General features: G+C 44.6%; 1 protein-coding gene across 2 annotated transcripts; it reads right to left on the bottom strand.

The window, feature by feature from the left end:
- Positions 1-13,187: 13,187 nt before the first annotated feature.
- On the bottom strand, positions 13,188-113,622 carry LOC309550988 (uncharacterized protein). 2 transcript variants are annotated; one of them, XM_082251409.1, is made up of 12 exons: positions 113,384-113,622; positions 91,953-92,061; positions 81,771-81,898; positions 67,643-67,767; positions 67,339-67,402; positions 53,122-53,171; positions 52,776-52,848; positions 50,384-50,502; positions 41,393-41,527; positions 27,802-27,871; positions 15,671-15,743; positions 13,188-13,816 (listed from the first exon to the last, which is right to left on the bottom strand). In XM_082251409.1, exons 1-12 carry the CDS (start codon positions 113,474-113,476, stop codon positions 13,485-13,487), a joined length of 1,371 nt encoding a protein of 456 aa, XP_082107535.1. In that variant the 5' UTR covers positions 113,477-113,622; the 3' UTR covers positions 13,188-13,484. The 2 variants fall into 2 exon arrangements, with proteins under 2 accessions (XP_082107535.1, XP_082107534.1); XM_082251408.1 differs by having other exon boundaries at positions 81,723-81,898; positions 113,384-113,621.
- Between the last annotated feature and the right edge of the window lie 14,856 nt (positions 113,623-128,478).

Raw genomic sequence — 128,478 nt, 5'->3', positions numbered from 1 at the left:
CATGACGTCGGTGTGACGTAAGTGCACCGGAAGTGACGAGGGTAGGGAATTTTCACGGGTAGGGTTTTTTCACGGAACACCGGCTTGCGATGACTCCTGGGAGCTGAACGTCATCGCTCCCAGGAGTCAATGCGCCTGCACCGGCCCGGCTTGTCACTTCCGGTGCAGGCGTGGCATTCCCTGCTGATAAGCTTCTGGGCATGCCGGTGCAGGGCATTCTGGGACTCCAACGTCATTGAAGAGGAGGCAGAAGAGGACGCGCTGGCTTCAGCTGCCCACACCTGAGATGGCAGCGCTGGAGAAGAAATTTTAAAGGTAAGTATTTCTTCTAAAAGGTAAGTGCGACCCGGGACAGTACAGAGGCTATCCAATGTGAAATGTACTAGCCCTGACTGTCCCGGGGGTATTTTTATCTAAAATTCACCCCCGAGGCCGGAGCTCCACTTTAATTTACCTGAAAAAGAATTGGATAATTAAATTTTTTTTTTTTTCGTTTCTCTTACCTTGTTTTTAATGAAAATATACTTACTTTCCTTCCTCTTCCTTTCTCTGCGGACACAGCGCACAACGTCAATTCCTCCTTGTATTGACTCCTGGGAGATGAGCGTAATCGATCCCAGGAGTCAATGCGCCTGCACCGGCCCCGCTCGTCACTTCCGGGCAGGCGCGTCATTCCCTGCTGAACAGCTTCTGGGCATGCCCAGAAACTGCAGGGATGAAGCGCCTGCTCCGGAAGTGACGAGTAGGGCATTCTGGGACGCCGATGTCACCGAAGAGGGACACTCCGGCTTCAGCTGCCCACACCTGAGATGGCAGCGCTGGACAAGACATTTTCAAGGTAAGTATTTCTTCTTACAGGTAAGTGAAATGGGACAGTTCAGAGGCTATCGTTGCTGAAATGCACTAGTCCTGACTGGGGGTATTTTTAGGTAAAAAAAAATTTCTAGGGTGGAACTCCGCTTTAAAGCTTTACTCCACTTTTGTTGAGAAAAAGTGATCTATGTACATTACAAAGATTTTAACAAAGTTTGTTGCAGATTCCTACCTTTTGTTATTCTGAAGAAATCATTGTTTGTTCCTCTGTGCTGAGTGAGTCTTATGGGAGTGGTTTTATAATTATCTATCAGCTGTGGCAGCTGCAGGGCTCTGAGGAAATCTGCTGGACCTGAATACCTTTAGACGTGTTCCTATTGGGAGAATCTCACCAAAAATGACATTTTTGTTGCAGGGGATGCCAGAAATCTGACTTGTATCTTAGGCAGACTTCTGGGAAAATTGGTGAGCCAATCACACAAGCAGGAAATTATGCTTCTCTGGTGTGGTCAGTACACATTCTGTGTACAGAACAGCTCCAGGTAGCCATATTGCATTGCATTTTCAGAAAATTACAACAGCTGCAAATTGAAAAAGAAAGGTCATTTTTAGTAACATTCAATTACAATATGACTTGTGTCGCAATTGTATACGCTATTTTCTTTTACCCCACAAAAGTGGAGATACCCTTTAAGTACCAGCTTTGATATAATATAACTAATGGTGCCCATACACAGACAAAAAAATTGTTTGAAAATCTGTCATTTGAACAGTTCATTCATTTTTCGGCCAGGTAATGGACACAAATTGGTAATCAGTTGTGATGTTTTTTGAGCCAACAAAAAAATGAAGGACAAGTTTGGAAAATTTCTGCAGAGCGATAAATTGAAAGGTTCGTTTGTTTCTCCTCCGAACTGTTTGCACTAGGCATATGTGACAAAACTAACAAAAAACTGTTTTTTTTTTTCTTTTTTACGTCCTTTGACCAATTTATCGATCAAAATTTGGTCATTACATGATGGCAAAATCGTTTGCTCTCACAGCCGCGTGTTCCTTATTCAAAAATAAGTTTGAATGATTTTTCATTTAGTGTATGGCCAGCATTAGGCTGGGTTCACACTAGCCCAACACTGTGCGTTGAGGATATCGTATCGATACCAGCAGACAAATCGCACTGCTCTTGCGAGACACAAGGTGCTCCCACGCATCTCAGCCCGCAGTGCAAACACGGGTGCGGGAACCACATGGTCAAAAAGACTATGTGGTTTCCCTGTGACCGCATTTTTAAAAAAGTGCATGCACCTTTTACCTGCGGTTCTCGCGGCACAGCAGCCCATTCAAATGATTGGGCTGCCATAGTTGCCAACATTTGAAAAGAATTTCCAGGAACACTTTACAACACAGCTATCAATTACTTATCACACCCACTTCCCTAAAGCTCCAACCACTCCGCAGAATTAATCTCTGCCTACTTATCAGATTATTGGGTCTACTCAATATAGAGAGAATTACAGGAAATTAAAAAGGGAATTTCAAACTTAAGGCCAAAGTAGCAGAGTTGGAATAATTCTCCCATTCAGCTGCACTACTTCTGCGTAGCATTTATGGGCAGCCAGATTAACGGGCGCTTCCAGGGATGTAAACTACCCGGGACAGGCTCCTATATGCCGGGACTGTCCCGGCAAAAACGGGACAGTTGGCAACTATGGGCTGTCATTTCTGGAGCAAACATTTAATGTAGATAGATTTCGTTTTTGGCTTATTTTGTAAGCAGAGGAGCAGTGAACATTCACCCTGGTCTGATCATGGTTTCATAGGCTAGGAGTGTGGTTGATTCCCTTTGCCTCTGGGATAAGGTTCAAAATCAAATGACTGGCCCAGAATGTTTACTTTGCCCTTGCCAATCTCTGGGAGGTATGTTAGAGATTTAGAGTTTAATATTATTTTAAATAAGTCTCTGAAATACATATGAATGTTATAATGTAATATATTAGTTTTGAAGGCTACTTCAATATGTCTTTGTGAAGGACAAAGAAGCAATTTTGCTACGTATGCATTTCTATTCTAAAGCTGGATGCACACTATACAACTTTTGTGGTTAGATTTCCTTTAGATTTACCTTCAACTATGTAGTACAAGGGCCTGCCTGATTGCACACAAATTAAAAGTGTTTAGATTTGACCTCATATTATATGGTTTTGGTAAATCTAAAGGAAAATATCAAAAGACAATTGTATAGTGTGTATGGCCCATTAGTTCCTATGTCAGTTAGGTTTCTTACTATAGATTCAAACCATATATGCAACAGAGGGTGTTCATTTTATATTTAGTAATACAACCTTATTTAGGACATACTTTTTGCTGACATCATCTTTTCATACAGTATAAATGTACCACTGTACCAAGTTCAGAGAGAGAGAGAGATGAGAAAATGAGATTTTTGTACTTACTGTAAAAATCAATTTTTCTGAGTTCATCGATGGACACCGCGCTCCATTAATCAAAACTACTTGGTTATATTGCCTCCTCCAGGAGTAGGAATAGGCAGAAGAAAAAAAAAACACCTGGCTACACCCATGGGCCGTCTTCAGCTGGTATATAACCCCCCTCTCTGCTCTAAGTAATCAGTTTAGTAGCAAGCAGTATTAGAAGTTTCAGACAGCGGACTGCGCTCCATAAATCGTAATAACTGGGATGTCCAAAAGCAGTGAAAAAGGAAAATGAAGGGTGGGGAAAATAACGCAAGGCTAAACATAAGTGCCGCTAACCAGGACACAGGAGCCTTACCGCGTCACAGGAACCCCTTCTAAAATATGCTCTAGGGGGGAACCTCTGGGGGAGTCAAGGATGGAGAAAGATCTGGGGGTTCTATTGGAAGATAGACTAAGCAATAGCATGCAATGTCAAGCTGCAGCTGCCAAAGCCGGGAGAATATTAGCATGCATAAGGAAGGGGATATATTCCAGGGATAAAGCTATAATCCTACCACTTTATAAAACCCTAGTCCAGCCACATCTGGAGTATTCTGTCCAGTTCTGGTCACCAATCCTCAGAAGGGATGTGCTGGAACTGGAGAGAGTCCAAAGAAGGGCAACTAAACTAATTAGGGGATTGGAGGGCCTTAATTATGAGGAGCGAATGCAAGCACTTAATTTATTTATTTGACTTATTTATTATTTAATTTATAGCGATTTACAAAAACCTCAATGGTGATCCCAGCATAAGAAAAAAAAGATTTGGTCTCAAGGAGTGTAAGAGGACACGTGGCCACACGATAAGATTAGAGGAAAGACGGTTTAACCACTTAAGCCCCAGCCCTATTTCGGACACTTTTTGTTTACAAGTTAAAATCAGTATATTTTCCTAGAAAACTACTTAGAACCCTCAAACATTATATATATATATTTTTTTTAGCAAAGACTCTGGAGAATAAAATGTCGGTCGTTGCAATATTTTTTGTCACGCAGTATTTGCGTAGCAGTCTTTAAAACGCCATTTTTTTGGGAAAATTTTTGAAAAATCACATTTCACTGCATTTAAAAAATACTACACAGTAAAGTTAGCCCATTTTTTTTTATATATTGTGAAAGATGATGTCACGCCGAGTAAATAGATACCCAACATGTTACGGTTTAAAATTGCGCACACACGTGGGATGGCGACAAACTACGGTCAATAGAGAACTCAATAGGCGACGCTTTACATTTTTTTAACGGTTACCAGTTTAGAGTTAGAGTGTAGCTCTTTTTTTTAATTATTGCTCACGCTTTGGCGATCGCGGCGATACCTCACATGTGTGGTTTGAACAGTAATTTAATTTGCGGCTCGACTTCCGAATATGTTTTTTTTTGTGCGCGAGCTAACGGTGACCGGGGCGGCTAAAATTTTTTTTTTCCTATTTATTTTATTTTTTTCTAACTTTATTACAGGTTTTTAAAAAAAAAAAAAAAATCTGATCACTTTTATTTCTGTCACAAGCAATGTAAACATCCCTTGTGACACCAATATGCAGTGACAGGTACACTTTATGGAGGGATCGAGGGTCTAAAAAGACCCTAGACCCCTCCACTACACTTCCATGTATGCAAAACGCCAAAAACTGCGTTTTTGCATACAGCCGTTTTTTAAATCTGCCGCCTTTTGCAGCAGAGTAACCCGGAAGTGACGTCATGGACGCCGCCTCCGGGTCACGTCATCGGAGACCCGATCGAAGCCGTTTCCAGCTTTGATCGGGACTCCATCCAGCCGGCGGACGCGCCGGCTGGGTGCTCGGTGGGACGGGAGCCCCGAGCAAAGTCGTGGAAGGCGGCGGGAGGGGGGGGGACGTCCCATCCCGCTCACCCGGGTAACGATCGAGCGGCTCCCGAGCCGCATCGGTCATTACTGACGGAAAGCCGACCGTCGGCTGTTAACCACGGTACCGGGATGGTGCCTCTAGCTAGAGGCATCATCCCGGTATACCCCCGCAAAGTCTGCCGACGCAGATCTACGTCAGTTTGCGGTAAGTGGTTAACCTTAAGTTGCGTAAGGGGTTTTTCACTGTAAGGGCGGTAACAATGTGGGACTCTCTTCCACAATTGGTGGTAACTGCAGGGAGTATGGCTACTTTTAACCACTTGCCTACCGGGCACTTTCACCCCCTTCCTGCCCAGGCCAATTTTCAGCTTTCAGCGCTCTCATGCTTTGAATGACAATTGCGCGGTCATGCTACACTGTACCCATATGAAATTTTTATAATTTTTTTCACACAAATAGAGCTTTCTTTTGAAAAAGAAAAAAGACAGAAAATTTTGAAAAAAAAAGTTTTTCTTATTTTCTGCGAGTAAATTTTGAAAATAAATACATTTTTCTCCTTCACTGATGTGCGCTGATGAGGCGGCACTTATGGGCACTGATGAGGTGGCATTTATGGGCACTGATGAGGAGGTACTAATATGCCGCACTGATGAGCACTGATAGGTGGCACTGATGAGCACTGATAGGTGGCACTGCTGGGCACTAAGAGGCGGCACTGCTGGACACTGACAGGCGGCACTGATGAGCACTGATGGGCAGCACCATCAGTGCCCACACTCAGTGCCCATAGTGCTGCTAGTCAGTGCCCATCAGTGCCTAGATGAGTAAGGCACTGATGAGCACTGACTGTCAGCACTATGGGCACTGATTGTGGGCACTGATTGTATTTTATTTACCTTTTGTGTAATCAGGGCACTGGTGAATAGTGCCCTGATTACATTCCTCTGTGTCCCATAACCTCTGATCGGCTCTGCTCTTCCTCACACTGCAGTCTCTGTGTGAGGAAGGAGAGCTGGCGATGAGAGATGATCTCATATGTTTACATATGAGATCATCTCTCATTGCACGGTCCGATCACCTGGTAAATGGCCGCTGTGATTGGCCATTCACCATGATCTGTGATTGGCTGTGTCCAAGGGATCGCGAGGGGAGCCTGTCACTGGGAGGCCGTATGAAGACGGCCTCCCGGAAATTAGAGCCCACGCTGTAGCCGTCTTTCAGCTATAACGCGGGCCGGAAGAAGTTAAAAGACTCTTGGATGTGCATCTCAAAGATCAAAACATTCAGGGTTATGGGAAATTAATACATCACTGACACACACACACCTGCACAGGTTAAACTGGATGTACTGTTGTCTTTATTCAACCTTTAACTATGTAACCCCTCAATAGGGAACAGCCCCTCTTAAACAGCAGCCTGCAAAACTTTGCGGCCAAAAGAAGCAACCACAGATGCCAAAGTATCTACTTTATATAATTTTGTGAAGGTATGCAACGACGACCAAGTGGCTTCCTTGCAAACTTGCGATATTGATGCCTGATGACGGAAGGCCCAAGAAGCACTCAGCGCCCGAGTAAAATGCACTGTGACAGGGAAAGGTGGAACCTGACCTTTAATGGTATAGGCCTGAGAAACAGTCTGTCTGATCCATCTGTAGATGGTAGCCAAAGAAGCGGCCAGACCTTTTCTTTGTCCGTCCGTCACCACAAAAAGCGAGTCTGACCACTGAAAGAACTCAGTAGCTGCCAGATACACCCGAATCACACGGACCACATCCAAGGTATGCAAAGCAAATTCCTTGGGATAAGCTGACTAAGCTGACTTGGGACACAAGGAAGGCAACACAATGTCCTCATTCAAATGGAAGTCAGAGACAACTTTGGACAGAAATGATGGACATGGACAAAGAACCAATTTATTCCTATGGACCACCAAATATGGACTGCGACAGGATAATGCCACCAATTACGATACTCTGTGAGCCGATCTATTAGCCACCAAGAATGTCACCTTCTGGGATAATGTAGACAAGGGAATCTCCCGAATATTCTCAAATGGAGGTTTCTGGAGAAGCGAAAACACTAAATTTAAATCCCATGACGGCAAAAGAGACCGTACAGTTGGAGCCATATGTGGAACCCTCTGAATGAAGGTACAAACTAAGGAGTGCGTGGCAAGGGGGTCGCTGAAAGAAGATTACCAAGGCAGACACCTGGCTCTTGATTGTACTCAAGGCCAACTTCTGATCAGAAAGGTTACGATCCGAGCCCCACAAAAGGATAGAGGATGAGCGCTAATCGACTCCCACCAAGAAATGTACGCTTTCCACGTACGATGGTATATCTTGCTGGAAGAAGACTTCCTTGCCTTCACCATAGTAGGGATCACCGATGCAGATAAACCTCTTTACCTCAGTACCTGGCTTTTAACAGCTAAGCCAATAAAACCAGCAACTATAAAGCAGGATGGTAGATTGGCCCTTGGGGCAACTGGAGAGGAATCCCCCAAGGGACGTTTATGGCCATCAGGATGATTGCAAAATCCTTGCTCTTGATTCCTCACAGGTACTGCGCAAGAAGCCTGAGTCGAGGATGATACTGGCCTTACCGTGGCCATTGGTCGCCTGCTGTGTCTGCCAGAGGAACCCATAATCTTGCAACAAACTTCAGTATCCTCCTGTAAAGCCAAACCTGCTAAATGAGCTGCATGTAGGATTGTGCAAAAAGAACTGTCTTGAAGGTGGATACCACCAGACTCAGAACCTGTATGCAAATCGGGAGAGAGAACTATCTGTGTGACAGCAGCCGGTGAATCACAGCCTGTGGTTCTTTAAATTTGTCCAGAGGAAGGACTACCCTGGTCAGAATTAAAATCAGACCTAGCTATTTCAATTTCCTGGACAGGGATAGGGGGGACCTTAGGTAGTTTGGACATTACCTGAACTTTGGCAGGAATTAAATCCGCACAAGGAGACTCAGGACCTAAAAAACCTGAAAATAACAAACTTTGCCCCCCTTTCTGGGTACCCCAAAAAGAAACCATTGAAGATGTCTCCCCAGCCCAATAATGGATCTCGTCTGCTGGTCCAGAGAAGCTAGCTCTAGACTTACCAGACCAAGGTTGCTTGGAACCTCTCAGGGAAGATTTAGAAGATCTATTTCTCTTATTCTTAGTCCCAGAAGCACGAAAAAAACTTTGGGCTGAGAAGGAGGGCCCCCGTCTGCAACAAGGCTCCTTCCCTTTCCTGGATTGTGGCAGGAAGTACATGGAACATAGGGCGCTTCTATTAGGTAGATCAATCCTCAATGATGGAATGTGGGGGGGGGGGGGGGTTTGGTTGACGTCCGTGCAAGGGGCTGCCACGCTGCACTGGGGCAGCTCTTTTGAAAAGTAGAAGTGACTCTAACTGAGAGGACAAAAAAGGGAGAGTATTGACCCCCCTTGGCATTTTTCGTGTTTTGTTGCCTCACAACCTGGAATTAACATGGATTGTATGAGGATTTGCATCATTTAATTTACAGAACATGACCACAACTTTGAAGATGTTTTTTTCTTTTATTGTGAAGCAAACAACAAACAGGACAAAATAACAGAAAAAGTTAATGTGCATAACTATTCACCCCCCTAAAGTCAATACTTTGCAGAGCCACCTTTTGCGGCAATCACAGCTCCAAGTCACTTTGGATAAGTCTCTATGAGCTTGCCACATCTTACCACTGGGAATTTTACCCATTCCTCCTTGCAAAACTGCTCCAGCTCCTTCAAGTTGGATGGTTTGCGCTTGTGAACAGTAATCTTCAAGTCTGACCACAGATTTTCTATTGGTTTGAGGTCTGGGCTTTAACTAGGCCATTCCAACACATTTACATGTTTCCCCTTAAACCACTTAAGTGTTGCTTTGGCAGTGTGTTTGGGGTCATTGTCCTGCTGAAAGATGAATCTCCGTCCTAGCCTCAAATCATGCACAGAGTGGTACAGGTTTTGCTCAAGAAAATCCCTGTATTTAGCACCATCCATCTTTCCCTCAACTCTGACCAGTTTCCCAGTCCCGGCTGCTGGAAAACATTCCCACAGCATGATGCTGCTACCACCATGTTTCACTGTGGGGATGGTGTTCTTTGGGTGATGTGAGGTGTTGGGTTTGCGACAGACATAGCGTTTTCTTTGATGGCCGAAAAGTTCCATTTTAGTCTCAGCAGACCAGAGCACCTTCCACCATACATTTTAGGAGTCCCCCACATGCCTTTTCGCAAACTCAAAAAGGTGCAATGTTGGTTTTTGATGAAAGTAATGGCTTTCTTCTGGCCACTCTACCATAAAGCCCAACTCTATGGAGCATACGGCTTAATGTCGTCCTATGTACAGATACTCCAGTCTCTGCTGTGGAACTCTGCAGCTCCTCCAGGGTTACCTTAGGTCTCTGTGCTGCCTCTCTGATTAATGCCCTCCTTGCCCGCTCCGTGAATTTTGGTGGGCTGCCGTCTCTTGGCAGGTTTGCTATTGTGCCATGTTCTTTCCCTTTGGTTATGATAGATTTGATGGTGCTCCTGGGGATCATCAAAGATTTGGATATTTTTTTTTATAACCTAACCCTGACTTGTACTTTTCAACAACATTATCCCTTACTTGTTTGGAAAGTTCCTTGGTCTTCATTGCAGTGTTTGGTTAATGGTGCCTCCTGCTTAGGTGTTGCAGCCTCTGGGCCTTTCAAAAAAGGTGTGTATATGTAATGACAGATTATGTAACACTTAGATTGCACACAGGTGGACATCATTTCAATAATTATGTGACTTCTGAAGGTAATTGGTTGCACCAGAGCCTTTTATGGGCTTCATAAGAAAAGGGGTGAATACATACGCACATGCCAATTTTCTGTTTTGTATTTCTAAAAAATAGTTTTATGTATATATATTTTTCTCATTTCACTTCACCAACTTAGACTATTGTGTCCTGATCCATCACCTAAGATTCAGATTAACAAAACATTGAACTTAAAGCTGGATACACACTATACAATTTTCTATAGATTTTTTCCTTTAGCTTTACCAAAACCATATAATATGAGGACAAACCTAAACACTTTCAATTTGTATGCAATCAGGCAGGCCCTTGCACTACATAGTTGAAGGTAAATCTAAAGGAAATCAAACAACAAAAGTTGAATAGTGTGTACCCAGCTTAAGCCTGTAATGTAACAAAATAGGTAAAATGTCAAGGGGGCTGAATGCTTTTGCAAGGCACTGTAGACGTCATTTATTGGCACACAAAGAATTAAAACTTACAAGATAGACAAGTAAAACAGGCATGTGACAAAATCACTCGGGGTCCATTCTTGACCCTGTGGCCATCTTCTTCAGCCATCCAGCAGCAAGGGGGGGGGGGTGTTAGAGTTGAGGAGCCCAGCCAGGTAAAGTACTTCTGTTCGAGGCAGCGGTGGAACGCATGCTTTGCCCGTGGACCGCACGGGGCGTAACAACATCAGGGGGCGGTAATGCATTTTGGAGCATGCACAATAGTGCTCCTTCATCAGACCAGATTGTGGCAGGAAGGTACTCTCCCCCCCCCCCCCCCCCGCCCGTGATACCCTTAATGAGGTCATCCAGGGTAACCCCAAACAGGCGATTGCCTTGAAAGGGTAGATTAATAAGAGCTTTCTTGGAGGCTTGGTCTGTGGATCAAATCTTAAGCCACAGCACACACCTAATCACCACCGCTGAAACAGAAAGTTTGGACAGCACAGGACCTGTATCCAAAGCTGCATAACAAAAAAACTACAGCCCATGGACCAACTGGTACGCTAAATCAACATAGGCAGAGGGGAGTTGCTCACCCCCCAGGCCCTGGCACAAAAGCTTGGAGCATTCAGTTAGGGTCTGAGACACCAGGGCTGAGGCAAAGACTGGCTGCAATGCCGAACCAGCCATAGTAAACAACCAGCCATAGTAAACATGCTGCGTGCCACAGCCTCTGCTTTCCGGTCAGCCGGGTCCTTCAAGGACAGGGATTCCTCTACTGGGACCATGGTTGCTTTATTCAACCTGAAAACAGGAGGGACTGGTGACCTAGTCCACTTTTTTTTTTTTTTTTTTTAAAAGGGACTCCTCAAGAGGGTAACATACAGCAAAACATTTGGGGACCACAAAGGGTATTACTGTACTGGGTACTATACCCACACTGCAAACAGTAGGGCACGCACCTAGGGGTCTCTTACACTGGGACCCCTCCAGACTTCTAGGGCAGGACACACACTATCCCAGGGCCCTTACAGAGTAGGGAAAGCGGGGGAGACCCCCAGGGGTCTCTGCTGCATTCTCTGCCCTGGGACCCCCTCCAGACCCTAGGTCCACCCCAAAAAAAAAAAAAAAAAAAGCCAAAAGGGGAGAGGGAGGACTGTACTTACCCTTCCATGGCGCGGGTAACGCTCCAGACAGAACCCTCCCCAACTGAAGTAGAGGAGCTGTCGGCCAAGGGACTGCTGTGACTCAGACCCAAGCCCGGTCGTATGTGACCATGCGGAACACTTAGCCTCATGGACATAGGTTGGCCTGCAAGTTATGTCACGGCCAACCTTGCGCATTGCTGCGTTCTGCAAGCACTCGCTGGCTGGGCTGGGGGGACCACTGGATTATCCAGCCCGGCAGTTGATTGTAGATCTTCCAAGAGAAAAAACAAAAAAGATGTAAGGAAGGAGAAAAAAAAATTGCTAGGACCAGAGATCCCAGCCGGGAGCCTAGGTCCTTACTCCTGACTAGACAGATTAAAACAGATTACCTAGAGCAGAGAGGGAGGTTATTTACCAAGCTGAGGATGGCCCATTGGGCGTAGCAAGGTGTTTTTTGTTCTGCCTAGTCCTTACTCCTGGAGGAGGCAATATAACCTAGTAGTTATGATTTATGGAGCACTGTGTCGATGAACAAAAGAGTAAAGGACATCCTTCACTCTGAAGGCATGTAACATCTGTCATACATCTCTCTCTCCTTTTGAAGCCTGACCATTTCTTTTGCCTAATGTTTTACTTTAAGACAAACTTTTGTATCATACGAGCTGAGAAGTCTCCAATTTCTACTATGAAAGGGATTTTGAACAAGGTATCCCCAGAGGGTGGTCAGGGAGGTGGTAAATAGCCCGAAGGCCTGGGCAGACTGTCTTTCCCTGCACCAGGAATAGATTTGTGAGCTTCAGGGGGCTGCTTGCCCTCGAAGTACCTCTGGACTGAATGCTGGACCTCTCCATCAAGGGATCGAGTCTTAGGATGTAGCTGCTCTAGGACTTGTAAACAAAGCCACTGACTGACTCCCTATAACAGCAAAATCAGAGAAACCTGCCTCATGGTCCTCAGCTATGAGAAAATAGATGGTTCTGTAAACTACATCATGGTTCCCAGCTCTGGGAGCTAGACTGTGCTACCTTTGCCAAGAGAAGAGTGTCCTCTGCTAATCGTCCTTAAAGTGTCACTAAACCCACATCATAAAATAACTACAGTGCCTTGAAAAAGTATTCACACCCATCAAAAACTTTCCACATTTTGTCATTTTACAATCAAAAACGTAAAATGTATTTTATTGGGATTTTATGTGATAGACCAACACAAAGTGGCACGTAATTGTGCAGTGGAAGGAAAATGATAATGAAAATATAGCTAATAGTCTATAAGGGCCAGAAGAACATTGGGCCAATATCCTGTAAGTCCCTAAATAGAAAGAACTAAATGCTCAAAAAAGATCAAATCCTAAAATTGTTCAGCACAGGGCATTGCCCACACCTTTACCTAGGTCTGTTTTGCCTTTGGTAAGAAGAACACCTTTGGCTCATTTGGGACTGAAATTTCATCCTGCAAACTATCTTGGATTCAATATACTTATTTTTACCAATGAGTGCCCATTGATTTTCTCCATCTCCAGGCCCATGAATCCCAACCCCACCTGTACTGCTGAAATCCCAAAACTCTCTCTAATGAATCTTATGCACATGCAAATTTATATCACACATTTTTCCATCATAGTCACAGTTCATTTATTTATGTGAAAAACGCTTCACATTTTTTCTACACTGAAATCACACACCAACTGATACACCAATGTATTTTGTATCCATTTATTATATAACAGCATGTAATTTCTAAATAATTGTTTAAAATCCATACAGTTTGATCTTTGGCACTCTCACGCACTCCATTCTTTCCTTCTATATATTCTACCTTTCAGCCAACTGACACACATTTACTAGTATTTATTTAAAGTATGTTATGGTTTGTAACATGAGTGGAAGTAGTCTGCTGGACATTCACATAACTACTAGCAGATACAATTACAAATTGAACAGAAGAACTATAATAGATGCAACTGATCTTATGCAGGCACTCAAGTGAAGAGTTGCTAAGACTCATACTCTCTTTTAGTAGAATGATTTGCAGAGGTGTCTGACCACAGTCCATGGCGATGACTTTTGGAACCCTGCCTTTCATTTTGCTTAATCTTTGCATCTAGAAAAGGAGGACATGAAGGTCTTTGGGGATTCGGGGTGTTCATGATGTAGCTGCTTAATGTGCTCAGTGCTGTTGATATTTCAGAAAGTTTCTGTAAAGACTGTTGCTCCACCGTTAGGACCTTCTTTGTCAGACGAGTGTGATCCCGATGCATTTGTTTTAGCATCTGGTCCATCTTGTAACAAGATGATCGGCAGGATCTGATGGACTTGTCTACTGACCCTTTCAAAAGAAAAAAAAAAAAGAGATGAATAGTAGTAGTAGAAAGAGTCTTACCTTTACTGCTACAGTAGTCTAACCTCATTTTTCTACTGTAATCAAAATGTAATACTTTTATTAGTGTCTAATTTTTTTAGTGCAACAAAACCTAAATAAAGTTCTGCATTCCCTACATAAATCAAAACCACAACATAAATTGATAAAAATCAAAAAGGCAGCACACTAATTATAAAGTACACCAAGAATCACTACATCTCTCTGCAAATAACTCCACTATACATGTGTATTCACACCAATTCTAAGTGTGCAGAGCCACCACTGCTTGGATTGAAGCTCCCCACAATTAAATGATTGACCAATACAGGCATATCTTACTCATATTCTCTCATTCACAGCTTTAATAAAAGTAGGTATAACCAGTTCTGCCACACACAAACACTAGATTACTAAGTAATAACTATTAAGTATTGGGCCGCCTGCCTTTACACACATATGAACTTTAATGGCATCCCAGTCTTAGTCCGTAGGGTTCAATATGGAATTGGCCCACCCTTTACAGCTATAACAGCTTAAACTCTTATGGGAAGGCTGTCCACAAGCTTTGTCTATGGGAATGTCTGAAAATTCTTCCAAAAGCGCATTTGTGAGGACAGGCACTGATGTGGGCAAGAAGGCCTGGCTCACAGTTTCCACTCTTATTCATACCAAAGATGTTCTATTGGGTTGAGGTCTGGATCTTTGCAGGCCAATCAAGTTCTTCCACCCCAAACTCGATAATCCATGTCTTTTTGGACCTTGCCTTGTACACTGGTGTGCAGTCATGTTGGAACAGGAAGGGGCCGTCCCCAAACTGCTCCCACAAAGATGGGAGAATGAAATTGTCTTGGTATGCTGACACCTTAAGAGTTCCCTTCACTGGAACTAAGAGGCCAAGCCCAACACCTGAAAAACAACCCCACACTTTAACCCCCCTCCACCAAATGAGTCGGACCAGTGCACAAAGCAAGGTCCATAAAGACATGGATGAGCAAGATTGAAATGGAGGAACATGACTGGCCTGCACAGAGTCCTGATCTAAACCCGACAGAACACCTTTGGGATAAATGGGAGCGGAGACTGCGAGCCAGGCCTTCTCATCCACATAAGTGCCTGACCTCACAAATGTACTTCTGAAAGAATGGTCAAATATTCCCATAGACACACACAGACCTAAACCATGTGGACAGCCTTCTCAGAAGAGTTGAAGCAAAGGGTGGGCCAACTCAATATATTGAACCCTACAGACTAAGACTGAGATGCCATTAAATTCATGTGTGTGTAAAGGCAGCCGTTCCAATACTTTTGGTAATATAGTGTACATTGTGGATATTGTTGGAAAGAATGATACCCCGGGAAAAAAGAAAAAAAGCTCCTTATAGCACAGAAACATTATTAAAAGGTTTAGGATTCAAAATAACAACTTCGTCAGAGGTCTTGAGACAAAATGAGTCAGATAGAGCTGAATATACAGGGACATATGCCAGAGACCCTGTGATTGCAGCTGTTAGGAGACTGGATGGAACATGAGATAACTAGATCAGAATGTGATAGTTTTATGCACCGAGTAACATTGCTGTGGTGCACTTTCACTGCAGAACAAATAGTACTGTCACCCTGTTGGGAGGACACTACTAGGGACCAAGGAAAACAAAAACTGCCGTGTTAATGCCAGTGACAGACAGCATCATATACATGTATATGTATGTATGTATGTAGCTTATTGCCCATAGTTCAAATTTAAGGGCTGACTGCAGAATTAGCAAACATAATATACATGCTAAAATGATAGAGAACACCAAGAATAGAACAGAAAGATACCCGAGTCCATATGACAGCTCTTTTGTTCATCTTCATTCTCTGAGCCACTGTATACAATTCTGCGCTTTATTGTCTAGAATTTTTTTAATGACAAAAGACATATATAGGTTGTATTAAATATTTGCATAAGTATCTGTTATGTTTTTAATTTTTTTTTTATTTTTACAAACCATTCTACTCAACAATGTTAATTGTAGCTCATCTTATCCTTTACCCCAGCATTTTGTAGCTCATTCTATAGGTGAGGTGCACTACAAATTAGCACTGGCAAGCAGAATAGTTTGTGTATTAAAAAATAATATATCTGACAAATATTGTCAATCCCCAACATACTGTACATTAGAGATTGTTAACATTCTGACGTCATTAAATGTGACACTTCATATCAGAAATGGTGCACTAGAGACCAAAGGAATAAAACCAAAACTTTCACTTTAGCAGCAGCTGAAAAAAAAAAAAAAAAAATTGCAATCCAACAGAGAAAAACCTTAAAAGTAGTTAAAAATTAAACTTTACGTCTGCTGCTCCTATCCTATTTATATACACTATTTTGTCAAAAGTATTGAGACGCCTGACTTTACACACACATGAACTTTAACCACTTAAGCCCCAGAAGATTTTACCCCCTTCCTGACCAGGGCCTACTTTGCGATTCGGCACTGCATGACTTTAACGGACAATTGCGCGGTCGTGCGACGCTGTACCTAAACAAATTTGATGTCCTTTTTACCCACAAACAGAGCTTTCTTTTGGTGGTATTTGATCACCTGTGCGATTTTTTGATCATGCGCTATAAACAAAAAAATAGAGTAAATTTTGCAAAAATAACAATATTTTTCACATTTTTTTATATGAAATTCCCAAAAAAATGTAAAAAACCAAAATTTTTTAACATTTTAGGCCAATTTTTTTTTTACCATGCGTTTGGAGAAAAAAAAAAAAAAAAAAAAAAAAAAAAAAAAAAAAAAAAAAAAAAATCGCAAAAAGCGTATTTTGATTGGTTTGCCCAAAAGTTATTGCGTTTACTAACAAAGGGAAAGATTTTTGTCATTTTTTTTTTTAACGCGTAATGGCGGCGATCTGCGATTTTTTTTGCGGGACTGCGACATTGCGGCGGACAGATCGAACCCTTGACTGACATTTTTGACACTTTTGGGGTTACCAGTGACATTACTACAGTAATCAGTGCTATACATATGCACTGTTACTGTAAAAAAGACACTGGCAGTGAAGGGGTTAACTTTTTTTTCAGAGGGAGGGGTTAAGTGTGTCCCTAGGGGCGTGTTTCTAACTTTGATTGGCTGTGGCTTGATGTGTAAGAACAGTGATCAACGGTTCTACATAGTACAACCGTATGATCACCATTCTTACACAGGGGAGAATGACAGGCGGCTTTGTTTACATTAGCCGCCTGCCTTTCTACCGGTGTAACGGACGATCGCGAGTGACCGGCGGACATCGGGTCCGCCGGGCACACGCGCGCGAGAGTCCGTGACCGCGCGGGAGCGCGCCTCCGGCGGCGCGTGCTCGCTCCCTAGAGCCTCATAGGCTAGCGACGTAGCCCTACGTCGCTTTGCCTGTGAGGGGCTGACCGCCGCCGTAAATAGTCGGCAAGCGATTAATTGCATCCCAATCTTAGTCCATAGGCTTCAATATTGACTTGGCCCACCCATTGCAGCTACAACAGCTTCAACTCTTCTAGAAAAGCTGTCCACAAGGTTTAGCAGTGTGTCTATGGGAACGTTTGACCATTCTTCCAGAAGCGCATTTGTGAGGTCAGGCACAGATGTTGGAGAAGGCCTGGCTCGCAGTCTCCGCTCTAATTCATCCCAAAGGTGTTCTATCGGGTTCTATTGAGGCCAGTCAAGTTCCTCCACCAACCACCCAACCGCTCATCCATGTCTTTATGGACCTTGCTTTCTGCACTGGTCCAAATCATTTGGTGTAGGGGGAAATATGGCATGGGATTGTGTTTCTGGGGTTGGGCTTGGCCCCCTAGTTTCAGTAAAGGGAACTCTTAAGGTGAAAGCATACCAAGACCATTTGGGACAAGTTCATACTCCAAACTATGTGGGGATGGCCCCTTCCTGTTTCAACATGACTGCGAACCAGTGCACAAAGCAAGGTCCATAAAAGACAATGAATGAGCGAGTTTGGGGTGGAGGAACTTGACTGGCCTGCACAAAATCCTGACCTCAACCCAATAGAACACCTTTAGGATGAATTAGAGCGAAGACTGCGAGCCAAGCCTTCTCATCCAATATCAGTGTCTGACCTCACAAATGCGCTTCTGGAAGAATGGTCAAAAACATTCCCATAGGCACACTCCTAAACCTTGTGGACAGCCTTCCCAGAAGTGTTGAAGCGGTTAAAACTGCAAAGGGTGGGCCACGGACTAAGACTGAGATGCCAAAGTTCACGTGCGTGTAAAGGAAGGCACCCTAATACTTTTGACAATATAGTGTATGTTATAATCCTCTAAAAAAGGAGCTCACTTTAGAAAATTGGTATTTCAGAACAGTTTCCTTTATATTTTGGATTAGAAAATGAGAGCGAAGTGATGGACCTTAAAAAAAGTTAAGAGTAAAAATAGCTGTCATATTTAATGATATCAGTTATAAGATCAACGTTAACTATTAATGTCTCCCACTCCCTAGTTCATAAAATATCCTTCTAAAAGATCTTAAACACCTTAAAAGAATAGAATCCTGGATCTGAAATAGTGTTCTACTCAACAAGACGATTAATCTCGAGACATCTCTATGAATTCTCTTATATACACCCTTACTCTCCAAATTATAAAAATCAGCCTTCCATGTGACTCCAATGAACCTCTTCCCGGGGGAACTTGTATTCTTTCTGGAAAATTTCCCCCACTCTAACGATGGGTAAAAGAAGTTCCCAAAAATGAAATTTATATAGTGCAATACTGTAGAGAACCTTTAATCCACTAAATACGCACATGCTCAGTGCCAACCGTCAGTTTTTTTATTGGTAGGCAGTAAAAAATGGGCACTTTTCTCCTGCCAGTAAATGCCAGTGACATGAAAGTTACCTGTAAAATATATGGCTGTCACACTGGGCTTGGAACTAAGCAGACCCATTTCGGAGCTGGCTGAGACCATCTGACTGCCTGCTACAGTGTGTTCAGGTGCCTGCCGGAAGAGGGGGCTGAACATGTTGTACAATGTCATAGTGCAAGGGAGCTGGAACTGTCACGGAAGTGGGACTGTCGGTGCTGGAGTGGACTGAAGGGAACACCTTGTGTGGAGAGAGACTGTTACTGAGTCAGGAGGGGACATGTCAAGTTGATGGGGTGTCATCTATGCTGCTGCACACTGCTGTCAGTGTCACTAAGTCAATTTTCATGTGCGTGCCTGCCCATTCTAATTTCTTGCCCTCCCAAGTCTCGTCCATGAGTTTCTTACTTACTATATCGAAAACAAAAGAAATGTTTTTTGCCTTAATATCTACCTAAAATCACATTGCTAATTGCATATTGTATTTGTTTGTAGCCTAAATCCTGAAATTTGCACTTAAAACTGTAATTTTGTAACTTTTGTAAATGTCAGTAAAAACTTGGTTGTGCCAGTAAATTTTGGGTGTCGTGTCAGTAAATTTCAATCTGGTAGGTTGGCAACACTGCAGCGGTGGATTTATTACTGGGTCTAAAGGAACACACATTTATAAACACATTTTTGTGAGTAGTTTTAATTATATTTTGTGGATAAAAGATTGTCTATGGTATTACTACATATATGTGTGTGTATATATTTTTTTTCCCCATTTTTGGGAGCTTCTATTACCTGTTGTCTTTTTCGATTTATTAATGCAAGCACATTATAAGAAAGTCTTGTCAAGTGGAGCACTACTAAAAGATCCAGGATTAGTGAAGACGGTGTGGATTCTATGCTTTTAAGGTGTTAAAGATCTTTGGAAAGATATTTTATGGACTGGGTTGTGAAAGACAAAAGTTAGCGCTGATCCTATAACTGCTCACAGTTAGGGTGCCAGCGCCAGGAAGCCAAAGGCTAGTAAAAAACTAGCCCGGGTGAGGGTGGCACTGGATCCCTGGAAAGGTGAATGTTCTTTTATTAAAAGTTAACAGCTATATAATTTATTTTTAACAGAGTGGACCGCCTCATTAAAGTACACTATATTACCAAAAGTCGTCTGCTCTTACACACGCATGAACATTAATGGTATCCCAGTCTTAGTCCGTAGGGCAGTGTTTTTCAACTCCGGTCCTCAGGGCAGACTAACAGGCCAGGTTTGCAAGAAAATTTAAATACCTCACAGGTGATATAATTAGAATACTGCAATCACTGAGCAGCAAATTATACCACCTGTGATGTATTTCAGTTTTCTTGCAAACCTGGCCTGTTAGTGTGCTCTGAGGACCGGAGCTGAGAAACACTGCCGTAGGGTTCAATATTGAGTTGGCTACCCTTTGCAGCGATAACAACTTCAACTCTTATGGGAAGGCTGTCCACAAGGTTTATGAGTGTGTCTTTGGGAATGTTTGACCATTTCTTCCAAAAGCGCAAGTGCACAAAGCAAGGTCCATGTAGCAATATTTCCAGGCATTGGGCCTGATATGGGTCTGCCAAGGTCACCGGTAACACCAACAGCACATTTAAGCTGAATGCCCAAGTGTGAGATTTGAGTCAGAGAACAGGCCGGCATCTTTGGTTTGTTTTGTTTATTTTATATGGGGATGGGAGAAGAAAATGAGTGGGATACTCCTCTGGCTCAACTAGGTACAAATTGGGACAACTTGAGAAAAAAATGCCTTTCAGCGCTGACTTGACGCCGGCTGGATGCCGACCAACGCTTACTGGCGCCTGAAATCACTGACTTGCTGCACTGTATTGAAACTCGACTTTTGACGCTCTGGTTAGCTCAAAAGTCTCTGACACTGCTCCCTCCAGTCCTTCCTGACTGAGGTAGCCTTTTTACACTGCTGCTGCTGCAACTTTCTACACTGCACGCTGTACACTGAATACTTCAGGGCCCACTCACTGGCACCCCCTTTACTCTTCAGGGTCAACACTGGCACCCCCTTTACTTTGCTCCTGCACCGGATAGCTAGCTAGCTCCCGGATCCCTCTGACCTTCTCCGGAGTGGTCCCCTTTCTCTAGGCAGACCCCCAGGGGCAGTTTGCAGTACTCATGACTAAGAATGCTTTCCTGAAACTAGACCCCTCTCAGCTCAGCTGGTCCTCTGCACTGGATCCTCTCTGCAGCTCAGCTCAGCCCTCTGTCCCCTCAGGCAAGCCGCCTGGGACACCCGATTCCTCTTGACAGGAGGAGAGACAGCCGTACTCTCCCTCCTGGGACTCGTCTTCCCGCCAAAGACGCTGCATCATGTGCACCCCTCAAACTTATACCCACTCCCAGGATGCTGTGCGGCAGAATCTGCCTTTCTGGGGTAGATACAAGCCTGGGTGAGCCATTGGCTGGGTTTCCTCCACTGCCCAATGAGAGTCCTCATTGAGCACCATGGGGAGACTCCCCAGTCTAAACAGTCACACCTGGGAACCATGACAGACCAGCTGAAAATTATGGCCCTGCTGATAAGCAGACAAGGCCCACTAAACTTTTACCTAGCACCTACCTTGAAGGGTGCTACATCCACCCCACACCAAACTGAGTCATGTCCCCATTGACTCAGAGGCAGCCGCCTCCTATCAAAAACTTCAGCCAAAAATTCAGGAGTATCCCACAAACCTGGAAAGGGGAAAAAGGGAAAGAACGAATGTACAAATAAAATATTGTGGAAAAATATAGATATAAACTCTCTGCTGTAAAAAGTTTACAAATGGTTTTAGGTGCATGATGATGATGCATCCCCCACCAAACGAACTCGCTTGGTGGGGATTTTCAAGCAAATGCAATTTACACTCCCTTACTGACTCTCTATGATGAGCCCACCTATAGAGAAATGGAAAGAAAAGTTAGTCAACTGCATACATTAAGAAAATACAAGACTAACTGACTATACAGTTGAGCGAGAAGACCCTCCTACTCAGGGCGACCTTCTCACTCACTTCCCTGACTACCTCTGCTGATCAGTGTCTTGACTCGCCAGCTCCACTTCTTCCGGGTACGAAGTCTGTGCCCTAACAATGGCTAATTATGCAGAGTCCTTTCTTTGAAGACACAGCGCCTCCTGGCTGTTTCTCAGAGTACTTCTTGTCAGGAAAACGGCAAACCACTGAAGCTTGGATGGCCTGCAGTCCTGATGAGTCAGGGAAGTAGCAACAGGGGTCTCAGGGCACCACTCACCAAAGTTTCTGGATACACACCTGAACTTGTATTAGTCATCTGTAGCTTCTCCTTGCTTGAACTGTGGAAAGTCTCTCACACTGTATTTGTAATCCACATAGATCCTGGCCCGATGGCCCAAGGGATCTGGCATAGCAAACATTCTCCTTAAAACCCTGGCTCGATGGCCCAAGGGGTTTTCAAATGAACTTAAAATATTCTCAACAGAAAACTTGTAGAATTCAGCATTACATTTTTCTCTTGCACAGTCCTTTTGGTCAGTTGTGATGGCTAGCCGGCCATGAATGCACAGTTTAAAAGTTTTTGAAAAGAACACTTTTTTCCTTTAAAATCTAGTAGTCGGGATGAGGAAACTGGACATAAGCACCTTGCTCATCTTTTACTCTCACAGACCAAGCCTGGCCTGATCCATCTGGGCGGTGGACTTCCACTCTGTCGATATAGATAGAACGCCCAAAGTTCCATTGAGCCTTCACAGCATTGAATCTTTCCTTTAATTCCGCTTCTGGTGAGTCTCTATACTGCTTAGGAATGAATAAAGAGTCCCATATGACCTCATCACACCAGAAGTCTCTGTACTTTTCAATTAGTAGCATTACCTTGCTTGGAGCATAGGGGTAATCGTACCCATATTCTAGCGCCACCTTTCGCTGCATCCACCTTTGCATACGGGACAGCCGGTAAGAGTCTTCCTGTTGCCTCTCCCAGGTGGAGAAAATGGGGTTTTCACCCGCTGAATCATTCTCATATGCGGCATTCTGATCCCGAGCACGGGCAATATTTCCAGGAGGGGTTAAATCTGGAATCCTTTTAAAACATAAGTTTCACAGCTTTTGAGCTAAATTCCCTCTCTCCATAGCTTCCTTGGCCTCTTTGTCAATTGTCACTGCAACTTCAGGACCTGTGGAGCTGCTCCCAGCTTCTGACCCCAGTCCCATTCTGTCTCATCAACCGACCCCCAATCGTCAATCCTCTCTACTATAGAGCCATATCTGTACTGCAAGGATGGGGATCCTATGGGTACAATTCCTGCTTCCTCCTCACCACTGGTACTAGTGAATGAGACTTGAACAACTGCATGCTTTGTAGGCTGCTGAATAGCGATGGGAGCAGATCCTGCCACTACTGCTGAGGTAGATGCATCTTCCAGCCACCCTCTAGCCGCTTGTGCTGGCATGCATCCCTCTCCCTAGAGAGCTCTGCGACCGAGCCCCCCTTGCAAATACTGAGGGCCCACTGCCTGCTGGCATGGCCTCCAGCTTCATCATTAGGCGCAACATGCCCCTCCCGCCTCCACGGAGGAACTTGGATTCTGTCCCTGTCACCTCCTGAGTGAGTCCTGACTCCCAAGTGACATACAACTTCTTGGGCCGGCCCTCGCTTCTCTCTGCCCGCAGCAGCAGATAACCACATTGCCCACATTGAACCCACGCTTGCACTTTTAACGTTATATTAGCACATTGAGGACATACCGCTCCTAGGTATTCCAGGCCGCCTCCAGTGCACATCGCAAGTCCACCTTCAGGCACCATCCGGATGCATGTGTCCCACACAAGGGATGGATTGGGCTGGTGGATCTGCTCCGGTGTCTGCCTAGCAGAGTCTCTGCCGATGGCGGCAGCAATAGCGGTCACACTCTTCTGCTCTCTCAAAAACGCCATGTTCCTCTCTCCTACACGTGTCTCCCTCGCAGCCACACCCGAAGGAGGGGGTATTAATAGGACTCCCTCGGTCCCTCCTGATTGGCTGGATGTTCCCGCTATCTCCACCCTTTCGTCATGGCGGTAGCTACTCCTGCTAGGCAGGTCTGTGTGAAGCGCGCTTTCCCGTGCGGTACAGTAACTCTTCCCCTGCCATGCTCTCTCACTCTAGCCCACAGGGAAGTTGCTGCAAAGAGGATCATGTCACTTGCCAGACATGCATCCACTCTCCTTATTTGCACCAGGGCCACAACTGCGCCTTCCTCTTCTGAAGCCAGCTGTCCCTCCTTGCTAGGCAAGTGTAATATCCCGCTGTCAGACGCATGGTCGATAGTTCTCTCCCCAGCCATACATGTGCAAAAAAGATCCTCCATACTGTCTCCGAGGTTAGTCCCACTGCCCCTCCCGGCATGGCCGACTGCAATCCTCACAGTATCCATGCACTCACTATACAGAATAAATGTCCCGCTGTCGGATGCATTGTAAACATTAGTCCATATAGCTTGTACACACACCTGGCCCCTGGCACCTTGCTCTCCGTGCCCCCGGCCACCATCTTCTCCACTCCCACTGGGACATCTGATGCCATCTTCTCCGTCCCCACCGGGACCCCTGACGCCATCTGCTCCGTCCCCACTGGGACCTCTCCCTGTTAAGCAGTTGCAGCATTTGTACACTTTCACTCCTTTTCCCTCTGCTTTCCAATATCTGACAGCAGAGTACATGTCATAGTCCATGTGGAAGGTTCCCATCATTTTGCAGACTTTACTTGGACACTTGCGTTGCCATGGGCAACCTTCCATGTGCACTTCTATCTTCATCCCACTCTCCCTGCCTCCCGCAGATCCGGCCTCACACTTGGCTTGACTTTTGAATAACAGTTCTGGGCACAAAAATGGACTTTTCCAACTTTTTCTTCTGCCGTTGCCAGGGGCAACTGGCCCAGTAACCAATTGCAAAATCCCGGACGAGCTCCCAAATGTAGCAATATTTCCAGGCATCGGGCCTGATATGGGTCTGCCATGGTCACCGGTAACACCAAAAGCACATTTAAGCTGAATGCCCAAGTGTGAGATTTGAGTTAGGGCTCTTTGACACGGCCGCTCCGTGTGTCCGCAAATCATCCTATTTTTTTGCGGATGATTTGCGGATATAATGTAAGTCTATGGCATTGCGGATGTCAGCGGAATACCATCCGCTGACATCTGATTTTCCTCCTTTCAGTTCTGTTCCGTTTTTTTGGAACGGAACAGAACCCTATTTTTCCTTCGTTCAAAAAAACGGAAAGGAAGGAAAATCGGATGTCAGCGGTGTCATCCGCTGACATCCGCAATCCCCATAGACTTACATTATGTCCGCATATCATCCGCAAATGGATGGGATGATATGCGGACTTACGGAGCAGATGACACAAATGTCATCCGCTCTGTGAAAAAAAAAAAGTCCCGCAGCGGAGCTTTCACGGAGCGGCCGTGTGAAAGAGCCCTTAGAGAACAGGACGGCATCTTTGGTTTCTTTTGTTTATTTTATATCGGGATGGGATAAGGGAATGAGTGGGATACTCCTCTAGCTCAACTAGGTACAAATTGGGACAACTTGAGAAATAATTCCTTTCAGTGCTGACTTGACGCCGGCTGGATTCCGACCAATGCTTGCTGGCGTTTGAAATCAATGACTTGCTGCACTGTATTGAAACTCGACTTCTGACACTCTGGTTAGCTCAAAAGTACTTGACTGTACTCAAGACTGACTTCTGAAGCTCTGGTTAGCTCAAAAGTCTCTGACACTGCTCCCTCCAGTCCTTCCTGACTGAGGTAGCCTTTTTAACACTGCTGCTGCAACTCTCAACACTATACGCTGTATACTTCCACGGTACACTGAATACTTCAGGGCCCACTCACTGGCACCCCCTTTACTCTTCAGGGTCAACACTGGCACCCCCTTTACTTTGCTCCTGCACCGACTAGCTAGCGTTTAGATCCCTCTGACCTTCTCCGGAGTGGTCCCCTCTCTCTAGGCAGACCCCCAGGGGCAGTTTGCAGTACTGCTTTCCTGAAAATTCGACCCCTCTAAGCTCAGCTGGTCCACCGCACCGGATCCTCTCTGCAGCTCAGCTCAGCCCTCTGTCCCCTCAGGCAAGCCGCCTGGGACACCCGATTTCTCTTGACAGGAGGAGAGACAGCCGTACTCTCCCTGCTGGGACTCTGCTTCCCGCCAAAGACGCTGCGTCATGTGCTCTCCTCAAACCTATACCCACTCCCATAATGCTGTGCGGCAGAATCTGCCTTTTGGGGGGTAGATACAAGCCTGGGTGAGATATTGCCTGGGTTTCCTCCACTGCCCAATGAGGGCCCTCATTGAGCACAGTGGGGAGACTCCCCAGTCTCAATAGTCACACCTGGAAACCATGACAGACCAGCTGAAAATCATGGCCCTGCTGATAAGCAGACAAGGCCTACTAAACTTTTACCTAGCACCTACCTTGTAGGGTGCTACATCCATAAAGACATGGATGAGAGAGCTTGGGGTGGAGGAACTTGACTGGCCTGCACAGAGTCCTGACCTCAATCTGATAGAACACCTTTGGGATGAATTATAGAGTGCAGACCGCAAGCCAGGCCTTCTCGTCCAACATCAGTGCCTGACCTCACAAATGCGCTTCTGGAAGAATGGTCAAACATTCCCATAGATACACTCCTAAAGCTTGTGGCCAGCCTTACCAGAAGAGTTGAAGCTGGTATAGCTGCAAGGGTAAGCCGACTGGGATGCCTTTAAAGTTCATGTGCGTGTAAAGGCAGGTGTCCCAATACTGTTTGGTAATATAGTGTAGGTCAAATGCAGGCCAGGAGGAAACTGAGCATTTTTTTTCTTCCCCTAGAAACAAAACAGTGGTATTCTATGTGTCCATGCACACTATTTTAAGCTAGAAGCCCCTTTTCAAGTTTCGGGCTCTGAGTTATTGGGAGCGATTTGCCAGCAAAAAAAAAAGCTAACAGCTCCTTGAAGCTCCTAAATGCTGTGACCTGTTACTAAGCACTGGTTTCCAGCATTTTTTTTCCTTCGCCCAGCGGCCTTAACCAGTGTAAATCTGGTTGTTAAGGAGCGGGCCGGCAAGCCAACTGCTGTGTCTCCAACAAGGAGTAAATCACTAGCAGTCAGCAGGGTTCCCCACGAACAGCTGACTGTAAACAAAACTTTAGAAAAAAAGTGTGGCCCCCCCACCAATCCATACTAGGCCCTTTCGGATCTGGTACTGATTTTAAGGGAAACTCTATGCCAAACATAAAAAAAGCGAGCATCCCTCCTTAATCATACCAGGCCACATGCCCTTAACATAGGGGGGGGGGCTCACGCTGTTTTGTTCTCAATTTTTTTTAATGTCAGTAATTGTTTAGTTTACATTCAGCTGACTAGTCATCTGTTGTTAAGAAGGTGGCAGTTATTAAGGATTTGGGTGGACACCTGCTCCATAAAAACACTACCATTCTTAAGCACTTTAAAAAATGCTTATAAACACTGCAAAAACGCTAAAAAAATTGTTTTTGACTGGTTTTTGAGTGTCCAATGTGCATGTAGCCTCAGGCTCAGTTCACATTGGTGCGATGCGGGAACCCTACAAATCCACTGCGGGTTTTGCATCGCACCCAACTCGCAAGCAGTTCACACTGCCATATGCGTACTGCTGAGAGTGTCAATAAAAAGTTAATGACACCCCCAGATTAGTTCGCATATCGCAGTGCGAACTGTCAATTTGGACAGAAATCAGGTCGCATAGGTGTGAACACCCATGCGATCCGATTCTGGTGAGGACCAAAAAAAGGGTCCTGCACGACTTTGGTTCGAATGCGATGCGAATTCAGCCATACAATCTGAATTCACATCACACAGACATTGCATGAGATTTGCATAGCAGTGCGAATCACATGCAAGGTCGGACATTGCTATAGTGTGAATCGCCACTAAAAGGTTTAAAATGTTTAAAGCATAAGCACTAGAAAAGACAAAATGTTCATTTAAAATCTTTGAAACCTTTTATATATAATGTGAATGTGTATATAGTTCCATTAATCATACATTTACCAAATATATCTTTATTACCATCATATACAATTTGTATGTATTTCAACAATTCTTAGTACTTACAGAATCTTGTCTTTCTGCATAGCTTTTCAGCCTCTTGTGTGGTCCTGATTTTCTGTGATTAGTCACTGAGCTGTAAAAAGAAAAAAAAAAATAACCAAATCATTCCTAATGATGTTTTAAATTTAGTAAAATATGTTAAACACAAAATAATTGTAGTTGTTTTAATGTAAAGCATTTTAAGTAATTTCATACTGTAATATATCAAGTATGTTTGAAAATTAAACAATGAATCTAGGAAGCGGTTTAAGCATAGCGTTTACAAAGAAACATCGGAAACCCTGTGAGCATAAAGCTCCGCTTCATACAGGCAACTCAATTGCCAAACGGATGTTTTTCAGGTACGCATCAGGGGACTGGCTTCGTTTACTCTGCGGGGCTCCGCTGTTTGGGCTCGTTCATGCAAGCAACTTGTGGTTGCAGCACAGTGGTAAAGGCTTTTCATAGTAAAAAGAGGTGGTGTGGACTGTGGAGTTAACAAAACACATACCCAGCCACCCTCTGAAAAGTGATCCACCATGAATTGCTTTTCAGATGGGGGCAGCAAGGGCTGCCACTACAGTAAATGACACCTATAAGAGCTGGTGCTGCTCTGTGTATCAGGAGCACTGACAGAAACCTGTATATTAAAGTGGGAGGAAGGACCTTCTGGTATAACATGCTGGGGTTCCATTTTCACTTTCACAGATGACCAAAGCTGGTCTTTTTTTAAGTTGCTTCTGTTTCACCAGTCTTTAAATCTTGTTTTTTCAAAATGTGCACATAAACAAATTTTCATCCACTTTGATTTTGTAGTACTATGCTATATTGAAAATCATTGTGCTTCACTACAAAGACAGGGTGAATATTAAAAGGAGAAGAAAATCTGGATATGGAAGATGCAAGGCAACAACGTGAACAAAAAAGAAAAAAAAGGAAGTTAAAGTTAAAAGTTAAAGAGGAGACAGCTAAATTGGTTAGGAAAGGAGACACATTGGGTTTTAGTACTCAAAACATTTTTGAAGTCTGTTGAGGGACACAAGAAGTCATTCACCTTGGGGTAATGCTGCCACCTACATGAGGCTTATACATTGGCAAACAAAAACATTTTGTGTGCCAGGCCAGAATAACCCCTCCCACTACCAACATGCCTCATTTTTGTAGCAAGGCAGTAGAGAAAGCATGATTAAAAACACAGAGGGAAAAAACGAATGTCCCTCAACAGACTCCAAAAAAGGGATTTTAAGGTGAATCGTGAAATCCTAATCCTTCTTATTCATTGAGGGACACAAAAGTCATGCACCTTTGGAATGTCCAAAAGGAGTCCAACTAAGGAGTGGGCAAACAATTGCTAACAGGTCCAATTTGAATAAATAAAAATCTGAGGATTGCCAGCAGCTCAAGACCCAACTGAAAGGCCATACACTTAAAAGATGGCATCAGATAAGGCTGCAACCCACACCTGGTAGCAAAAATGCAACAAAAAAATATCAGGTTGTAACCTTGCATTGGAAAACCAATGTTTAAGACCAAGAAACACTCACTTAGTCAGTGAAGTAAGTCTTGAAAGGAAAGGAGAAAAACAATCCTAAAGACCAAATCCAATGCGTCCCAAAGAGTCAGGAAGCTTACAAGGTCGGCGAGATACATTCACTTGGGTCAAAATGAAGCAAGGAAGCCCACCAGAAAGCAGCATTAGAGGAAGGGAAGTTTAGCTCTGGGCATACAGATCCCATGATGTCACAAGAACATCCACTGTTGCCGGTAGAGGATTTCTGCACCTGGAGATGAATCGGTTGAGCATGCAGTTGAAGCAGGATCTCAGGGGGTCCACAAATGGCACCATGAAGAAGCCTTTCCACCAAATATCTTCACCTGATATGGGTATATTGAACAGCACTAGAATTAACTTCTGCCCAGCTCAGAGTGGAAACTACCTCTTACCAAAGCAACATCTTTTGTTTCTCTTTGATGGTTGAAGCATGGCACCATCATGGCGTTGTCCAACTAGAACCAGATCAAATGACCAGCCAAGGGAATAATCCATCAATGCAGAAAAGACATCTCCTGAAACTACAGGATATTGACTAAGAGACAATAATTCTCCAATGATCAGGGTGCTCACGCCTCCTCCCCAGCCCAATGTCTGATGATAGGATCTTGCAGAAGGTGGGAAGAGAGGACTTTCCATCTCCAGAACCGAAAGACTGATCCAACAGACCAAGGACTGCATGATCCTCAGGGGCAGTCAAACCAGTCTACTCAAACTCTACCAACTTTTCTCAGGACAACAGAATGTAGTTATTAGTGCAGTCTGAGGAAAGACTGGAAAAAAGTGGCTGCCTCAAAAAAAGGGTTACCCACAGACCCATAGCTCTCATGCAAAAACTGAGAGGCAGGCAACTTGAAGAATGAAGGACAAGGATATGAAATCAGAGCTGCCTGAGAGCGATGAGGGGATTGCAGCAATGATTCAACTGAATCGTTGAGACATCTGCACAATCAGAGACATTCTGCAACAAAGCTGCGCAAACGGTTTCCTCCACAGAAGGTCACCCAAATATCCCATGATGGGGTTGAAATTAGAATGCACTAGGACTAACACTGGGGTCTGCACCCTGGTGAACTCAAGGGGTGAGGATCCAAAGTCAGAGTACTGGAAGGGTGAAGACCTGTAGGTACTCATCCTAATTGACCACGAGAAACCAGAAAATCACTATGGGGAAGGAGGTCACTGTGGCAAAGTAAAGTTGAAGGTGAGGAGCCGAAAAGGTTGCTGGGAGTGAAGGCTTAGTTTGTTTGTTTCCCCGGAATATCCCTCTCTACAAGTAAGCACCTGAAAGGCAAATTATCCAGGAGTCCTCAAAGCTTACCAAAGCCCCTCCACTGGAAAGTAAAAAGGCACATCTTTATGTTGATGAAGGGCTTTTTGTAAAGTTTAGCAGGTTTTAAACTCAGACTTTGCGGTTGGCCAGAGAACCAAATTTGGAATACCTATATGTGCATACCCCAGGTGTAAACAAAAAGGTACTTAACAGATCTTTCCCTGAGCATCTTACGCTGAACCAGGCAAATCCCTGTGCCTTCAGTGACAATTTTTTTTTTTCAATTTCTTTTTTATTAATTTTATAGAAAACAATACAAAAAAAATCCAACAGAAACAGCAGAACATTGCATAAAACAGTAACATGGATTTAGTCAATGCAAACATAGTACACATGTAAATGACTGGGCAATGCCAGAGTTATGGAACATACACAGACAAAGATATAGAACCCAGGGGGGAAAACAAAAAGAAAAAGAAAAATGGGGGGGGGGGGGGGGGGATTGGAAGATGGAGCCAATGAAGGGCTCCAGGTTGACTGTAAGTTGGGAATGAGCAAGTCTTGGTCCTGTAATGATTTAACCACTATATATATATATATATATATATATATATATATATATAGGTTCATTTAATTGGGAATCTGTCCATAGTTGCCAATGGGAGTCAAAACTTTTTCTACTTCCTTGCTTAGTTGCTATCGTACATTCATTTTTAGAGTGTATACGGACAAGCTCAACGACTTCCCCAAGATTTGGGGCATTGTGCTCCTTCCACTTCCATGCCAGAATGAGTCTGGCTGCCAAGAGGATATGAGTGACAATGGTTCGTCCACTGCCCTGGACGATGATTAAGCACTATCGTGTGAAATGCCTTTGCTGAATGGTGTGTTGTCCTATGGTCTATTTCGGGTGATTTTATGTGCAATAAACTCCACGATTTTCCTGCATTTGGAAGTGCCGCATCCTCTCTTTTCGCATATTTGTCCATTGCCCTGCCCATGCAAAATATAGTTGTACCCCTGTATCAACATTTCATGCAGCACAAGGACACACACTACATAAATGCAGCAATATAAACTAGCATATCATCTACACATAAAGCCATCGAAGAGGTATGACATTTTGATACAGGATAGACACAACCCCAAAATGCTTAAGTATGACCTGCAAAATGAACTTAGGGTTGCAAATGTAAATTTGTTGCAACATTCCACACTAAGTGAAGCAAAGCAAGACAAAACCCTTCAAAAAATTCCTTAAAACATTGGAGAAACCGAGTTTCTACCCATGTGCAAGGAAGAGGGAACCACTGTGGTACAAGATAGATAACCCCAGCGCTCATAAGTAAAGCACATGGTAAAAGATGTAGTGTTAATGGTTCTAGGATTACACTCATGCTGCAGTGCAAGCCCATGACATTCTCTATTTGTTCTAAATAGATGACACATTCACTACAAGGAAGTCATGTAGATGACACATTCACTACAAGGAAGTCATGAAGAGGTCTGAAACAGTGGTGTAGGATGGATAACGCCGCCAAAAGAGCACAGGAACCACACTAGGTCTCTCGGTCCAAGTGTTAAAATGCTGATTGGCTGCAGAACTCTGCAAAACAAGTGTTACCAAGCTGTAAAAGACATTACCTAATTCGATATTTAACACTGAAGAATGGGATAAACATCAGAATTACATGAGTACAACACCTACCCTGACAAGGGCTTAAAGTGTAACTGGCTGCAACCCCAGACCAAACCAAGTGCTGACATGCAGTATGAGACGTTACATAAATGTATTATACCTTTGCAATAGATCAGTATACATAGAGGATAAATATTGTGGTGAATAGAGTTAAAATATCTACTGCTGACTTTACTGGAGACCCCTGTTGCTGCCCCATTGAAGACAGAAGCTTCTTCTGCTGCCTTAGCTGCAACAGATTTTCCAGAGAAATATCCAACCTTGGAGTACCTCTAGAAGTTACAGGTGGCAGTAAGCAGGGGTGAAATACAGCAGCAGAATGTATAAATAAACCCTGGACCTGAACCTAAGGTCCTGGCCACAGTCTAGGCATAAGGGAGTCCCATGTAAACATAATGTGACTCTACAAACAAAACTGTTAGTACAAAAATGGTTACTGCAAATCAGGCAATCTTAGGCCCAAAAGATAGACTTGTGCTAAGGCTGTATATTCATTCTGAGACAGACCTCTATCACAGAATGTGTATGGCAAAGATAAACCCCACATAACCACTGAGGCATGTATGGTCAAATCCCAAGTGAGTGAAGGCATAGTACACCAGCTGACAAGTCCTTCATCAAAAGCTCTGGAGTTTACACTTCCTCCTTCCCAGCTCTGCACTAGTGGAAATGGATGGCTCTGTAAAACAGGTGGAGATTAAACTTCTGCCAGCTGAGTTAACAGACTGCAGATTACACGGTGTGTAGAAGACAAGCCAACACATCTGTGAGGCAGCCACACCCAGGTAACAAGAAGTCAGCTCCACATGCAAACCCAGTAGAACAAAAATGGTTACTACACATCACATCTAAGATGCAACGTATAACATTAAACATTAAACGGTTTGCCAGCGGAATGGTACCAGACATATGCTGGGGACCTGGCCAAGAGACTACAAGGGTTATTTGACAAGCCTTTGGCGGACGGTGAGCTTCCTGCCTCTATGCGCGAGGCCATAATAGTTGTGTTGCCCAAGCCCAAGGATAAATTGCAGTGCGAATCTTACCGCCCTATCTCCTTGCTTAGTAGCGACATGAAGATTTTAGCGAAACTTTTAGCTGTACGCCTTGTTGAGGTTATAGCTCATCTCATTTAACCAGAACGGGTTCATGCCTGGAGAGTACGTATGATAATATCCGCCGGCTCTATCTGCACTTACATAGGGCGGACACTGAGGCCAGAAGTGGATTGGTGCTCTCACTGGATGTCAGAAAGGCCTTCGACACTGTTCAGTGGGTCTTTCTTTGGCAAGTTATATATAGAATGGGCTTCAGCCTTTCCTTTATTAATTGGGTCCACCTGCTAAACACCAAACCGTTGGCCAGGGTATGCACAAATAGGGATGTCTCTGAGTCATTCAACCTCCAAAGGGGCACTAGGCAAGGCTGCCCTCTCTCGCCACTCCTGTTTTCTTTTGCCATTAAGCCTTTGGCTTTGGCGGTGCGGCAGACGGCGACGGTGGGTGGTAGAACATGTGGGGATAAGGTTGAAAAAATATCGCTGTACACGGATGACGCGTCGATTTACCTGGATGGCTTGGAGCCGTCCTTTGCGGCTTTGATGGGGGTGGGGGAGGAGATTGGGGAGGTATCGGGCCTGCGGGTTGGTTGGGACAAGTCGGTCGCTTTTCCGATTGGCCCTGCCTCAGATTATGGTTAACTGCATAGATCCAGACTACAGGTTTTGTCCAATTTATATATCTAGGTATACACATACATTCTGACCTCTCAACCTATCACTTTCTTAATGTGCAGCCAATAATATCCCACATGGAAGCTAGACTGCGCACCTGGTCCACTCTGCCCTTAAATCTGATCGGTAGGATCAACATCTTTAATATTATATACTTACCCAAATTTCTCTATGTATTTCGAGCTTTACCTGTATTTTTGCCCAAAAGCTTGTTGCAAAATAGACTATTTTAACCTCCTTTCTTTGGCAGGGCAGCCGCCACCGCATTGCTAAATCTTCTCTCCAAGCCTCTAAGTTTAGTGGCGGGCTGGCCTGTCCAAATCTATTTAACTATTTTATGGCATCACAACTTGCATACATATATGACGGTTATTGACGCCATGCACAGGTCGTCCTATAGACGTTGTTCCCGTCTCTCGCCCATCAAGGTGGGATGGTTGGCCTGGCATGCCGGCAATATGTTGTTGATGGAGAGGGTTACGGTTTCTCTGAATGCTCCACTGTGGGATAACCCAAACTTTCCCGAGCTCCTGGGTCACCCCAATTCCCGTTGGTGGTTCAGGTTCGGGGTCACTCATATCTCTCATGTATTTACATCTACCTTTCTTGTATCTTTTGAGGACCTTAAGGCCCGACATGCTGTGACTAATAGGTTCTTTTTCAAATATTTGTTGATACGTCATGCTGTTCGGGCACAATTTGGGGGGTTGACCTTGGAGCTCTCGGAATCCCCTATGGAAAAGGTATTGTCTATCCCTGATATCACGAAATTGGTTACTACCATTTACTCACGATTGCCGGCAGCGGGTGCTGACCCCTTCCAGCTGGCATTGCGGAGGTGGGTTGCACTGCTTCAGAGCTTGTCTGGGGAGGGGTGGGAGGAGACCTAAGAAGTCTGTTTTTCAGGATCTTATTAGTTCTAATAATTGTTTCATTCAATTTAAGTTTATTCATCACCTACACTATACCCCCCTAGCGGCCGCATGCCCTAGATGTGCTAGTTCAGCAGCAGACCTCTTACATATATTCTGGTCATGTCCCCTCATAAAGGACTACTGGAAGGACATTTTTGAATTTTCTGATGACACTCTGCACCTGCCGATGCCTCACACCCTGGAAGTTGGACTACTGGGCATACTCAATGACTTTGTACACCGCACGCATGCTTAGGACCTTAATCCATGTGTTATTATTCTATGCTAGGAAATTAATATTATTGAAATGGAAAAATGCTGAGCCGCCCAGGGTACAATTCTATGGTATGGCAAATAGTGATGTGCCACTGTATAAGTTGATATACAAGAGTAGGGCATGCCCCAACAAGTTCTCCAAAATGTAGCAACCCTGGATGGATATTGAGGATTCCTTCTGGATGGACACTCCATTGACTCAGTGTAAGTCATGCAATTGAGGCGGAATACTTCCTCTGATGCTACTGACATATGTAGGGTACCTTTGTTTGTACCCCCCCCCCCTGGTGGGGGGCATGGATGGTGGAGGGTGGTGTGTATTTGTGTGAGTGTGTGTTTTTGGTGTATGTGTGTATTTGGCTGGTTGTCTTTCGTTAAATTATACCTTCAGTGCCTCTGCAGGGGTACTGGTAGATTTTAGGTTATGACTAGCCCTGTTCAGGTTCTGCGGTGGGCCCCCTTTGAGAGTGGGGTCCTTCCTCCCCTTTCCTGTCAACCACTGTTTGGCCTTGCACCATGTTTTGGTGAGGTAATGATACTACCAAACCAATGGCCTTTACCACTGTATGCTATTTTGTTTCTCTGTTCAGTTGTTTATGTGTTTTCATGCAAATTGTGTTGTGCGTCTGACCGGGCTGTGCGACTGAGTGTTGTGCGTCTGACCGGCTGTGCGACTCAGCGTTGTGCGTCTGACCGGGCTGTGCGACTCAGTGTTGTGCGTCTGACCGGGCTGTGCGACTCAGTGTTGTGCGTCTGACCGGGCTGTGCGACTCAGCGTTGTGCGTCTGACCGGGCTGTGCGACTCAGCGTTGTGCGTCTGACCGGGCTGTGCGACTCAGCGTTGTGCGTCTGACCGGGCTGTGCGACTCAGCGTTGTGCGTCTGACCGGGCTGTGCGACTCAGCGTTGTGCGTCTGACCGGGCTGTGCGACTCAGCGTTGTGCGTCTGACTGGGCTGTGCGACTCAGCGTTGTGCGTCTGACCGGGCTGTGCGACTCAGTGTTGTGCGTCTGACCGGGCTGTGCGACTTAGTGTTGTGCGTCTGACCGGGCTGTGCGACTTAGTGTTGTGCGTCTGAGTGTTGTGCGTCTGACCGGGCTGTGCGACTTAGTGTTGTGCGTCTGACCGGGCTGTGCGACTCAGCGTTGTGCATCTGACCGGGCTGTGCGACTCAGCGTTGTGCGTCTGACCGGGCTGTGCGACTGAGTGTTGTGCGTCTGACCGGGCTGTGAGATTGTGAGTGTTGTGCAACTGAGTGTCAAGTGAGTGGAGCGGAGTACCAGAGGGTGAGAAGGTAGCGTTAGGAGGCCAGGAAATAGCCACATAGGATAGACTTAAATCGCTGAATCCCCATTAGATTAGATAGTAGGTACAATGCCCGGCGGGTGTGGAGGTGCGACTCGGTGTACATCTTGTGATATGTATGCGTTCCTCAGACATGTGATCGAGGGCGAATACAAATGCGCAAAATGTAAGCACGTTGCTTCCCTGGAAGCTCAGGTCCTGAATCTAGGGAAGCAGCTGGCAACACTGAGACGAATGTCCATACCGGAGGAGAGCCAGGATCGTACCAGTCAGGTGCAGGCAGGGGTCTGCACAGAGGTGGGCGGAGTATTGGAGGTGCAGGCATCAGAGCAGAGTAGAGGGGTGACAGTTAGGAGGGGTAGAAGGGGACAAGGCAAGGAGGCTGGTCCTGGGCTGGAGCACCCCAATAGATACGCCCCGATGTGTGATGATGGGGAAACCAGTCAGGGACCAGTATTGCTGGAGCAGAGCGATGCCCCTAGCTGCCAGGGGAAGAACTCCTCCAGTGAGGCCGGGAGAAAGGGAAAGGAAAGACAGGTGCTGGTGGTAGGGGACTTAATTATTAGAAGGACAGACAGTGTAATCTGTGACAAAGACCGTGTGTGCCGAACAGTCTGTTGTTTGCCGGGCGCTCGGGTTCGGCACATCGCGGATCGGGTGAACAGATTATTGGGTGGGGCTGGGGAAGACCCAGCTGTCATGGTACACGTGGGTACCAATGACATAGGCAGAGGAAGATGGAGAGTCCTAAACGATTTCAGGGACTTAGGCGCTAAGTTGAGGACTAGGACCTCCAAGGTAGTATTTTCCGAAATACTACCTGTACCTCGAGCCACACCAGAGAGGCAGCGGGAGATTAGTTAACGAGTGGCTGAGGAGCTGGTGTAGTAAGGAGGGTTTCGGGTTCCTGGAGAACTGGGCCGACTTCTCAGTCGGTCACCGGCTCTTTGGTAGGGACGGATTGCACCTAAATGGGGTGGGTGCAGCCGTACTGGGTGAGAGGATGGCCAAAAAGTTAGAGGGGCTTTTAAACTAGGTGATGGGGGGGAGGGTACAGATGTAGAATTAGCCAGTGGAAAGCAAGTTTCAGAGGGCAGAAATGGGGGCATTAGCGGTAGGGTGTTCGGAGCTCCTAAACCCAGGGTGGGTACGGGGAAAAATCAAGAGAGCAGCCTAAAAACATCAAATGAGGATAAATGTAACCGATCAAAATTATGAGGCTTGTATACCAATGCCAGAAGCCTGGCCAACAAGATGGGAGAGCTGGAGCTGCTGATGTTTGAGGAGGACTTAGATTTTGTGGGGATAACTGAGACTTGGTTTGACAGCTCTCATGACTGGATGGCGACCATTCAGGGGTATTTTCTTTATCGCAGAGATAGAGAAGGTAAAAAAGGGGGAGGGGTATGTTTGTATATTAAGAACAGTATACAGGTAAATATGAGGGATGATATTAATAATGGAGCTATGGACGAGGCAGAATCCCTATGGGTAGAGCTTCAAAGGAAAGGCACGGTGGGGAAGGTAATATTGGGCGTATGCTATAGGCCCCCCAACCAGAGGGAGGAGGGTGAGGTGGACCTCATGTTACAGATAGGATTGGCAGCAAAGATGGGAAATGTCATTATAATGGGGGACTTTAATTATCCTGATATAGACTGGGCAGAAGGAACCGCGCATTCAGCCAAGGCTCGGCAGTTCCTAAATGTTTTGCAGGACAATTTCATGGGTCAGATGGTGAATGCACCGACAAGAAACAATGCGGTACTTGACCTACTGATTACCAACAATACAGACCTGCTCACGGATATAGAAATACGGGACAACTTAGGGAACAGTGACCATAGGTCAATTGGTTTCAGTATTAATTACAGTAATAGGAAACACAAGGGTAATATAAGGACACTGAATTTCAAAAGAGCCAATTTCCCTAAACTGCGCTCGCTGCTAGAAAATATCAAATGGGATAGAACCCTGGGAACAAAGAACACGGAGGAAAAATGGGAGTGCTTCAAGAGCATACTTAGCAAGGGGGTGGGCCAGTGCATTCCACAGGGAAATAAATTTAAAAGAGCAAAACTAAACCCTGGGTGGCTAAACTCCAACATAAAAATGTATATTAGAGCTAAAGAAAAGGCCTTCAAAAAATACAAGACTGAGGGGTCATTGGCAGCATTTAAGCACTACAAAGAGTGTAATAAGAAATGTAAAGACGAAATCAGAACACGAGAGACATATAGCGGAGGAGAGTAAAAAGAACCCCAAGAAGTTCTTTAAGTATATAAACAGTAGGAAAGCGAGGCCAGAGCACAGTGGCCCCATAAAAGATGATAAAGGAAAAATGGCCACAGAGGACAGAGAAAAGGCGGAAGTGTTAAATAATTTATTTTCTTCAGTCTTCACAAAGGAATCGGGGGGCTACACGAACCCAGCTTGTAAGGCCGAACTAAATAATACACCTCAGGAAGGGCCGCCATGGCTAACAGAGGATAGACTTAGAGCTAAACTAGAGAAACTTAACATAAATAAATCCCCGGGACCGGATGGCTTGCACCCAAGGGTTCTTAATGAGCTCAGCCAGGTGATTGCCAGACCATTATTCTTGATCTTTAAGGATAGTTTACAGACGGGTATGGTGCCAGCTGATTGGAAAAAAGCCAACGTGGTACCAATATTTAAAAAGGGGCCGAGATATATCCCGGGTAACTATAGGCCGGTCAGCCTAACATCAGTAGTCTGCAAAATTTTGGAGGGGATGATAAGGGACCACATACAAGACTTTAGTAATGAAAACGGTATTATAAGTAGTAATCAGCATGGATTCATGAAAAATCGTTCGTGCCAAACCAATCTATTAACCTTCTACGATGAAGTGAGCTGCCACTTAGATAAAGGTAAGCCGGTGGATGTGGTGTATCTGGACTTTGCAAAGGCCTTTGACACCGTTCCCCACAAACGCTTACTGTACAAACTAAGGAAGGTAGGTATGGACCATAAGGTGAGTACCTGGATAGAGAACTGGCTCCAGGGGAGAGTACAGAGGGTGGTGATTAATGGGGAGTACTCGGATTGGGCGGGTGTGGAAAGTGGGGTCCCCCAGGGTTCTGTCCTGGGACCAATCCTGTTTAATTTATTCATAAATGATCTAGAGGAGGGGATATCGAGTACAATCTCAGGATTTGCAGATGATACTAAATTAGGCTTGCCAATATCTTCTATGCAGGATGTGGAAATCTTGCAAGCAGACCTGAACAAAATAACGGGGTGGGCAACTACATGGCAGATGAGATTTAATGTTGGAAAATGTAAAGTAATGCACTTGGGGGCCAGAAACCAGAAAGCAAGCTACTCACTAGGTGGGGAACCTCTTGGTGAGTCTAGGATGGAAAGAGACCTGGGGGTACTGGTAGACAACAGGCTTGGCAGTGGCATGCAATGCCAAGCCGCCGCAAGCAAAGCCAACAGAATACTGGGTTGTATAAAAAAGGGGATTCACTCCAGAAATAAAGAGATTATTCTTCCACTCTACAAGACTCTGGTCCGGCCACATCTGGAGTATGCTGTCCAGTTCTGGGCACCGGTCCTCAGGAAGGATGTGCTGGAACTGGAGAAAGTCCAGAGAAGGGCAACAAAAATAATTAGGGGAATGGAGGACATCAGCTATGAGGAAAGACTACAAGCACTGAACCTATTCTCTCTGGAGAAGAGACGATTGAGGGGGGATATGATATCAATGTACAAATACTGTACTGGCGACCCTAGCATAAGGAACAAACTATTCAGAGAAAGGAGATACAATAAGACACGTGGCCACTCACTAAAACTTGAGGAAAGGCGGTTTAACCTTAAAGTGCGTAAGGGGTTCTTCACTGTAAGAGCGGTAAGGATGTGGAATTCTCTTCCACAAGCAGTCGTATCAGCAGGCAGCATTGATAGTTTCAAAAAACTATTAGATGGACACCTTAAAGACCACAACATACAGGGGTATACAATGTACGGTTAAAAGCAAACACACACACACATCATAGGTTGAACTGGATGGACTGATGTCTTTTTTCAACCTCACTAACTATGTAACTATGTAAATTTCCAAAATAAACACCTTTCAAAAAAACAAAACAAAAGGGAAGTGGTCAGATACCGGCCCTCGGGAGGTATCCAACAGTGGAGACCATATTAAGCATCTCCGAAGATAGCAAACACAAGCCAATATGTGATAAATGTCAGAATAGCACGAGTATTCTCGCTCAACCGCATGCTTCCATCTCCAGGCATCCACCAAATCAAACTTGTCTAAATATGATCTTAAGGGAGTAGGAGGGGATGTAGACCCACCAAACCCCTCAAGGGAATTGTTAAGGACTGTGTTAGAACCCTAATTTTAAAAATGGCCCATTGTAAAAAAAAAAAATATATTATATATATATATATATATATATATATATATATATATATATATATATATATACACACACACACACACACACACACACACACACACACATTTTAACTACATTAAATTAAATTTTTTAAGAATACTGACCAAAGTATAAAAAAGTGCTTTTTCTATTTTTTGTTACATTTGTGGCCTACGGATTGCATAAAAAAATAAAATAATTTTTGCAAGATAATGATATCACCAAAAGAAAGGGCAATAAAGACATTATCCAAACATAAATGTGTAAAAAAAAAAAAAAAAAAAAACAAAAAAAAAAAAACAAAACACAAAACTATAACAAAGGGCTTTCAGTTTTTGCTGGAAGTGTCCTCCGAAGTACAATGCAATAGTGTGTATATGATGCTCTGTCACTTAAGTATGGTCACTGAATCAAAGCGGGTTTCAAATTTTTAGGGTTATTACTTACTTTTCTTCTGGATTTGTAAATGATTGTTCGAGGTTCGAGGCAGTATCTTCATTAATGACCAGCTCGCTTTCATAAGAGGATAAATCTGAGGGATCATCAGATTCATCTGTGTGGTAATTTTCATATCCTCGATTTCTGGAATCAGACACCTCAATTTACCAAAATGCTCAAATAACCTGTGTTCAAGCACTATGTACTGCTCTCTTGTAGTAAAAAAGCAGATCATTAGGTTCACTGAAGTATAAAGTTATTTCACAAGCTCTTCATTTTAAAATGATCTAGTTTTTTTAATTATAGAGTTCTTCCTCATGTGTTCAGAATAAATAAATGCAGTGCTGTAAACCAGTACTTACATTTTCTTTTCTGCGTATTAAAAAAAAAAAAAAAAACAAGTACAATCACATGGAAACAAGTATTTATCATCTCTCATCTGAATGAAGGTTGATTAATGTGCAGTGTGCTAACACTGCATTTCATGGACACCGAATTCAAACATCAAACAATCTTATCAGCCTTATAAGCTATCTAATGTAAACTTTAGGACCCCTCTTCCCAATGTATTACAGATGTGGAGATGGGGGAGATGTTTGTAGTCTGTTCAGGAAAGTTAAGATCACAACCAGTGCTCCTGAATGAATTTTAATCCTAGAAACAGCCCATTAAATGTTCTCTCAATATATCACTTGGTACCCCCTGGATCTAATAAAGTACATTTGTCCCAATTACAGTACAAGGGCGTCTTGTTCTCTTGATCTTTATCCAACAGGGGGAAGATCAGCCTGTATACTGAAACTCCACCTGTTGGATAAAGATATAGAGAGCCAGGCGCACTTTTAATTTGGACAAATGTACTTTATTTGATCCAGGGGTTACCAAGTGATATAGTGGGAGAACACTTAATGGACTGTTTCTGGGACTATTATTGGTTAACGAGCGCTGGTTAGGACCCTCTTATTTTCTCTACATAGGGAAGTATTCAGATGGTGGGGAAAACTGGATTTTTGTAAGATCTTACTGTAAAATCCTTTTCTCGAGTCCATTGACAGACACAGCTCTCGTACTTCTTAGCCATTGGGTTATGCTGCCCCCCTGCAGGAGTAGTACTAGGCAGGAAAAAAAAGCAATTCACCACGCCCATGGGGCTGTCCCTACATGCATAACTCCATACGCCCTGCTCCAGCAAAACAGTTTAGTTGCAAGCAGTGAAAGACACAAAACCATCCCCATATCAGAGGGGCGGGTGCTGCGTCGGTTAATAGACTCAAGAGAAAAGTATTTTACGGTAAGATCTTACAAAAATTCAGTTTTCTCTATCGTCCATTGACAGACGCAGCTCTCATACTTCTTAGCCATTGGGATGTCCCAAAGCAGTGTAGGCATGAGGGGTGGGGAGAACGCAACCAGATAGTAAACGTAAACTCCAAAGGCTAATCTTAGCCAACAAGGTAACAAGAAGCTCAACCAGGAACAACAGGAGCTCACCCATGAAAGAAAAAACCCTTAAAAAGAAATAAACGATTATCTTATGAAACAGCAGCCTGCAAAACCTTGCGGCCAAAGGAAGCATCCGAAGATGCAAACAAATCTACCTTGTAGAATTTTGTAAAAGCGTGCACAGACGACCAAGTCGCTGCTTTACAAACTTGCACTACAGAGGCCTGATGGCAAAAAGCCCAAGAGGCACTCGGCGCTCTAGTAGAATGCGCCTTCACAGGGAAAAGAGGAACCTGACCCTTCAATGAATAACCCTGAACAACCGTCTGCGTGATCCATCTGGAAATGGTCGCGGCAGACGCAGCCAAACCTTTCCGAGGTCCTTCGGTAAGAACAACGAGAGAGTCCGATCTTCTAAAAGACTGAGTTACCATCAAATATACCCTCATCACCTAAACCACATCCAGAGAATGCAAGGCAATTTCCTTGGGATGCTGAGGCTTAGGACATAAAGAAGGCAACACTGTCTTCATTGAGATGAAAATCTGACACCACTTTAGGAAGAAAAGACGGATTAGGTCGGAGTACCACTTGATCTCTGTGGACCACCAAATAAGGCGAACAACAGGACAGCCGCCAACTCAGACACTCTGCGGGCAGAAGTAATTGCCACCAGAAAGGCAACCTACTTGGATAAAGAAAGCAGAGAAATCTCCCTAATGTTCTCAAAAAGAGGCTTTTGAAGAACGGACAAAACCAGAGATCCCAAGGAGGCAGCAGGGATCTGTGCGGGGGAGCCAGATGACGCACCTCCTGAATAAAAGGTGCGAATCAGGGCATTAGCAGCCAACAGACGGAAGTAAATGGCCAAGGCCGACACTTGGCCCTTGATAAAGCCCAAAGCCAACCGCTGCTCAATCCCTTTTTGTAAAAAGGCCAAAACCCTAGCTATAGAGAACAAGCGAGGTTGCAGCTGCAGCGATTCACACCAGGAAATGTACGATTTCCACGTACGATGATAGATCTTCCTAGACATTGACTTCCTGGCCTTCAAAAGGTGTAGGAATCACTGAGTCCGAAAGACCTCTACCCCTCAACACCTCCCTTTCAACAGCCATGCCGTTAAAGCCAGTGACCGTAAAGCAGGATGGAAGATCGGTCCCTGGGACAGCATCTCCTCCTGCAGAAGAAGTCTCCACGGAGGATCGACTACCATTTTTACTAGGCCTGCGTACCAAGATCGACGAGGCCAGTCTGGGGCCACCAGAACGACCAGAATTCCTTCCACCGCAACCCTGCGAAGAAACCACAACAGGAGTTCAGCCGATACTGGCTCCAAGGAGCCACCAAAGCCTCTGTGGCGTCAGCTAGAGGATCCCGAGACCTGGCCACAAACCTCTGGACTTGTCTGTTGAGGCGAGACGCAAAACAGATCCACCTCTGGAGCCCCCCACCGGGTACACAGAACATGAAACACCTCCAGATAAGGGGACCATTCCCCTTGATCCAGCACCTGATGACTCAGGTAATCCACTTGCCAATTCTCCGCACCTGGAATGTGGACTGCAGAAAGAGCCAGAACATTGTCTTCTGCCCATACAAGAATCTCGGCCACCTCCTTGGCTGGCAGGACACTCTTGGTGCCCCCTTGATGATTGATGCAAGCCACAGCCATGGCATTGTCCGATGGTATCCGAACCGGAGAACCGTGTAGCCGACTCGTCCAGTGGAACAGGCAAAGCTTGATCGCTCTGAGCTTTAGAATATTGATCGGCAAGGAAGACTCCTCTGTTGACCAAGTCCCCTGGGCACAGAGCTTCCCCAGCACTCCACCCCAGCCTGAAAGGCTGGTGTCCGTGGTGACCACCGTCAAGAACAGCGGCATGAAGGACTTGTCCTGACACAAAACTGGCAAATGGATCCACAAGGATAGAGCCGACCTCGTGAGATGGTTCAAATGTATCTTCTGGTCCAACGACCGAGGATCCCGGTTCCACTTTGCAAGAATCTCTTTTTGCAGAGGCCTTGAGTGAGACTGAGCAAAACGGAACCGCCTCGAAGGTCGATACCATCAGACCCAGGGCTCTCATGCAAGTCCGTAGGGAAGACCGATCGGTTTTCAACAGCAACCTGATTGCCCCTTGCAACTTCTGAAGTTTTTCCAATGGAAGAAAGACTTCGCCAACGCAGAGTCTAGAGTCAGCCCCAGATAAGTCACCTGTACGGAGGGCGTCAGAGCAAATTTTTTTAAATTGATCATCCACTCAAATTCCTGAAGGGTCTGAACTGTAAATGAGAAGTCATCCAACAGGTCTGAATTAGAGTCTGCTCGTAACAGGAGATCGTCCAGATATCCCAAGATCACAATCCCTCACTGACGTAACAAGGCCAACACCGGGGACAGGACCTTGGTAAAAACTCTGGGAGCGGAGGCGAGACCAAAGGGTGATGCCACAAATTGAAAATGCTCCTCTGCCACCGCGAAGCGGAGGAATCGCTGGTGTCCCTCGAATATGGGGACGTGGAGATACGCATCTTGGATATCGATGGAGGCCAGAAAATCCCCCTGATTTGAAGATGCCACCACCGACCGAATGGACTCCATTTGAAACTTCTGCACCCACACAAAGCGGTTCAGAGCCTTGAGATCCAGGATTGGACGCACCTTGCCCTCTTTTCTGGGCACTGTGAACAGGTCTGAATAGAAAGCGTTGAAATAAAAGCTTTCCTGCGGAGGAACCAGCCAATCACTGCTTGAGCAAGGAGATCCTGCACAGCCTCCCGGAGATCCTCCAAAACGATCTGGAGACAGGCGAAGATTTGCCTGAAAGAACCTGTCCCCTGGCTGGGACCGAAATTCGATCTTGTACCCAGAACAGATCAGTTTGTGAACCCATTTGTCTTGAACTAAAGAAATCCAGGGTTCATGAAAGAAGCGCAGACGTCCCCCCGCCCCAGAAACAGGCTAAGGGTGCCCCTTCATGCTGAAAAAGACTTGTCCGCAGAACCGGACTGACTGGTCTTGGGCTTGCCCCAGGGCTTCCAAGTCCCTCCAGAAGCTCTAAATGGCTTACCTTTTTCTTGCGCCCCAGAGGCATGAAAAAACCATCTATGAGCGGTGAAGGAAGGTCCCAGCTTATTATGGGATGCTTTACCTTTGGAGGACTGAGGAAGAAGAATACTCTTTCCACCAGTCAGACCCTTGATCAACTCATCCAGCAAGTCGCCAAATAATCGATCTCCCAGAAAAGGAAGATCTGTTAAGGCCTTCTTGGAAGCCTGGTCAGCCGACCAGCTCTTCAGCCAAACCATGCGTCTTAAGGCAATCCCCACAGCCGACACTCTGGCCACCAGGGGAGCCGCATCCAAGGACGCATCACACAAAAACACCAGGGCCTGGGCCATCTGGTCCATAAGTTCCATTAGCCCCTGGGGGAACTATGTCAGGATCCAAGTTCCCTTTCTGAACCTTCACCCATTCTATAACTGTCTGTGACACCAAAACAGACACAAAAACCGGTTTCAGGATAGAACCCGCCAACACATGAAGATGGCGGGAAAGGGATTCCACCCGCCTGTCCACCGGATCCGTAAAAACGAGGGAATCTTCCACAGGCACTATAGTAGATTTGTTCAACCTGGAAACAGGATGATCAACCTTAGGCGGTATCGTCCAATGGTTGGAAACCGTCTCAGCAAAACATTTTCAAAGTTTCCCTTACTGAAACAATCAGGGCTTCCACCAAAGCGCGTTCCCGCGCTGCAGCTGAAGAGGACAGGTCCTCTTCACCATCCGACTGCGAGAACAGCGACCCCTCAGGTGGGGGGCAACCATATCAGTCTCTGAATCAGAGAACCCCATCAATGATGGTGAAGGCAGCAGCCGTTTGTGGCTAGTAACCTTTTTCATAACAAAATCGACCTTGGTCGCCAGGCTTTTCAGAGCTGCTGAAATTGCGGCCAGCGACTGCGATCCGGTAGTCGCACTAAGGGGGTCTGAAAGTGAAATTACTACCTGGGACTCCATAGTAACTTAACAGAAACAGTCACATTAAAAGTGCCGATCGCGGTTCCCACCACCGAACATAGCGGACTGTGGAGTCCCCTTTAAATATATACAGATAGCAGAGTGCGCAGGGATATGCCTACAAAGACCCCAGTACTTTACCACCTTCAGAGGAAACCTCCTGAATCGGTCTATGTAGCAGGAAAGTGAGAGACACAGGATATGTATCAGCCTGGTATGTGAAAGGTCATGCTGCCCGTGTAGCTCAATAGGGCTACACAAAAATGGCTGCCAATGCAAGTCTATGGGAAGCACAGGGAAAATGGCTGCCCCATACAAGTCAATGGAGAAAAAAGTCCTATTGCCAACACTAAAGATGGCGGCACCCACGGCGCGCCATGCGGTCAGGGACCCCCAATAGGAGAGCCACAAGGGATCTACAACCAGACCCAGCACGAAAAGGTACCATTTCCACCCCCCCACCAGGGCGCCGGGCACTGCAACAATAGCACCCCCAGGGGGAGGGAGAGGGGGCGGGCACAGGGCCTGGTAGCCTGACAGGCCAGGGACAAGGGGGGGCTGCATTTACTCACCATACCATGGACCGGGTGGGCTCCGCTCCGGACAGACCACCTCCCATCCGTAGTGGGTGCTGCCAGCCGAGGGGTACGCTGCGATTCAGGGCTTTCCAGGTGGTCGCGTCCCAGCGAGACATCCACTCGCAGGCTCGTCCCCATCCAAAAAGGGGCTCCATCATGGCGAGGCCTAGTGCGGGACTATAACCTGCTCACGCTCGTAGGCCAGGCTAGGAGACCTTAAAGATCTAGATTATCCAGTGCGAAACCTCAGCCGGCATTGCTTATAGATCACCAGGAGGATCCCCCTGAACACTAACTAGCAAGTGAGTAAACATAATTAAAATAAAATATTCTTACAGTGGGTACGGAAAGTATTCAGACCCCCTTAAATTTTTCACTCTTTGTTATATTGCAGCCATTTGCTAAAATCATTTAAGTTCATTCTTCTTCCTCATGAATGTACACACAGCTCCCCATATTGACGAAAAACACAGAATTGTTGACATTGTTGCAGATTTATTAAAAAAGAAAAACTGAAATATCACATTGTCCTAAGTATTCAGACCCTTTGCTGTGCCACTCATATATTATACTCAGGTGCTTTCCATTTCTTCTGATCATCCTTGAGATGGTTCTTCACCTTAATTTGAGTCCAGCTGTGTTTGATTATACTGATTGGACTTGATTAGGAAAGCCACACACCTGTCTATATAAGACCTTCCAGATCACAATGCATGTCAGAGCAAATGAGAATCATGAGGTCAAAAGGAACTGCCTGAAGAGCTCAGAGACAGAATTGTGGCAAGGCACAGATCTGGCCAAGGTTACAGAAAGATTTCTGCTGCACTTAAGGTTCCTAAGAGCACAGTGGCCTCCATAATCCTCAAATGGAAGACGTTTGGGACGACCAGAACCCTTCCTAGAGCTGGCCGTCCGGCCAAACTGAGCTATCGGGGGAGAAGAGCCTTGGTGAGAGAGGTAAAGAAGAACCCAAAGATCACTGTGGCTGAGCTCCAGAGATGCAGTCAGGAGATGGGAGAAAGTTGTAGAAAGTCAACCATCACTGCAGCCCTCCACCAGTCGGGGATTTATGGCAGAGTGGCACGACGGAAGCCTCTCCTCAGTGTAAGACACATGAAAGCCCGCATGGAGTTTGCTAAAAAAACACCTGAAGGACAATATGGTGAGAAATAAGATTCTCTGGTCTGATGAGACCAAAACAGAACTTTTTGGCCTTAATTCTAAGCGGTATGTGTGGAGAAAACCCGGCACTGCTCATCACCTGTCCAATACAGTCCCAACAGTGAAGCATGGTGGTGGCAGCATCATGCTGTGGGGGTGTTTTTCAGCTGCAGGGACAGGACGACTGGTTGCAATCGAGGGAAAGATGAATGCGGCCAAGTACAGGGATATCCTGGACAAAAACCTTCTCCAGAGTGCTCTGGACCTCAGACTGGGCCGAAGGTTTACCTTCCAACAAGACAATGACCCTAAGCACACAGCTAAAATAACGAAGGAGTGGCTTCACAACAACTCCGTGACTGTTCTTGAATGGCCCAGCCAGAGCCATGACTTAAACCCAATTGAGCATCTCTGGAGAGACCTAAAAATGGCTGTCCACCAACGTTTACCATCCAACCTGACAGAACTGGAGAGGATCTGCAAGGAGGAATGGCAGAGGATCCCCAAATCCAGGTGTGAAAGACTTGTTGCATCTTTCCCAAAAAGACTCCTGGCTGTATTAGATCAAAAGGGGGCTTCTACTAAATACTGAGCAAAGGGTCTGAATAGTTAGGACCATGTGATATTTCAGTTTTTCTTTTTTAATAAATCTGCAACAATGTCAACAATTCTGTGTTTTTCTGTCAGTATGGGGTGCTATGTGTACATTCATGAGGAAGAAGAATGAACTTAAATGATTTTAGCAAATGGTTGCAATATAACAAAGAGTGAAAAATTTAAGGGGGTCTGAATACTTTCCGTACCCGCTGTAAAAGAATAAAAAAAGGAAACTCAGACCGAAAGTCCCAGCAGGAAACCTAGGTCCTAATCCTTCACTAGGCAGAAACAAACTGTTTTTCTGGAGCAGGGTGTATGGGGTTATGCCTATAGGGACAGCTCCATTGGCATGGTGAATTGCTTTTTTTCCTGCCTAGTACTACTCCTGCAAGGGGCAGCATAACCCAATGGCTAAGAAGTATGAGAGGTGAGTCTGTCAATGGACGATAGAGGAATAAAAGTTTTTTGCTTTTAGTTCTAGTGCGCTGATATTTTAGATTAATATTACTATTCAGGAGAGTACCTTAGGATGACATCACTGCTCCTCCAGTTAGGGATCGCTCACACGGTGCGCTTTACAGTGGGCCCAATTCAGGTCCATGTTTTCCCAGCATAGGGATGCACAGGTGCTGCATGCATCCCCGTGGCAACATCCCATTCATTTCTGTTGGGACATGAAGCTGCACGGACATAGCTAGTGTTTCCTAATATGACATGTGGGTGAGTATGCTTGCAGGTCCCTGAATGCATACAGAGTGCGTTCAGAGACCTACACTCACCCGCGTGTCATGTTAGGACAACAACGGCTGTGTCTGTGAAGCTGAATGTCCTAACAGAAACTAATGGGACGTGGCACAGAGATGCATGCAACACTTCTGCATCCCCACGCCGGGAAAACACAGACCTTCATGAGGCCTGCAAAAAAGCACCCAGTGTGAATGAGCCCTTAAACGAAGCTTTGTCACCATAGGACAGAAGTGTGATTATGACAGGATCACCGCATGAAAATAAACGAAAAAATCTGATATAAAAAAAAAGGAATGCAGCCACACACAACTCTAGTCATGGTCGGTTATACATTTCCCTGAGAATTGCAGCTGCTGAGAAGCAGGTTATACCTGCCACTAGAAACAGGCCATTTTATGTAAAATCATGAGTTCTAAGTTTTTTTTAACACAAAGCAGATCTACTTACAAAGAAGTTTTCAAATGGTTGTTGGGCTCTTCTGAAGAGCTATCATGATCTTCCCCGATGACTCTTTTGATGCCTTTAGGCTTCTGTTCAGTGTACCATGGTGATCTGTTCTCAAAGGCCTGCATTGCATAAGATAATAAACTTAAGCATATAAATCTCAGCAAAACACAATCAGGACTGAACAGGGAGAAAGCACTTTCAGTTGGCCAGGTTAAATATACACTGAAAAAAAAATTTTTGCCCCCATTTTTCACGAGCTGAGCTCAAAGATCTAAGACTTTTTCTATGTACACAAAGACCTATTTCTCTCAAATCTGTCTAAATCTGTGTTAGTGAGCACTTCACCTTTGCCAAGATAATCCATCCACCTCACAGGTGTGGCATATCAAGATGCTGATTAGACAGCATGATTATTGCACAGGTGTGCCTTAGGCTGGCCACAACAAAAGGCCACTCTAAAATGTGCAGTTTTACTGTATCAGGGAGGTCCAATAACCAGTCAGTATCTGGTGTGACCACCATTTGCCTCACGCAGTGCAACACATCTCTTTCGCATAGAGTTGATCAGGTTGATGATTGCGGCCTGTGGAATGTTGGTCCACTCCTCTTCAATAGCTGTACGAAGTTGCTGTATATTGGCAGGACCTGGAACACGCTATCATATAGAAATAGGCATTTTGTGTACATAGAAAAAATCTTAGATCTTTGAGTTCATCTCATAAAAAATGGGGGCAAAAACAAAAGTGTTGCGTTTATAATTTTGTTCAGTGTGAACACTCTGCAATATTGCATCGTTTGACCTGCTGGTGAAACAGGGGTCAAACCTTGAGGTGAGCGCATTGGTGTGCTTCTTGGCGCTACACCATTTTCTAGTACACACTACAGTTTTTTTTATTTTTTTATTTTTTTTCACTTAAACCATAAAACCAGTGGGCTGAATAAAAAAAAAAAAAAAAAACAACTGTAGAGCTCGGGAGGAGGTGCTGTACTAACTATGCAAGGTTAGTACAGCGTTCTCCCCCGCTGAGCTATTGTGTTCTTACAGGGAGATGCTCCCCCTGGCCAGAACACACTGGTCAGTGCTCTTAGCCATTGGCCTTTTTTAGTCATACCCATTCTGTTAGGCCGGCTTCTGTTGGACCAGCTGCCGTACACACGGCGTAATGTTGGCCTGTTTCTATTGAACTGGCAATGTCGCCCGTCATTCAGCCCGTGTGCGGCCCTTAAGCCCAACAAACCAACATTTTTGTATAGCAGTTTTTGATAAACATGAAAAGAGCAAATACTTTTGTGTCACATTTTTATTGTAGTTAATGGCAGCGTTGGGGAGCTTTCACTTCATTTCATGTCCTGCTGTCTTAGGGATAGGGCTAAAGCTGGTCATAGATAAATCAAATCTTGGTCGGTTCAGTAAGACCGACTAAGATTTGTCCCATCTATGGGCAGGCTGGTTGTACATAACATTTTCTAATCAAAGATATATAAAAAAAGAAAGCATATACTTCCCTTGCTTTTTTTTGCCTACATGCCAGGCGCTGTTCTAATGCAGTTGTTGTTTCCTAAAATCTGTTCAAAAACAGACACTTCAGCAGTGTGGTATGTTGGTCCCCCAGAGCACTTTGCACTTCCTCCTCCAACTTTTACATCACCACTGTGCTCTGTACGCAGTGGGGATCAAACGTACAACACTCCCAAAGTCAAAGTGTCACTTTCTGAGAAGACTTTGGGAAGCAATGCCTGGGCATCACAAGACCATTCAGTGGCATAGGCAGCTAGAGAGGCAAGGATACACTTCCTTCTTTGTAAGTATGAACAAGGTTTTAAAACAATTTGACCATTATCATTATTTAACCACTTCCGCACTGCGGCAAAGTGGCTCGATAACATCTGGCGACATAGTACTACGTCACCAGACATTCCCCTCTCCCGGAGGCTCACTCCCACTGTATTCAGTCACAGCGGGAGTCGGGCCAGGGGAGGAGCGGCGGCGATCGCCGCCGCTCTTCCCCGATCGTCGGGGAATCGAGTGTGGAGATCCGCCTGCTTGTGTAAACACAAGCGGGCGGATCTCCTAAGTGACAGGCAGGGTCAGATTGCAGGGTTCAGCATAGCTGAACCCTCGATCTGTCCTTGTGTCACATAGTCCCCTCCCCCCCACACACGTCAGTAAGCACCAGGCATACATTAACCCCTTGATCACCAATTAAAATTAACCCCCTCCCTGCCAGTGCCATTTTTACAGTAACAGTGCATATTTATAGCAATTGTCCGTTAAAGTCGCACAGTGCCGAATCACAAAAAGTGGCACAGACGTAAGACAGCAAAATCCTCCGGTGGTAAAGTGGTTAATAAAAGTAAAATCAAGAAAAAAAAAATAAAAAAGAAGACTTACCTGAATGGTGGTTTGTGATGTTTTGGAAGCAGATAACTGATTGTAGTTGCCAGTACTGTCAATCATGAGAGGCCTACATAATGAAAATACATATGTTTTGAGTGCTGAAATTAAAAACACACAGTTCTAACATCTCCCAAAGAAACTCTGCTTCTTATGACCAAAAAGGCCAAAACCTAATTTTTATAGAGCAGAATTACCCTATTTTTAGAAAAAAATTTCAGCTTGCTATTTTTATTCCCTAGTAATTTACATCAGTAAAGGGCATTTATCATGACAGTAAGTCATTTGATCTGATCTATTTTTTTATTGCCATTTTAGTTAAGTAAATGTAAACAGTACTTACTGGTTTGATTGAAATGATGCTATTTGTTCAAACGAGTGAGATGTTCCAACCTATAAAATAAAGTATGTACATATCAGATATGATCTAAATGATTCAATACAGTTTGAACTATAATTCATCATGATCTTTCAACATATGTACATTAGCAAGCAATATTACAAAGCACAGACTTTAGACATTTTAAAATCTAAAACACAACTGAAAAAGTTACTGATCTAGGGACTTCTTTGTGGCACTAGGACAACAAAGTCCTATGTGGTTGTTATTATAAAGCAACAATAAATACAATTTTTTCACAAAGCCAAGTTCACTGATTACAAGAAAAATAATAAACGCCACATCTTTTTGCAGGAAAAAATAAATAAATAAAAAGGGATTTTTGACTTACCATAAAATCAATTTCTCTCAGTTCATTTGCGGACACAGCTTCTCTATCATTCAGAATCATAGGGTTATATCGCCCCCTACAGGAGAAGGACACTAGACAAAAAAAAAAAAAGACTTGGCTATGCCTATGGGCAGTCCTAGGTAGTATACTCCCCCACTCTGCTATAGGTCTTCAGTTTAGTAACAAGCAGTGTCCGTCAATGAACTCAGAGAAATGGATTTTACGGTAAGTCAAAAATCCCATTTTCTCTTTTATTCATTGACGGACACAGCTTCTCTATTATTCAGAACCATAGAGATGTCCCCAGGCAGTGCCAAAAATGAGGGGTGGGACAACAAAAAAAATATTTTTGTAAGATCTTACCGTAAAATCTTTTTCTCTGAAGTCCATTGACAGACGCATCCTCATCTTCATGAGCTGTATGGGTTATGCTGCCACCTGCCAGAATAGTCTAGGGCAGTACAACAGTACAAAGTTTTTACATATACACACGCCCAGGGGGCTGTCCCTCCAGACATAACCCTCACACACACAGCCCAGCACATCAGTTTAGTTGCAAGCAGTGAAGGCAAAAAACCAACCCCATATCAGAAGGGCGGGTGCTGCGTCTGTCAATGGACTTCAGAAAAAAAGATTTTACGGTAAGATCTTACAAATATCTTATTTTCTCTATCGTCCATTGACAGACGCAGCCTCTTCTTCATGAGCTGTATGGGACGTTCCAAAGCAGAATCGGCATAAGGGGTGGGAAGAATGCAACCAGATAGTACGTAAACTTCAAAAGGCTAAACTTAGCCAACTGGGTAACATGAAGCTCAACCAAAACAACTTGAGCTCACCCAGGTAAAAGACTCCTAAGAGAAAGAAGAAAACATTCTCTTATGAAACAGCAGCCTGCAAAACTTGCGGCCAAAAGAGGCATCAGAAGAAGCCAACAAATCCACGTTGTAGAATTTTGTAAAGGTGTGCAAAGACGACCAAGTCGCTGCCTTACAAACCTGTAAAACCGAGGCCTGATGGCGAAAAGCCCAAGAGGCACTCATCGCTCTAGTAGAATGCACTTTAACAGGGAAAGGAGGAACCTGACCCTTGAGAGAATAAGCCTGAACAACCGTCTGCCTGATCCATCTCGAAATGGTCGCAGCAGACATAGCCAAACCTTTCTGAGGACCATCTGTAAGGACAAAGAGAGAGTCCGATTTCCTAAAGGACTCAGTGACCGTCAGATAAACCCTCATCGCCCAAACCACATCCAGAGTGCAAGGCAATTTTCTTGGGATGCTTAGGACATAAGGAAGGCAACACAATGTCTTCATTAAGATGAAAATCCGACACCACCTTAGGGAAAAAAGACGGATTTGGGCAGAGGACCACTTTATCCCTGTGGACCACCAAATAAGGCGAACGACAGGACAGCGCCGCCAACTAAGAGACTCTGCAAGCAGAAGTAATAGCCACTAAGAAGGCAACCTTCTGTGACAAGGAAAGCAGAGAAATCTCCCTAATATTCTCAAAAGGAGGCTTTTGAAGAACAGACAAAACCAGATTGAGATCCCACGGAGGCAACGGGGATATCCTCGGAGGAGCCAGATGACACGCCCCCTGAACAAAAGTCTGAATCAAGCTATTAGTAGCCAGCAGACGTTGGAAGTAAATAGCAAAGGCCGACACCTGGCCCTTGATAATACCCAAGGCCAATCGCTGCTCAACCCCCTTTTGCAAAAAGGCCAAAACCCTAGCTACAGAAAACAAGCGAGGGTGCAGCTGCAGCAATTCACACCATGAAATGTTTCCACGTACAATGATAGATCTTCCTGGATGTACAGGGATACATCTATCCCTCAACACCTTGCTTTCAACAGCCAAGCCATTAAAGCAAGCGACTGTAAAGCAGGATGGAAGATCGGTCTTTGAGATAGCAGATCTTCTCGTAGAGGAAGGCGCCATGGAGGTTCCAGGACCATTTTTACCAGGTCTGTGTACCAAGACCGCTGAGGCCAGTCTGGTGCCACCAGAACGTCCGGAACGCCTTCCACCGCCACCCAGCGAAGAAACCTCAGCAGGAGGAGTATGAGCGGAGGGAAGGCATAAATCAGGCGATACTGGCACCAAGGAGCCACCAGAGCATCTGTGGCATCGGCCAGAAGATCCCGAGACCTGGCCACAAACTGCTGAACCTTCCTGTTGAGGCAAGGCGCTAACAGATCCACCTCTGGAGTCCACCACTGGGCACACAGAAGATGAAACACCTCCAGATGAAGGGACCATTCCCCTTGATCCAACACCTGCTGACTCAGGTAATCCGCCTGCCAATTCTCCACACCTGGGATGTGGACTGCGGAGAGAGACATTACATTGTGTTCCGCCCAAACTAGAATCTCGGCCACCTTTGTGGCTGCCAGAGCACTCCTTGTGCTCCCTTGATGATTGATGTAAGCCACGGCCGTGGCATTGTGCGACTGAATCCAAACCGGAGAGCCACGTAGCCGACTCGTCCAGTGAAGCAGACAGAGCTTGATCGCTCTGAGCTCCAGAATATTGATCAGCAAGGAAGACTCCTCCGTCGACCAAGCCCCCTGGGCAAAGACCTTCCCCAGCACTCCACCCAGGCCTGATAGGCTAGTGTCCGTGGTGACTACCGTCCAAAACACTGGCAGGAAGGATTTGCCCTGGCACAGGACAGGAGACTGGAGTCACCAAAATAACCGACTTTGTGAGATGGCTCAACCGAATCTTCAGGTCCAATGACCAAGGATCCCTGTTCCATTTTACCAGAATCTCTTTCTGCAACGGTTTCAAGTGAGACTGAGCAAACGGGACTGCTTCAAAGGTCAAGACTATCAGACCCAGGGCCCTCATGCAGGCCCGCAAGGAGGACTGATTGGTCTCCATCAGCAAGCGGACAGCCCTTTGCAACTTCTGAAGCTTGTCCAAGGGAAGGAAGACCTTCGCCAGAGTAGAGTCAAGGATCAGCCCCAGATAAGTGACCCGCGCGGATGGCGTCAGAGCAGATTTTTTTAAATTGATCGTCCCCCCTGAATTCTTGAAGGGTCTGAATCGTGGTAGAGACGTTGCCAAGCAGATCCAAATGGGAGACTGCTCGCAACAAAAGATCGTCCACATATCCCACAATGGAGATACCTCTCTGACGTAAAAAGGCCAGCACAGGGGCCAGGACCTTGGTAAAAACTTTGGGAGCCGAGGTGAGACCAAAGGGTAACGCGACAAATTGAAAGTGCTCCTCTGCCACCGCAAAGCGGAGGAATCGCTGATGCTCCTCGAATATGGGGACGCGGAGATACGCATCTTTTTATATCGATGGAGGCCAGAAAATCCCCCTGATTCAAAGATGCCACCACCGACCAAATGGACTCCTTTCCAAACTTCTGCACCCACACAAAGCGGTTCAAGCGGTAAATAGTCCACCCATCCGTTTTCCACTCCTGGAATGTGGACGGCGGAGAGGGCCGGAATGAAGCATTCTGCCAACCGGAGAATGCCTGCTATTTCCAGGGCTGCCAACACACACTTTGTTCTGCCCTGGTGATTGCCACAAGCCACTGGCATTGTCCGACTGAAACCGGACCGGAATCTCCCAGAGGCGATCCATCCAGCGATCCAGGCACAGCCTGATCGCCTGAAGTTCCAAGACATTGATCAGTAGTCAAACCCTGAGCGGAGCTCAATCCCAGGACACCTCCTTACCCAGAGAGACTGGCATCCGTGGTGACCAGTTTCCAATAAAAGGGGAGAAAGGATTTGCCCTGACGAAGAGCCAGAGAGTGGAGCCACCAGCCCCTGGTTTCCTGGCTCAGCCAGATCCGATTGTCCAGGGACCTCGGACACTTGTTACATTTTATCAGGCTCTCCTTTTGAAGGGACCTTGTATGGACCGCCTCGAAGGTAGAAACCATCAGGCCCAGCACCTGCAAGCAGGTCCGAAGCAGGAGGACCATCTGCTGGACAACAGGAGATGATTCACAGCATGTAACTTCTGGAGTTTATCCAGAGGAAGGAACACTCTGGCTAAAGCTGAATCCATAGTCAGACCCAGATAATCCAATTTCCTGGATGGAATAAGAGCAGACTGGTAATTTAAAAGCCAGCCAAACTCCTTCAGGATCTGTATAGTGATTTCCCCATTGTCTATCAAAGGCAGTAGAAGACTCCGCTCGCAAAAAAGAGGTCGTCCAGAAAGCCCAACACCGCAATCCTCCGATGACATAGCAATGCCAGAACCGGGGCCAAACACTTTTGTGAAGACCCGAGGAGCGGAGGCGAGACCAAAGGGTAATGCCACGATCTGATAATTTCTTTTCTCCTACAGCAAAAAGGAGAAAGCGCTGGTGTCATGAACATATTGGAATGTGCAGGTAAGCATTCTTGATGTTGACAGAGGCAAGAAAATTCCCCTGATTTAGGGATGCCACCACAATAAGAATGGACTCCATTCCGAACTTCTGTACCCGCACAAGCAGTTCAGGGCCTTGAGGTCCAGAATTGGACGTACCTTGCCCTCCTTTTTTGGGACTGTGAACAGATTTGAACAAAAACCCTGAAACTGTTCGGGTACTGGAATCGGGACAATCACAGCAGGTCAGGTCTTGCAGTGCCCCAAAGAGAGCTTGCAATTGGTCTAGGGACAGACGAACGTTGGAAGGGAAGAACCCTTCTTGAAGGGCAAGAACGAAACGCTATCTTGTAACCAGATAGTATCACTTCATGGACCCACTTGTTTACCAAGGAGGTTCATGGGTCCGGAAACCAGAAAAGACGTCCCCCCCACCCCAGGCATGACTGAGGGCGCACCTTCACGCTGAAGGAGTCTTGTCTGCAGGTCTACAGAATCCTGCTCTCGGCTTGCCAGAACAGGGCCGCTTGGAACCTCCCAAGGAGGACTTGAAATGTTTTGAACCCGTGTCAGTGGACCCTAAAACTTTTTGCAACCCGAAAAAGATGGGCCACATCTGGGTCGGGGCTCTTTTCCCTTCCCAGACTATGTAAGAAAGGGCCCCCCCCCCCCCCAGTGAGACTCTTAATGATGTCATCTAGGATAGCCCCAAACAGGCGATCGATCGCCTTGGATGGGTAAATCAGTCAGAGCTTTTTTTTTTTTTTTTTTTTCTTCTTTTTTAGAAGTCTGGTCAGCAGACCTACACTCAAGCTACAATACACTCCTAAGCACCACTGCCAAAACAGATTGCTTAGAAATCAGGGGAGAGGCATCACAGACAAACTGCAGCCCCTGGACCAACTGGTCCGCTAACTCAGAAAAAGCAGTGAATCTTCTCACCCTCTAGGTTACGGAGCAAAAGTGTAGCCAACTAAGTTAGTGTTTGGAACACCAGGGCAATGGCCAGGACTCGCCGAACCAGCAATAGTGAACATATTGTGGGCCACACACTCAACCTTCCTGTCAGCTGAATTGTTAAAAGCCAGAGATTCATCTATTGGAATCATGCCTTGTTCAATCTGGAGACAGGGGGTGGAACAGTCCACTCCTTTAGGAGAGACTCCTCAAAGGGGTATAGCACCACAAAAGCGACGTTTAGGACGCTAACACTCTTTAGAGACAATTTTGTCAAAACAGGAGGGATAAGGAAACAAATTTTGCCATGCAAGACAGCATGTGGGTGCCAAAGGGGACTAGCTCCTCCGTCGCAGTCACAGCTGCATCCTCCATTGATAAAGTTTCTCACACAAATGCGGATAGTACCACAACTAGTGCCTTCTCGTGCGCAGCTGCACGTGTGGAGGAATCATCCTCACTATCTGATAATCAGGAAGTATGGCCGCAGACCCCGCAGGGTGGGCAACGTCTATGGTGGCTGAGTCAGATACAGGATCTGATGAGACAGATGATGCAGGGGAAGTCGGGGGACACTTTTTGCTAGCCCACCACCCAAAGGTCACCTCCACCTGGATAAGAAAGGACTCCAGGACCCATGCACCCATGGAGGGCTGGGACCCCAGTCTCTGAAAGGGGGTAAGATGCGGAAAGGTGCTCCTAAGACTCCATAAGAAATGAGGGGGACCCCCAGAAAAAGGGTCTATGGGCCACCCCCACCGCGCCGGTAGCACCATCTGGGTCACCAGCAAGCAGATCACCCCACAACCTGCACTAAATCAAAAATTGCAGGGAACTAGGTCCTTACTCCTTACTAGGCGTTTGTTTTGATCCTGTAGCAGAGTAGTAGTTTTTTGCCTCCGTCCCTGTATATCTAGAAGGGGGATTTTTGTTTGATGCCTCAAGTCAAAAAAGAGGGGGTGGGACTTTTACGGGCAAGTGAGTTTATACACAATTTGTAAAAAAGTAGTCAAGATTTATTTGTACAATATTGTTTACAATAATACATATATCCAGTGCATATGTGTTTTGGGTTATAGACCCAAATGGTGTTTAAAAGAAAGGAAAGTTTTGGAGAATATCCGTGACATAGGTGAAAAAGTGACTTTTATTTTGGACGTTGCTCTCTGTTTTTTCAGGCGTGTTGCTTGAAAAAGTTTCACAGAGATCCAATTGTGAGTCCAAAGCGCATTTCCGACGCGTTTCGGCTATAGGGTAGCCTTTTTCAAGGGCTTTGGGTTATCACTATTCTGTAAAGATAGTGATAGATGTTGTTTAAGTCTTTTTGTATTTTAATAAAGTATTTTTTTTGCTTAGTATTTGTTAATTCATATATACATACTTTTTCTGTTTATTTCTGTGAGCCTCCTTTTGCCTGGATGGATTCGCAGCAGGAACCACTATGGTGCAGTCTGAGGGATATATATATATATATATATATATATATATATATATATATATGCGTTATATATTGTTTGGTGTATATTGTATTAGGTTTGGAGGTAAGTATATGACTTACTGTATTGTTGTCTTCCAATTTTTGAAGTTGGAATGTGGGAGGTAGTATCCTATTCTTATGATGAGTGGATCTGAGAATACATACATGTAAATGTTAATATTTGATGATTGTGCAGGGTAGTGGAATAGGTTTTTTGTTAGTTTCTTGGGTGGGGTACTTACAATAGAAGTAACTTTTTCCCCTTTTAGTTGATCATTTTTTGAAGGTTTTTTCTTATAGTTTTAGGTTTTTCTGAAAGATATTCCAGGTTATTTTGTTAGAATGTTTGTACAGTATCTACACACGTACACTCGTATGTGCACACATGTGCATACATGCACACGTATGCACGAATATACCGGTGTGAGCGTATACACTTACTCTTATATCGTAGGTATGTAGTAAAGGAGACCTTTTTCCTCCCGCACAATCATTAGTATGTGGTAGTCACAGTTATTGTGTAGACTTACTGTTGGTGAGAAGTTATATATAAAGTAAATAATATATATACACATGGAGTCCAGTGAGCTAAAAAGTGCTGGTTTTATTATTCAAGTGACTTGTAGTGTTTCCAGTGGATGATGGGTCATCCTTAAAAGGACTTACTGTTTAGTGGTTGCTTCCTCGTGCTGCCATTCAGTCTCTCCAGTCCCTTCAGTGTGAGGGGATCGTGGAGAGACGTTGGTTCCCCGGCCTTATAAAGCCTGTCGCGCAGGCGCCGTGGGTCCCGCACGTACTCGGCTAGGTTACGCAATTGGCGCGGTCCGGGTTACTGCGCATGCGCCCGAAGGTGCGCGCGCATCCCGAGGTCCGTCATTGCGTATTGGCCGCCGACACGGAGAGGAGGAACCAAGATCCCTGGGAGGGGGATCTTGATGGGGAAGATGGTATGTCCCGGTGTTCCATCTTAACCCCTGGTTGTCCAGGGGCTTACCGTGCCGGGTGCGATTTTATCCAGGCTAATATGAGGCTCAAGCAAATATCACAGAATAATCATATAGTTAAAGGAAATCAAACATTGATATCACATAATAGGTCATATATACGCAAGTAATGGAGCAAAAAGAATAAATGGAAAAAACTTAGTTTTAACAGCAGTTTCAAGAGTATAATTCTCTGGTTTATATGGGGGCGATCAGGCTTGGGGTACATTCTGGGAAGAGGGAGGGGAAAAGGGGGGGGGAGGGAAAATAATAATGGTAAAAAATAATAAATAATAAGAAATAAAAAATAAATAAATAAAAAATAATAATAAAATAAAATAAATGAAATAAGGGGAGAAGGTAAAAGGGAGGGAGAGGGTAGTGAGGGAGTTTTATTTAGTTTTGATGAACCTGGATAAGGGGTTTCATCATGGTAAAGTATCTCTATGGAGTAGTATCCTGTGGGGTGGATGTCACATTGTTTTTTAGTTAGCAGAACTATGTACAAGAATTTTGGTGAATGGATGAGAATACTTCCTTTTTAGGAAAACTGGATATCTATTGTCACATTCAGTTGTTTATTCTCTTTCCCATCTCTTGTTTGGTTTTGCCAATGTAATATGATCCACATTCGCAGCGCATGAGGTATATTACTCCTCTAGTCCTACAATTAACGAAGTGTTTGGGTCTGAATTCTTCACCGTTGGGAAGTATTGTATCAGTACATTTTTGGATGACCTTACATTGGGCACAACTTCCACAAGGGAATGTGCCTTTGGCTTTACAGGGGTCTTTCCTGCTTCCCTCTTTATATTCGCTATGCGTGAGGTTCTGTTGTAGAGAGCCAGCTTTTCGGTATGTGATCCTTGGGGTGTCTGGTATAAGATGTTTTAATGTAGGGTCTTCTTTAAGTATAGGCCAGTGTTTTTGTAGTATCCTTTTGATCTTTGGATATTCATTAGTATATCTCATTATAATCCTGGTATTGTCACTTTCCTTCGTGGTTTTTTTCTCTTTCTTTTTGAATAGGATTTCTTGTCTTGATTGTATATTGACCTTATTGTAAGCTTTTCTGAGGGTACTTTTTGTGTATCCCCTTTGGATGAGTCTTTCAGTTAGAAGTCTTGCTTCCTGTTGGAAGTCTTGATCAGCTTTACAGTTTCTTTTAAGTCTCAGGTATTGGCTATATGGAATAGCTCTTTTAAGGGGTGTGGGGTGAAACCTGGAGGCATGTAGAATAGTATTTCCTGCAGTCTCTTTCCTGTAAAGTGTTGTCTGTATTTGGCCAATTTCATCTTTTATTATCCAGGTATCCAGGAATGCTACTTTTGTATTGCTATAATTTGACGTAAAAAACATGTTATGATTGTTGGTATTCATTTTATTTAGGCATCCTTTTATTTGTTCTTCTGGTCCATCCCATACGATCAGGATATCGTCCAGATATCTTTGCCATAATAGTATATGGTCGGTATACATACGGTTTTCTTCATTGTTTAGGAATTCTCTTTCCCAATCTCCCAGGTATATGTTGGCGTAGGATGGGGCACAACTTGTGCCCATCGCTACGCCACATGTCTGCAAATAGTAATTACCATCAAAGGTAAAGTAATTATGATTAAGAATGTATTCCAACATCCGGGTGAGATGGAATACATTCTTAATCATAATTACTTTACCTTTGATGGTAATTACTATTTGCAGACATGTGGCGTAGCGATGGGCACAAGTTGTGCCCCATCCTACGCCAACATATACCTGGGAGATTGGGAAAGAGAATTCCTAAACAATGAAGAAAACCATATGTATACCGACCATATACTATTATGGCAAAGATATCTGGACGATATCCTGATCGTATGGGATGGACCAGAAGAACAAATAAAAGGATGCCTAAATAAAATGAATACCAACAATCATAACATGTTTTTTACGTCAAATTATAGCAATACAAAAGTAGCATTCCTGGATACCTGGATAATAAAAGATGAAATTGGCCAAATACAGACAACACTTTACAGGAAAGAGACTGCAGGAAATACTATTCTACATGCCTCCAGCTTTCACCCCACACCCCTTAAAAGAGCTATTCCATATAGCCAATACCTGAGACTTAAAAGAAACTGTAAAGCTGATCAAGACTTCCAACAGGAAGCAAGACTTCTAACTGAAAGACTCATCCAAAGGGGATACACAAAAAGTACCCTCAGAAAAGCTTACAATAAGGTCAATATACAATCAAGACAAGAAATCCTATTCAAAAAGAAAGAGAAAAAAACCACGAAGGAAAGTGACAATACCAGGATTATAATGAGATATACTAATGAATATCCAAAGATCAAAAGGATACTACAAAAACACTGGCCTATACTTAAAGAAGACCCTACATTAAAACATCTTATACCAGACACCCCAAGGATCACATACCGAAAAGCTGGCTCTCTACAACAGAACCTCACGCATAGCGAATATAAAGAGGGAAGCAGGAAAGACCCCTGTAAAGCCAAAGGCACATTCCCTTGTGGAAGTTGTGCCCAATGTAAGGTCATCCAAAAATGTACTGATACAATACTTCCCAACGGTGAAGAATTCAGACCCAAACACTTTGTTAATTGTAGGACTAGAGGAGTAATATACCTCATGCGCTGCGAATGTGGATCATATTACATTGGCAAAACCAAACAAGAGATGGGAAAGAGAATAAACAAACATATAAACAGTATGGAGCTATGCAACCCCCATCTCCCTTTGGGGAGACACGTAATATACCAACACGGCTACAAAATGCCCAAAGTGACATTTATTGCTCTTGAGAGAATACATATTCCACACAGGGGAGGAGACTGGAACAAAAGACTCCTCCAAATAGAAACAAGATGGATACAACATTTAAAGGCAACCAAACCACCAGGCCTAAACAAGATTGTAAGTTTCCGTCCCTTCCTTGAGGGTTTCGCCTCGGGAAAAACTGACTGAATGTGACAATAGATATCCAGTTTTCCTAAAAAGGAAGTATTCTCATCCATTCACCAAAATTCTTGTACATAGTTCTGCTAACTAAAAAACAATGTGACATCCACCCCACAGGATACTACTCCATAGAGATACTTTACCATGATGAAACCCCTTATCCAGGTTCATCAAAACTAAATAAAACTCCCTCACTACCCTCTCCCTCCCTTTTACCTTCTCCCCTTATTTCATTTATTTTATTTTATTATTATTTTTTATTTATTTATTTTTTATTTCTTATTATTTATTATTTTTTACCATTATTATTTTTCCCTCCCCCCCCTTTTCCCCTCCCTCTTCCCAGAATGTACCCCAAGCCTGATCGCCCCCATATAAACCAGAGAATTATACTCTTGAAACTGCTGTTAAAACTAAGTTTTTTCCATTTATTCTTTTTGCTCCATTACTTGCGTATATATGACCTATTATGTGATATCAATGTTTGATTTCCTTTAACTATATGATTATTCTGTGTTATTTGCTTGAGCCTCATATTAGCCTGGATAAAATCGCACCCGGCACGGTAAGCCCCTGGACAACCAGGGGTTAAGATGGAACACCGGGACATACCATCTTCCCCATCAAGATCCCCCTCCCAGGGATCTTGGTTCCTCCTCTCCGTGTCGGCGGCCAATACGCAATGACGGACCTCGGGATGCGCGCGCACCTTCGGGCGCATGCGCAGTAACCCGGACCGCGCCAATTGCGTAACCTAGCCGAGTACGTGCGGGACCCACGGCGCCTGCGCGACAGGCTTTATAAGGCCGGGGAACCAACGTCTCTCCACGATCCCCTCACACTGAAGGGACTGGAGAGACTGAATGGCAGCACGAGGAAGCAACCACTAAACAGTAAGTCCTTTAAGGATGACCCATCATCCACTGGAAACACTACAAGTCACTTGAATAATAAAACCAGCACTTTTTAGCTCACTGGACTCCATGTGTATATATATTATTTACTTTATATATAACTTCTCACCAACAGTAAGTCTACACAATAACTGTGACTACCACATACTAATGATTGTGCGGGAGGAAAAAGGTCTCCTTTACTACATACCTACGATATAAGAGTAAGTGTATACGCTCACACCGGTATATTCGTGCATACGTGTGCATGCATGCATGTATGCACATGTGTGCACATACGAGTGTACGTGTGTAGATACTGTACAAACATTCTAACAAAATAACCTGGAATATCTTTCAGAAAAACCTAATACTATAAGAAAAAACCTTCAAAAAATTATCAACTAAAAGGGGAAAAAGTTACTTCTATTGTAAGTACCCCACCCAAGAAACTAACAAAAAACCTATTCCACTACCCTGCACAATCATCAAATATTAACATTACATGTATGTATTCTCAGATCCACTCATCATAAGAATAGGATACTACCTCCCACATTCCAACTTCAAAAATTGGAAGACAACAATACAGTAAGTCATATACTTACCTCCAAACCTAATACAATATACACCAAACAATATATAACGCATATATATATATATATATTATATATATATATATATATATCCCTCAGACTGCACCATAGTGGTTCCTGCTGCGAATCCATCCAGGCAAAAGGAGGCTCACAGAAATAAACAGAAAAAGTATGTATATATGAATTAACAAATACTAAGCAAAAAAAAATACTTTATTAAAATACAAAAAGACTTAAACAACATCTATCACTATCTTTACAGAATAGTGATAACCCAAAGCCCTTGAAAAAGGCTACCCTATAGCCGAAACGCGTCGGAAATGCGCTTTGGACTCACAATTGGATCTCTGTGAAACTTTTTCAAGCAACACGCCTGAAAAAACAGAGAGCAACGTCCAAAATAAAAGTCACTTTTTCACCTATGTCACGGATATTCTCCAAAACTTTCCTTTCTTTTAAACACCATTTGGGTCTATAACCCAAAACACATATGCACTGGATATATGTATTATTGTAAACAATATTGTACAAATAAATATTGACTACTTTTTTACAAATTGTGTATAAACTCACTTGCCCGTAAAAGTCCCACCCCCTCTTTTTTGACTTGAGGCATCAAACAAAAATCCCCCTACTCCTTACTAGGCAGAAAAAAACTGAAGACCTATAGAAGAGAGAGGGGAGTTTACCACCTGGGACTGCCCATAGGCATAATCTTTTTTCTGTCTAGTGCCCTACCCCTGTAAGGGCGATACACGAATAATGGAGAAGCTGTGTCCGTCAATGAACGAAAGAGAAATATGCTTTAATTATGCAGACAATCCTGCAGACACTTAGCACAGCTGTCTGCTCGTACCTCGTACTGGCAGACAGTCAATGAATTGGAGGAAGAATCATTGGACTTTGAGGACATTCACCAGTTCATTAGGAAACACAAGCCATCGGCACTGGAGGCTGGTGGTAGATATAGTTCATTTATTCACAGAGCTCTGTGAATGAAAGAATGAATGAATGACACTGCCATGCACGCTGCGCTGTTTTCATTTGCAGACAATGGGTGCCGGGAGAAGATCCACAGCCCGTTGTCACAAAGAGGGGGATCGGGGGGTTGAGGGGACTGGAGAAGAGGCAGGAGCATGTACAGGTAAATACAGGTGGATCATGTAACATGTTCCAAAGGTGAACTTATCCATTAGGAATAAGTTGACGGTGCTGCACAAAGTCAACAACTGCTGAGAACGGGTGTACAGCTATACCTGAATGTATTACACTATTGATCCTGCTATAATTATAGTATTTAAAATTGTACAAAGATAAAGAGTTCATGTCACAAATATAATTAAAAAAAAAAACATAAAAAAAACAAAGATCACATAAAAAATGCTTGGGGCAGCAATTGCTTACTAGTTAGTACTTCTGCCTTGCAGCACTATGGTCCCTGGTCATTGCACACAATGGGGACAGCACTTAATACCAGCAAGAGATCCGACAAATGGTAAAGCAGCAGATTTCAGGTTCTAGAGCCATCCTGGAGTAAAAAAATAAGTATATATATATACACATGCATACAGTACATGGATACACACGGTACACAGTACTCACGGATTCAAACTGCGGCTGAGCTGGCCGTAACTGTATGACCTCTTTCCACAAGGCCTCATTTTCCCTGAGTTAAAAGGAAAAACAATATGTTTTTAATGAGTTTCATAAAATCCCAGAATGCTTTGACTTTAAAGGAATATTCAAAAGCCTTTCAGAGCTAAGAACATACTCATTCTTTCCAAAGTCAATCAAGCCAGTTTCAAGGGATGTCTACTTGATTTTTTTTTTTTTAGCTGTGAGGGTATGCACTGTAAACTTCAGTACCCTACAATTCCTATGCAGCTCTACAAGCAGTCTACTGTACCTCTTTAGGGATTCCACAGTCGAATCAAGTACGTCTTGTCTTGCTTGAAGCTGATGCAGAAATGTGAGTATTTTCTGCATGTCATCTGGTCCAGATTTACCTTCTTCAATGCGAGGAACAGATACCTGGATAAAAGAATTTCCAAGTTGCAGAGTGTTTAGAATTAACCACAAAAACATTTAACTTTCACCAGCATCAGTCACTTGCATAACTGACATTCAGATATGTAGACATATATTGGAAAAATAAATCAATGATTAGCATACGGGGACAGAGTAAAACTGCAAATCCAGTTTCCAAAGATAATCTGACTAAATAACTTTTAGATAAGTAGCAGATGATGGCTTCCCAAAACCAGAGGAAGAAAAGACAGGTAACATTTATGTTCTATGACTGTGTCAGGCCTACTCAATAAGCAAGTTTTCCATCTGTTTGCATACTTTTGTGCAATTTTTCTTTAAGGGAAGTATAAATTCACAAAAACATAGCATAAAAGCAAAGATCAGGAAGAAAGAAATGAGATTTAAAAAAAGGGAGTTAAATATTTCAGCTTTAGGGTACACAATCATGCAGCAACAGATTTAAGTAAACTATTTACTAAATTAACACATTTTGGCTGCTCATGTTTAAAGCTGAAGTTTAGCCATAAGAAAACATCGTCTATAGCTTTATTTAGCAAACTTACCTGTAATGAAGATGTCCCAGACAGCTAGATACTAAGGAAATCTTCTGCGCAGGGATGCCCTGTCCCCTCTCTATCTCTACATGTCTAGCGCCGTGGGGGTTAATAGCCTCAGCTCTTTAGAGAAGCTGCAGTGAAAAAGTCCAGACGGGGACTCACCCTCTCCTCCTCTAATGAGAAATGTTCTTACATTGCTTTCACTGCGGTTTTCAATAATCTGTGAATGGAGGAAAAGTCTGATCAGCCACAGGATTCTCTCCTCCAATCACAGATCATATTATAGGTAGTTTATACAATGAAAGATCATTTTTAAATGGAGGAGAGGGGAGAAGTGTTAGGTCCTTGGCAGAAACTTTTTCCCTGAAGACCTGAAGCTTTAAACCCCTGCAATTCCCAAAAGTTAAAGTGTTTGTTACCCAAAAAAATGGATCCTGTTCACTTAGAGCATATTATACAGCACAGTGCTTCTACTGCAAAATTTAGCCCTTTATACAACCTAAAATAACTGGCTGATCCTGCCTTGTGCTGCCCTCCCCCATGTAAACTGACCACGGATTATAATGGCTGCTGAGCCCTGATACCGTGGTCAGTAGGGCTGCGGAATATAATCGAAAGATCGATGCATCGCGATTCGACCCTTCGTGATTCTGCATTGATGCGGGAACCCTGAATAATCGATTCCTGGCTCCTCCCCCCTCCCTCCCTCCACAGAAGTGTCATTGCTGGATTAATATGCAGCGGTGGCCTGGCTGCATCCGGCGCTGTTGCCCTCTCATTGGATGGTGTGTAGCCTCAGGAGGCGGGCGCTGCAGCACACCAACGGGCCGCCCCAACCACGCTCTCCCCCTTCCTCGGGATTTGTAGCTCTCACCTCCCCCATGGGCGGGTGTAGTCCTGCTCAAAGCCGACACAGACATGGCTGCAGCTATCATCACATCCCTCGGAAGAAACAGTCTGCTTCAGGAAATGAGCTGCGAGGGGAGGAGGAGGAGGGGTGCACTGCTAGGAGTGCTCGGAAGATGAGAGACCAGCCTGTCATGCTAAAAGTAAGTGAGGAGTGAGTGAGTGCATAGAAGTGGCCCATCCCCCACCTCTGCTGTACCTCCAGTCTGTGTACTACTGTGCCTATCACATTGGGGCTTTTTTCTGTCTAGTTCCTCCTGTAGTGTGTCTGCAGTCTCTGACCCTCTCCTGTAGTGTGTCTGCAGTCTCTGACCCTCTCCTGTAGTGTGTCTGCAGTCTCTGACCCTCTCCTGTAGTGTGTCTGCAGTCTCTGACCCTCTCCTGTAGTGTGTCTGCAGTCTCTGACCCTCTCCTGTAGTGTGTCTGCAGTCTCTGACCCTCTACTGTAGTGTGTCTGCAGTCTCTGACCCTCTACTGTAGTGTGTCTGCAGTCTCTGACCCTCTACTGTAGTGTGTCTGCAGTCTCTGACCCTCTCCTGTAGTGTGTCTGCAGTCTCTGACCCTCTCCTGTAGTGTGTCTGCAGTCTGTGACCCTCTCCTGTAGTGTGTCTGCAGTCTCTGACCCTCTCCTGTAGTGTGTCTGCAGTCTCTGACCCTCTCCTGTAGTGTGTCTGCAGTCTCTGACCCTTTCCTGTAGTGTGTCTGCAGTCTCTGACCCTCTCCTGTAGTGTGTCTGCAGTCTCTGACCCTCTCCTGTAGTGTGTCATCTCTGACCCTCTCCTGTAGTGTGACAAGAGCGTCCTTTAAAAGCAAATGAAAATAAAAATGATTCTTTAATGCTTGATTGTTTTTTTTTTTATAAAGTTTTGAAAACCGTTGGGCAGTGGGCTGGGCATGGGCAGTGGGCTGGGCATGGACAGTAATAGTGATGCATCGTGATGCATCGCGGAATCGAATCGCGACCCTAATAATCGTAATCGCATCGAATCGTGAGGTAAGTAAAGATGCGCAGCCCTAGTGGTCAGTTCACATGCCTCCGTCATCCACAGCTCTCCTCTGTCCTCCTCTCTCCCCCCTCACTCATGACAGTGCCCGCCCCCTCCCCTCCTGCTGCTAATAACACTATATTGTGATGATACAATCCCCTCTGGTAAATAAGGACATGTGCCCCACTGCATGTGTTTTAAAAAAAATTGATTTTTAATACAACTTACCTGTAAAATCCATTTCTTGAAGTACATCATGGGACACAGAGCCATAATCATAACATATGGGTTATATAGGCCACCTATAGGTGAAGGACACTGGCAACCAATCAGAATTGATGACCCCCTATATAACCCCTCCCACCCAGGAAGTACCTCAGTTTTGTAGCAAGCAATAAAAGACCCCATAGAAGAGGGGAGGGACCCCTGTGTCCCGTGATGTAATTCAAGAAATGGATTTTACAGGTAAGTTGTATTAAAAATCAATTTTTCTTTTCGTACATCACGGGACACAGAGCCATAATATTAACATATGGGACATCCCAAAACAATGCATCTGAGGGGAGGGGGGACGCCAAAACAATACCCCCATCTGACCCTTAACAGAAGGATTACACCGCTGCCTGCAGTACACTGCGGCCAAAAGCAGACTGCTCCTGGGTCCCAACATCCACTCTATAGAAACGAGTGAACGTATACACCGATGACCAGGTCTCAGCCTTGCAAATCTGAGCCATAGAGGCTTGATTGTGATGTGCCCAAGAGGCACCTACTCCTCTGGTAGAATGTGCCTTTACAGGAAAAGGTGGAACCTTTCCTACTAAACCATACGCCTGGGTAATAACCTGGCGAATCCAACAGGAAATCATAGATTTAGATGCTGCCAACCCCTTCCTGGGGTCTTCTGGCAGCACAAACAAGCTCTCCGTTTTACGAATATGAGCTGTTTCCTGTAAATAAAATTTAAGTGCACACATTACATCAAGGGAATGCAATATTTTTTCCTCCTCTGAGTGAGGATCTAGAAAAAAAACAAAGGTAGTATAATGACCTGATTTAAATGAAAGGCGGACACTACCCTGGGCAAAAAATCTGGATGAGGACGTAAAATCACCATATCTTGATAAAATATCAAGAATGGCTCTTCAAGCTGCTAGTTCCGATACCCTTCTAGCCGTAGTTATTGCAATCTAAAAGACCAGTTTCTCTGTCAAAAGAACTAGGGGAACCTTCCCCAGAGGTTCAAAAGGCTGTTTTTGCAAAACTGCCAACACAAAATGTAAGTCCCAAGGACACAATGGTGGCTTCACTGGAGGAAGCAAACGTAATATTCCCCGGACGAAGGTTTCCACCAACGAATGGGAAGCGATCGGTTCCTGGAAAAAAAATAAAAAACGATAAAGCTAAAATCTGCCCTTTAATCGTGCTCAGGGCTAATTTCATATCTACCCCTGCTTGCAGGAAGGATAGAATTCTCCCGATGATATATTTGCGGGGATGCTATTTCCTGGCTTCACATCAGGCAATGTAGGATTTCCAGACCCTGTAATAAATGTTTCTAGAGACTGGTTTCCTAGCGTTTATCAGTGTATGAACTGCTGGGCCAGACACCCTGCTCTTCCAAGATTAAGGCTTTAAAAGCCAAGCCATTAAATTTAGAGACTGTATAGCAGGGTGGAATATCGGGCCTTGAGAGAGCAAGTCCGGATGCAGTGGAAGGACCCAGGGCCTTGTCACTGCCAACTTCTGGATTTGTGCATACCAAATCCTCCTTGGCCAAGCCGGGGCTATCAGAATTACTGGTTTCCCCTCCAGCTGGATCCTGACAAAAGACATGATATCAGCTGTACCGGAGGAAATGCATAGATCAGGGAATACTCCTCCCAATGAGTCACCAAAGCATCCACTCTGACTGTGAGTGGATCCCTGGTCCTGGACACAAATCTCTCCAATTTGTTGTTGAACCTGGATGCCAACAGATCTACATCTGGGACCCCCCAGCGTAGGCAAATCAATTGAAAAATCTCGGGATGTAAGGACCATTCCCCCCGGAGACATCTGTTGACGGCTCAAGTAATCTGCCTGCCAGTTCTCCATTGCCGGAATGAATACTGCTATCAGACATGGCACAAACTTCTCTGCCCAGGACAGGATAATATCCACCTCTTTCTGGGCTGAAAGACTCCTTGTGCCTCCTTGATGGTTGTCATAAGCCATGGCCGTGGCATTGTCGGATTTTACCCTGACAGGGTGACCCCGAAGTCTGGGCGTCCAGAACTTCAGCGCCCGACTGACTGCAGGAGTTTAAAAATGTTGATGGGGAGACGACTCTCTACCCAAGACCACTTCCCCTGGACAGAGGCTTCTTCTAGGACTGCTCCCCAGCCAGAGAGACTGGCGCCCGTAGTCATGACCTTCCAGGTCACTGGAAGAAAGGATTTCCCCTTCTCCAGATTTCTGGTCAACAACCACCAATTCAGACTCTGTATTACTCTTGGTAGCAGAGATATGAACCAGTCCAAAGACTGAATTTTTCCATTCCACGCAGACAGAATGTTGTTCTGCAAGGGTCTGGCATGGAATTGAGCATAGGGAATTGACTCGAATGTGGACACCATTTTCCCCAGTAACGTCAAGCAATGACGTATAGATGGATATCTCAGTCTCACTATAGACCGAACCTGATTCTTCAGATCTGAGACCCTTCTTACTGGCAAGAATATCTTTGCGTGCACCGTGTTGACAAGACGCCCCAGGTATTCCAGATGCTGGACTGGCTGTAATGCTGACTTTGCTAAGTTCAGTATCCAACCCAGACATTTCAAAAAATATACAGTCTGAAGGAGGTTTTGGCTTAGAGCTGACACTGATCGATCTATTAGCAATAGATTGTCCAGATATCCTATAATTGATATCCCTCGGGACCTTAGAACAGCCAATACTGGAGCCAGGATCTTTGTGAACACTCTTGGTGCTGTGGCCAACCGAAGGGCAGGGCCACAAACTGAAAGTGATGGTTTCCCTTTGATGGGTCTGAAATATAGGCACATGAAGATATGCATCCTTGATGTCTATGGATGCTAAGAATACCTCTCCCTGCAGGGAGGTTACGACTGAACAAATTGATTCCATGTGGAACGAACAAAATGTTCAGAAACAGATTCAGCGCCTTAAGATCCAAAATAGGTCTCACATCCCCGTTTGGTTTGGGGACCATGAATAAGTTTGAGTAAAACCCCCAAAACCTTTAGTTCTCTGGAACCTCAGTTATCACCCTTTGAGCTCTCAGCTGGTCCAATGCCTGCCCTTTCTTTTAGGGGATCTGTTGGTATACTTGACCTTACAAACCGAGGACACACATAGATGTCTATCCTCCCCTCTCCATATCAACATTGAGCAGGTTTAAGGACATTTATTGCCAGTTAGCGGTTTCAAGGGATACAATATGTTGGATACACATGTTGTACTATGGTACATCTTGAATGATTGTTCGCCATTAACTTTTTTCCAGCATTGTTTGTTCCCTCTGAAAAGAAGAATGTCCTGGAGTTCTAAGGTTCACTTATTCGAAGTATACAGAAGGCTATTGGTTTGAACTGCCCTGCATTCCTCATATTTGTATACATCCAGTGAAACTTCAACTAAATGTTAATGAAACAATTAGTGCACTGGTGATCTATTAGGATGTCTGGGGGCGGTTGTTCATGAAGTGCAGGGTTGTATGGCTGGGGCCCTTTATGTGTGAATGAGAGTGAATGTGGTTCCTTTTACAGTATCAAGTGCTACAGGTTCTTCTTTGGTCTGCTGTAGATTTTAGTGACTGAAATTTGTTTGCCAGTCATGTTTTTTCAATAAAGTAGTTTTTGCATTTATTCCAGTGTTGAGCCTCTGTTGCAACTGCCTTGCAAGGGTAACTATTTTGGAACCTTGTTGTTTGTTTTGCTAAACTTTGAATTGTTGCTAAGGCTCCCCGGTTTGTACTTGACCGTATGGTGCATACAAAATCAGGAAATACCATTCCCCATGCATCAGGGTTGAATGGTTTCTTTGGACCCCTTGAAACGGTTTTATGCATAAATGGGGAAAGAGAGTAGTTTAGGCTGATCCTGTTTGCCACAGCTGAAAGCACAGGGTAAGAACGTAGAGTAACAATATGCTTTAAACATACTTTTAAACATACCCTGTAAAAACCTGCTACAATGTCTAGCAGCTTTTCAGATAATCAGCACAGAGAAAACACATAGAGTAATAATATGGTTTAAACATACTCTGCATAAATCTGCTACAATGTCCAGCAGCTTTTCAGATAACCAGCACATAGAGTAATAATATGCTTTAAACATGCTTTAAACATACTCTGCACAAACCTGCTAAGAATGTCCAGCAAAGGCGACCATGCAATTGCTTATGTGCCAGGGCTAACACAAACAAAGAGGGGAGAGCAGAATCCGGTAATCAGCTCAGACTAGGAACACACAGTGTAATCATATGGTATAGGCAAGTTTTAACATACTTTGCATAATCTGCTGCAATGTGAATACAAGCAGTAATACACTTGGCACAAGTCTCGGTAATCTTAATAAAGGTGACAGTGCATAAAATATTTACAGTTTTGGAATTTTTAACCATTAAAAGGTTCTTTGTTTGCTGTGTAAATGTTTAAAATGGACTCACCAGTCCTGCCACAGGAAACGGCTGAAAGCAAGTTTCCAATCTTCACTACTCATGGTGAGCATAGCCTTAAAGACCTTCAAGGACAGGGTCCCCTATATTTGAGGGGCCACAGCCTTGGACCTATAGAGCACCCTGCACGGGGCGCCTTTGGGTTTTGGTATTCCAAGGGTCTGGATCCCAGGGTCCAGTGCCTAAAAAGGACAGCATTACAGGCAAAACCTTGTATCTGCTTCCCGAGGCTCGGGTACCATCTTTTTAGTCCATTGACTGTTATTCGATGGATCCGATAGCTAACCCCTTAGATTCAATGATTTTTGATTGGAGTTTTATAACATAATCTTCTTTCTTCTTCCCTGAAACATAACAAACATGTGGAGCTCCTCTCCACAGCGGCCTTCACCCTTTAGAAACTGGCGAAAAAACTGAGGTACTTCCTGTGTGGGAGGGGTAAGATAGGGGGTCATCAATTCTGATTGGTTGCCAGTGTCCTTCACCTATAGGTGGCCTATATAGCCCATATGTTATGATTATGGCTCCGTGTCCCGTGATGTACGAAAAAAAAAAATTTGATTTCAGAGCGGCTCCCGGCGCTCACGTGATTGCTCACTGCTCTCCTCCTTTTCTCCCACCTGACATCAGTGGGTGTTCTTGGCCCCTCCCGCTGGAGCTGTCAGCCCACGAGAGGAGGCTCAGCGATCCACGTGAGCGCAGGAAGTCATTTTGAAATCAGGTAGAAATTGTCATACTTTTTATGGAGCACATGTCCTTATTTAACAGAGGGGAGTGTATCATCATAATATAGTGGCTTTACAACCACTATAAGCAGCAAGAAGGGGATGGGGCATCCCTGCAGTGAAGATTTCTACAGGATCCAGCTGCCTGCATGACATGGGACATACTTCATTACAGGTATTTTAGCTCACTAAAGCTAAAAAAAAAATTTTCATGGCTAAACTTCAACTTTAAAAAATGTTTCAACTGTTCTTCCTAGACAAAAAAACATAATTCAACCCTCGCAATGCAGGGGAGCTCCACTACAAGAGTCAGTTATTTTTATCCGGAGTTCAGCTTTAAGACACTTTAGAGGATACCTTCAATGCCAATACACTGTGCTGGTCCAAAACCATTTCCTTTTTTTTTTTTTCTTAATACTGTAGAATTCCCAAGAAAGAACTTCACTAAACTTTAGATGTTTTGAAACTACCCAGGAAAGACAACTTTGATGTAGTTTTAAAAACAAAATGCCTTTTCTGTGGATAGAAAATGTTTTTTATAAGGCTTATGAGCTTCTAACAGTCATAAGTAAGAACATTTACATGAAGTTTGACTTTAATGTGGCCAGGTTTCCTCTTTAGTGTGTTTGATATAGAAGTGGTTTGAACCAGCAAAAGAACGTGGCTCCCAACTTTCAGCTGGAGCTTCTACTTTCAGGGTACATACACATTGGACTTAAAAAACGCTACTTCTAGATTTAGAGACATTTTTTTTTTTACAAGTCAAACTGTTCCATTATTAAAAACATTGGCATGGAACAATGTCACATACATACCACAGCATTAAAAAGTACATAGATAACTAAAAGTACAAGATACAGGAGAATAAAAGAGAAAAAGGTAACCCCTTACGACACAAGGGCTAGTGAAGGCTTTCCACCAGCAGCTATAGTAAGATAAGCCAGACAAGGCGGCACAGCCAGGTCAGCCAAAATGGGCCGTCCAAGGCTGCCACACCCTGTCAATTTTTTAGGGCAATTCCGAACTATATACGTTAACTTATACAGTGGAAGAACCGCATTGATGGAATTTTCCCACAAGACCAGGGGGGGGGGGGGGGGGCGTTCCACTTTAAAATTATTTCTCTCTTAGCATAATGTAAAAGATAAGAGATTGATATTTTTGTATATCTGGGTCTTTTCTCGTCATCAGAGATACCCAACAGCGACAAAGCAGGGGAGATAGGGCGGGTCAGCTGTAGACGGAAGGTAATTACCTCGAACTCACATAGCGGGGACATTCCTGAGATCTCTGAGGAAATATCCTATGCAGTCTCTGGGAGGTGTAGTGCACTCTATGTAGAAATTTAGTCTGAATCAGCCTGTTTCTGGATGAAATCATAAGTCTCGTACTAGCCTCAAAACAGTCCTCCCAGTCCTCTCTGTCAAGGTCAGGTAGGTCCACCCTCCACACCTCCCACAGTCTATCCATTGAGAAATGGATTTTACGGTAAGTCAAAAATCCCATTTTCTCTTTCGTTCATTGACGGACACAGCTCCTGAGAATCTTGACCAGTGGGACATCCCAAAGCAGTGTCAAAACCTGAGGGGTGGGAACAGCAAAATAATTCCCAAGGCTAAACTGTAGCCAACCAGGTAACAGGAGCTCAACAAAAATGAACTAGAGTCCACCTGAAACATAAGAGGGAACAGACCTTCTTAAAGACCAGCCTGCAAAACGTTGCTGCTAAAAAAAAAAAAAAAGAAGCATCCGCAGAGGCCAATACATCCACTTTATAGAATTTTGTGAAAGTGTGCACCGATGATCAGGTGGCCACCTTGCACACCTGCCTCACTGACGCCTGATGCCGGAGAGCCCAAGAAGCACTGGAGCGTCCGAGTGGAGTGCACCTTTACAGGGAAAGGAGGAACAGGACCCTGATCGAATAGGCCTGAAGTCACCGTCTGTCTGATCCATCTTAAAATGGTCGCAGAAGCAGCCGACAGTCCTTTTTGAGGCCCATCCGTGAGCACAAATAGGGAGTCTGACTTCCTAAAAGACTCCGTAGCTGGCAGGTACACCCGAAATTCCCGAACCACATCCATGGCATGCAACGCAACTTCCTTAGGATATTTTGGCCTAGGACACAGAGGCAACACAATGTTCTTATTTAAATGGAAATCAGAGACAACTTTTGAAAGAAACAACGGACAGGGGTGAAGAACCACCAAGTAAGGGCTGTGACAAGATAACGCCGCCAATTCCGACACCCTGTGCGCACAGGTGTTTGCAACCAAAAAGGCCGCCTTCTGGGACAGCGTAAGCAGGGGAATCTCCTGAAATTTTTTTAAAGGGAGGCTTCTGCAGGACTGAAAGCACCAAGTTGAGATCCCAAGGCGGTAGCGAAGATCACACTGGAGGAGTCAAATGTTGAGCCCCCTGACTTCCCCCAGGGAATGCTTGGCCAAGGGTCATTGAAAGAAGACCGCAAAGGCCAACACCTAGCCCTTGATGGTACTCAAAGCCAATTTCTGCTCGAACCCCTGAAGGTCAAAACCCGAGCCAACGAAAAAAAGCAAGGGTGAACACCAAGCAAGTCATACCACAAAATGCATGCTTTCCACGTACGATGATAGATCTTCCTAGCTTTCAGCAGTATCGGAATCACTGACCCAGACTCACCTGTGCTTCAGCACCTGGCTTTTAACAGTCAAGCCATCAAAGCCAGCGACTATAACGCAGGATGGAAGATCGGCCCTTGGGGCAACAGATCCTCCCTGAGAGGCAGTCTTCAAGGGACGTCAGCGACCAGCCTCACCAGGTCGGCGTACCAAGACAGGCGAGGCCAGTCCAGACCTAGAATGACTGGAATCCCTTCTGCCTCGATCCTGCGCAAGAGTCTCGGCAGAAGCTTGAGAGGAGGGAGGCGTAAATCAGACGATACTGGCCCCATGGGGCCACTAGCCCATCTGTGGCATCTGCCAGAAGATTCCGTGACCGTACCACAAATCTCTGCACCTTTCAGTTGAGCCAAGACACAATTGATGAAACACATCCGGATGAAGGGACTACTCCCCTTGGTCCAAAACCTGCCGACAGATAATCCGCCTGCCAGTTTTCCACCTCTGGAATGTGTACGGTGGGAGAGGGCCAGAAGCAATTGTTCTGTCCACCATAGAATGTCAGCTACCTCCAGAGCTGCCAAAACACTTCTTGTTCCACCCTGGTGATTGAATTGAATTTGCATTGGACACCCCTGAAGACGATCCGTCCAGTGATCCAGTCACAGCCTGATCACTCGGAGTACCAGGACATTGATCGGGAGTCTGGACTCTTCCAGTGTCCAAAAAACCCAGAGCTCTGGCCCAGGATACCTCGACACCCAGACAGACTGGCATCCGTGGTTACAACTGTCCAATACAAGGGGGAAAATTTGCCCTGAGGAAGGCCCTGAGAGCGAAGCCACCAGACCAGGGACCCTTTTGTTTCCCAGCTCAGATGGATCTGATTGTCCAGAGACTTCAAACACTTGTCATATTTGGCCAAGATCTCCCTTTTTGCAGGGAACCCGTCTCGAACTGTGCAAACAGAACTGCCTCGAAGGGTAGAAACCATCAGGTCCAGCACCCACATGCAAGTTCGGATGGATGACCATCTGCTGGACAGAAAGAGATGAAACCCAGCATGCAATTTCTGGAGTTTGTCCAGAGGAAGGACCACTCTGGCTAGAGTCGAGTCCTGAGTCAGACCCAGATAGTCCAACTTTGAAAAAGAAACCAGAGTAGTCTTCTGGTAATTCAGAAGCCAGCCGAACTCCCTCAGAGTCCGTATAGTGATTTCCACATGGTCCACCAGAGCAGCAGGGGACTCCACTCACAGGAGGAGGTCGTCCAGGTAGCCCAGGAGTTTTGAAGACCCGAGGAGCAGAGATAAGCCCAAAGGGTAACGCTACGAACTGATAATGTTCCTCTCCCACGGCAAAGCGGAAAAAGCGCTGGTGACGGACACATATCGTAATGTGTAAGTAAGCGTCCTTGATATCGCCAGAGACAAGGAAATCCCCCCTCATGCAGGGATGCCACCACCATGCGAATGGTATGGTATGAATGAATCATCCTCACTATCGGAAAAATCAGGGTGCGTGGCCACAAACCCATCAGTGGCCGAATCAGATTCAGGATCTGCAGAGACAGAAGAGGCAGCGGAAGGCGGTGGGGCTCTTTTTGCTAGCCCGCCACCCAAAAGCCACCTCCACCCGGGACACAAAGGACTCCAGGACCGCCGCCAGTGCATTAATGGGTGGTTGGGACCCAGAGGGCCCCTCAGTCTCTTAGAGGAGGTCAGGTGGGAAACGTGCTCCAAAGACTCCATGGATAAATGAGGGTACCCCCCACACAAAATGAAAAACACTGCTAAGGGACACCCCCACAATGCTGGTAACACCACCTGGCCGCCAGCAACAGAGCACCCCACGATCCTGCAGCAGAGAGAGACCAGACTCACCACCCCACCAAACAGTCACCGGCAGCAGCCAAAATAAATAAAATGTACTCCAAGTGCGGCGTCCAGGAAGGGTAGAGACCCAGGAGTCAGCACCAGGAAAAAAGGAGGGGCTCCCACAGCCGAAAGCGCCACCCAGAGGCACCTCTGTAATGGCTGTCGCTGATTCCTATGCCGGACCAATGCAAAATGGCCGCTGGACTACACCAACCTATAAACAATATAGGCCACGACAAAATGGTGGCCCTGCGTGGCTCCATGAGGCTCCCAGGGACCCAAGAGGGATCCCTGGGGCCCAGGCAAGGCACAGAAAGGAAGTCTGGAACTGGGCAGGAGCCCCCACCAGGTACAGTCCCCCTCCCTACTCAGCTAAAAGCCAAGTCACCGGCGGTGCAAATCCCCCACCCCCACCACCAGTACAGCACCATGCCCCAGCCCCACAAAGCAGCCCAGATCACCACACTACCCCAGATAGGAGGGGTGGTGGATGGGGGGCTAGATGACCCACAGTGACCACCAAGGCATGGAGGGGGCCCCAATGGGAAGGAGGGGAACCCAGGGGTCTGACCACCCCAGGGAGGGGCTCGCGTCCACTCCAAAACCAGACAGGCACCAATCCAGACAGAACCGCCTCGCCATTGAAATGGGGGGGCTGTCGGCCAGGAGGAATGCGATCTCGCAAGGCATTTAACTCACAGGCCAGCCCTTGTCCAGTGAGGCTATGTTGTGGCCGACCTAGTGCGGAGCTGTGGTTTGTGCACGCTCGCTAGCTAGACTGGGATGACCACTGGATCTAGATTTTCCAGCCCATCGCCCAGTCCGGCAGTTGATTGTAGATCTCACAAGATAAAAAACAGGAGAAAAAAGCCATCTAAAAAGAAAAAATTGCCAGGACCAGAGAGTACCCATAGCAGAGAGGGCGAGTATACCTCCTGGGACTGCCCATAGGCATAGTCAAGTTCTTTTTCTGTCTAGTGTCCTACTCCTGTAGGGGACAGTATAACCCACTGATCAAGATTCTCAGGAGCCGTGTCCGTCAATGAACGAAAGAGAAAATTTGTCTTGGCTGCAGCTGAGCTGCAATATATATATATATATATATATATATATATTTTTTTTTTTTTTTTTTAACTTTATTAGCCCAGCCAACTGTTAAATGTGCCTCACTCTGTGCAAGTCATAAAGGGCAGCTTAGCTGGAAGATTTATTTCATAGGCAAACCCATGTGATTACTATGGCTCTAACAGTGATCACATGATCAGGGTTCAAAGTGGACTCATTAATCAGAAATCAGCACTGTCAGTGACAGCAGGTTCCTGGAACTAAGAGACCAACCTTCTGTGGGCTCCCAGTTGCAAAAGGAAATGCAGAATAATATTTCTCTGTCAAGGGGCATCATGCTGATCACCAATTAAAACAGACTGTGATAGTAAGAGTGTAATAACATTTCCTTATAAACCCATTCAGATGCACATTTTATCCTTTATATTCCCTTTTAGAGACAAATATAAACATTTGCTTAGGAAAATTTTGTATATCTTATTCCTGAAAATTCATGCATCCAAAATCTGGACTACATACTGTACCTGAAATTTGTAAAAGAAACAAATAAGCAAACAAACCTTAGCCTTCCGGAATACACGCTTATTATCTCCAGTACTTGGCGTCACCTTCCGTTTTATCTTTATCAGTAACTCTTCTTGGCCACGCTTGAAAAAAGGATGTTGGAATCTGCCTGAGCAGTATTTATCATGCCTAGCTGCACCAGACTCATCCTGCATAACTTTATGAAAGCCATCTGCAAAAACAAGAGCGATCTTACATTTGCTGAAAAAAAACAAAATGAAAAATGTATAATGTATATGCAAATATACATTGAGGTTGATTTACTAAAAGTGGATTGCGCAAAATCTCGTGCAGCTCTGTGTGGTAGCTTCTTACATCAAGCTTTGACAAAAAAGTAAAAAAAAAAAAACTGGAAGCCGATTGGTTTTTATGCAGCACTGCATCAGATTTTGCACTTTCTAGTTTTACTAAATCAACCCCACTATGCCGTGTTGTTTATTGGTGATATTTTCAAAGCCCATTTAAAATTAACAATTGAAGATTGGCAATTAGCAAATATTGAACATTTCAAGTACAGATCATGCATGCATTTCATGATCTTGATTTACTAGTATATATATATATATATATATATATATATATATACAAATTAGACCAGCTTTACAAAAATCTTGGAAGATTTTTATTTATTTTTTTTACTTCTCTAAATTAATCTGTTTCTTTGTGGATTGAAAGTTGTTCCCATATTAGTTTTTAAAATTTCCAGGGGAGGACTCCACAGTGAGAGTGTCACCCTTCACAAACTGAATTCCAAGTACAGAGATTGGCTCTGTTATATCATGCTAGGGGTCAAGATAGGATGTTCAACCCAAGGTCCAGAAGCCATGTTATAAACTGGCAGAGGGTTTAACACCTATTTTCCATCCAAATTAAACTAACCTAGTTTGAGTAATAGGTTCTAAAATGTGTACTGTAGATGCACAATGGATTAAAATGAACTTGAGTGAACCCGAGGCAAGGCTATTGACATTGAAGAATTTTGATCTTCCTAAACAGTAAATCAGCTTTAAAACAAGCCCTCACTGATATCTGTAGCAGCAGATACTCTGGACAGGAAGGGCTGAATTCTTTAAATTGCTTTCTCAGCCGTTTAACTTACCTTGTTGCTTCTACCATCCCAGCGGTGACCTAACAGGCTTACAGCTTCCTAATCCCTAATACAGGCAGTCCCCAGTTGAATTTGTATGCAAGTTGGAACATCTACATTTTTTAAGTGTAACTCCAGCCAAAAATGTTTTAACATTTTTTGAATATCATAGAAAAGGGTTAATACTAGGGATAGACCGGTATGTTTTTTTCAGGGCCGATCCTGATATTTTGGCCAATACATATCGATATCGGCCAATATGAGCCGATATTTTGTGCATTTGAATTTTTAAAGACCATTTTTGACACAAATCTGGTACTGAACATGTTAATTTTTGTTTAATGCTTAATGGCTGGCACCCTGTGGTGGGTGGCTGGCTGGCAGCCTGTGGTGGGTGGCTGCCTGTCTGGCAGCCTGTGGTGTGTGGCTGGCTGTCTGGCAGCCTGTGGTGGGTGGCTGGCTGGCACCCTGTGGTGGGTGGCACCCTTTGGTGGGTGGGTGGCTGGCACATGGGCTGTGGGTGGCTGGCTGGTACAGGGCCTGTGGGTGGCTGGCTGGCTGGTACAGGGCCTGTGGGTGGCTGGCTGGCTCGTACAGGGCCTGTGGATGTGGGTGGCTGGCTGGCACCGGGCTGCTGTGGGTGGGTGTATGGCTGTGATACGCTTCCGCGAGACTATTCCCGATGCCAGACGAGGCTGTCCAAGGCTAGGGAGGCGGCCTAAGAAGGCAGAATGAGGTCACAAAAATATCGGCAATATCGGCCAGTTCCGGGGCCGATACCGATATATCGGGGAAAGTGTATATCGGCCTTTCCGATAAATTGGTCTATCCCTATTTAACACCTCTGTAAATCTTTGTTTTGCTGTCTGTGCCCCTGTTCAGAAGATTTCACCTCACTTTCTGTCCCTGTGACAATTGGATTTTTGAATTTTCGGGCTGTCGTGGAAACGAGGATTAGTGATAAAGCTTTAGTGGAGACACCTTTTTTCCATGATAACTTTTACAGGAGTGAATTTCTCTTCCAAGGGGGAGATTTCCTCTCACTTCCTGTTGTTTCCCTCCGTTTGGAAGTATGAGTCGAATGTAAGTCGGATATTTGTAACTTGGGGACTGCCTGTATGAATGGAGCAGATGTTCTGGAAGGGAAGTGGGCAGGATGAGCTGAACCGCTGACTTGAAAGACTTCCTTATGTCTGATATGAACTTTGAGAGTGAGTTGGTCCACAGTGCCTTCAGCTTGCAAGATAAGGGTGGGCTTCTTTTAAAGCTCATTTACTTCTTGTCAAGAACAAATATTTGAAGGTCTATAGCTTAGTCAAGATTCTAAACCGCCCTGTCAACTGTTTAACCTTACACAGTCACCCAACTCCTAAAAATGCAGAACAAATAACAGATTTCAAAAGGTCAGGTTGTTGACAAGCAGTTACTGTCACCAGGTGACTTGTTGTCCCCGACACTGGAAATGATGTGCAGAATCATACCTATGAATATCCTTCAGAAGCCACAGGTTGATAACCCGATTTACTTCAAAATTTCCCTGAGTTTAGTAAACACATTTGATTCAATGCAGCTTTAAGAGGGATTGATATTAATGAATGAAGCCATGTCCTCTGCAAACTACTGCATACTATGTCTGTGTTGAAATAATAAAACTGCAACTAAGCATGTAAAGCTAAATAAGGGAGTAAACAACGATGCCATGAGTAGGCACAATTATAGATCGAATATAAAATGTTTAGCCTAAGACTAGTTGTGGCCAGTGGGAATGAGCCGAGTGTTTGGATGAATGTCGAATGTTTAGCTCGTTTGGCGTGTATGAACATACAGCTTCTTGCTGTTATAGGTTGAAAGAGCAACTTTTTGCACTTTTAACACTAGGCACATGCTTCTGTTCACGTCTTACGCTTTTGACCCTTTTTTGCGCAGAATACCTGAAGATACACTGCAAAAAATGGAAAGGACATACAATAGTTTTAATATATTCAAGAGATATATATATATATATATATATATACACACACACATACATATATACACACACACACAAAGTTTCCATCGTACCATCCCAGTCTTAGTCCTTAGGGTTCAAATATTAAGTTGGTCCACCCTTTGCAGCTACAACAGCTTCAACTATCCTGGGAAGGCTGTCCACAAGGTTTAGGAGTGTGTCTATGGGAATGTTTGACCATTCTAGAAGTGATTTGAAAGGCAGGCACTGATGTTGGAGAGAAGGCCTGGCTCGCAGTCTACGCTTTAATTCTTCTCTGTTCTATCGGGCTGAGATAAGGACTCTGTGTAGGCCAGTCAAGTTTCTCCACCCCAAACTCGCTCATCCATGTCTTTATAGACCGTGCTATGTGCACTGCTCCAAACGATTTGGAGGGGGGGGGGGGGCTTGACCCCATAGCTTCAGCGAAGGGAACTCTTCAGGCGTCAGCATACCAGGACATTTTGGACAATTTCATGCTTCCAACTTTGTGGCCCCTTCCTGTTCCAACATGACTGCACACCAGTGCACAAAGCAAGGTCTATAAATACATTGATGAGTGAGAAGCGATTATAGCTGCAAAGGGTGGGCCAACTCTATATTGAACCCTATGGACTAAGACTGGGATGTCATTTAGAGTTCATGTGTTTGTATACACACACATACATTATATATACACACACACACACACACACACACTTTTTTCACACATTTTATTTTTTTTTAATTTACAAATAAATGTAATGAGCTGTAACTTGTGTTGAATTCTTGTCCATACTTCCTCTGTTCACATTCATATAAAAGGATATATGAAACAAAGAAAATTTGAGAGCTCAAAAACTGCTACAGAACACAGTGAACTATGAATAATATTAGCTCCAGAAAAAAAAAAAAAAAGATTAAATATATATATATATATATGTTCTTTTTGCTTAACCACTTTAGGACCGGAGGATTTTCCTGCTTTATGTCCAGGCCACTTTTTGCGATTCGGCACTGTGCGACTTTAACTGACAATTGCGCGGTCATGCAACGCCGTAACCAAAGGAAATTTACGTCCTTTTTTTTACCACAAACAGAGCTTTCTTTTGGTGGTATTTGATCACCTCTGCGCTTTTCATTTTTTGCGATATTAATAAAAAAATGCGACAATTTTGAAAAAATAACAATATTTTTCTACTTTGACAGTTAAAAAATATCCAATATATTAAATTGTTGTCATATATTGAGGCCAAAATGTATTTAGCTACATGTCTTTGACAAAAAAATTCTCAATGAGCGTATTTTTAACCGCTTTAAGACCGGAAGATTTGACCCCATTCCTGACCAGGCCATATTTTGCGATTCGGCACTGCGTTATTTTAACGGACAATTGCGCGGTCGTGCAACGCTGTACCCAAATTAAATTTATGTCCTTTTTTTCCCCACAAATAGAGCTTTCTTTTGGTGGTATTTTATCACCTGTGCGATTTTTACTTTTTGCGCTATAAACAAAAAAAAGTGAACAATTTGAAAATAATATTTTTCACATTTTTTTTATATGAAATTCCCCAAAAAATATGTAAAAAAATCTAAATTTTTTAACATTTTAGGCCAATTTGTTTTCTGCTACATATGTTTGGTAAAAAACAAAAATCGCAAAAGTTATCGCAGCTACTAACTACGGGAAATTTATGTCATTTTTTTTTTTTAACTAGTAATGGCGGCGATCTGCGATTTTTTTGGCGGGACTGCGACATTGCGGCGGACAGATCGGACCCCTGACATTTTTGGGGGTAGCAGTGGCATTACTACAGTAATCAGTGCTATAAATTTGCACTGTTACTGTAAAAATAACACTGGCAGGGAAGGGGTTAACTTTTATTGGTGATCAAGGGGTTAATGTATGCCTGGTGCTTACTGACGTGTGTGGGGGGAAGGGACTGTGTGACACAGGCACAGATCGCAGGTTCAGCTATGCTGAATCCTGTAATCTGTGACTACCTGTCACATAGGAGATCCGCCCGCTTTGTTTACACAAGTGGGCAGATTTCCTCACTCGATCCCCAACGATCGGGGAAGTGCGGCGGTGATCACCGCCTCTCCTCCCCTGGCCCGACTCCCGCTGTGTCTGAATACAGCGGGAGCGAGCCTCCACGGCCCACAAGGGGAGGAGTCCAGCGACGTAGACCTACGTCGCTGGACGATAACGAGCCACTATACTGAGGGCAGTATAATCTTCTGAGGACTAAGTCTTTTTCTGACACTTGTTGCTTACAAGTTAAAATCGGTATTTTTTGCTAGAAAATTACTTAGAACCCCCAAACATTTTATATATATATATATATATATATATATATATATATAAATAATTTTTTTTTTTTAGCAGAGACCCTAGAGAATAAAATGGCGATCGATGCAATCATTTATGTCACACTGTATTTGCGCAGAGGTCTTTCAAATGCAGTTTTTGGGGGGAAAATACACTTTAATGAATTTAAAAAAATAAAAAACAGTAAAGTTAGCCCAATTTTTTGTATAATGTAAAAGATGATGTTACGCCTAGAATCGTGATCTTTATTTTAAGCAAAAAAAACGTGATTCTCATTTTATCCAGAATCGTACATCTCTACTAATATATATATATATATATATATATATATATATATATATATATATATATATATATATATATATATATATATATATATATATATATATATATATATATATATATATATATTTATATAAATAAATAAATAAATAAAAAGGATTGACAAGGAGGTTTACCTTTGAAACACATTGAGTTGAGACACAATCCAGAAGTAGACGCCTTAGCTGTAATTCAGAATTGCTCTGTAGCAGTTTTTGCGCACTCAATTTTTTTTTTGTTTACCATGTTGTTTATATTCTGTTTCCTGCTACACAGTCACTAGAGCTGCAGTTTCTGCTTGATTTTAATACCGTCTTCGCATGTTGCACCAGTTGTGCCCTAGTGTTGAAATGAGCAGTCTAAATGGGGTACTGTAGATATCAGGGACCAGACAAGTCTGGGGAAGAGCTGATAAGACAGGGATTAGAGCTGGCTGGAAAGGTGGCCAGATTGAAGTAGGCTAGCAAAAGGTGTGATTATTAATGAGATCAGCGACTAACAATCACCTTGGTGATTTACATACTGCATTTTCAAACTGGACCGTGACTGGCAGTCACTGGAGCAGAGAGATCCAGTGTGGAAGGGGAGAGACATAGTCCTTTTATCCCACACTGTCAGGATTTTAAGTTTTAATAGCCTTAAATGAAACTGCACAAAAAAAAAACATAAAAGCACAATACACGTTAGGAGGGGAACCCTTGGGGGAATCAAAAATGGAGAAGGATCTGGGAGTCTTGGTTGATGATAGATTAGGCAACAGCATGCAATGTCAAGCGGCAGCTGCCAAAGCCGGCAGAATATTAGCATGCATAAAGAAAGGGATGTATTCCAGAGATAAGACTATAATCCTTCCACTTTATAAAACTCTGGTCCGACCGCATCTGGAGTATTCTGTCCAGTTCTGGTCACCAGTCCTCAGGAGGGATGTGTTGGAGCTGGAGAGAGTCCAGAGAAGGGCAACTAAACTAATTAGGGGATTGGAGGACCTTGACTATGAAGAGCGTCTACAATCGCTCCATTTATTCTCCCTGGAGAAGAGACGTCTGAGGGGGGACATGATAGCAATTTATAAATATCTTAATGGGGATCCCAGCTTAGAAAAAAAGCTGTTCATTCGAAGGGATTGCATGAGGACTCGAGGGCATACAATGCGATTAGAGGAGAAGTGTTTTAACCTCAGGCAACGTGGGGGGTTCTTTACTGTTAGGGCTACAAGATTGTGGAATTCTCTACCACAAGAGGTGGTTTCTGCGGGTAGTATGGTGGCTTTCAAAAGACTCTTAGACTTACATCTCAAGGATCAGAACATTCAGGGGTATGTGAGATGATTACAGCCACACACACCTACACAGGTTGAACTGGATGGACTATTGTCTTTATTCAACCTCACCTACTATGTAACTATGTAACTATGTAACATAGGGGACTGGCTTGGAGGAGACTACTATTAATCCCAACAACCTTATCCATCAGTGATTAGTGGGGCATTCCAAGAAAATCAACCGTAGACTAAAGGGTCTGCATCTTTCCCTTGGGAAGGAAAACTTGTGCCAGGGTCATGTCTAGGATGAGGCCCAGATATTTAGTTCAGTCTTGAGATTGTGGATCCAGCCCAAGGCCTGCAGGGCTTGCACCATCTGCTGAACATTGGCCTTGAGCCCTTCACTTACTTGTCCTTGCAGGAGTTTATTGACCATAAACAGAAGAATGGGAATCTCCTGGGTCGCAGAAAAGCTAAGACTTTGGTCAGCAATAGGCCAAAAGCCGCAAACTGAAAATGTTGCACCCCCAATGAAAAGCAAAGAAAATACCTTATCCAGAAGGAATCTATTTTTTGTACAGGCCCTCCTCAGTATGTGAATGCAAATTAAAAAAGACTCAGTTGGTTAGGGGGCTTTCCAAGACCCAAATCCTGATACCTTATGCTATCTTGGGATTCTGGTAGTGACAGTTTTACAGCCATTTCTCCACTATTTTTTTTTTTTAGATATCCACCAACTCTTCTAACACAGTGGAAAAGGCAACTGAGAATTCCTCCTTGGACACAAAGGTCCCAGAGGATGGAGTTTCTATAGGAGTTAGTGAGAAACTAGATGTTACTTGAGAGCCAAAGCTGGTTTTCTAGCCCTAAATGAATTTGTGGAGGGAAGACTGTCTTCTAAGAGAGCCTAGTCCCCACCGTCCTGATCACCATGGTACCAAATTCACCATGCTTGTCAAGCACACAAGGGGGCAAAATACTCACAATTCTTAGGGCTGGCACCAAGGTGGAAGAAGAGGGTAGCCTCCCAGTATCCCACCATCTGGAAGCTCAAGGTCCTTGTTCATGAAGTGGCCTGTGCTGTGTAGGAGCTCTGCAAAGTATGTCCTGTTTGGCTGATGTCCCAATGGGAAAGGGTTAGTTCCAAGATGGCGCCTGCACAGTAGCACAGGCAAGTGCAATTGCACAGTTGCTTCAGCGGGATGCGCCTGTACAAAAGCACTGGCAGACTTCACTGAGCAGCCTTAGAAGAAATCAGCGCACCCAAGCAGGGGTGTCTGGGGGTTTGGGAGCCAGCCAGTAGGATGCTGCAGCTCCCATAGGCACTGTGGGGAAAACAAGGGGCACCTGCCAAAGCCTCTCCAGCACCCAAACAGCAAGAAGACATCACCAGGGGATCCCCCACACATTATGGGAGCTTACACATACATGGAGAAGAGCATGGTGCAAAGGATACAGAGCTTATTGCAGGGGCACTAACTAGTAGCCCCCTCATTTGCTACATGAATCTATAATCAGATAACTGTAAAATAAGGAATGAGTGAATGTTTTATTATTAACAAACAAAACATAAAAAAAAAAAAATAGTTTAAATAATCAAAAACTTTTTTTTTTTTTTTACTTGTAAGAGCCGGTTCACATTTGTGCGGCTGCGGCATTCACATGTAATGTCGGAGCGCACTGCTCCTTCATTACATGCGATCGGCTGTGTGGTGCGAGTTTAGCCATACACTTTGTATGGCTAAATTCGCACCGCACCCGCAGCAAACACGCACAGGACCCTTTTTTGCAGCCGCATCAGGATCGGATCGCACAGCGGTTCACACTTGTGCGATCCGATCCTGTGCGAACTGCAAGATCGCACTGCAATATGCGATCAAACTGGGGGTGTCGTTAAGATTACATTGACACCCCCAGCGTATCGCATATGGCAGTGTGAACTGCCGGGGGTGCGTTTGCGATGCGGGAACAGGCTGCGGATTCGCAGCCTTCCCGCATCGCATAAGTGTGAACCGGGGCTAAGGGTGCATTAACTGAAATCGATAGCATATCTAAATTCATCCCTTTGACCTGCAGATACATGAACAGAAAGATATAAAAACAACAATATGTAACTTTGTATCTTTGACTTGTATAATGTTTTGATCAGTGCTGTTTATAAACACTGTCAGACTGCTTTTTTTTTTTTACTTTTTAATTTTTATTGGAATTTGTTAGATTAAAATGTCAGACTGCTTTTTTGACAACTGCAGAGGCTGGCCGTGCCAACAGCAAGACCTAAAATTGGGACTTAGCAGCAAGCTCCAATGTTACCCAGAAGCATCTGAGCTTTGGATTGTTAAAAGCTCTTGATATATGGCTGTGACTGGCTGTAGGAGGCTCCTGTAGATATGTGCACAAAAAGTTATTTCATTTATTGAAATTTAAAGAAAATAAAGAAACAATCAGAACAGATAACAGAAGGCAAGTTATTTACTGCAAATGGTGGCATTTCTATGACTGCAAAGCTCCAACTACACTGTGTAATGGGCAGGGCTCAATTATACACCAGCATCTACTGCTCTAAACGCTGTCTATATGGGAGAAAGTTTGCTCCCACCAGCCGCAGCAGCTGTGCAGAGAGGAGCGTGATCAGAACACTTACCTGAAATGTAGCATTCCCCAATGCATGCAGGCTGCTGCTTCATGTAGAACTCTTCTATGCAGGGTGCCCAGTCCTCTTCCTGGCACTGATGCTCTGGCACAGCAGATGTTCAGAGCTTCTGGTCTTCGGGGTGAACTACATTCAACATGGTCTGATGGGGACCCACCACCTCCTTCCTTCTCATCCATTAGGAAAATCTGGTGCATTGCTTAAACTGCATGTAAAACAATCTCGGAGTGGGTGATAGATGAAGGACAGGATTCTCTCCCCAAATAAGAAATCACGTTACATTCAGTGTAAACAACCAACATGCTTTTCTCAATGATTAGAAGGGAGGACGGGTGTTTTTCCGTCGGAATGTCATGAATGCAATTCTGCTCAAGTCCAAAAACTATTAACCTCCACTGTGTCAGAAGTTTAGCACCAGGAAGAGGACTGGGCACTCTGCAGAGAAAACCACTACACTAAGCAGTAGATGTAGGACATACATCATAACAGGTAAGTGATATGTTGGCAGGCAGTAGAAAACATTTTTAACTAAAATTCAGGTTTAATATTTTGCAGTATTGACTAGATCATGATTTTGTGAGACATATTAAATGAGTCTGTACTTACACCAATTGAGTTGCCGTACAAAACTTGCCATGTTGTTATGTTTGAAATGTCTGGGTAATATCTCTTTTGCAAAGCTTTCTTCGTCCAACACAATAAAACTGTTTCCATCCTGTAGACACATACAGATGATGTATTAAATGTATTACCACCGCCTTGTCACCTCATGTCATCACATACAAATATTCCACTTTTATTCTCTTGCTCCTGTAATCGTAATGCCTTCTCTCAGACTGCTTTTACCATGCACTTTTTAACAGATTACATTTATTCTTATGTGCCACACTGTTCACCTTAATGATTAATATGTACAGTCAGGTCCATAAATATTGGGACATCGACACAATTCTAATCTTTTTGGCTCTATAAACCACCACAATGGATTTGAAATTAAACAAACAAGATGTGCTTTAACTGCAGACCTTCAGCTTTAATTGGAGGTTATTTACATCCAAATCAGGTGAAATGTATAGGAATTACAACAGTTTGTATATGTGCCTCCCACTTTTTAAGGGACCAAAAGGTAATGGGCAATTGACTGCTCAGCTGTTCCATGGCCAGGTGTGTGTTATTCCCTCATTATCCCATTTACAAGGAGCAGATACAAGGTCCAGAGTTAATTTCAAGTGTGCTATTTGCATTTGGAATCTGTTGCTGTCAACTCTCAATATGAGATCTAAAGAGCTGTCACTATCAGTGAAGCAAGACATCATTAGGCTGAAAAAACAAAACAAACCCATCACAGAGTTAGCAAAAACATTAGGTGTGGCCAAATCAACTGTTTGGAACATCCTTAAGAAGAAAGAACGCTTCCCTGGTGAAGAAAACACCCTTCACAACAGTTGGCCAGATCAAGAACACTTTCCAGGAGGTAGGTGTATGTGTGTCAATGTCAACAATCCAAAGTGAATACAGAGGGTTCACCACAAAATGTAAACCATTGGTGAGCCTCAAAAACAGGAAGGCCAGATTAGAGTTTGCCAAACAACATCTAAAAAAGCCTTCACAGTTCTGGAACAACATCCCATGGACAGATGAGACCAAGATCAACTTGTACCAGAGTGATGGGAAGAGAAAAGAGTATGGAGATGGAAAGGAACTGCTCATGATCCAAAGCATACCATCTCATCAGTGAAGCATGGTGGTGGTAGTGTCATGGCGTGGGCATTCATGGCTGCCAATGTAACTGGTTCTCTTATATTTATTGATGATGTGATTGCTGACAAAAGCAGCAGGATGAATTCCGAAGTGTTTTGGGCAATATTATCTGCTCATATTCAGCCAAATGCTTCAGAACTCATTGGACAGCGCTTCACAGTGCAGATGGACAATGACCCGAAGCATACTGCGAAAGCAACCAAAGAGTTTTTTAAAGGAAAGAAGTGGAATGTTATGCAATGGCCAAGTCAATCATCTGACCTGAATCTGATTGAGCATGCATTTCACTTGCTGAAGACAAAACTGAAGGGAAAATTCCCCAAGAACAAGCAGGAACTGAAGACAGTTGCAGTAGAGGCCTGGCAGAGCATCACCAGGGATGAAACCCAGCGTCTGGTGATGTCTATGCATTCCAGACTTCAGGCTGTAATTGACTGCAAAGGATCTGCAACCAAGTATTAAAAAGTGAAAGTTTGATTTATGATTGTTAATCTGTCCCATTACTTTTGGTCCCTTAAAAAGTGGGAGGCACATATACAAACTGTTGTAATTCCTACACCTTTCACCTGATTTGGATGTAAATACCCTCAAATTAAAGCTGAAAGTCTGCAGTTAAAGCACATCTTGTTTGTTTCATTTCAAATCCATTGTGGTGGTGTATAGAGCCAAAAAGATTAGAATTGTGTCAATGTCCGAATATTTATGGACCTGACTGTAGGTTGCAATTTGCCATTTTGTCTATTTCACCTAACCTTATGAAGCTGGTTTTAGTAAGAGGAACATTTACTGGAGTTCGCTTGGAACCATTCTATCAGTACCTTTGAACAGATTCAGTATACTGTAGATACTGTTTAGTCTTACATAGGTCTATACCGGCCGTCACTAAATGGCGGCCCGCGGTCCATTGGCGGCCCGCACGATGCTTTCACCCGGACCGCGAGGCCGCCTCCTTTATTCATTCAATGGTTTGCTGGGACCGCGGGTGTCCCAGCAACCAGTGACGTACTGTGTGTGCGCTGCGGTTCCCGGCCGGTGTCCTGTCGGGCCGCGAGTAGGGGCGTGACGTCACGCGCACGACCCGCCCCCCGCTCCTGACTGCGGCTCCCATTCAGCCAGGCAGCGAGTTGGGGCGTGACATTATGTGCGCGCCCCGCCCCCCTGCTCGTGGCTTCTGGCTCGGCTCCTGGCTCCAGGTATGTGGAGCACAAGGGGAGAAAGGAATGTGGTCATAGCTGCACTTAAAGCTGATGGGAGGTTTTTAAAGTCTGCAGATTGATGGGCATATTTTGTAGTGCTCATTAGAGTGCCCCATAAAAAAAATGTGCCCATCAGCATGCCCCTTATTTTATGTTAAGGGGCACTCTAATGGGCAGATTTAATGTTAAGGGGCACTCTAATGGGCAGATTTAATGTTAAGGGGCACTCTAATGGGCAGATTTAATGTTAAGGGGCACTCTAATGGGCAGATTTTATGTTAAGGGGCACTCTAATGGGCAGATTTTATGTTAAGGGGCACTCTAATGGGCAGATTTTATGTTAAGGGGCACTCTAATGGGCAGATTTTATGTTAAGCGCAACACTGATTTACACGGTTTTGCCCATCAGAGTGCCCCCTAACATAAAATGTGCCCATCAGAGTGCCCCCTAACATAAAATGTGCCCATCAGAGTGCCCCCTAACATAAAATGTGCCCAGAGTGCCCCTTATTTTATGTTACGGGTCACGCTGATGGGCCTATTTTATGCTAGGGGCACTCTGATGGGCACATTTTATGCTAGGGGCACTCTGATGGGCACATTTTATGCTAGGGGGCACTCTGATGGGCACATTTTATGCTAGGGGGCACTCTGATGGGCACATTTTATGCTACTCTGATGGGCACATTTTATGCTACTCTGATGGGCACATTTTATGCTACTCTGATGGGCACATTTTATGCTAGGGGGCACTCTGATGGGCACATTTTATGTTAGGGGGCACTCTGATGGGCACATTTTATGTTAGGGGGCACTCTGATGGGCACATTTTATGTTAGGGGGCACTCTGATGGGCACATTTTATGTTAGGGGGCACTCTGATGGGCACATTTTATGTTAGGGGGCACTCTGATGGGCATATTTTATGCTACTCTGATGGGCATATTTTATGCTAAGGGGCACTCTGATGGGCATATTTTATGTTAGGGGGCAATCTGATGGGCATATTTTATGCTAAGGGGCACTCTGATGGCCATATTTTATGTTAAGAGCAATGCTGATTTACACGTTTTGTTTTGCCCATCAGAGTGCAACCTAACATAAAATGTGCACATCAGAGTGCCCCCTAACATAAAATATGCCCATCAGATTGCCCCCTAACATAAAATGTGCACATCAGAGTGCCCCCTAACATAAAATGTGTCCATCTGAGTGCCCCCCAACATAAAATGTGCACATCAGAGTGCCCCCTAACATAAAATGTGCCCATCAGCGTGTCCCTTATTTTATGTTAAGGGTCACGCTGATGAGCAAATTTTATGCTAAGGGCACATTTTATGTTAGGGGGCACTCTGATGGGCACATTTTATGTTAGGGGGCACTCTGATGGGCATATTTTATGTTAAGAGCAACGCTGATGGACACGTTTTTGTTTTGCCCATCTTTCTGAGTCATAGCAAAGACTTCAGATTCGGACCTCGGCCCAAAGAAAATTTTAGCAACCGGACCTCCTTGAATTTTAATTCATTACCCCTGGTCTATACTAATGTAACCTCTTCTCATTTGCACACTTATTTCATATTCTTTGAAATGTAAAGCTCATGTTTTTTTTCTTTTTACCACCTCTGGACTGCCTGCCATGTACTGCAGGTGGGCAGCCTGTACAGGCACAGCAACACACCTGTACATGCCTTCCTCCAGGTGTGCGCATGCATGTGCTCCAGGTGACCTCTGCTGTAATTTGCTGCAGGACCTGCTGATCAGCTGCAGCAAATGAGAGACTAGCCCTTTGCCTTTGTTAGTAAACACAGGCGCTCAATCTAGTTGGTTCTTCTCTCCCTTGACCCTTTTTCGGTCCAGCAAGAGATTATATATATGCACACACACACACACCCCTTAGTTATGCACATTTAACCCTTTGATCATCCTCAGGTAACTCTTTGATCACCCGTCACGCAGCCAGTGCCATTAGTATACTGTCAGTGTACGGTATTTTTTACTGAATTAGCGTCACTTGCGACATCAAATAGCGAGGACCAGTTAGCATCCCTCCCAGCTAGGGGCAATTAGCATTAGATTGCCCTCACAATATTGCATTCACGCTGTAGGTCACTGATTGCCACCATTACTAGAATAGTGTCTGTACAGATCAATACATTGATCACAAACAAAACTATACTAGTATCTCTCTTAGTATAGTGTTCCCAAAAGATGCAGCACGATCAGCCCCGATACCTGCCAGCATTTGTGTTTAGCCCCCCTGCCAACAAGTGTAGGGTCAGTAAATCACTGCCACCTCTAATACATTGTATACAAAGCAGAAGTGTTAGAAAGATCAGGCCTGATCTCTGCTAACTTAGCAGGTAAATTTTATTTCTAGCAGTTCAAGCAGTCCTTGACAGCCAGGTTAATCGCACTAGGTAGCTGTAAATTTAGTGCCCAAAATGTCCAAAGAAAGGTACACTGGTGAAGTGTCATTCTGAGTATGACAAATGAGAGCGAAGGGGAATCCTCACTGTCAAAAATCAGGCTCCGAATAAGAACCTGTAGAGAGCAGCAACAACAAATTTATTAGGATCAGGCTTACCCGACTCCAGGTAGCTAAAGTGCTAGGAATGCATGACTTTTCTCATATGCAGCAGGGTATTAGTGCTGCACTACCTTTTGGTTGACTGGCAGGTACCAGCGGCCTAGTACATCCTGGCATTTTACACACTAGCATTGCAGTATCTAATGGTGACGTGGCGAGTCTCAGAAGCTCAATCTAAACTGGTGCAGTGGCTAGCACTAGTAGCATCCCACAGCCATCAAGAAATCACGCACAGGTCCATAGAGCCCATAGTGTCCTTCCAGGGGTACTTGCAAATTTAGCAGCACACCTTATTACCCCATTCATAGCCCAACATGGAACTCAGGTGGAAAAAAAAAAAACAAAATTTAACAACGCCCCTTGATTTCTTTTTTTATTGGTTTTTAACAGATCTGTTTTAATTGATTGTGGACCAAAGCAATCTTTACGCACAACAATACTGTACATTGCTGCCAACCCAAATTCAACTCTTGCCAGACCATTCGCATGGAAACGTATAAAGATTTTGGTTTCCTCTTAGGCATCACCAATCTGCTGAGGCATCACCGATCTGCTGATCATCAATGATGCAATGCTTTACACGCTCCTGCAACAAAAGGTAATAAATGCACATTTTTTACCTGCAAAAGAGTATGCATTTATCATCTTTTGGCAAAAGGTGAACTTATCCTTTAACATACAGTGGAGAAAAAGAATTATTTAATCCCCTGCAGATTTTGTAAATTTGCCCACTTACAAATAATGTGTCTATAATTTTTAGAATAGGTGTATTATAAACGATAGAGTCAGAATCTCAACCAAAAATCCAGAAAAAAAAACAAACACGATACGCATGTTAAAAATGTGTTGCAGTTCAGTGAGTAAAATAAGTATTTGGGTGTACTTTTATGAACGGGTGAATTTTTTTCTCTGTTGGCTTCTCTGCAGTTCTCCGGGGAAAATGATCACCTCTGGCACCCTTTTTATGAAGCAGAGAACCTCGGTTCTCCCAGGGTGATCAGAGGTGAACTGTTTTCGCCGAGATCTGTGTAGAAGTGAATGGGGCGCCTGTAATCTCGTGAGACAAAGCGAGATTACAGTAGTATGAAAATCACTGGCGCGCTTTAACAAGCAGTGATAAATTATCACTGCTGAGTACACGATCCCCACTAAGGTTAATAAATAATAGTCCCCTTACATAAATATATATATATTATACACACACATTATATATATATATATATATATATATACACACATTAAATATATATCTACATGTATGTGTATATGTGTGTATATATATATATATATATATATATATACACACATACACATAAATATGGCAGGGGGACATGATTACTGTGTTGGGGGGTCTGAACGAGGAAGAAGGAAGTCCATAATCTTCCTTTTTCCCCCCTCAGTTCTCCCCCGATTCTGTCTTCACTCCCCGCTTCACAAGCTCCAGGCTGGTGAATCCGGGAGTGTGAATTCTGGCACAGATCGCCAGTGAAGTGCGGGGATCGCAGCTTCATGACCTGGCTGTTTCTGTGTCAGTCAATGACAGATTCCTGTGTGAAGAGATGATCAGCGGAGAACATGTTCTCCCCTGATCATTTCTGTTTCATAAACTGAGAATGATCGGAAATGAGCTGTGATCAGCAGGATCCCTGCTCATCTCCGTTTCATAAAAGGACACCTTGATCCCCAAGCAAAACATGACTTAGTACTTGGTGAAGAAACCCTTGTTGGTAAGCACAGAGTAAGCCATTTCTTGTACTTGGTTACCGGGTTTTCACACAAAGGATTTTTGTCCTCTCTTCTTTAAAGATCTTCTCTAAATCCTTAAAGAGGTTGTAAACCCACTTCACAAACTTTTACCTATTAGGTAAGCCTATTTCCTCTTTAAGGTTTCTTGGCTGTCGCTTGGCAACTCAAGGTTTTAGCTTCCTCCATAAATTTTCTATTGGACTACGATCTGGAGACTGGCTAGGCCATTCCATGACCCTAATGTGCCCTTGAGCCACTCCTTTGTTGCCTTTGCAGTAGAGCTGCACAATTAATCGTTAAAAAAAAAAAAAAAAGCAATCTCGATTCACACCCCCCACGATCTTAAAACGGCATGTCTTCGATTCTTACAGAGCTGTTCTCTGCTCACTCACAGCGGTCCCAAAAAAAAAAAAAAAGAGCCTCAAGCAAAATGTTTATCAACATTATTAAGACTGCTAGATAACTATAAACACACAATGCTTTACAATGTATCATTTTGTTCTTTTAGATCAAAGGAATAAGCTTCTGTCTGTAATGGCAGTTTAACCTCTTAGGCCCCGTTCACACTGGGGCGATCCCACTGCCCAGGGCGACCTCCGAGGTCGCGGTGCGAGCAGCGCGCCGCGTCCTTGGGAGCGGCCGGCACGGACTTCATAACATTGAAGTCTATGCAGGTCGCTCCGGGTCGCCCCAAAGAAGCTCCGGACCCTTTTTCTAAGTCGGAGCGACTTGTGTCGCTCCTATTAAAACGGGTCCGCAGCTTCTCTATGGAAGGCGACCTACGGCAACCTGTGAGGCGACCAGGTTGCCCCAGTGTGAACAGGGACTTAGTGCCGGGTCCCACTTGTGCAATGATGCGGGAAGGCTGCAAATTTGCAGCCTGTTCCCGCATCACAAACGCACATCTGGCAGTTCACACTGCCATATGCGATACGCAGGGGGTGTCAATGAAATGTTAACGACACCCCCAGTTTGATCGCATATCGCAGGGCGATCTGACAGTTCGCACAGGATCAGATCGCACAAGTGTGAACCACTGTGCGATCCGATCCTGATGCGGCTGAAAAAAAGGGTCATGTGCGACTTTTGTGCGGGTGCAGTGCGAATTTAGCCATACAAAGTTTATGGCTGAATTCGCACTGCACATCCGATCGCATATAATGAAGGAGCAGTGCGCTTCGATATTACATGCGATCACCGCACACGCGGAAGTGTGAACCGGCACTTAAAGACTAGGCCTTTTTCTAACACTTGTTGCTTACAAGTTTTAATCAGTATTTTATGCTAGTAAATTACTTAAAACCCCAATACATTTATATATTTAGCAGAGACCCTGGAGAATAAAATGGCGATAGTTGCAATCTTTTATGTCACACTGTGTTTGCGCAGAAGTGTTTCAAACACAGTTTGTTTGGGAAAAAATACACTTTAATGAATTTAAAAAAAAACTAAACAGAAAAAAGTTAGCCCAATTTTTTTGTATAATGTAAAAGATGATTTTACGCCGAGAATCGTGATATTTATTCCAAGCAAAAAAACGGATTCTCATTTTATCCAGAATCGTGCAGCTCCACTTGGCAGTATGTTTTGGGTCATTGTCATGCTGGAAGACCCATCCACAACCCATCTTCAGTGTTCTGGCTGAAGGAAGAAGGTTCTCATCCAAAATTTTACAATACATGGCCCCATCCATTGGCCCCTCAATGCAGCAAAGTCCAAAAGCCAGTACCTTTAGCAGAGAAACAGCCCCAAAGCATCAGGTTTTCACCTCCATGCTTGGCTGCAGGGATGGTGTTCTTAGGGTCATAGTCAGCATTTTCTTTCCCTCCAAACATGGCAAATCAAGTTAATGCCAAGGGGCTTAATTTTGGTCTCATCTGACCACAGCACTTTCTCCCAATCCTTCTCTGAATCATTTAGATGTTCATTGGCTTGTACATATGTCTTCTTCTTGAGTGTGTGTGTGTGGGGGGGGGGAGGGGACCTTGCAGGCCCTGCAGGATTTTAATCCATGGTGGCGTATTGTGTTACTAATGGTTTGTTTGGCGACTGTGGTCCCAACTGCCTTGAGATCATTCACCAGCTCCTTCCCCACTTTTCTTGTGACCCTTACCCCTTGAATGGAGCTCCAGAGGGCGATTGATGGTTGTTTTGTATTTCTTCCATTTGTGAAAAATGTCTCCTTCACACCAAGTTTCTTGCTGATGATCTTGTAGCCCAGGGGTGGGGAACCTACGTCCCTGGGGCCGTATGCGGCCCTCGAAGTCATTTGGTCCGGCCCCCCGTGCAGCTGAGTCTGTGTCTCTCAGCTGATCTGTCAGAACGGAGCCAATGCTTCCTGTATAGTTCCGGCTCCGTTCTGACAGTCTGAGTGAGTCACAGGCGGAGTGATATCAAATGCACTCCGCCTGTGACCAATACAGGAAACATCGCCTCTTCCTCCAGTGCGGCGCCGCTGCTAGCCAGCATTTCCCGCCAGCAGCACACACAGCAGTACCAGCCAGAGCCAGCAGTACCAGCCAGAGCCAGCAGTACTCACAGCAGTACCAGCCAGAGCCAGCAGTACTCACAGCAGTACCAGCCAGAGCCAGCAGTACCCACAGCAGTACCAGCCAGAGCCAGCAGTACCCACAGCAGAACCAGCAGTACCCACAGAAGTACCAGCCAGAGCCAGTAGTACCCACAGCAGTATCAGCCAGAGTCAGCAGTACCCACAACATTACCAGCCAGCAGTACCTACAGCACAGTACCAGCCAGCAGTACCCACAGCAATACCAGCCAGCAGTACCTACAGATAGCAGTACTAGCCAGCAGTACCAGCCAGCAGTACCCACAGCCCAGTACCAGCCTGAGCCAGCAGTACCTAAGGCAGTAACTACAGCACAGCACCAGCCTGAATCAGCAATACCCACAGCAGTACCAACCTGAGCCAGCAGTACCCACAGCACAGTACAAGCCAGCAGTACCAGCCTGAGCCAGCAGTACCCACAGCAGTACCAGCCAGCTGTAGCCACCAGCAGTACCAGCCAGCTATACCCACCAGCATTACCCGCCAGGAGTTCTTTTCAAAACTTACCACCACAAAGTCGACTGCGCTCCAGACTGACCAACGCAAACCTGGAAAACCAGTTGCGAGTAGCAACATCATCAATACCAGCTAACATCACACACCTCACCAAAGAGAAGCAGTTGCAGCCATCACATTAGGGGTGAGTTAATTACATTTTTGACCAAATATGACCAAAGTTGATAATTTTGTACGGCCCCCAAATGATTTTATAAATACCCAAATGGCCCTTGGCAGAAAAAAGGTTCCCCACCCCTGTTGTAGCCCATTCCAGGCATGTTCAGGTCTACAATTTTACCTTTGATGTCCTTTGACAGCGCTTTGGTCTTGCTCATGATGCTGACGTTTGAATGGAAGAAAGATTCTATAGACGGGTGAAATTTTATACACATAACGAGTAGGGATGCACCGAAATGAAAATTCTGGGCCGAAACCGAAAATGCAGGATGCCCTTGGCCGAAAACCGAAACCGAAAATTACTTTTTCCCCCCAAAAAATTTAAAATAGATAGAAGAGGGGCATACACCAAAAAAAGGCAGCGACGTACACCTGTCGCTGCCACCCTGTCACAGTATATGTACTGTGATGGGTTGGGAAGAGGTTAATTTAATTACCAATGGTATTTGTATTATGCAGCATGAGGGGGTTAATGTATTGCCACTGCTGGTCACTCATCTATTAGTGACCGACCAGTGGCAGTTAATTAACCCCTTTGTGCTGCATTAGTGCAACCAGTGTTAATTAACACTGATACTGGTTGCACCAATGCAGCACAAAGGGGTTAATTAACTGCCACTGGTCGGTCACTAATGCATTAGTGACCTGCAGTGACAATGCATTAACCCACCATGCTGCATAATACGAATACCATTGGTAAGCTGCCTCAGCCCCCCATTAAGACGCTGGTGGCTGCTGGCTCCAAAATTTTGCATCTGAATCGCATTTAAATCACAGGTGAACAGCTGCTTTAGAAATTTGCAGTGAATACTGAGGGGACATGTGTAAACCTTGCCTAAGTGCCTTGTGAAGATTCGGTTTTTAATTGACCCTGCACTATCTATGCGCGTAGAAGTTCTGCCTCCCACTATGGACCTGCCTGGCATTTTTTTTAAATAAAGTAGATTGACAAAGTTTATTGGCAGCTAAAGCAATAGTGGGGATAAACTTGTGGTACTTTTGAGCACACTACTTTACTGCACAAGTATGTAAAGAATTGCTGCAAACAAAGTAAACTTGTCGGCAACAAGTGCACACCGAGGCCCCAAAATAAAAAAGGCTCTAGCAAAAAAACATAAAAGGACACATACCTCCCCAAAAATACATGATATCTGATTTGGGGAAGGGAAGGCAGCCCTTTAGGTGTAGAATTTGACAGATTTTTTTGTTGCTGCCTGACCCTCCCTCTCGCCGTGGTATTTCCCCTTCATAAGACCAGTTCTCATTCACAGTCACACAGTCCCGCTGAGCTGACAGGGAAGGATCACATAGTTATATCTATAGAGACCGCTCGCCCCGCCCGGTGTCAGGTCAGCTCCCTGTCAGCTCAGCGGGACTGTGTGTATGAGAACTGACCTGACACCGGGTGGGGCGAGCGGCCGCTATAGGTATAACTATGTGATCCTTCCCTGTCAGCTCAGCGGGACTGTGTGTGAATGAGAAGGATCACATAGTTCTATCTATTAGCGGCCGCTCGCCCCGCCCTCCCGCCTGGTATGTACCTCCATTCATGCACAGATCATAGTAGGGACGTCATTGAGAGGCGGGCGGCCGGCCAGAGGCGGGACTTTTAAAACCTGCCCTGCGCTGCGCCCTCCTCCTTCCTCACGGCGGCCATATTAATTTCGGCAATGTTAACCAATTATCGGCCGAAATGGGATAGGCTCATTTTCGGCCGATAATTTCGGTGCATCCCTAATAACGAGTTGTCGTTAGGAGCACCTTCTTAATTTGACAGGACTAATCTGTGTACCACATGAGCACATACTATATAGCCAGTCTGTGGGAGCCTAAATTATTTGGGTTTGGTAGGGGATCAAATACTCATTTTACTCACTCAACTGCAAATCAATTTATAACATTTGTATCATGTGTTTTTTCTGGATTTTTGGTTGATATTCTGTCTCTATCATTTAAAATACACCTATGATAAAAATTATAGACCCTTCATTTCTTTGTAAATAGACAAACCTACAAAATCTGCAAGGGGATCAAATAATTATTTTCCCCACTTTTCGGCCCCTTTCACACGGGCTTTCTGATCAGGTCCGCCTGTTAGTTTTTCAGGCGGACCTGATCGGATGCTTCATGCACCTCTATGAAGCAGCGGATGTCAGCAGTGACATGTCCACTGACACCCACTGCTATCTGATCCGGTCTGTGAAATCCAGACGGATGGTTGCCCTATTTTCCATCTGTCTGGCGGATCGGATTGCATGAAAACGGACCGGCGGCCCGTTTTCATCCGATCTCCCATAAAGGAGAAGGGGGCCCTGACAGGTCCGTCCCAGCACATTGAGCAGAGACGGACCTGTCATCCGCCTGCTCAGCGGGGATTGGCGGATTGACCCCTCACTGAGCAAAACTGAGTCCATCGGGCAGAAAGCCCGTGTGAAAGGAACCTAAGAGGAAAAATGTTGTGGCACGTGTGGCAAAAATATGTCAGAAAAAAAAACAAAACAAGAAAAAAGATAAAAAGTAGCTTATAAGGCCAGTAGTCTGCACAAAAAATCAATATTTTTTTCTTAGTACCATCATTGGGAATATTTGCTCTTTTGATCTTGATTTCCATTACACATCACACAATGCATAAAGTATTTTCCCACTGTAATCTCAATAGGACCTCTGCCACAAATGCCATCATGGATTAGAAAGAAAAGATTCTAGCCATGGTAGCAGATGTATAGGACCTTTCAGTAACATAACAGAGAATACATTAATTCATCATTACATCTCCGCAGGCAAGCTTGTGAGTCCTGGTCCCAGTGATACAAGGGAAGGGGGTGGGGAGCAATCAATCTTGTGGGAAGTACAGGGGTCTTCATGTAGACAAAACAATAAAGAACAATGTAGCCATACACCTTCTTTAAATGGCAGTCAGCACCAAAAATGGTTTGCCTTTGTATTACAAATATAGAGTATTGGATCATTTTGTAGCCTAGCTCCTAGAAGGACTCATATGCATGTTAGTAATTTGGTATTTGTGCGATTTTTCCTCTAATTGGAATCCATTTTTTCTTATTTACTCATGTCAAACGCTACACAATTAACCTTGGCTAATGTATGCAGGAGTGGCAGTTGACAGCGTTTGCTTCTCTCAAGCACACGTGTAATAAACTATGTCCTCCATTCCTTGGGACAGCTTTAGATTGTAAGACTGAGCTTTAAAAACAGGCAGTAAAGCCGGCCATAGACAGACCGAAATTTGGCCGGTTTAGCTGGAACTAGCTGAATTTCAAACCATCTATGAGCAGACTGGTTGTACTGAAGTCAATCTATCAATTGACATCAATACAACCAGGCTAAAGGTTTGTTTTTATTGTGTTCAATCAGACCCGGTAGCTATAGCCGCAAGCAGAGATCACTGTATTCGGACAGCGGAGTGTCATAAACGGTTATGCATTTTCATAAAATACTTGTTTTAACCTTTTTCTGCCTATCTGTTGATGTAGATCTCCTCCAGCCTCTTTGCTGCCAGTTCCCATCCATGTACCGCAACAGTGGCTGCATGACAGCAGCTTCCCTGACGGTGACAACAGCGGATCCTGCCTGTGTAATAGGTGCTAAAACAGTCCACATTGAAGCCTGTGTGACACTGCATTAGCACAATTGGGAAAAAGTGCTGTCACCCTACACCAGGAATTGACTGAACAAGGTCATTATGTTAATGAAAAAAAAAAATGCAGATTGAGTGCCGGTTCACACATATGCGTTGTGAGACATTGCATGCGATTCTCACCGCACTGCTGTGCAAATCACATGCGATGTCTATGAGATGCATATTCAGCCATACAGATTACATGGCTAAATTTGCATCGCATTCGGACCAAAGTCGCACAGGACCCTTTTTTTGGTCTTCATCAGAATCGGATCACATAGGTGCTCAGACCTATGCGATCCGATTCCTGTCTGAACTGACAGTTCCCACTGCGATATGTGAACTAATCTGGGGGTGTCATTACCTTTGTATTGACACTCCCAGCAGTTTGCATATGGCAGTGTGAACTGCCTGCGAGTCGGGTGCGATGCGGGAACCCACGGTGGATGTGCAGGGTTCTTGCATCGCACCAATGTGAACCAAGCCTTAGGCCACATTCATACCTGAGCATTGTTTTAGCTTGAAAGCACCAAAAATGCTCAGCATCTAAAGTCCAATGTACTACAATAGGGACTGTTCACATATTAGCACCCAGATGCCTGTAGCTTGAAGCCTGATGCTCCAAAAGCTACATGAGCTACTTTGGAGGCAAATTTGGTTGTTGTGGGCCCCCTCAGTGGGATTCAAATAAAGTATTTTTTATTTTTCAGGTGTATTTTAGGCATTTTTGAGCCTTTAAGACAGGGATCCTCAAACTACGGCCCTCCAGCTGTTGCGGAACTACACATCCCATGAGGCATTGTAAAACTCAGACATTCACAGACATGACTAGGCATGATGGGAATTGTAGTTCCTGAACAACTGGAGGGCCATAGTTTGAAGACCCTTGCTTTAAAGAGGAAGTAAACCCTCCTCTACAACTTGTACCTATAGGTAAGCCTATGATAAGGCTTACCTATAGGTACTGTAAATATCTCCTAAACATGTACCGTTTAGGAGATATTTACCTTACATGTCGCCAGTGACGTCACTGGCGCATGCGCTCTGAAGGAACGGCCGATCGTGCCGTTCCTTCAGAGCCCCGTGCCGTGACTGTCGGCTCTAGCGCGCGTGCGCGGGAGTGACGTCACCGCGGCTCCGGCCAATCAGATGGCCGGATGCCGCGATCCCGGAAGACGGGCGACTAGACATGTCGCCCGTCATAGAGGTGAGTGAGCGGCACGGCGGGGGCTCGTTCTGAGGTAAGTATTGCATAATGAGCTAATATGCGATGCATACTAGCTCATTATGTCTTTCTTTTGCAGGGTGTAAAAAAAAAAAAAAAAAAAAAAAAAACTCAGAGTTTACAACCTCTTTAAGACCTGGACCTCCCCCTGGTGCTTTCCACTGGCTAAAACAAAAATGCCTGAGTGCCGGTTCACACTTGTGCGAGTGCCGGGTTCGCATGTAATATCGGAGCGCACTGCTCCGACATTACATGCGATCGGCTGTGCGGTGCGAGTTTAGCCATACAGTTTGTATGGCTAAATTCGCATCGCACCCGCAGCAAACACGCACAGGAGGCATTTTTGCAGCCGCATCAGGATCGGATCGCACAGCGGTTCACACTTGTGCGATCCCATCCTGTGCGAACTGCACGATCGCACTGCGATATGCGATCAAACTGGGGGTGTCGTTAAGATTACATTGACACCCCCAGCGTATCGCATATGGCAGTGTGAACTGCTGGGGGTGCGTGTGCGATGCAGGAACAGGCTGCGAATTCGCAGCCTTCCCGCATCGCATAAGTGTGAACCGGCACTCAAGCTTAAAGTGGAACTAAACCCTCATATTGTTTTCAGCCAAGGAAGCTTCCATTTGATCTTCAACTGCCTTGGTGCTGCACATGTGTTCCGTTTGATGGTTTGACAGTTTGGTTGAGACCACAAGCAAATATGACAGTTAGCAATCCCAGCATGCCAGGATTTTACCTATTTTGTGAAAAGTTGTTATTTTATGTTGCGGCCTCGTTCACACCATGGTGCAGAGCCGTCATTTTTTCTGCACGCGTTCTGCAAGGGCTCCAAATAACAATTGTTCCCTATGTGCCTTGTTCACACCACAACGTGCAGATTTTTACTGCGCAGGAATTTACAACGTGTATGCAGTCTTTTGCACGTGAAAAAAAAAAAAAAAAAAACTGATATGACAACAACAGTGGAATGAACAGGACACATAACTGACGTGCATGAACCCGAACATCAAAGTGCATGAAAACTGCCCGGTTTTCCCTTTAGTTCCCATCAGTTTCCGTGCACAAATGGTGCGAACGAGCCCCTTATCGATGGGTTTAGTTCCACTTTAACTACTTCAACACTGGGCACTTCATTCCCTTCCTGCCCAGGCAAATTTCCATCTTTCAGCACTGTCACACTTTGAATGACAATTACTTAGTCATGCAACACTGTAGCCAAATTAAGTTTTTATCATTTTGTTCACACAACTAGAGCTTTCTTTTGGTGGTACGTAATCAGTTTGTTTTTTTTCCTTTGCTATATAAAACAGAAATAGACCAAACATTTGTTTCTTGCTGGTGTTGGTCCACTGTGTTTTATCAAGGGCAGGGTCAATGCAGCTAGCTATCAGGACATTTTGGAGCACTTCATGCTTCCATCTGCTGAAAAGCTTTATGGAGATGAAGATTTAATTTTTCAGCACGACCTGGCACCTGCTCACAGTGCAAAACCACTGGTAAATGGTTTACTGACCATGGTATTACTGTGCTCAATTGGCCTGCCAACTCTCCTGACCTGAACCCCATAGAGAATCTGTGGGATGTTGTGAAGAGAAAGTTGAGAGACGCAAGACCCAACACTCTGGATGAGCTCAAGGCCGCTATCGAAGCATCCTGGGCCTCCATAACACCTCAGCAGTGCCACAGGCTGATTGCCTCCATGCCACGCCGGATTGAAGCAGTCATTTCTGCAAAAGGATTCCCGACCAAGTATTGAGTGCATAACTGAACATAATTATTTGAAGGTTGACTTTTTTTGTATTAAAAACACTTTTTTTATTGGTCGGATGAAATATGATAATTTTTTGAGATAGGAATTTTGGGTTTTCATGAGCTGTATGCCAAAATAATCAATATTAAAACAATAAAAGGCTTGCACTACTTCAGTTGTGTGTAATGAATCTAAAATATATGAAAGTCTAATGTTTATCAGTACATTACAGAAAATAATGAACTTTATCACAATATGCTAATTTTTTGAGAAGGACCTGTATTTAGGCCAAACTGTATTGTGCTACATTTCTTTGGTGAAAATAACCCAATTCAGTGTTTATTTAGTCTGTAGGAAAAGTTATAGAGTCCACAAACTATGGTATATATCGGAAAATCGATCAATCCTGATGTACTGGCGGCCTATTTCATTCCCTGAGGTTTGAAAACGCTAGGACAGTACAAATACCCCCAAATACCCCCAAATGATCTCTTTTTGGAAAGTACAGTCCAAGGTACTTAGTAGGAGAAAACAGTTCAATTACCGACAATAGGGGGTTATATGTGATTTGGACCTGTCAAATCGCATGACAAGTCACACCAGTGTGACCAGGGGCTAAGAGTACAAGCAACTTTGACTGTTATTTACGGCATGCCTAGAATATAAGGCTAAGCTTAGACTTGCGTCTAAACCACTGAGCCTCTGAAAAACGCTCTGCGTTCAGATCCCTTTTCAGGAGGAGTTTGACAGGCACTAAGGAGGTGATACGACACCTATAATTGTCACACCAATGGCCAGCAACCGTGTGGCATTTGCAGCGCTTTACATTTCGTTTGAATGGGTCGCGTTCGGCAGGCTCGCTGTCCACCGAATACGACAAAACTACAGGTGCGATAATTTTTATAGCAGGTTCAATATGTGAACCCTTACATATAGCCAGTAAAGTGACTGCCTTCAAGTGATACACAGAGATTAAACAAATCCTCCTACATAGCCAAAGTCCAGCATTTATAAAACTTGTCTGAGAGTTCTGAAACAAAAAGGGGCAGAGAACTGAAATCACACACTGCAGAGTTCAGTGAGGGTAGCTCTGAGAGCTCATTGGAGAGAGGAGACACACCCCCCTCCACACAACTCACAGGAGCAGAGCTGAGGCTGTCAATCTGCTGAAGGTCCCTCCCCTTCACCATGTTTGTCTTGGTGTCAGGAGAACTCGTCAGAAGTGGTTCATGCTGATAGCAGAGGAACAAAGCAGCAGACAGAAATGACACTTAAGCCCCGTACACACGTACCGATCGTCAGCGAATGATCGGCCGTCTTTTGTCCAGGGCTGTCGGTGTCTGTTGAAAAGTGCAAAAGACTGCACAAGAATTTTGTCCGCCGACTATAGCCGACTGCAGAAGTGATGTCATGTAATGGTTAACTTTCCCTGTGTTTTTCCTTTTCTGAGCATGCCTAGTCTTGCAAATCTGCGGTCTGTCGGCCGAAATCTGTACTGACTGGCGAACAATCGGCCGTTCTGGTGTCGGCATACAAAAATTTTAATGCTTGCATGACAGATTCTTGTCGGCAGAATGTGCGCTGACGGCTGTCGGAGGCATCATACTAACAAGCGTAAAATCGGCAGATCGTTTGTCGGCCGACGATCGGTACATGTGTACAGGCCTTTAGTGCTCCAGATTGAGACAAGTACACACTATAGAATGATACGCTTTGTTCATATTTAATGTCTGAGGTTTACAACCACTTTAAGAGGGCTGTTCAGAAGGCTTTAAAGTGGTTATAAAGCCTCAAGGTTTTTTACCTTAATGCATTCTATGCATTAAGGTAAAAATCCTTCTGTGCTGCAGCTCCCCCCAGACCCCCCCCCCCCCCTCCTATTTTCTTTCTAAGAGCCCGATCAGATCCAGCGATGTGCACGAGTGCAGCTGCTCCAACCATTGTCCCTCTCCTCAACGGACAGATTAATAGCAGCAGGAGACATTGGCGGGGGGGGGGGGGGGGGGTGGGACCGAGTCCCGCTGTCTTTGTCAATGGACACAACAGCGGGACTTGGGAGTGAGCCAACATGGGTGCCCCCATGGAAAGCGGCTTTATGTGGGGGCACCCGATTAAGAACAGACTGGAGCCAGCACTGCCAGCAGGGGACCCCAGAGGAAGAGAATCTGAGGATACCTTGTGCAGAGCAGGTAAGTATAGGCATGTTTGGTATTCTTATAAAAAAAAAAAAAAAACAAGGGTTTACAACCCCTCTGAAATGCAGCTCAACTGCTTATTTTTTACCGTCCCCTAAGGCTGGGTTCACATCTTTGCAGGTGGTTCCCACTGCGGGTCCACACCTATTCTGGCAGCCGCAATGGCCTGCACAGAAAAATGCGCACAGCCACACGCACTGGAAATCGCACTGCACTTGCGAATACAGCGGAGGCTGTGATTTCATAAATGGTGCATGGACCTTTTCCTTGCATTAAGGAGGAAGGGCAGCCCATTTAATTGAATAAGCTGCCGTGCCTGCGCAAAATGCAGTTCGCAGAGCCACATCAATGTAAACCCGGCCTAACAGCAAGTCTAAACGAAACACAACTGTTTTGGGAAACCGGTAAATCGATGGGTTATGTTCCGTTTTAAAAAAGAAGTACAGCCAAAGCTGGTTTGGCTGTACTTAGCCTGTGGATCACAGGAATGTCGTTTCATTCTCACCCCTGTGACCCGTTTACTAAAGCCCACTGTCGGCTGATGTCACAGAGCCAATTCAGGCTTGGGCAAGATTGTGACAATGAAGTCAGTATCTGCCCACATGCCTGGGCCAGCACCTGGCTCAGCCTCTGAGAGCCTGCTCCAGGGGGGCAGAGAGCTGGTGACTGACCGTCAGCAGCTCTCTGCTCAGGGAGCTGTGAGAACCAAGTGATCTACGGTGTTTGCTTGCTTGGTTTACAGTGTTAGAGCCAGCAGCTCTCTGCTAGGGGAGCTGTGAGAACTGAGCGATTGGCAGTGTTTGATTGCTTGGATCTCAGTGTTAAAGCCAGCTCAGTGTAACAGTCAGCAGCTCTCTGCTCAGGGAGTTGTGAGAACTGAGCGATTGGCAGTGTTTGATCGCTTGGTTCTCAGTGTTAGAGCAAGCTCAGTGTGACAGTCAGCAGCTCTCTGCTCGGGGAGCTGTGAGAACTGAGCGATCGGCGGTGTTTGATTGCTTGGTTCTCAGTGTTAGAGCCAGCAGCTCTCTGCTAGGGGAGCTGTGAGAACTGAGCGATTGGCAGTGTTTGATTGCTTGGATCTCAGTGTTAAAGCCAGCTCAGTGTAACAGTCAGCAGCTCTCTGCTCAGGGAGTTGTGAGAACTGAGCGATTGGCAGTGTTTGATCGCTTGGTTCTCAGTGTTAGAGCAAGCTCAGTGTGACAGTCAGCAGCTCTCTGCTCGGGGAGCTGTGAGAACTGAGCGATCGGCGGTGTTTGATTGCTTGGTTCTCAGTGTTAGAGCCAGCAGCTCTCTGCTAGGGGAGCTGTGAGAACTGAGCGATTGGCAGTGTTTGATTGCTTGGATCTCAGTGTTAAAGCCAGCTCAGTGTAACAGTCAGCAGCTCTCTGCTAGGGGAGCTGTGAGAACTGAGCGATTGGCTGTGTTTGATCGCTTGGTTCTCAGTGTTAGAGGCAGCAGCTCTCTGCTCAGGGAGTTGTGAGAACTGAGCGATTGGCTGTGTTTGATCGCTTGGTTCTCAGTGTTAGAGCCAGCAGCTCTCTGCTAGAGCAGCTGTGAGAACTGAGTGATCAGCAGTGTTTGATTGCTTGGTTCTCAGTGTTAGAGCCAGCTCAGTGTGACAGTCAGCAGCTCTCTGCTCGGGGAGCTGCGAGAACCGAGCAATCGGCGGTGTTTGATCGCTTGGTTCTCAGTGTTAAGGCCAGCAGCTCTCTGCTAGTGGAGCTGTGAGAACTGAGCGATCAGCAGTGTTTGATTGCTTGGGTCTCAGTGTTAGAGCCAGCTCAGTGTGACAGTTACCGGCTCTCTGCTTGGGGAGCTGTGAGAACAGAGCGATCAGCGGTGTTTGATCGCTTGGTTCTCAGTGTTAGAGCCAGCTCAGTGTGACAGTTACTAGCTCTCTGATTGGGGGAGCTGTGACAACCGAACGATCTGCGGTGTTTGATCCAGCTAAGTGTGACAGTTACCAGCCTTCTGCTCAGGGAGCTGTGAGAACCAAGCGATCGGCAGTGATTGATCACTCCGTTCTCAGTGTTAGGGCCGGCGAGGAACTGTATGAAGGTATGATTTAGGGAAAAAAAAAACGAACCGCATACCTCTCTTTTAAGGGCCAGGTTCCTGTGCGTTTCTATGCAGTGCGATTTTCAGCCTATTCATTTGATTGGGCTGAAACTGTACCTGATTGCACAAAAAGTAAAACGCTCTGCACCAAGTTGCATGGTACTATACGATCTGGTGCAGGTAAACGGACTTTGCGATCTGCGTTTGAAGTGTTATTAGGAATTCATTGATACCTGCAGCAGATCACCCACCCAGTGCAATTTGAACATGGAACAAGGGTTTCCCGCACCTCACTCTGGGGTGAACAGGCCCAAAATAAACATGAAAAACATGATTCTCTATACGCATGCAAACATGTGCAAATAAAAACACCTGAGAATGGCTGTGCTCAGGTGTGAATGCAACCTAAATACTGCTGCCTTTCAGAAGACAATCATACAGTTTAATAACACAACACATTCTGCCTGATGTCTGAGAAGGAAAGCAGCTTTCATCCCAGTCCAGCTGCAATCAATGGCTGGACACCTTCAGAGAGGCTCCATTGTGCAGCATTGCCTGGCCCTGATATAGCAGCATCATTAGTGCAATGGGTATGCTCTGCCCCCCTTCCCATCATGCCCCCTTACTTGGCTCCAGCAGATGTAATCGCTGTTTCTGGGATCTTCCACTAGAGCCCAGATCTTAGTGAGGAATTTGGGGACACTGGAGCTGGCCTTCATGTTTGCAGTGCGCCAATATTTGTGATCCCTCCTCCCAAGCTGCTGTTTAGCCTGGAACTCTCTGCCTGTTATCCCCACTCATTTACATGATATCCACACACTGTCTACACAACCCTGGCCGCGCCCCCTTCACGTCACTCTCCATCATCCACATCCGACACAACAGCAAGCCACCAGCCTCCGTCACGTGACTGCCGGGCACGCTGCTCTGCGATGCGGAGGCTGTAATACTTTTTTTTTTTTTTTTCATTCACAAAGTTTAATTGGCAGCGAGTCCGAGCACACAGGGACAACACTGTCGTTACGGCTATTGTTTACTGACCTTTTGCAATGGAGGAGTCTTTGCTGGATCTTGGCTGGAATTGATTAGCTCATCGCGACAAATACATGCTTTGCAATTTTGAAAAAGAAAATAAAATAAAAATAATGCACCAAAAAAAAAAACGGAAATATGCGTTTATTTAATTTTTGTTGCATCTTGGAATGTATTGTAATCATCAGAAGATCATGACGCGTGCATTGTGGTGTGCTAGAAACTATTTAACCACTTGCCTCCTGGGCACTTCGACCCCCTTCCTGCCCAGGCCAGCTTTCAGTGCTGTTGCACTTTGAAGACAATTGCGCGGTCATGGATCACTGTAGCCATACCACATTTTCATCATTTTTTTCACACACAAATAGAGCCACTGTTTTTTTTATTTGCTTAATAAACAGAAAAAAAACTGCTAACAAAAAAAATGAGCAAACAGGTAATTTTTCTCTTTCACTGATCATGTGCGCTGATGATCTGCACTGATGGGCACTGATAAGCCGCACTGATGGGCACTGATACGCTGCACTGATGAGGCAGCACTGATTGGCACTAATAAGCCGCACTGATGGGCACTGATACGCTGCACTGATGGACACTGATAAACTAAACTGATGAGGCAGCACTGGTGGACACTGATAAGCTGCACTGATGGGGACAGATGAGGCAGCACTGATAAGCTGCACTAAAGAGGTAGCACTGGTGGGCACTGATAAAGCTGCACTGATGGGCACTGATAGGCACTGATAACCTGCACTGATGGGGACTGAAAAGCTGTACCAATGGGCACTGATAAAGCTGCACTGATGAGGCAGCACTGATGGGCACTGATAGGCACTGATAATCTGCACTTATTGGGACTGAAAAGCTGTACCAATGGGCACTGATGAGGCAGCACTGATAAGCTGCACTAAAGAGGCAGCACTGGTGGGCACTGATAAGCGGCACTGATGGACAGTGAAAAGCTGCACTGATGGGCACTGTTGAGGCAGCACTGATGGGCATTGATAAGCTGCACTGATGAGGCAGCACTGATAAGCTGCACTGATAAGGCAGCACTGATGGGCACTGATAAGCTGCACTGATGAGGCAGCACTGATGGACACTGATAAGCTGCACTGATAAGGCAGCACTGATAAGCTGCACTGATGAGGCAGCACTGATGGGCACTGATAAGCTGCACTGATGAGGCAGCACTGATGGGCACTGACAAGGAGCCACTGATGAGGCAGCACTGAAAGGCAAGCATAGGTAGCACTGATGAGGAGGCACTGATTGGCAGCACTGGTGGGCACTGTTGGGACTGCACTGATAATCAGGACACTGGTAATCAGTGCCCTGATTATCAGTGTAGAAGTCCTTTCACACAAGCCGATTATCAGCTCACCTGTCCTCTCCTCACGCTGTCAACATGAGGAATGGCATGCCAACAACCGGCTTGTGTTTACACCATGATCAGCTGTAAATGGACACAGCTAATCACGTGGTAAAGAGCCTCTGATTTGCTCTTTACTCTGATCAGCTGTGTCCCAAGGACACAGCGATCACAGAGTGTGCCGCATATAACGCCCCCCTAGAACTGGCGGGTGGATGGCAAGTGGTTAAAGGATAAGTTCACCTATACAAAACCTGGAAGCTCAGTTAAATAATAAATTTATAAAGCTATGTTAAGGTGGCATCCATCCCTAAATTGTTGCAACACAATCATGGAAGGCTGTTCCCGGTTAGGGGCTACCTCCAAGAAAAAAACGGGGGAATGGGATGTTTAGGATGCTTGAATGTATGTTATATAAGAATATGTATAAATATAGTATAGTAATAGTGAAGCAAGGGATTATATAAAAAAATATTTTTATTACATAGATTCACAAATACAAAAAATAGAAACATGAAAAATGTCTTACAAGTATAAAACAACAGATCATGAAAAATCCTCAATATGCCTGATAAAGAACCGAGGGCAAGCAAGGTTCAAGAAGTAACATACATACATATGTAAAAAGGAACTAAACATAGGACCCCAAACCCCTACGCGTTTCGACTTGGGTTAGTCTCCCTCAGGGGGAGTAGTAGTCCAAAGCTCCTCTAACATATATATTCATGAGTACATATTTAGATCCAGATATTCAATCATGTGGATGATATTAACCTCCCTGTTCAAGAACCGCCAATGGGCCAGCAGGTCCCAACCCAAAGACCACAAGGGGCAGGGGCAACAAGGAACCGGGGGTGAACCTGCTTTAGTTCAATTGTGGCCCCCCCAAAAATAAAGAAAAGGGGAACTACATATGTAGAGGCCAAGGTAATAAAAATCAATATTGGTTTGATATTATAAAACAAGAGAATCTCCCCTATAGGGGGGAGAGGGTACTATAGGCCCTTGGATTCCCGTCTAGGATCAAAAAGAGCCTAAGCGGATAAAAGGAGAAGAGTGAAACAACCCCGCAACTGCTTTTCAACCCCGATACACATACCTCCCCACAGAAAGGGAATACAAAAAAAATAATAAATGCACATTTTTTTGCAGAAAAAAAATATGTTTTATTTTTATTTTTTTAATGGACCTGTAAGGCATTGCACCCACTATGAGCAGATTGTGGGTAAATTGCCACAGTCCTGCAGACCGTCTGTATCTGTCTGGCCGTACCTCTGATATGGCCAGGCAGTCACTCTGTGACAGGAAGACGAACTACCACAACGCTCAACAGCGGCATGGTAGTTCATTGAAAACAACAAGCTGACAGCCGCAAAGGCTGTCGGACCTTGTAGTTTTCACATCCACAACACTGTGAATGGATAGCGCAGGCTGTCAGAGCAGGGGGGGGAGCGGGGTTCAGTGCATCTGTAATATTTTACACCCCGAATATGGGTGTAAAATTTTACAAAAGGTGAACTTATCCTTTAGGAGGGTTTATAGGGGCTTGTGCACACTGGACACTTTGCTATCTCTCCTAGATTCCTATTCTGCGTTACGCCTCCACGCTGACAGCTGAAGGTAAAAAAATAATTGCCGTCAGGGTCTGGTATTGATTTGGAGGGGAACCCCACACCAAATTGTTTTTAAAAAATGGCGTGGAGTCTCCCCCAAAATCCATACCAGACCCTCATCCGAGCATGCAGCCCAGGCAAATCAGGAAAGGGAAGGGCTGAGCGAGCAACCCCCCTCCTTCTGAACCATACTGGACTGCATGCCCTCAAAACAAAAAAATGCAACATGCAAAACGCATGTAAAAACGCATTACAAACACAACGCTTTATTTTTGGTGTGGGTCCATTGAAGTCTATTACACGCAAAACGCAGGGGAAAAAAGTCCCTGACCCTTTCCAAAAATGAACCGGCTGACAAATGCATAGATGTGAACGTGTAGCTTAGAAAACCATGTTAAATGGACTGTTGAATTTCTTCAAACTGCAAAATGCACTAGAAAATGCATCGGTGTGAATGTAGGGTTACAGTGCAAGGGGGAACTCTGCTTACCCTTTGCACCAGAGTCTGCATCATCCCCCTTTACATCACTGTTACATCAGAGTTTCCCTTTACATCAGAGTCTGCAGAATTCCCCCTTACAGTGCAAGGGGAACTCTGCTTACCCTGATGTAATGGGGAACACTGTAGACCGTGATGTGAGAGGGAACTCTGATGTAGAGAGGAAGGCTGCTGACCATGATGTAAGGGGAACTTTGTGGGCTCTGATGTACCAGAGACCACATTACATCAGAGTTCCCCTTTACACCAGAGTCCACAGAATCCCACCTTTCATCAGAGTTCTCTTTTACATTAGACTCCACAGAGTTCTTCTTTACATCACAGTCCACAGTGTTACCTTTTACCTCAGGGTTCTCAGAATTCCCCCTTGCACTGTAAAGGGGAACCCTGATGTAATTGTGAACCCTGTAGATGTAAGGGGGGACTCTGATGTCAGGGGCAACTGTGGACTCTGATGTAAGGGGAAACTCTGGGGACTCTTGTGCAAGAAGGAAGTCTATGGAATAAGTAAGACTGTGGCGACTTTGAAGTAAGGAGGGACTTTTGGAACCCTGATGTATAGGGAAATGCTGGGGGCTTTGATATAAGGGGGACTCTGATGTGAACACAGGGTTCATCCTGAAAGCTGCACTCTAAATGTTGTTTTGTTTGTTGCTTATTCCTGATCTCTGCACTCTATACATTATGTTGTACATTGCATAGTCCTTGCCAAGGTGTTCATTGTCTCAACAGTTGCTTGTTTTAATACATTTCTTCTCCATGGTAGGCTTAATCAGTCAGTCAGTCCTTTTTTGTGTGCTTGAAAGCATTTGCAATGGAAATGTTTAATTAAAAAAAGGATTCTTTGTTCTGAGGTTTAATTGTGTCTGTGAGGTTTTCAGTTGTGGTACAGTAATTAGGAATATTCTGTGGGTACAAGGACTGTTACGTGTCTGCAGTGTATATAGTACCTGTGACGGTGTTCACCGTCACTGAAATTGTAAAACAGATACTTAACCACTTAAGCCCCGGAAGATTTTACCCCCTTCCTGACCAGGGCCTATTTTGCGATTCGGCACTGCGTGACTTTAACGGACAATTGCGTAATCGTGCGACGCTGTACCTAAACGAATTTGACGTCCTTTTTTTCCCACACACAGAGCTTTCTTTCCCACAAACAGAGCTTTCTTTTGGTGGTATTTGATCATCTGTGCAATTTTTACTTTTTGCGCTATAAACAAAAAAAGAGGGTAAATTTTGCAAAAATAACAATATTTTTCACATTTTTTATATGAAATTCCCAAAAAAATGTAAAAATCAAAATTTTTTAACATTTTAGGCCAATTTGTTTTATGCTACATATGTTTGGTAAAAAAAATTGCAAAAAGCGTATTTTGATTGGTTTGCGCAAAAGTTATTGCGTTTACTAACTAAGGGAAAGATTTTTTGTCATTTTTGGTGTTTTTTTTTTAAACGCGTAATGGCGGCGATCTGCGATTTTTTTGTGGTACTGTGACATTGTGGTGGACAGATCGGACCCTTGACTGACATTTTTGACACTTTTGGGGTTACCAGTGACATTACTACAGTAATCAGTGCTATACATATGCACTGTTACTGCAAAATGACACTGGCAGGGAAGGGGTTAACTTTATTGGGGAAGGAGGGGTTAAGTGTGTCCCTAGGGGCGTGATTCTAACTGTGATTGGACATGGCTACTGGTGTAGGAACAGTGATCAACGTTCCTACATAGTAGAACCGTATGATCACTATTCATACACAGGGGAGAATGACAGGCGGCTTGTTTACATTAGCCGCCTGCCTTTCTCCCTTCACGGCGGACGATCGCGAGTGACCGGCGGACATCGGGTCCGTCGGTCACACGCACGGACTTCCCAGGGAACGAGCCGGTGCGGGACGCGCCTCCACGGGCGCGCGCTCACCCGCTATTGGCTCACAAGCGACAGGCTAGTGATGTACCAGTACATCACTTTGCCTGGCCGGGGCTGACCGCCGCAGTATATGTACTTGCGGCGGTCGGCAACCGGTTAATGGTTTGTATTGCTTCACGTGGGACAGTAATATTTGTCAGAAATATCTTCATATAGATATGAAGATTTAATCCCACTTTACACTGGGAGACTTAGACTGTTGTAGACCATTGCCATGAAGTCTGTGACCACTAAATAATGTGTGTATTACATGTCCCTCAATGTCAGACTGCTTCAATGTGAGAGAGACACACAGCATGTCGTTGGCAGCCTTGTCCTATTGTTTGTGTATTGAGATGGAATGTGGAATGTGCCTGTCCCATTGTTAAATGTTAATGACCTCACATTGTTCTGTCCAGATGGCTAGATAATTAGTTTAGGTTAATTCTGTTCCTGTATACACTTTCATCTACTGGATACTGTAATCAGGCAGAGGGGGGGGGGGGATTGTGAACACTGTATGGGAATGACTGAGTGTAAAACTCTGTTTTCATTGGATTGTGAATTTCAGGACCTGTTCCCAACAAAGTCCACCTGGGCGGTAACCTTGTGGGGGAAAACTGTATAAAAGAGCATCTGTATCATTAAAGTTTGAGTTCTACTTCACCCTCAGTTTAGAGTCCTGTCTCTTACTGGGAGAATCGGCTACAAGGGATTGCTATGCTCTTCATACTCCCTTGAATCATCACTAAGCTCTTGAAAGAGCTTCTAAGAGCTTGTACCGGTTCCTGCTTCACTCTCTGGGGAAAGAGAGGTTCACCCACTGGAACCTGGAGCCTTGTTGTAGGTCCAGGGTGGGTAGGGGATGGTGAGACCCCAACCAAGCTGCGGCGGTTTGTGGGGTCTGAGGTGGTTATGGTGTCTGGTGGAGTGCTTGGAGCCCTCGGGAAGCACTAGGAGCATCCGTCAATGGAGGTACCCAGTAGGGGTGCTGGTTGATCCATTACACTAACTAGGCACAGATTCTGTTTATACATCCCCCCCTTTAGCCCCTCCCACTGTTAGCCACAATTTTAGTTATGCATACTGGAGGCAACAGACCTTTTTTTTCTATTTTATCCCACAGTCCCCCTGGCCTTTCATCATCCTAGTCATGCTCACATTTTGTCACTCTGTTTGTAAAGTCATCAGATTACTTGTTCTGAGTATTGGTAATGTTTACATATCATTTATACTGCTTAAATATTGATTGTCTTGCTGTTATGTGTGTTGTACATGGGGTTGTGTGTGTGTTTTGGGGTTTTGGCACCTATATCTTCTGAGAAATGAGTACTGTCACCCCCCCCCCCCCCTTATTGTATGCTATATGGTGGTCCTTGGGTGTGCAAAAACTCAGGTTTACTCTCGGTGCTGTACTTATACATGCATTATGTACCTAATGTGTATTTTTGACTGGTGCCTTTGCTCAATTGTTTCTTTCAAATTTCAGGATGTCAGTAAAAAATGTGCTCCATCAGTACATTTTTGATGTCTTGTCAGTGAAAAAAAGTCACGGGAGGTTGACAACCCTGCTTGTAGCTCAAAGCCGTGATCTTGGCAAACTTTCTAGCTAATGTGAAGCTAAATACATACTGACTGCTCTCAAATTCTCAATGTCTTCATGGTAATGTAGCACCCTCTAGTATGCTACTAGTGTTAGTGCAGGCAAATGAAAGTTAAGACTCATGGTTAGTTTGTGAGTCAGAAAGTGGGTCAAGGTTACTGCAGGTCAGGCTGGATGGCACCACAGTTGCAGTTCTTTGGTACCTCCCCCTGGATCTGGAAGTTTGGAGAAACAGCCAGAAGTTAGTGGGCAGAGGCCAGGAGGGCTGTTTTGCATACTTGAGGGAACTTGGCCAATCCCCAGGCAGAATGTCCTGGCAGGGTGGCTGAGTCAGCCCTTTAATATGGTTGAGCCATGCCAGCTGGGGAGTCAGGTGGAAGATGGAGTGCTGAAGAGGCTGTCAGTGAGATAGGAGGGGACCCCTGGGTCTTGGGGCTCTGCCTCCAGGCTGGACTCCGGGTGGCTTGGGAAGATTCTATCAGCATCTTGGTTTGAGGAGGAATCTAGCCTAAGGGGTAGCAGGGAGCAAAGAGAACAGAGTGAATACAGCAGCACACCCAGGGATTCACAAGGGGAGAGACTGCCACATGTAGCAAACTTTCTGAAGAACAGGGTTGTGCTTAACCCTTTCTATCCCTTGCCCTGGAAGATCTTCGAAGCAGCCAGGGGGGCTGTTGGACAAGCAGCCAGGAGGGCTGGTAGTTCCTGCAGGCAGTAGAGCTGGGAGCAGTTCTATAGAGGAGAGGAGATACTCCTGTATGCAGCTTACAACATACTGTGCTATTTTCTAAAGGGGGCTGAGAGCTCCTAGTCCTCAAGGGACTTATGTTTTTGATCACTAAAGACTGTTGGTGTCCAGAAAGGAGGACAGTTCAGGATTTTGTACATAGGAAGGAAGCTGTCCCTATTCATTGTTCTGCTCAATTTGGGCATCCCATAAACCCTTTACCCCATCCAAGTTATTACCCCTAATAAAACAACAAATCTAAGCTCAGAGACTGTTTTCTTGTGCCCGGATAAAAGGGGAAAATGCTTGTTGCCTGGCTGTGAAGGGATAGGGGAACCAGTTACCAGCAGCTCCTGAGGGGGTAGTGCTACAGTAAACTTTGCAACTATATCATTGCCGCTTCACATCCATCTGTAATCCTGTTCACATTATTGTGATGTTTATTTTTTTCTTAAAGCGGAGTTCAACCCTGGAATTTTTTTTTTTTTTTAAAAATACCCCCGGGACAGTCAGGGCTAGTGCATTCCATCTGATCTGTCCTGGGTTGCACTTACCTGTTAGGACAAATACTTACCTTGAAAACGTCTTGTCCAGCGCTGCCATCTCAGATGTGGGCAGCTTGAAGCCAGCGAGATCCTCTTTGGCGTCCTCTTCCGCCATCTTCGGTCCCACGATGCCCTGCGCCGGCCTCGACGTCACTTCCGGGTCGCGCGCGTCATCCCTCCACAGCTTCTGGGCATGCCCAGAAGCTGTTTAGAAGGGGATGACGAGCGCGCCCCGGAACTGATGTCGGGGCCGGTGAAGGCGCAATGATTCCTGGGAGCGATGACGTTCAGCTCCCAGGAATCATTGCAGAGCCAGGAAGTGACGACGGGCTGCGGCCGAGGAAGGAGGAAGAAGGAAGTAAGGTAAGTATATTTTCTTCGCTACGAGGTAAGTAAAAAAAAAAAAATGCGATTATCCATTTCTTTTTCAGGTGACCCGGAGCGAGAAGATGGAGGTAAGTATAAAATTAGGGTGGAACTCCACTTTAATGTCTTACCTAAATTATGGACTGATCTTAATCTTTACAACCATGCCCTCTTGGACCTCTTTCAGTTTGCTTGTGGTGTGAAAAGTTTGCTCTGCTAACTGTGTGTCTATTTTTAACTCCAGATTGAATAATTGGCAAATCCCACACACACACACCACAGTATAAAGCTAGACCATGTTTATGGGGGGCACATGCTAGGGTGGCACATGTTGGGGTTCTTCCATTGAAGTGGTGGTCTTTAATTAGGTAGCACTCCTGAGATTGCATGAAGCAACAATCTAAAGCAAGCTACGTTGCAAAACACCAAACAAATTGCAGATGACCTTGTTTCCCCATTCAACTCTGTTCCATGTGCTCTTTACCTCTCCTTTTCACAGTTGTGTCCTCTCTCCTTAAACTCTGTTTCCTCCTCCCCCCTTCTCCACCCCACAATCTGTATATATCACCCTCAGTTCTACCCTCTCCTAATTACTGCACTCATTTTCTCCAATTCTAACTCCACATGCTAATAAAACCCCCAGGACGCTGAGGCATGTCCTGTCATATAAATCGAAATCTCACATTACCTCCCTTACCCTTCTGCTTCTCCTATCCTCTGGAGATATATCCCCAAACCCTGGGCCTCCATCATTTAACTGTACCCAATGCACCCATCACCCTGCACCCTCTGAAAGCAGCAGCAATCCACAGAATTTAAATTCCATTCTTCTTCTTTCCAAACCCAGCCTTCCCTTCTCTTGTGCCTTCTGGAATGCCCGCTCTATCTACAACAAACTCACCATGACCTCTTTGCCATTAACTCCTTTAACCACTTGCCTACAGTGCACTTTCACCCCCTTCCTGCCCAGACCGATTTTCAGCTTTCAGCGCTCTCACACTTTGACTGAGAATTACTCAGTCATGCATCACTGTACCCATACAAAAATTGTGTCCTTTTTTTCACACAAATAGAGCTTTCTTTTGATGGTATTTAATCAATACTGGGTTTTTTATTTTTTGTGCTATAAATAAAAAAAAGACTGAAAATATATCGTGAAAAAACGCATTTTTCTTTGTTTCTGTCATAAAATTTTGCAAATTAGTCATTTTCTGCTAATTATCTTTGGTAAAAATAACCCAAATAAGTGTATATTATTTGGTCTTTGTGAAAGTTATAGAGTCCACAAGCTATGGTGCGAATCATTGAAAATTGATCACACTTGATCACACCTGATGTACTGAAGGCCTATCTCATTTCTTGAGACACTAAAAAGTCAGGAAAGTACAAATACCCCCCAAATGACCCCTTTTTGGAAAGTAGACATTCCAAGGTATTTAATAGGGGGCATGGTGAGTTTTTTGAAGTTGTAATTTTTTCCCACAATGCTTTGCAAAATGAAGATTTTTTTTTATTTTTACAAATTGCCGTATTAACAGGTTATTTCTCTCACACAGCACATGTATACTTGCAACTACACCCCAAAACACATTCTACTACTCCTCCTGAGTATGTCGATACCACATGTGTGAGACTTTTTCACAGCCTAGCCATATACAGAGTTCTAACATCCAACCAGCACCGTCCGGCATTCTAGGAGCATAAATTACACATATAATTTCCTGACAACCTATCGCAATTTGAAGGCCCTGGAGCACCAGGACAATGGAAACCTCCATAAAATGACCCCATTTTGGAAAGCAAACACCCCAATGTATAATATTTGATGCATAATGAGTCTTTTGAACATGTCATTTTTTTCCACAAGTTTTTGGAATATGTGGAAAGAAAATGAAAATGCTTTTTTTTTACACAAAGTTGTCAATTTATGCAATATTTCTAACACATAGCATGTACATAGCAAAAATTGCACCCCAAAATACATTCTTCTACTTCTCCTGAGTATGCGTATACCACATGTGTGAGACTTTTTCACAGCCTGGCCACATACCGAGGCCCAACATGCAAGTAGCACCGTCCGGCATTCTAGAAGCAGAAATTACACATATAATTTCCTGACAACCTATCGCACTTTTGAAGGCCCTGGAGCACCAGGACAATGGAAACTCCCATAAAATGACCCCATTTTGGAAAGCAAACACCCCAACGTATAATTTGTGAGGCATAATGAGTCTTTTGAACGTGTCATTTTTTTCCACAAGCTTTTGGAAACTGTGGAAAGAAAATGAAAATGCATTTTTTTTTTTTACACAAAGTTGTCAATTTATGCAATATTTCTAACACATAGCATGTACATAGCAAAAATTGCACCCCAAAATACATTCTGCTACTCCTCCTGAGTATGGCGATACCACTGGTGTGAGACTTTTTCACAGCCTGGCCACGTACAGAGGCCTAACATCCAAGTAGCACCGTCCGGCATTCTAGGAGCACAAATTACACATATAATTTCCTGAAAACCTATCACACTTTTGAAGGCCCTGGAGCACCACGACAATGGAAACCCCCATAAAATGACCCCATTTTGGAAAGCAAACACCCCAACATATAATTTTTGAGGCATAATGAGTCTTTTGAACATGTCATTTCTTTTCCACAAGTTTTTGGAAAATGTGGAAAGAAAATGAAAACGCATTTTTTTTACACAAAGTTGTCCATTTATGCAATATTTCTAACACATAGCATGTACATAGCAAAAATTTCACCCCAAAATACATTCTGCTATTCCTCCTGAGTATGGCAATACCACATGTGTAATACTTTTACACAGCCTGGCCACATACATAGGCCTAACATCCAAGTAGCTCTTTACACAAAGTTGTACATTTATCCACTTTAAGACTGGGCCTATTTTTGACACTTGGTGTTTACAAGCTAAAATCATTTTAATGCTAGAAAACTACTTAGAACCCCCAAACATTATATATATTTTTTTAGCAGAGACCCTAGAGAATAAAATGGAGATCGTTACAATATTTTTTATCACACCATATTTGCGCAGCAGTCTTCCAAATGCAATTTTTTTAACAAAAATTCACTTTTTTTAATTAGAAAATAAGAAAACAGTAAATTTAGCCCAATTTTTTCCATATTGTGAAAGATAATGTTACGCCGAGTAATTAGATACCCAACATGTCATGCTTCAAAATTGGGCACGTTCGCGGAATGGCGCCAAACATTGGTACTTAAAAATCCCCATAGGCAACATTTTAAAAATGTCTACAGGTTACCAGCTTAGAGTTACAGAGGAGGTCTAGGGCTCAAATTATTGCTCTCGCTCTAACGATCGCGGCGATACCTCACATGTGTGGTTTGAACACCGTTTACATATGTGGGCGGGACTTGCGTATGCGTTCGCTTCTGCGCGCGAGCTAACGGGGACAGGGCGCTTTAATTTTTTTTTTTTCCTATTTATATTTATTTAATAATTTTTTATTTTTTAAAAAAAAAATGTTTTGATCATTTTTATTCCTATTACAAGAAATGTAAACATCCCTTGTAATAGATATAGGCATGACAGGTCCTCTTTATTGTGAGATCTGGGGTCAAAAAGACCTCACACCTCACAACTACACTAAAAAAAAAAAAAAAAAAAAAAATTTGAAAAAAATAAAAAACAAAAACGAAAAAAAAAATGTCCCTTTAAACCGGTTGCTAGGCAACGACTTTTGACATAGCTCCGGTCCTCCAAGACCATAGAGTCGAGTGAGGGGCATCTTGCCCTCACTCGACTTCCTGTCTCTGAGGATCCGGGACCGGATAATTTTCCCCGCTGCCGGCGGGTCCGGTAAGCTGGGAAAACGTCTAGGATGCGGCGGGAGGGGGGGGGGGCACCTCTTCCCCTGCACCATTGCGGCGGATTCCGTGGTGAATCCGCCACTGAGACCACCCTTATCTGAAAGCCGACCGCCCGCCATTTAAAAAAATACCAGGGTTATGGCAGTTATCTGCTAGGCATGATGGTAGTAAGTCAGCTGAGGGCCTCGATTAGGTAAGACCTGGGGACAGGGGTAGAGGCTTCTCCCACCCAAATCTCTTTGAAGCCTCCGGACTCCAGACCCTAATCCGGAATTTACGAAACCCAGAGAGAACCAAAAAATTGGTTTTCTCCATCCGAAAAAACAACTCTGGAGCCCCTCACATATGTGAGACCCCTGTGTACTACAGTAGCAGGGGGCAACAGATCAGTTCAAGCGGTAGGCAGAAGAATAGTCGGTAAAACAAGCCAGGGTCAGTTCACGTGCAAGCAATCCAAGCGGCAGGCAGAAGAGTAGTTGAAAAACAGGCCAGGGTCAGTTCACACGGAAGCAATCCAAACAGTAGGAAGTAGCGTAATCGGTAAAACAAGCCAGGGTCAGTTCACGTGAAAGCAGTCCAAACAGTAGGCAGTGTAATGTTCTGGTACCTCTGGTACCCTTATTTCCACATTTCTCTCTTAATATTGCGTCCCATCTTGCTATCCAAATGGGACGCATACACCTTTAAGGGCAATGACATCATCGCCGAGCGCCGCTATGAGCGGCTATTTCAATCGCCGGCTTTCTCTCACTCATGGCTCGTTCAACCGCCATGGTTGGAGCGTCCCGCTCTCTGAAGTCAGCATACCAGATCTACACGTTCCTGTATCTCGCTACCTGAACCTGTTTTCGGATCCTGTCTGTGGTGTCGGATGACATTATACCAAAATGTTATCAAGATTTATCGGAGGTTTTCCTTGAGAAAAACGCAAGTGTTGCCTCCCCATAGGGACTATGATTGTTGTATCGATCTACTCCCTAATAGTAAGTTGCCTTTCGGTCACGTCTATCCTCTTTCAAAAGATGAACTCTCTCATCTCAAGGAATATCTGGATGAAAACTTGGCAAAAGGATTCATCCAACCTTCTACTTCCTCCACTGCTGCTGGACTCTTCTTTGTCCGCAATAAGGATTCTAGTCTTAGGCCTATCATTGATTTCAGACAATTAAATACCATTACAATAAAGGATCGTTATCCTTTACCTCTTCTTCCTGAACTTATCGAACAGGTGTGCGGAGCTTCCTACTTTTCAAAATTGGACTTAAAAGGGGCATACAATTTAATTCGAATCCGTGAGGGGGATGAATGGAAGACAGCATTCAGAACCAGATACGGACTGTTTGAGTACCTCGTGATGCTATTTGGGTTGTGTAATGCTCCCGCAGCCTTCCAACGTTTTATAAATGAGATATTCAGAGACTTGCTTGATGTTTGTGTTGTAGTATATTTGGACGATATACTTATTTATTCTCATTCCTTACCTGAGCACATAAAACATGTAAGACTTGTGTTGTCAAGGCTACTTGCACATAACTTATATGTTAAATCAAAAAAATGTTTATTCCATAAAGAGGAAGTACTATTCCTAGGATACATTATATCTAAAAATGGAATCAAAATGGACATGAGCAAAATATCCTGCATTCTGGATTGGCCTGTGCCAACCACTCGCAAAGCATTACAAAGGTTCCTCGGATTCTCTAACTACTATAGGAAGTTCATTAAGAACTTCTCTGCGATTGTGAAACCTCTCACACAACTCACAAGCACAAAAAAATCATTCAAATGGTCAGAAGAAGCAAATGGAGCTTTCTGTCTGTTGAAATCAAGCTTTACTTCTGCTCCCATACTACGCCATCCAGACCCATCCCTTCAATACATCTTGGAGGTAGATGCGTCAAATATGGCAGTAGGAGCAGTTCTCTCACAACGACCAACAAACACCTCACCTCTTCACCCAGTTGCTTTCTTCTCAAAGTCATTAAGCAGCCCCGAGGTGAATTACCCAGTAGGTGAGAAAGAGTTGCTAGCCATAAAACTGGCACTAGAGAATTGGCGACATCTACTTGAGGGTACTCAATTGCCAATCCTTATATATACTGATCACAAAAACCTTCAATACCTTCAGACTAATAGAACTCTTTCCCACCGGCAGGTACGGTGGACTTTATTCTTTTTGAGATTTAATTTTTTAGT

This window comes from Pelophylax lessonae, assembly GCF_965119305.1.
Source record: "Pelophylax lessonae genome assembly, chromosome: 3".
Taxonomy (NCBI): domain Eukaryota; kingdom Metazoa; phylum Chordata; class Amphibia; order Anura; family Ranidae; genus Pelophylax; species Pelophylax lessonae.
The sequence above is the reverse complement of the archived record's forward strand: the minus strand, read 5'-3'. Positions and strand labels throughout refer to the sequence as shown.

Excerpts from the sequence above, each read along its gene's own strand:
- LOC309550988 (XM_082251408.1), bottom strand. The coding sequence starts at position 113,476 with ATGAAGGCCAGCTCCAGTGTCCCCAAATTCCTCACTAAGATCTGGGCT. Across the intron at positions 52,849-53,121 it reads GCATCATTTCAATCAAACCA|GCCTCTCATGATTGACAGTA; the intron begins GTAAGTACTGTT and ends TTCATTATGTAG. Across the intron at positions 41,528-50,383 it reads AACCATTTGAAAACTTCTTT|AAATCGAGGATATGAAAATT; the intron begins GTAAGTAGATCT and ends GTCTGATTCCAG.